Source organism: Macaca mulatta, chromosome 19 (genome assembly GCF_049350105.2).
Source record: "Macaca mulatta isolate MMU2019108-1 chromosome 19, T2T-MMU8v2.0, whole genome shotgun sequence".
Lineage (NCBI taxonomy): Eukaryota > Metazoa > Chordata > Mammalia > Primates > Cercopithecidae > Macaca > Macaca mulatta.
The window spans coordinates 58,344,687-58,479,038 of NC_133424.1; the positions used below are offsets into that span (position 1 = coordinate 58,344,687).

The 134,352-nt window shown below is 52.3% G+C and overlaps 6 protein-coding genes and 1 long non-coding RNA gene across 23 annotated transcripts; 2 read left to right on the plus strand and 5 right to left on the minus strand.

Moving 5' to 3' along the window:
- Positions 1-3,302: 3,302 nt before the first annotated feature.
- On the minus strand, positions 3,303-23,197 carry RSPH6A (radial spoke head 6 homolog A). Its single transcript, XM_028839770.2, has 6 exons — positions 22,280-23,197; positions 17,587-17,824; positions 11,828-12,592; positions 8,938-9,082; positions 7,453-7,570; positions 3,303-3,698 (listed from the first exon to the last, which is right to left on the minus strand). The coding sequence occupies exons 1-6, from the start codon at positions 22,924-22,926 to the stop codon at positions 3,461-3,463; spliced, it is 2,151 nt and encodes a 716-aa protein (XP_028695603.1). The 5' UTR covers positions 22,927-23,197; the 3' UTR covers positions 3,303-3,460.
- On the minus strand, positions 23,197-73,398 carry SYMPK (symplekin scaffold protein). Of its 12 annotated transcripts, none has more exons than XM_077980436.1 (28): positions 73,300-73,398; positions 64,325-64,352; positions 62,891-63,014; positions 62,689-62,754; positions 60,959-61,012; positions 60,789-60,862; positions 56,650-56,776; positions 55,657-55,906; positions 51,958-52,128; positions 50,201-50,440; positions 45,982-46,136; positions 42,247-42,397; positions 39,089-39,293; positions 37,579-37,729; positions 36,494-36,729; positions 35,360-35,441; positions 35,048-35,161; positions 33,935-34,082; positions 32,876-33,036; positions 31,459-31,567; positions 31,050-31,150; positions 30,459-30,549; positions 29,352-29,453; positions 25,665-25,852; positions 24,494-24,670; positions 24,200-24,295; positions 23,596-23,928; positions 23,197-23,448 (listed from the first exon to the last, which is right to left on the minus strand). In XM_077980436.1, coding segments are annotated over exons 2-28 (3,846 nt in total). In that variant the 5' UTR covers positions 64,327-64,352; positions 73,300-73,398; the 3' UTR covers positions 23,197-23,310. The 12 variants fall into 12 exon arrangements, 8 of the variants coding, with proteins under 8 accessions (XP_077836562.1, XP_077836563.1, XP_077836565.1 ...); XM_077980437.1 differs by lacking the exon at positions 73,300-73,398 and adding an exon at positions 65,866-65,953; XR_013409930.1 differs by lacking the exon at positions 64,325-64,352 and having other exon boundaries at positions 23,596-23,970; positions 24,102-24,295.
- LOC144337201 (uncharacterized) lies at positions 68,941-71,794 on the plus strand. Its single transcript, XR_013409939.1, has 3 exons — positions 68,941-69,031; positions 69,354-69,720; positions 71,223-71,794. It is a non-coding gene; the product is annotated as an uncharacterized LOC144337201 (long non-coding RNA).
- On the plus strand, positions 72,865-84,170 carry FOXA3 (forkhead box A3). Of its 6 annotated transcripts, none has more exons than XR_013408673.1 (3): positions 72,901-73,008; positions 82,450-83,606; positions 83,895-84,170. XR_013408673.1 is itself a non-coding variant. In XM_077976536.1 (2 exons), the coding sequence occupies exons 1-2, from the start codon at positions 73,006-73,008 to the stop codon at positions 83,431-83,433; spliced, it is 987 nt and encodes a 328-aa protein (XP_077832662.1). In that variant the 5' UTR covers positions 72,865-73,005; the 3' UTR covers positions 83,434-84,170.
- A 9,729-nt stretch (positions 84,171-93,899) lies between these two features.
- IRF2BP1 (interferon regulatory factor 2 binding protein 1) lies at positions 93,900-96,453 on the minus strand. The gene is given in 1 exon segment (NM_001194518.2): positions 93,900-96,453. A coding segment is annotated over 1 exon segment (1,755 nt). The 5' UTR covers positions 96,064-96,453; the 3' UTR covers positions 93,900-94,308.
- Positions 96,454-99,952: 3,499 nt separating this feature from the next.
- On the minus strand, positions 99,953-112,253 carry MYPOP (Myb related transcription factor, partner of profilin). Its single transcript, XM_015124294.3, has 3 exons — positions 112,210-112,253; positions 110,913-111,466; positions 99,953-101,252 (listed from the first exon to the last, which is right to left on the minus strand). The coding sequence occupies exons 2-3, from the start codon at positions 111,412-111,414 to the stop codon at positions 100,552-100,554; spliced, it is 1,203 nt and encodes a 400-aa protein (XP_014979780.1). The 5' UTR covers positions 111,415-111,466; positions 112,210-112,253; the 3' UTR covers positions 99,953-100,551.
- An 11,704-nt stretch (positions 112,254-123,957) lies between these two features.
- Positions 123,958-125,514, minus strand: NANOS2 (nanos C2HC-type zinc finger 2). The gene has a single exon (XM_015124149.3). The coding sequence runs from the start codon at positions 125,433-125,435 to the stop codon at positions 125,019-125,021; it is 417 nt and encodes a 138-aa protein (XP_014979635.1). The 5' UTR covers positions 125,436-125,514; the 3' UTR covers positions 123,958-125,018.
- Positions 125,515-134,352: the final 8,838 nt, after the last annotated feature.

Below are 134,352 nucleotides of genomic sequence, written 5' to 3' on the forward strand. Positions count from 1 at the left end.
CCCGGCCCGACTTTCTTATTTTCAACAACCTCACTTGTCCTCCAAAACCCACCTCTGATTCTCAAATTCTATTGATCCCCACGGTGCCCCAGTGTCCCAGTGATCCACTCGTAACCCAAAGTCTCCCACTGATCCCAACAGCTCCTACTCATAGCCAGTGCTCCCCATGTCTGCTGAAGTCACCCAGCCCCATCATAGATCTTCCTAGTCTCACGTAGTCAATGGCCTCTACGATTTCTCCTTAGAGTGTCCCAAGGGCATCTCACACTTAAAAAAAAAAAAAAAAAAAAAAAAAATCCTACAATGGCTCACGTCTGGAATCCCAGAATCCCAGCACTTTAGGTGGCTGAGGTGGGAGGATCACTTGAGCCCAGGAGATCAAGACTGCAGTGAGCTATGATCACATCACCACACTACAGCCTGGGGGACAGAGCCAGACTCAGTCTCTCTAAAAAAAAAAGAAAGAAAGAAAGAAAAAAGAGGCCGGGCGCGGTGGCTCAAGCCTGTAATCCCAGCACTTTGGGAGGCCGAGACGGGCGGATCACGAGGTCAGGAGATCGAGACCATCCTGGCTAACACGGTGAAACCCCGTCTCTACTAAAAAAAAAAATACAAAAAACTAGCAGGGCGAGGTGGCGGGCGCCTGTAGTCCCAGCTACTCGGGAGGCTGAGGCAGGAGAATGGCGTAAACCCGGGAGGCGGAGCTTGCAGTGAGCTGAGATCCGGCCACTACACTCCAGCCTGGGCGACAGAGCCAGACTCCGTCTCAAAAAAAAAAAAAAAAAAAAAGAATCATACCATGAACTTGACGTCTTACACCAAATCCTTCTCCTCTCTTGCATCACCATCTTAGGGTTAGATCTGCTATCCACTCAGTCAACCAGGCCACAGACCTGGGTGTCTTCCTAGATGTGTACCATTTATCTTCACTCTCCCCTGCTTACAGCCTCCAAGTCTTTTGCATTCAACCACCTGCAATTCCTCTTTCTCAGTTCCTTGTTCTCCGCAGCCCTGATCCTAGGTCCTCCTCTACCCGAGCCCTTCCCTCACCCCCACATCAACCGTGTCTCTTGGTCTCCCAGATTTCTGTCTCACCCCCACTTCCACCTTTCACTTGGCATGTAGAGAGGTTTTTGGGTTTTTTTGTTTGTTTGTTTTGTTTTTCCGTCTTTTTTGTGTGTGTGTGTGAGACACAGTCTTGCTCTGTCACCCAGGCTGGAGTGCAGTGGCTTGATCTCGGCTCACTGCAAGCTCCGCCTCCCGGGTTCCCGCCATTCTCCTGCCTCAGCCTCCCGAGTAGCTGGGATTACAGGCACCCACCACCACGCCCGGCTAATTTTTTGTATTTTTAGTAGAGACAGGGTTTCACTGTGGTCTTGATCTCCTTACCTCGTGATCCGCCTGCCTCAGCCTCCCAAAGTGCTGGGATTACAGTCGTGAGCCACCGCGCCTGGCCTTGTTTTTTTTTTTTTTTTGAGACAGAATCTTGCCCTGCCACCCAGGCTGGAGTGCAATGGCACCATCTCAGCTCAGAGATGGGGTTTCACCATGTTGGGCAGTCTGGTCTTGGTCTTGAACTCCTGACCTCAGGTGATCCACCCACCTCAGCCTCCCAAAGTGCTGGGAGTACAGGCATGAGACACAGCACCCGGCCTTTTGTTTTGTTTTGTTTTGTTTTTTGTTTTTGAGACAGAGTCTCACTCTTGTCATGTGGGCTGGAGTGCAATGGTACGATTTTGGCTCACTGCAACCTCCACCTCCTGGGTTCAAGTGATTCTCCTGCCTTAGTCTCCTGAGTGGCTGGGATTACAGGCACCTGTCACCACACCTGGTTACTTTTTTGTAGTTTTAGTAGAGACGAAGTTTCACCATGTTGGCCAGGCTGGTCTCAAACTCCTGACCTCAGGTGATCCGCCCACCTTGGCCTCCCTAAGTGCTGGGATTATGAGTGTGACCCACTGCACCTGGCCTAGAGAGGTCTTTCTATTTTTTTTTTTTTTTTTTTTTTTTTTTTTTTTTTTTTGAGACGGAGTCTCGCTCTGCCGCCCAGGCTGGAGTGCAGTGGCCGGATCTCAGCTCACTGCAAGCTCCGCCTCCCGGGTTCACACCATTCTCCTGCCTCAGCCTCCCGAGTAGCTGGGACTACAGGCGCCCGCCACCGCGCCCGGCTAGTTTTTTGTATTTTTTAGTAGAGACGGGGTTTCACCATGTTAGCCAGGATGGTCTCGATCTCCTGACCTCGTGATCCGCCCGTCTCGGCCTCCCAAAGTGCTGGGATTACAGGCGTGAGCCACCGCGCCCGGCGAGAGGTCTTTCTAAAGCATGAATATGATCAGGGCCCTTCCCTGCTCAAAACCCATCTGTAGCTCCCTAGTGCTCTCAGGGCAAAGTTAAGCCCCAAGTGATCTGGCCCCTGTCAACCTCTTTTCAATCTCATCTCTCACCACTAACTCCTCACACTATCTATCACCTAAAATGAGGCTTGAAAAACTACCCCAATGTATCACACTCTCTTGCCCTTGGGTCTTTGCACATTCTGTTCCCTATCCTTGGAATGCCTTTCCCCATTCTTTTCTTGACCCTTTATAAGAGTTGGCTCGGGAGCTCTGTCAGTCCTCTGGGCTTCCCCATTTGGGCTGTCACTGTCTGGAGATGAGTCTCTCTCCCTATAGTGTTGTGAGGCCCAGGAAGGCAGGGCTGCGGCTAGTTGGTCACCTCTGTGTCCCCAGCCCAGGGCTGGGCTGACAGGAGGCATTTCAATAATGGTTTGATGGTGAGGTAAACGAACAAATAAAACCGGTGGGGCTGGTCGCGGTGGCTCACAGCTGTGCCCCAACACTTTGGGAGGCCAAGACAGGCAGATCGCTTGATGCCAGGAGTTCAAGACTGGCTTGGGTAACATAAACCCCATCTCATAGTGAAACCCCGAAAAATTGAAAAAATTTAGCTGGGCATGGTGGCCTGTGCCTGCAGTCCTAGTTACTCAGGACCCTGTCCCTACAAAAATTACAAAAATTAGTGTATGTGGTGACGTGCACCTGCGGTCTCAGCTACTCAGGAGGCTGAGATGGGAGGACTGCTTGAGCCTGGGAGGTCAAGGCTGCAGGGAGCTGAGATCATGCCACTGTACTCCAACCTGGGTGACAGAATGAGATCCTGTCTCAAACAACGACAACGACAAAAACCAAACAGGTGGCAGAGACTGCCAGGCAATGTCTGTGCCCTCTGCAGGGCCCAACAGCCCTAGCTTGGAGTTCATGTCAACAGATGTGGTGAACAAATGAATGAATGGCTCATCCATAACGCCGTGGAGAAATTTTATTTGAAGTAGTTGCCTTCCTTTTCTATCCCTGCCCTCTGGGGACAGGAAGCAAACAGTGAAAATATTAATACATACTAACGACCTCTAAGGGGAAATTTGCTATCTACCTGCTTGGGGAAAGTGGCTAGAAGGCGGGCCTCAATCATCTGTCTCCTCGCCCTCCTCCTCCTCCTCACCCTCCTCCTCCTCCTCGGTGGCTCCCAGGGCTTGCTCCTGGGCTGCTTTCAGAGCCTGCTCCTCTTCCACTGTGGGGTCACTCATCTCCATGATCTCTGGGCCACTGGGGTACTCTTGCTGAATGGGGGCTGGCAGGGCAGGGTTGAAGTTCTCAGGGCTGTACTTGTGACCCCAGCCGATGTAGATGTTCTCAAACTTTCTGGAGAGGCAGAGACACTGTGAAATTCTCCCTCAAAGACCCCAGACTTTACTTTTTTTTTTTTTTTTTTTTTTTTTTTTTGAGACAGAGTCTCACTCTGTTGCCCAGGCTGGAGTGCAGTGGTGCGATCTCAGCTTACTTCAACCTCCGCCTCCCTTGTTCAAGCAATTCTCCTGCCTCAGCCTCCCGTGTAGCTGGGACTACAGGCACACACCATCATGTCCAGCTAATTTTTGTATTTTTAGTAGAGACGGGGTTTCACCCTGTTGGCCAGTCTGGTCTCAAACTCCTGACCTCGTGATCTGCCCGCCTCGGCCTCCCAAAGTGCTGGGATTACAGGCATGAGCCACTGCATCTGGCCAGCCTTAACTTTCTTTAAGGGTAGGACAAAGCGTGTGCATAGCATGACTGCAAAGTTGTGGATGGCAGGGTGAAATGTGCTCACTGGGTTTCTCTGTATTACCCAGGCTGGATGCAAACTCCACCTCCTGGGTTCACTGCAAAATCTGCCTCCTGGGTTCAAGTGATTCTCCCACCTCAGCTTCCCAAGCAGCTGGGACTATAGGTGCACACCACCTCACCCAGCTAATTTTTGTATTTTTAGTAGAGATGGGGTTTCACCATGTTATCCAGGCTGGTCTCAAACTCCTGACCTCAAGTGATCTGCCCGCCTCGGCCTCCCAAAGTGCTGGGATTGCAGGCATGACCACCATGCCTGGCCTAATTTTTGTATTTTTAGTACAGAGGGGGTTTCACCATGTTGGCCAGGCTGGTCTTAAACTCCTGACCTCAAGTGATCTGCCTGCCTCCACCTCCCAAAGTGTAAAAATTAGCCAGTTGCAGTGGCACGTGCCTGTGGTTCCAGTTACTGGGGAGGCTGAGGTGGGAGGACTGCTGGAGCCCAGGAGTTTGAGGCTGCAGTAAGTTGTGATCATGCCACTGCACTCCAGCCTGGGTGACAGAGTGAGAACCTGTCTCAAAATAAATCAAGAAGTAAGTAACTAAAAATAACAAAACAAATTTAAATTATATATGCGGCTCCTATTTTATTTACGTAAGACATAATTTTATGTTGGATATCAATTTATTTATATGTGACATTTTATTTATGTCCAACATATTATGTGGGACATAAATAAAATTGTCTATGTGCTGGGGACACAGCAGTAAACAAACTAGACAAAAATCCCTGCCGGGTGCGGTGGTTCAGGCCTGTAATCCCAGCACTTTAGGAGGCCGAGGTGGGAGGATCAACTGAGGTCAGGGGCTCAAGACCACCCTGGTGAAACCCCATCTCTACAAAAAATGTAAAAATTAGCTGGGCATGGTAGCAGGCGCCTATAGTCCCAACTACTCAGGAGGCTGGGGCATGAGAATCCGTTGAATCCAAGAGATGAAGGTTGCAGTGAGCGGAGATCACACCACTGTACTCCAGCCTGGGTAACAGAGCGAGACTCCATTTCAAAAAAAAAAAAAAAAAAAAAAAAAAAAAATCCCTGGGTTGTGCCTATATTCTGCTAAGAGGAGATTGACAATGAACAAGGAGATTAGTGCCCAGTCCTAACCCAGCCAATTCAGCCTTTCTGCAGAATTTTAATTAGAGAAGGAAGAGGAACAGATGGGAGGAAAGGGAGGGGACTAAGAGGTAGGGAGAGAGGGAGACAGAGACCGATAAAGAGGCAGAGAGAGCCGAGCGCGGTGGCCCACGCCTGTAATCCCAGCACTTTGAGAGGCCGAGGTGGGTGGATCACCTGAGGTCAGGAGTTGGAGACCAGCCTGGCCAACATGGCGAAATCCCGTCTCTACTAAAAATACAAAAATTAGCTGGGCGTGGTGGCCCATGCCTGTAATCCCAGCTACTGGGAGGGCTGAGGCAGGAGGATGGCTTGAACCCGGGAGGCGGAGGTTGCAGTGAGCTGAGATCGTACCACTAAACTCCAGCCTGGGCGACAAAATAAGACTTCATCTCAAAAAAAAAAAAAAAAAAAAGAAAGAAAAGAAAAGAAAAGATTTAAAAATGAGGCCAGGCACAGTGGCTCACGTCTGTAATCCTAGTATGTTGGAAGGCTGAGGTGGGAGGGTTGCTTGAGGCCAGGAGGTGGAGGCTGCAGTGAGCCATGATCACTCCACTGCACTCCAGCCTGGGTGACAGAGAGACCCCATCTCAAAAAAAAAAAAGAAAGAAAGAAAGAAAAAGAAAAGAAAAAAACAATGGAACAATGGGTAGGGGGACAGAAGAGCATTGGGCGGGTGGGAGCAGAGGATGGATGGACAAGTGGAGCCTCAAGTTTGGATAATTTGCTTTCAGAGGAATGTTGGCATCTTGGGGTATGGCCTGAAGAAGGGAGTTGGCAAAAGCAAACGTGCCTCTTCCCAGCTTCCAGAGAAGGAAAAAATAAATGCCAGGAATGTGTTAAAGTATCCAGATTACATGCAATCCCACCACGGCTGTGATTCATACAGGAGTGAATACAGTCCCAGTTCACATCGAGATTAAAAAGGAAATTCTAGGAAAAATCGTCCTGCCATCTGGTGGACAAAGCTGGTAGGTGCGCCCACCTCCAGCTGCAAACCCCGTCACGCGGCACAGCAGAGGGCTGCCAGGTGCCTGGAGGAGAAGGACTGTGGGGAGTGTGCAACTGGGTGGGAAGATATGGGAGTGACTTCGGCTTGCCATTCTTGTTTTTTGAAACAAGGTCTTGCTCTGTCGCCCAGACTGGAGTGCAGTGGTGGGATCACAGCTCACTGCAACCTCGACCTCCTGGGCTCAAGCAATCCTTCTGCCTCTGCCTCCTAAGTAGCTGGGAATCTGTAGTCCGTGCAACTATGCCCAGCTGAGTTTTAAACTTATTATTATTTTTTTTTGTACAGATAGGGTCTTACTATGTTACCCTGGCTGGTCTCGAGCTCCTGGGCTCAAGCAATCCTCCCACCTTGGCAACCCAGAGTGCTGGGATTACAGGCATGAGCCAGTGCATCTGGCCCAAGCTTGCCATTATTTTGGAACAACTGGTGGTGGGAGGGAAGGTTTCTGCCCCATAGAGAGAAGAGCCTTCCAACTGGAAGAACAGGCCGGGTGTGGTGGCTCACGCCTGTAGTCCCAGCACTTTGGGAGACCGAGGTGGGCAGATCACTCGAGGTCAGGAGTTTGAGACTAGCCTGGCCAACATGGTGAAATCTTGTCTCCACAGAAAATACAAAAATTAGCCAGGCGTGGTGGCATGTGCCTGTAGTCCCAGCTACTAGGGAGGCTGAGCAGGAGAATCACTTGAATTTTGGAGGCGGAAGTTGCAGTGAGCTGAGATGGCGCCACTGCACTGTCACCCAGCCTGGGTGACAGAGCGAGAGTCCATCTCAAACAAAACAAAACCACAAACAAAAAAACTGGAAGAACTGTCCAGGGGACCCCAGGGAAGGAGTCAGCTTCCCCAGAGAGGGACTCTGTCCCTGTCATCAGGGGGCTGGAGATCCAGGTTCGTATCCCACAAGTGCTGTGTGACCTTAGCCAGTCCCTCCCACCCTCTGATTCTCCATACTCTCGTCATGACTCATCACCAAGACCCATCCTAGTGGGCTGGTATTTCCCACTTTAGCCCTGGTGAAACTCATAGGAGCTATGAGGGGGTCAGTCCTAGGGGCTTCCTGAAGGGGGCCCTCCCCATCTCTGCCCACCCTGGTGAGTTGCCCAGCCCAGCCAGGCCTTGAAGAAGTCCTGAGGGATTCTCCTGCTGGGAGGGGCTGGGGGAAGACCTACTTGCCGCTGGCATAGGCATAGGCCCCCGGCCAGAGGTTGGAGCGCACAACGGCCACTGAGTACTGCGGGCAGAGGCTGCAGGACAGCCGGGTGGTCCAGGGTGCCAGATGCATGATTTCTGTGGTGGAGAGGCAGCAGAGGGTGGGCAGCAGGGTCAGGAAGGCCCTCAGTCCCTGCACTGCACCCTGGAGGAAGGCAGGCAGCAATAAGGGAGGCCTGGAGGGGCATAAGGGGAACTACAGCCACCAACAGCTCGGGCTGCGGTGTTTGAACCCTGGCTGCAGACCACACTCTCTCTCGCACGCTCTTTTTTTTGGAGACAGAGTCTCGTCACTTTGTCACTCAGGTTGCAGTGCAGTGGCGTGAGCTCGACTCACTGCAACCTCTGCCTCCTGGGTTCAAGCGATTCTCCTGCCTCAGCCTCCCAAGTAGCTGGGATTATAGGCGTGCACCACCACGCCCGGCTAATTTTGTATTTTTAGTAGAGACAGGGTTTCACCATGTTGGCCAAGCTGATCTCGAACTCCTGACCTCAGGTGATCCACCCACCTCGGCTGGCTGCATCCAGTAAATGGGGAGACTCATCTGGCCTTTGTTGCAGGGTGGCAGTGAGGCCCGGTGACAAGGTCTGCGCACACCTGCTGCAGTGCCTGGTGCCCAGCAGGGCCCCCCGACTGAGGAGCCGCTGTGATTCCGCTCCTGAGTTGGCCATCAGTTTAGACCAGGGTGCAGAGGGCAGGGCACAGCCTGGCAGGATCTGGCTTCAAATCCAGGACTTGTCCCCTGGCCCACTCCTAGCCTCTCTCTCCACTTCCCTGTGAGTGCCTGAGGCCCCAATGTTACGAAATTCCTGTCCATTCATCCAAAATCCAGCTCCAGGTTGGGCACAGTGGGTTATGCCTATAATCCCAGCACTTTGGGAGGCCGAGTAAGGTGGATCACTTGAGGTCAGGAGTTCGAGATCAGCCTGGCCAACATGGTGAAACCCCATCTCTACTAAAAATACGAAAGTTATCTGGGAGTGGTGGCACATGCCTGCAATCCAGCTACTCAGGAGGCTGAGACGAGAAAATTGCATGAAACCGAGAGGTTGAGGTTGCAGTGAGCGAAGATTGCACCACTACACCCCAGCTTGGGCGACGGAGCAAGACTCCGTCTCAAAACAACAACAGCAACACACACACACACACACACACACACATACACCCAGCTCCAGTCTTTAGGGAGGGCTCCCCAACTACATCCCCCTCCCTCCAGGCCCACATGGGACTCAAAAGGCCATATCCTAAGGTTTGGGCCATTGCCACAAATCTATGGCAGAACCTCCTGATGGGGCCACTGTGATCACGCCCATTTTTTAGCTGAGAGAGCCTCTGAGGCTGGGAGGGAAGGACCGGGGAGATGGACCCCAGCAGTGCAGCCACCCCTCCCTTTCTTCCCAGCCCTCCCCAGCTAGTGGTGTACAGGCTGAGAAGGTTTCCTTACCCGCATCTTCTGAAAGTGGCGTTAGCAGTGGGGGGCCAACCTCCTGCTCCACCTCCTCTGGCCCCTCATCAGCCTTCTCTTCCTCCTCCCCCAGGTCCTCTTCCTCCTCTGTCTTCTGCAAAGGGTTCACCCAAGTGCAGCGGCCCTGGGGGTGGGGGGAAGCTCAGGCGATGGCCCCAGTGCACAGAGCCCAGCCTACATCCTGTGGGGGAGGTGAAGGGCCAACAGGACTGAAGCACAGCCTTGTCCTCAGAGACCCAGGCACAGGCAAGAGGGCAAGATTTAGCCGCACAGTTAAGAGGAGGTGGGAAACGGGCCGACAGAACTGCTGTATTGAGATGAGGACTCCTGACTGTGTGACCCCCATTCATGCATTCATTCACTCATTGATTCTTTTTTTTTTTTTCTTTTTGAGACGGAGTTTTACTCTGTGGCCCAGGCTAGAGTACAGTGGCACGATATTGGCTCACTGCAACCTCTGCCTTCTGGTTTAAGTGATTCTCCTGCCTCAGCCTCCCGAGTAGCTGGGATTAAGGTGCCTGACACCATGCCCAGCTAAATTTTGTATGTTTTAGTAGAGACAGTGTTTCGCCATGTTGGCCAGGCTGGTCTCGAACTCCTGACCTCAAGTGATCCACCCGCCTCGGTCTCCCAAAGTGCTGGGATTACTAGAGCGAGCCATCACACCTGACCACGCATTGATTCTTTTTTTTTTTTTTTTTTTTGAGACGGAGTCTCACTCTGTCACCCAGGCTGGAGTGCAGTGGTGCAATCTTGGCTCACTGCAAGCTCTGCCTCCTGGGTTCACCGCCCGAGCAGTGGCTCATGCCTGTAATCCCAGCACTTTGGGAGAGTGAGGCAGGTGGATCACTCGAGGTCAGGAGTTTGAGACCAGCCTGGCCAACATGGTGAAACGCCGTCTCTACTAAAAAATATAAAATTTAGCTGGGCATGGTGTCAGGCACCTGTAATCCCAGCATGAGGTGGGCGGATCACGAGGTCAGGAGATGGAGACCATACTGGCTAACATGTTGAAACCCCATCTCTAGTAAAAATACAAAAAAATTAGCCGGGCGTGATGGCAGACGCCTGTAGTCTCAGTTATTCAGGAGGCTGAGGCAGGAGAATGGCGTGAACCCAGGAGGCAGAGCTTGCAGTGAGCCAAGATCATGCCACTGCACTCCAGCCTGGGCAATAGATCGAGAATCTGTCTCAGGAAAAAGAAAAAGAAAAAGAAAAAAAAAATTAGTCAGGCATAGTTGTGGTGGTACTTGCCTGTAGTCCTAGCTACTCGGGAGGCTGAGGCAGGAGGATTGCTTGAGCCCTGGAGGTCAAGGTAGCAGTGAATTATGATCGTGCCACTGCATGCCAGCTTGGGTGACACAGCAAGATGCTATGTGTTAAAAGAAAAAAAAAGTTGGGCGTGGTGGCTCAAAGTGCTGTAATCCCAGCACTTTGAGAGGCTGAGGCGGGCAGATCACCTGAGGTCAGGAGTTTGAGACCAGCCTGACCAACATGAAGGAACCCTGTCTCTCCTAAAAGTACAAAATTAGTTGGGCGTGGTGGTGCGTGCCTGTAATCCCAGCTACTTGGGAGGCTGAGGCAGGAGAATTGCTTAAACCAGGGAGGCAGAGGTTGCAGTGAGCCCAGATCATGCCATTGCACTCTAGCCTGGGCGACAAGAGCAAAACTCTGTCTCAAAAAAAAAAAAAAAAAAAAAAAAAAAAGAGGAAAAAAGAAGAAGAAGAAGAAGAAAAGGATCGGACGTAGTGGCTCATGCCTATAATCCTAGCACTTTGGGAGGCCAAGGCTGGCGGATTGTCTGAGCTCAGGAGTTTGAGACCAGCTTGGGCAACACAGTGAAACCTCATCTCTACTAAAATATAAAAAATTAGCCGGGCGTGGCAGCGTGTGCCTGTAGTACCAGCTACTCAGGAGGCTGTGGCAGGAGAATCGTCTGAACCTGGGAGGTGGAGGCTGCAGTGAGCTGAGATCGCGCCACTGCACTCCAGCCTGGATGACAGAGACTCCGTTCCCCCCCCAACCAAAAAAAAAAAAAAAAAAAAAAAAAGGCCGGGCGCGGTGGCTCAAGCCTGTAATCCCAGCACTTTGGGAGGCCGAGACGGGCGGATCACGAGGTCAGGAGATCGAGACCATCCTGGCTAACACGGTGAAACCCCGTCTCTACTTTAAAAATACAAAAAACTAGCCGGGCGAGGTGGCGGGCGCCTGTAGTCCCAGCTACTCGGGAGGCTGAGGCAGGAGAATGGCGTGAACCCGGGAGGCGGAGCTTGCAGTGAGCTGAGATCCGGCCACTGCACTCCAGCCTGGGCGGCAGAGCAAGACTCCGTCTCAAAAAAAAAAAAAAGGCCGGGCGCGGTGGCTCAAGCCTGTAATCCCAGCACTTTGGGAGGCCGAGATGGGCGGATCACGAGGTCAGGAGATCGAGACCATCCTGGCTAACACAATGAAACCCCGTCTCCACTAAAAAAAAATACAAAAAAATTAGCCGGGCGTGGTGGCGGCGCCTGTAGTCCCAGCTACTGGGGAGGCTGAGGCAGGAGAATGGCGGGAACCCGGGAGGCGGAGCTTGCAGTGAGCCGAGATCGCGCCACTGCACTCCAGCCTGGGCGACAGAGCGAGACTCCGCCTCAAAAAAAAAAAAAAAAAAAAAAAAAACAACGGAAAGAAAAGGAAAAAAAATGCCTCTGCCCCCAAAGGTTTCCGAAGGGATTATCCGCCAGTATCTGTTGAACCAATCAATGGATGGATGAATGAACGAATGAATGTTAGTTGCCTAGCAGAGAGTAAGAGCTTGAGGTCAGTATTGCAGGGTCATGCGCGAGCCCCCTGCCCCTGCCATGTGGGAGGCGGGAGTCCCGGCGCTCACCTGCGGCAGGATGTGCTGTGTGTGATGCACCCAGTTGGCCATGGAGTCGACCAGCTCCAGCACGGGGATGCCCTCGAAGTCGGGGTTCTCCTCGTAGGAGTCGCGCCCAGCACCACCTTCCTCCTCCTCGTCGCCCTCCTCCTCGCTAAACTGGTAGAAGCCCAGCGGGCTGACCTGCGTGGCGGCCGAGATGCGGGCTATTTGGGCCCGCAGGTAGTTGGCCTCGTTGCCCGGGAAGGGAGGGTAGCTGACCACCGGTGCGTCCAGGTAGCCTGTGAAGAACTTCTTGATCTTTCGGGCGTTCACGATCTGGGCCGGGGTGACGTGGGGCAGCCGCGTCCACGGCAGGCCCGGCTCGTTGCACACAAAGTACAGGTACTTGTTGGCGCCCGAGCGGCTCTCCTCCTTGGGGATCACGGGCGGCGGCTTCCATACGGGCTTAGGGATGATGTCCACGGTCTTCTCCTCGTCCTCCTCGCCCTCCTCCTCGCCGTGCGCCTCCATGACCTCGCCACCCTCCGTCATCTCCTCCACCTCCTCCTCCTCCGCCTCCTCCTCGCCCTCCCGGAATTCCACCTCGGCCACCAGGTAGCTGCGGTTCATTCCCAGGATCTTGCCCCAGAAGCGACAGGTGTGGATTGGCTGCTGCTCCGCCAGCTGCTTCATGGCCAGGAAAATGCGGAAGCTCTCGTCGGAGCTCAGGCCGACGCCCGCCTGCTCGAAGTAGAAAGCGGTCTCCATGATGTTGGGCACTGGCGTCTCCCCCTGCGCAGGGTAGGGTGGAGGGCAGAGGGGAGAATGCTGAAGCTCCGCTCCCTAGTCTACCTTTTCCAGACTTTTCTAGAGTCAAGAGAGCTAAAAGAGGCTGGGTGCAGTGGCTCACGCCTATAATCCCAGCACTTTGAAAGGCCGAGGTCGGCTGGTCACTTGAGGTCACGAATTCCAGTCCAGCTTGGCCAACATGGTGAAACTCTGTCTCTACTAAAAATACAAAAATTAGCCAGCCATACAAGCGGGCGCCTGTAATCCCAGCTACCTAGGAGGCTGAGGCAGGAGAATCACTTGAACCAGGGAGGCGGAGTTTGCAGTGAGCTGAGATTGCTCCACTGCACTCCAGCCTGAGCAACAGAGTGAGACACGGTCTCAAAAAATAAAAAGAGGCCTGATGTGGTGGCTCACGCCTGAAATTCCAGCACTTAGGGAGGCCAAGGCAGGCAGATAACTTGAGGTTAGGAGTTTGAGACCAGTCTGGCCAACATGGTGAAACACTGTATCTTTAAAAAATACAAAAATTAGCCAGTCGTGGTGACAGGCGCCTGTAATCCTAGCTACTTGGGAGGCTGAGGCAGGAGGATCGCTTGGACCTGAGAGGTGGAGGTTGCAGTGAGCCAAGATCACACCACTGCACTCCAGCCTGGGTGACAGAGTGAGACTCCGTCTCAGAAAAGAAAAGAGAAGGGAAGAGAAGAGAAGAGAAGAGAAGAGAAGAGAAGAGAAGAGAAGAGAAGAGAAGAGAAGAGAAGAGAAGAGAAGAGAAGAGAAGAGAAAAGAGAAAAGAGAAAAGAAAAAGAAAGAAACCTAAAAGATTCTGTAACTCAGCTGCCACTCATGCCAGCCAGTGAGATGTAGGGAAAGCCATTGGAGAGGATGTCCCTGATGGAGAAGAAAAGGGAAAACCACACTAGGAGAAAATCTTTTGCCTTTTGTCTTTTGTCTTTCCCTATTCTTCCTGCCTGGAATGGGGACATAAGATCTGGAGCCACAGCAGCTATCTTGGGACCATGAGGCAACACACGGGAGACAAAGTACTACACCCTTAATAGTGGTGGAGATGACGGTGGAAATTGCCTGGTCCCCAGTAGCATTGCTCAGCTGCCTTACCCACCCTGACCTTCTTCCTCCTGTAACAAGCCACTTTTATTCACGATTTCTGTGACTTGAAGCCTGATGCATTCCTAACACGAACTCCATGTTTCACAGAAAGTTAAGGGAGAAGACAGGTCTTGAACGGAGGAGTCAGTGATGTTAGAGGATGGTAATAAGTCTGCCCTCACTGCCTCCATCTATACCATTTGCTTGATTCACACAGCCAGAGGACGGGTGGGGCGGAGGAGAAGAAGAAAAGGAGAGGAGGAGGAGGAGGAAAAAGAGGAAGAAGGAAAGAAGGAGAAAGAGAGAGAGAGAGAGCGAGGCTCAGAAAGGGATTGAAGGCAAGCAAGCTGAAACTAGAAGCCAGCAAAGTTTACGGCCATGCACAGTGGCTCATGCCTGTAATCCCAGCCCTTTGGGAGGCCGAGGCAGGCAGATCACAAGGTCAGGAGATCGAGACCATCCTGGTTAAAATGGTGAAACCCCGTCTCTACTAAAAATACAAAAAATTAGCCAGGCGTGGAGGCACGCACCTGTAGTCCCAGCTACTTGGAAGGCTGAGGCAGGAGAATAGCATGAACCCAGGAGGTGGAGCCTGCAGTGAGCGGAGATCGTGCCACTGCACTCCAGCCTGGGTGACAGAGGGAGACTCCGTCTCAAAAAAAAAAAAGAAAAAAGAAGCCAGCAAAGTTTTGGCTCAGAAGCCAGGGAAAGAAGTGTAATGTACATCTGCACAGGCCACAGACCAATATCCTTCCCTCTCCCAGGGAAATGCCTGCCAGCCCCTATCCATGTGGCCACAAGGCTGTCACCAACACTTTATTATTCAATCAGTCCTGAAATCTTTATTATTTATTTATTTATTTATTTATTATTATTATTTTTGAGACGGAGTCTTGCTCTGTCACCCAGGCTGGAGTGCAGTGACATGATCTCGGCTCACTGCAACCTCCGCCTCCTGGGTTCAAGCCAGTCTCCTGCCTCAGCCTCCTCAGTAGCTGGGATTATAGGCATGCACCACCACGCCCAGCTAGTTTGTGTATTTTTAGTGCGTTTTTTGTAGTTTGTATTTTTTGTGTTTGGTACAATGTTTGTATTTTAGTCCTGACCTCGTGATCCACCCGCCTCGGCCTCCCATAGTGCTGGGATTACAGGCGTGAGCCACCACATCCGGCCCTGTCGCAATTAATTAAAATTTAAAAAAGAAAAGAAAAGCCCTCCAGCTGGTGATTCTCAATGTCTCAGTGACTGGCTCTGTGTGCAGAGAGTAACAGCATGTAGAATGAACGCCTGGCGCTTGAGTTACATGATGAAATGAGAGCACGCTCCTAAAGGTCTTGGCAGGGGACCAAGCAGGTGTCAGAATTATCATAGAGTCCAGAACAAAAGTCTGTTGAACGAGTGAAAGAACACTTCGCCCCAATTTTAAGCATCATCCAATTCTGGGTTTGTGAAATTAAATATAGCCAGTCCCAGACTTAAGATAATTTGACTTAGAGTTTTCAACTTTAGGGTGGGTTTATCAGGGTATTAAATGCATTTGTGACCTATGTTTTTTTTGTGTTTTTTTTGTTTTTTTTTTTTTTGAGATGGAGTCTTGCTCTCACACTCAGGATGGAGTGCAGAGGCGCGATCTGGGCTCAGTGCAACATCCACCTCCTAGGTTCAAGCCATTCTCCTGCCTCAGCCTCCTGAGTAGCTGGGATTACAGGCGCCCGCCACCTCGCCTGAGTAATTTTTGTACTTTCAGTAGAGATGGGGTTTCACTATGTTGATCAGGCTGGTCTCAAACTCCTGACCTCAGGTGATCTGCCCACCTCAGCCTCCCAAAGTTGCTGGGACTACAGACATGAGCCACGGTGCCCGGCCAGTATTTTTGACTTATAATGGATTTATTGGGACCTGATCCCATGCAGAAGTTGAAGAGCATCTTGTATTCTTTTTTTTTTTTTTGAGACGGAGTCTCGCTCTGCCGCCCAGGCTGGAGTGCAGTGGCCGGATCTCAGCTCACTGCAAGCTCCGCCTCCCGGGTTCCCGCCATTCTCCTGCCTCAGCCTCCCGAGTAGCTGGGACTACAGGCGTCCGCCTCCAGGCCCGGCTAGTTTTTTGTATTTTTTAGTAGAGACGGGGTTTCACCGTGTTAGCCAGGATGGTGTCGATCTCCTGACCTCGTGATCCGCCCGTCTCGGCCTCCCAAAGTGCTGGGATTACAGGCGTGAGCCACCGCGCCCGGCCGAAGAGCATCTTGTATTCTGAGGACGGTGGAATGTTAATGAGTCCTGGGTGCTGCAGTTCTTAGTGGATCTCAATTTATAAACTGAGAAACCGAGGCTGGGAGAAAAGGAGTAATTGATTCAGTGTCCAGAGACTCCAGGAGGCACTGAATTTCACAGAAAAGGTCTGCAGGGCAAAATCGTTTTCTGGAGAGAGGAGTAGGAGACGGTACGAGAGACCAGTCTCCGTCTCTGCCTGGCAGCTGGACTTAGCTTTCTAAAAAGCAGAGCTTCTCAGGGTATGCTTAAGTGAAAAATCCAATTAAAAGATTAAAACAAACAAACAAAAACAGCTGGGCGCAGTGGCTCATGCCTGTAATCCCAGCACTTTGGGAGGCTGAGGTGGGTGGATCCCTTGAGGTCAGGAGTTCAAGACTAGCTTGGCCAACACAGTGAAACCCCATCTCTACCAAAAAATACCCCCCGAAATTAGTTGGGCGTGGGGGCACTTGCCTGTAGTCCCAGCTACTCAGTAAGCTGAGGAAGGAGAGTCATGAATCACTTGAACTCAGGAAGTGAAAGTTGCAGTGAGCCAAAATCACGCCACTGCACTCTAGCCCAGGAGACAGTAAGACTCCGTCTCAAAAAAAAAGAAAAAAAGAAAAAACTGTGTGTGTGTATGTGTGTGTGTATATATTTTTTTTTAATTTTTTTTTTTTCTGTTTTTTGAGATGGAGTCTTGCTCTATCGCCTAGGCTGGGGTGCAGTGGTGCGATCTTGGCTCACTGCAAGCTCTGCCTCCCGGGTTCACGCCATTCTTCTGCCTCAGCCTCCTGAGTAGGTGGGACTACAGGCACCCGCCACCATGCCCGGCTAATTTTTTGTATTTTTAGTAGAGACGGGGTTTCACTGTGTTAGCTAGGATGGTCTCGATCTCCTGACCTCGTGATCTGCCTGCCTTGGCCTCCCAAAGTGCTGGGATTACAGGCGTGAGCCACCGTGCCCGGCCAAAAAAACTATATATATTTAAAAAAAAAAATATATATATATATATATATAATAAAATAAAAATTAAAAAAATAAAAAGCAGAGCTGACAGCCTTTCCTTTGCTTCAAACCATTCAGCGGTGCTCCAGTGGCCTCAGAAGAAAGCCCACATCCTTTGCCTGGTGTTCAAGGCCTCCTGTGACCTGGTCCTGCCTCCTCCACTGGGGGCACCCATGAGACTTAAGTTGTTTTTGTTTTTTTTTGGTTTTTTGTTTTTTTTGATACAGAGTTGCGTTCTGTTGCCCAGGCTGGAGTGCAGTGGTGGGATCGGCTCACTTCAACCTCTACCTTTGGGTTCAAGTGATTCTCCTGTCTCAGCCTCCTGAGTAGCTGGGATTACAGGCGCCCGCCATCACACCCAGCTAATTTTTGTATTTTTAGTAGAGACAGGGTTTTGCCGTATTGACCAGGCTGGTCTTGAACTCGTGACCTCGTGATCCACCCACCTCGGCCTCCCAAAGCACTGGGATTACAGGCATAAGCCACCCCATCCTGCCGAGACTGAAGTTATTTTGTGACTGGATTGTCCAATGCTGTCTTTTGCCTCCGGGCCTCGACACAGGCTGTGCCCTAAGTATGCTTGGGCTCCCACTGACCCTGAAGCCCACCTCTCCTGACTGGCTCACTCACCACCTCCTCCTCCATCTCCTGTTCGCCTTCGGCACCGCCTCCACTCCGGGTGAACAGCGCCTTCTGTTTCTCTGCCATCTCGTAGGTGGGCTGCATCTCGGGCTCGTCCCGCAGCGTGTCCAGCTTGGGGTGGAACCATTCCCACTGCGTGGTGCGGTTCAGCGACTCCAGGACAGACAAGGGGTCCTCGGGCCGCTGGTTCAGGATCTTGGTCAGCAGGTTCACCAGGTGCTCGTACCTGCCTCCCGCAGGAGGAGTGGGAAGAGAGGGGCCTCACTCACTCAGCTCACTGAGCCGGCTCCCATGTGCCTGGCCCTGTGCCTGGTGCTGGGGACACAGCAGGGAACAGAAAAGGTTCCTGCCCAGGTGTAGCTGACATTTATTTATTTGTTTACTTATATTTTTCTTTTTTCTTTTTTTTTTTTTTGAGATGGAGTCTCACGCTGTTGCCCAGGCTGGAGTGCAGTGGCGCGATCTCGGCTCACTGCAAGCTCCGCCTCCCGGGTTCCCGCCATTCTCCTGCCTCAGCCTCCTGAGTAGCTGGGACTACAGGCGCCCGCCACCGCGCCCGGCTAATTTTTTGTATTTTTAGTAGAGACGGGGTTTCACTGTGGTCTCGATCTCCTGACCTTGTGATCCGCCCGCCTCGGCCTCCCAAAGTGCTGGGATTACAGGCTTGAGCCACCGCGCCCGGCCTTATTTTTTTAAATTATACTTTAAGTTCTAGGGTACATGTGGATAATGTGCAGGTTTGTTACATATGTATACTTGTGCCATGTTGGCGTGCTGCACCCATCAACTTGTCAGCACCCATCAACTCGTCATTTACATCAGGTATAACTCCCAATGCAATCCCTCCCCCCTCCCCCCTTGTTTACTTATTTGTATTTATTTTTTGAGATGGAGTCTTGCTCTGTCGCCCAGGCTGGAGTGCAGTGGCGCATCTCTGCTCACTACAACCTCCGCCTCCCGGGTTCAAGCGATTCTCCTGCCTCAGCCTCCCGAGTAGCTGGGATTACAGGCACCCGCCACCACGCCCGGCTAATTTTTATATTTTTAGTAGAGACGGGGTTTCACCATGTTGGTCAGGCTGGTCCCGAACTCCTGACCTTGTGATCTGCCCGCCTTGGCCTCCCAAAGTGCTGGGATTACAGGCATAAGCCACCATGAACGGTCGACATTCTTTTTTTGAGACAGAGTCTCGCTCTGTCACCCAGGCTGGAGTGCAGTGGCGCGATCTTGGCTCACTGCAAGCTCCGCCTCCCGGGTTCACGCTGTTTTCCTGCATCAGTCTCCTAAGTAGCTGGGACCACAGGTGCCTGCCACCACGCCCAGCTAATTTTTTGTATTTTCAGTAGAGACGGGGTTTCAACATGTTAGCCAGGAAGGTCTTGATCTCCTGACCTGGTGATCTGCCCGCCTCGGCCTCCCAAAGTGCTGGGATTACAGGCGTGAGCCGCCACGTGTGGCCTCCCGGCCGACATTCTTATGATGGAGACTGAGACTAATCAAACAAGCAAAATATATACAGCGTGTCAGGCATGGGGTGGCAATTTATAGGGTGACACATAAAGTACTGAATGGGGCCTGGGGGTGCCAGGGATGGGAGAGGGTTTGCAATTTGATTTTTTAAATTTATTTTTCAGACAGGGTCTCGCTCTGTTGCCCAAGCTGGAGTGCAGTAGTGCGACCTTGGCTCACTGCAGCCTCTGTCTCCTGGGTTCAAGCGATTTTCCTGCCTCAGCCTCCTAAGTAGCTGGGATTACAGGCACACACCACCACATCCCGCTAATGTTTTTGTATTTTTTGTAGAGACAGAGTTTCATCATGGTGGCCAGGCTGGTCTCAAACTCCTGACCTCAGGTAGATCTGCCTTCCTCGACCTCCCAAAGTGTTGGGATTACAGGCATGAGCCACCACACCTAGCCAACATTTATATTCTTCTTCTTATTATTTTTGAGACAAAGTTTTGCTCTGTTGCCCAGGCTGGAGTGCAGTGGTATGATCTCAGCTCACCACCACCTCTGCCTCCTGGGTTCAAGCGATTCTCCTGCTTCGGTCTCCTGAGTAGCTGGGACTACGGGTGCGCACCACCATCCCCAGCTAATTTTTGTATTTTTAGTAGAGATGGGGTTTCACTTTGTTGGCCAGGCCGGGCTCAAACTCCTGACCTCGTGATCTGCCCACTTAGGCCTCCCAAAGTGCTGGGATTACAGGCGTGAACCACTGTGCCTGGCCAGCATTTGTATTTTTCTTTTTATTGACACAAGGTCTCACTTTGTCACCCAAGCTGGAGTGCAGTGGCTCGGTCTTGGCTCACTGCAACCTCTGGTTCCCGGGTTCAAGTGATTCTCCCGCCTCAGCCTCCCCGGTAGCTGGGATTACACATGTGTGCCACCATGCCTAATTTTTGTACTTTTTGTAGAGATGGGGTTTTGCCATGTTGCCCAGGCTGGTCTCAAACTCCCGGACTCAAGTGATCTGCCTGCCTCAGCCTCCCAAACTGCTGGGATTACAGGTGTGAGCCACCGGGCCTGGTCACAGTCAGCCTTTGAAACCAAGTTGGTCTGATTTCCAAGCATGTTATGTGTCACCCTTTGCTATGCGGAAACTGTTTTGTTGGCAGTCTTGGGTGTGGTGTTGGGCCATCATGGAAGCTGGGAAGGGTAAGAAGCGGTGAGACTTTGGCTAGGGATTCTCAGGAAGACAGCCTGAAGCTCTGAAAAGCTGGCACTTGGGGAATAGCCAGAGGTTAATTCTGACTAGATTCTAGGATCCGAGGAAGGAGCAGGTAGTGACTAGAAATGAAATTTGGACAGTGGGCAGGGGCTGAACCATATAAGGCCTTTTGTTTGTTGGTTTGTTTGAGACAGAGTCTCACTCTGTTGCTCAGGCTGGAGTGCATTGGCACGATCTTGGCTCACTGTAGCCTCTGCCTCCCGGTTCAAGTGATTCTCCTGCCTCAGTCTCCTGAGTGGTTGAGATCACAGGCCTGCGCCACCATGCCTGGCTTTTTGTATTTTTAGTAGAGATGGGTTTTGCCATGTTGGCCAGGCTGGTCTCGAACTCCTGACTTCGAGTGATCTGTCTGCCTCGGCCTCCCAAAGTGCTGGGATTACTGGCATGAGCAAGGCCTTGTATGTTTCAGGTCAGGAGCCTTGAAGGCTGTGGCGAGGAGTCTGAGCTTCCTCCACGGGCAATGGGGAGCCATAGCAGATTCTGAGCATTGGAGGGATAGGGCCAGCTTTGTGCTTTAGTAAGAACCATTACTTCATCAATCTCATTTCTCCCGCTCTCCCTCTTTCTCCTTTGGTTCCAGACATACCAGCTCCTCAAAAACAGCAAGCCTCAGAGACTTTGCATTTGTCGTGTGCTCTGCCTGGCTCACTCTTCCTCCAGTTATCTGCAAGATGCTCTCCCTCACCTCCTTTAGGGCCCTAATCAAATGTCACCACCTTGGACAGGCCTTCTCTGACCCACACAATTTATTTTTTTTGAGACGGAGTCTCGCTCTGTTGCCCAGGCTGGAGTGCAGTGGCATGATCTCGGCTCACCGCAACCTCTGCCTCCCGGGTTCAAGTGATTCTCCTGCCTCAACCTCTCAAGGAGCTGGGATTACAGGCCCATGCTACCATGCCCTGATAATTTTTGTATTTTTTAGTAGAGATGGGGTTTCACCATGTTGGCCAGGCTGGTCTTGAACTCCTGACCTCAGGTGATCTGCCCGTGTCGGCCTCCTAAAGTGCTGGGATAATAGGCCTGAGCCCCCACGCCTGGTCAGACCCCCACTATTTTATGTGTTCCCTAGCCCTCTTAGCCTCCCTTATTTTTGACCTGAGCCCTTAGCTTCAGTTGATCACTTTTTCTATTTCTTGCCCACTCCCCTATAAAGAGAGCGTCCCAGGCATCTAATGGAGGCTGAGAGCAGTGTATTGTGACTGCAGCTAAGTGGCTTTCGCAAGTATCTTCCTCAGGCAGGGAGGTTTAGTTGCAGGATAAGAGGGTCTCAGGAGGGCTGGGCACAGTGGTTCATGCCTGCAATCTCAGCACTTTGGGAGGCCAAGATGGGCAGATCACTTGAGGTCAAGAACTTGAAACTAGCCTGGGCAACAGGGTGAAACCTTCTCTCCACTAAAAATACAAATATTAGCTGGGTGAGGTGGAGCACGCCTGTAACCCCAGCTACTCGGGAGGCTGAAGCAGAAGAATCACTTTAACTCAAGAGGGAGAGGTTGCAGTGAGCCGAGATCGTGCCACTGTGCTCCAGGCTCCAGCCTGGGCGACAGGGTGAGACTATGTCTGGGGGAAAACAAAACAAAAAAAAAGCAAGAGGACTTGGGGAGCCAAATCATGTGTTCTGGAATCCTGACTCTGCCACATCCTAGCTGTGTAGTTTTGGGTAAGCGACCCAACCTCTCCGTGTCTTCTCAGTCTCCTCTGTAAAGCAGGATGAGCTGATGTGCTCATCTCCCTGAGAATTAGGCGTGTGTGCGTGCAGTGCCGGCACATGTCTGGGAAGTGAATGCTAGCTGTTGTTGGCACTGATTCCGACTCTGAGCTGAATTAGAGGCCGGGAGCAGTCACTGGTTTTCCATGAGGGACGATCCCTTGTCTGACTGATTGAGGCAGGGACTTGGGTGGGGCCCCTCCCTGCCTGGGTCCCCCACCTGCCCCACTCCTAGCCCCTGCTCACAGGCTGAGGTCGCAACTGATGCTGGTCTGCAGCAGGTAGGCCTTGGCGTTCTGCACGGCCAGCTCCAGAGGCTCGGGCTCAGGCACTTCGGCACTGTAGTGTGGGAAGCCCAGCTCAGAGGGCGAGAACTGAAGGGCAGGGTCATCCCTTATGTAGGGCCCGTGCTGGGCACCTTCAGAGAACTGGTCTGTCTGGTAGAGGTTGAACGGGTCCAAGGGGTTGACTGGGGGCTCCGGGAAGGTGGAATCCAGTTGCTGGAACAGGCTGCTTTGGCCCTGCTGGAGCCGCTGCATTAGGCTGGTGGTGACCTCGGCGGCCTGGATCCTGCTTTCATCCGAGTAAGGCTGGGGCTGGAACTCCAAGGGAAAGCCCGTGTTCATGGATGGGTACTCCATGCTACCTATCCGGGCTTCCTCAGCCTGGAAGGCCCGGGGCATCAGCAAGCTCTCCTGTTGGGACAGGCTGCCCCTCTGTGACCAACCCGGGGCGTTACGCTGGGCGTCTGGCGCTATCTGCTGCCCCTCCTCGGGGTCCGCTGCCAGGGGCTGAACTTGGTCCCGACTGTACTGCCTCTGGGAGGCCTGGGAAGTCCTCCGGTCCGGGGGCTGCTGGGGAGGGCGCTCTGGGTAGGGCGGCAGGTCCCCCATGGTTCGCCAGGAGGAACAGACCTCTAGGAGAAAGGCTTACAGACAAGGAAGCCAAGCGAGCCACCTGTGGACACCGCCGGTTTCTGAGCACCGGAAGCGGGGGCCGTTACCCGGGGAGGGCGGGGGGAGCCGGGCCAGGGTGGGTTCCGCGCAGGCTCCGGGCGGCGCGCACTCCCGATCCCGCGCAGCCCCACGGCGGACGTCGCGCCAGACTCGAGACGGCACCCGCGCCCCAGGCCCACCCTTTTTCTTTTCAGTAACTTGCCCAAGTTCACATCTTTTATTTATTTATTTTTTTTAAGGCAAAGCACCTGCAGGTCAAGCCCCGCCCTGTCCCCCAGCCCCGCATCCCCGTCCCATCCCCCTTCCCCACCCCCAGCCCCGTCAGCTGTTCCCCTTGGCCTCGGGTTCCCTGGCATCCTCGGCAGCCGGGCTGGGGGTCTTCACGACATCTTCTCCAATAGGTGCCAGGGTCTGGGGGCTCCGCTCCTCCTTAGAGGTCAGCCCGCCCGCTGCTGTCTCCTGGTGACCGGGGAAGGAAAGGGGAGCCGGTTGGATGGTGTGGTCCCCTCCATGCTCCCATTCAGGCCCTGTCCCGATGCCCGTCCCCCACCTTCACCCCGGCCCAGCTCCGGCTTCCTCCTTCGCAGCGAAGGCTGTTCTCCCTACCTTGGATAGGGGGCCCTCGAGACTAGAGTCCAACAGCGCGGCCTCGGTCAGCCCTGAGTCGTCATCCATGCTGATGAAGATGCCCGGGGTCTCGCACTCAGGCCCCTCCTCCCGGAAATCCATGGCTTCCTCAGACGGGGGCGGGCCCGGCCGGGCCGAGGGAGAGAGAGAGGAGGAGGAGGAAGAGGGGGCTCCCACTCCTCCCGGCTTCAGCTTCTGCTCCTCCTCCAGCTGCCGCTTTAAGGCCTTCTCCTGGGCCAGCCGCAGGCCAATGAGGTCCTGCGGGGGCCGGGGGGCCGGGGCCGGGGCCAAGGCCAGAGGCTCCAGGTCGTCCTGAGGGTGGGGAGGGCCACACAGAAACTCAGAGGTGGGTGGCTCAGAGGACGGCGGGAAAGAGAAGGAACCACCCTGAGGTGGTCTTTGAGTTCACCAAGGGCATGGGGAGGAAGGGGCAGTTGTCTCCCAGACCCCCAACTCCCTTCCAGCAGGAGCATCCCCTGGGAGACGGGTGGCTCAGAGCAGGGGTGGCCATGGTGAGCCTTGCTGGCTTGGGGTATGGGGTGGGAGTCTGAGGATCCAGATGGGTGGGCTGCAGGGCCCTCACCTCCTCCAAGGGCCCTGCAGGCGCTTCCTTGGCCTCTGGCTCCTGCTTGCCGCTGGCCTCCAAGATGGTCATGATGGAGTTAGGGATATGAGCTTGCTGGGTGGAGAGCAGGAAGGGGGCGCTGGGGACAGCTCTGGCACAGAGACCCCACTTGCACACCTCAGGTCCCGGGGCCCTAACCCTCCAGAGCTCCTAGCAGTGCAGGGCCTTTTGTATCCACCTCCATCCAGTCCCCACCAACCGGAGGGACCCAGGGGGCTGCCCACCGCACACCCGGGGTGGGGGGAAGGGTACCTGGTGGGGGGTGAAGGAGCGGACATGGGCCAGCAGAGGCTCCCGGAGCTCAGGGCACTTGTCAAAGACGGCTCCCAGCTGCTGGGGCGGCAGCTGCAGGATGACCTGGAAGCTCTGGGGCTTGGTGCGCTGGCAGCACTTGATGAAGCCCTCCCACACTTTGGGGTACTTCCACACCTGAACCAGGGAGGGAGGGAGCTGTCGGGAGGGGCACACAGGCAGTCCCCCCGCCTTGACACTGGGAGAAAGACCTTGCCAAGACCATGCCCAAATCCCACCATCCAAGATTCCTCTGGATGGGCCACAAGCAGCCCTGACCTCCCTCCAGAGGCCTTTGTCTTCCCGATCCAGCGGGCTGGACCATGAGGGCAACTTGGGAAGGGGGTGGAAGAAAACTCAGAGCCGCCTTTTACCAGAGCTACCCCTGGGCCAGGCCTAGGCTAAGTGCTGCGGGAGCACGTCTCATGACATTCCCACGGTAGTCTCCAGGGGGCGACATTAGCCCTGCTAAACAGCGGAGGTCAATGCCGGTGCCAGGACCTGTCCCGGGTCACATGTACATTCTCACGGCAGCCTCCAGGGGGCGACATTAGCCCTGCGGGATTTGGTTTTTTGTTCCATCACGTTATTTTTTTTTTTTTTTTTGAGACACGGTCTTCATCTGTCGCCCAGGCTAGAGTGCAGTGAGTGGCGCGTTTCTTCCTTACTGCAGCCCCAAACTCCTGGGCTCAAGCAGTCCTCCTGCCTCGGCCGCCCAAGGAGTTGCATTACAGGTGTGGGCCATCACACCTGGCCTCATTGTCGTATTTCTAAAGCCCAAATTTCTAGCACTTCTTAAAAAACTGGACCATTTTTCAGCTCGGGGATGCATCCTGGCCGGGCACACAGCAGTGGAGGGTAAGAAGCAGCCATGCCTCTCCTGGGTGCACACCCCTTGAGGGTTACCATAGCTCCTACCACCCAGCTGCCCTCCCTCATCACCTGGGAGCTGGCCCAGTCATAGACCCTGGAACTCCGCTATTTTCTTGGCAAGGAGGCAGAGCAGAGCCTGCCATCCTCCACCAGGCTCCCTCTGGGGTCAGGGGAAGGGGAGGGCAAGCAGGATAGAAGCCTGCTGGTTAGGTCTGCTGCCGTCTGCAGCCTGGGGGCGGGGTGGCCGGGGGTGGGTTACCTGCTTCATGATGAGGCGGGACAAGATGTTCATGACGAAGCCCCCCAGGCGGGGGTACATGGTCAGGGACTGGATGACGGTCCTCATGAGCAGCATGGGCAGGGGGCTCTGCTCCATCAGCTGCTGCATCACCACGGCCAGCACCTCTGACGTGTACACGTTCCGCTCCGCAAAGCACAGGTTGGTGGCTGCGAGGAGGCGGAGAGTGGGCCTGTCCTCTCTGCCCAGCTGCCCCCTGGGAGGTGGGAGCCCTGGCCCTGCTGTCTGCCCGTGTGAGGGGAAGACTTCTAAAACCTTGACTTCTAAAGCCCCTGAGGGAGACAGGAAACTCCCCCCACCCAGCAGAAGGCACACTGCAGCCCTGCCCTTGGAAAACCTGCGGGCTTCATTCAAGGGAGAAGACATCCAACTCCAGGAAGCCCCAAAATGGGTAGAACAGGGAACCCATGGCCCCTCACTTGGAGGACGACCTTGGGAAAGATGTGTTGCTAAGCCCTGGGGGAGTGGCAGGGCCCCCCAACACTGCCAGGGAGGGAAGGCAGCTATTGGCTTCCACCAGCCCCTCCAGAGAGAACAGCAGTCCACAGACCAGCTTGTCAGAGGGCCAAGGGACTGCCCACTCGGTCCTGACAAGGGTACAGGGCTTGCGCTGGTGCTGGGAAGATGGGGGGGGGTGCCAGGCAAAGGGCTGCGTGGGGGTTATGAGCACAATCAGTAGAGTAATAGCGAAGGGAGGGACAAGAGGCGGCTGGGGCCGGGGCATACGATGAGCTCAACACCCAGTGCCACTACCAGGAGGACCCAGAGGGTTGGCACAGCACGAGCATCCTCGAAGGCAGGCCCTGGGGGTCTGTTCCCCAGTAGGTGGCCATGCCCCAATCCACTGTGCTAATGGGAGGCCCCAGGAGCTGCCTTTGAAGCCCTTCCCCAAACACCACTTGCCATGTGAATGTCAACCAGGAAGTCTTTATTGAGCCAGAAGAACACCCCAACCCCCCAAATCCTTGAGGCTAACAGAGAACAGGGATGGGGTCTCTAAGGGAGGGGGAGGTGTAGACAGGTGGGAGGCGGCTGAATGGGAAGAGAGTGGAGGCAAGGGCCTGTCAGAAACCGAGGAAGCCCCTGCTCCTCCTCAGGGCCAGGTGGTCACTGGTCCTGCCCTCTCAACCACCTAAAGGCTCCAGAATCAGCCCTCCCCTCCTCCTTCCCTGTCAGCTTTGCCCTGGCCCCCAACCTGGGCCTCCCCTGAGCCTCTGATCCATTCTCCATACAGCAGCCTGAAGGGTGCTTTGGAAAGCTCAGACCTGACTCCCCTCCCAGAGACCCTCAAGAAACAAGGCCAAATTCCCACCACAGCCTGCGAGACTCCTGTGGGCAGACCCCAGGGGCGCCTTTCCTGATGGCGACAGCCTGACCTCCTCTCTTGACCAGGGCCCCTCTTTCGTCTCCTAGGTCCAGAACCAGCCAGCGAGCACCTCCCTCAGTCCCTGCAGTCTCCTGCTGCTGCCGCCTACTCAGCCTTCCTTGGTCTCAGCCTGAGTGTCCCCTTTTTTGGGAAGTCTTCCCTGATGTCCCACACCCAGGCTGGGTTATGTGGCCCCTCTGGGCTGCCCAGTCCCACGCCACCCCTCAGTTGTTACTGGCCAGGGACTTCTTGTCTCTTTCCCTGGACTGTAAGCCCTGGAGGGACAGGGCTAGGGCTGTCCTTCCTGTGTCCCCAGCACTACCCAGGATGGATACGGGTGAGCAGAGGTGCTGAGTTTTCTTAATGCTGGACTACCAGCAGTGGGTCTAGTTATAGACAAGTTCCCCAGAGGAACAGGGTGGTCTATGGGGGAGTGAACAGTGCACAACAAAAGGACTGTACTTTGTGATCTGGAGCTTAGAGTGCAACCAGAAAGAATTCTGGTGCCCGTGGAGAAAAACGTGGGCTGGGTCTGGGGACACCAGCTGGAAGGTTGTCTAGCCTGCAGTGTGCAGGCCTGGCTGTGTTGGAAGAAAAGGGTAGGGTGGTATAGGGTAGGCCCCCGCTGACCCTTCCAGGGGCCTGGCTCTTGGTGGCCTGTGTGGCCTCCGGCAAGGCCCTTTCTTCTGGGCCTAGGATCCTCAGGGCTTCTAATCTGGGTCCACAAATGGTCTTGGGGGGTGTGTGTGTGTGTATGTGTGAACCCCCTCGAACTGTATGCAATTCATATGAGCATACTGTCCTGGGATTGGGCTAGAACTTTCCTCAGATCACCAAAGGGGTCGGGGAACGTGAAGACCACAGCCCTGACCTATGAGCCTGGAGATCTTTCCCCCCTGCGGGTCTCCCACGAGAGGCCTTGGGGCCTCCTGGGTTTTAATGCGGGTTTGATATTTCTGTAAGCTCCTCTCTTGACCTTAAAAGTTTCTGAGAAAACTTGCAGAGGGGCCGGGCGCGGTGGCTCAAGCCTGTAATCCCAGCACTTTGGGAGGCCGAGACGGGTGGATCACGAGGTCAGGAGATCGAGACCATCCTGGTGAACACAGTGAAACCCCGTCTCTACTAAAACTACAAAAAACTAGCCGGGCGAGGTGGCGGGCGCCTGTAGTCCCAGCTACTCGGGAGGCTGAGGCAGGAGAATGGCGTGAACCCGGGAGGCGGAGCTTGTAGTGAGCTGAGATCCGGCCACTGCACTCCAGCCTGGGCGACAGAGCGAGACTCCGTCTCAAAAAAAAAAAAAAAAAAAAAAAGAAAACTTGCAGAGGAAGGTTAGGAAGTAAGTCACTGAAACACCGTTTCAAGCTAGAACACGAAAGTAAGCGGCACAGAGAGGAAGCCCTTTCCTGTCTGAGGGTGAGAAGAGAAATCAAAGGACAGCAGTCTTCTGAGTAGAGAGGGCGACAGTGAGGGTGTCCAGCTCTGGATGGCTCCTGGCCCAGAAACCTCGCTCAGGAGGAGTGGAGGGGCAGGCGCTCTCAGGGGAGGTGGTCCTCCGTCGCGGAACCGGCAGAGCTGGGATTCCCACCCAGGTCCGTTTAACTTCAGATTCTGTTTTTTCCACTACACCACTTAGCTTCTGCGCGGCCCTGAGTAAGTCACCTAACCTCTCTGGAGCCTCCATTTCCTGTCTACACAATGGAAATGAACATACTCACCAAGTGGCGGACCAGCAGGCTCAGGTCTGTAGGCCTTCAGGGAGAGCCCAGAGCAGAGTGCTCAGTGAGTGGGGGGCCATCGTGAGCCAGTCAGTTCGTCGCCAACCCTGCCGCCCTGGAGGCAAGCTCTCCTGCCTCATCTACCCTAGGCCACAAGTGCCATGGAGCCCTGGGTCTGCCCTGCTGCTGCGCCTCTAAGCCTCTGATTACCACTCATGGTGCGCCCTGCTTCCTTCTATTCCTCAGGGCTAGGGGTTGGGCTACCCCTGACTGCTTTAGGCCCACTGTGTACCAGTGCACAGCAGGTACATCAGAGTGCCTTAGACAGAGGCAGAAAAAGTTGGGTTGTAAAGGGTAAAACCTGGGAGGAAGGAAGGAAAAGAAGGAGGGAGGGAGGGAGGAGGAGGCAGGTAAAGGAGGGAGGGAGGTGGCTCTCCAGAGCTCTGAGGTGGGGCTGTGAGTGGCAGTCTTTGACTTGGCAGATTCCAGTGGGGGCATGTAGGTGACTGAGGTCCTGCCCCTGGCATTGCAGGGGCCAGGCCACTGGAGTTGGGGGAAGCACCTCACCTTTGATGATGGATTTCATGTCGCACTTCACAGAGTCGATGTTGTGTAATGCGATCAGGAGCTCTCCAGGGTTCAGTGGGGACAAGGCTGAGTTTCCCTCACCTGCAGCGGGTGGGAGAAAGGGTGGGGGAGACAGTACGGACGCATAAGAGATGGGTCTGAGTTCCCCAGATCGGGGCAGCTGGGAGCAAAGATGAGGTGCCCTCTGCTTTCAGGGCTGAAACAGGGGAAGTCACTGACAACATAAAAAGAGGACACCGAAGGTAGCAGCAGCCCTCGGGCAGCCTACGGTTGCCACCGTGTGCTCCTCCCCATCCTGGGCTCCCACCCTGGGTAGTGTGTGGCACAGCTGGGTCTCTCTGCCTCTGGGCTGTGCACCCGCGAGGGTAGGGTAGGACCACCTCATGGTGTGGTCCCCAACAGACTCTAACGCGGCACAGGGGCTCATGGGCATTTGCGGCACAGGACAAGATGAAGCCAGGCTGCAGCCTTCCACAGTGGCTGGAGCCTTCAGCTGTGTGGGGCCTGGGGGAGTGGAGGGAGGAGGCTGGTGGGGTGGCTCTTTGCTGCTGCTCTTTTGATGGTCCCAGAGCCATCTATGTGTGTGTTTTAAAGCACCAGGTCTGTCTGCGTGGAACAGACATCCTCCATTCTGTCTTTAGCTCCAACCACTGGGGTGAGGGGCAAAGAATCCCTTCTACTTTACTTGCTAGTTTTTCTAAGTTGAAAGTTTTGTTTCTTTTTGACTGTGTCAAAACAAAATGCCCCTAGCCCACAGCTTGAGGGATTCAGGCAAGATCTGAGGAGGGGCCAGACTACAGCCGGGCCTGAGAGGGGCTGCGGTGTGGCCAGATCCCAGAAGGGGAGACGCTGCTGGAGCCTCCGGCCCCAGCTCCACAGTCTTGTCCCTGCTGTGAATGAAACCATCATCCAAGCATCCCGGAGGGTGGCCTGGGAGCTCCGGGACACATGGAAATGTCCAGTACAGCTGGTGTCCCAGGGAGCGGGATGTGGCCCCTCTCCCCGAGGGGGGTGCCTGCAGCTTGCCTCCTGCCCCAGCACCTGGGTGGGTGGGCCTCCTGGTGGGGAGGAGGCTGCATCACCTACCATGCTGGGTGCCCAGCAGGCGGTTGAAGACTTCCTTCACCACGATGGGGTTGAGTTTGATGAGTTTAGGCAGGGCCTGGATCACCTCTTTCTACAGGGAGAAGGCGGTGGGGTGGGGGTTAAGTCAGATACACCCTCACTTCCCTTCTAGACAAGCCACCCCTTCTGCTCGCCCTGGGGAGCTGAGGGCAAGCTCTGGCTCACTGAGCCCCTCCTACCCTCACCACACCCTCAGGACAGAGCTTTCTCCCCAGCTCTCACCCCATCTGAGTCCCTTGCATGTCACATCCTAATCCTTGTCTCACAGAGAAGAAAAGCGAGTCTCAAAGAGGGGAAGGGACCCGCTTGAGGTAGAGGAGGAAGCAGCAGAGCCACGGGCACCCGGGTGCCCATGCAAATGAGTCCAGGAGCTGCTCTGCATTTCCAGGGTACACAGGTGCCAGCGGCTTCCACGACTTCTGACCACAGACAAGGTGTCTTCTGCCCTCTGCTATATGCCTCTCGCTCAACCGCTTCTGCAACATGCTGCCCTGCCCCTCCCGGTCCCACATGTCCCAGGTAGCAGGTACAGACGGGCCTCCGGCTCCATACCTTCTCCAGCCCATTGAGCACCGGGATGAGGAAGCGAACGTCTGGCAGTCGCTTGTGGTAGAGATCCCGGACCCGCTTCACCAGCTCCGGGGAGGGTGGGACTGCATGGAAGCAGCAGGAGGCACCGAGTTGGAGGCAGAGGGGAGCGTGGGGGAGGGTGGGCACCCAGGAAAGAGAAGCAGGCGGGTGTGAGGGAATGTATGGCAACTTCACAGCAAAACTTTTCACCCTTGGCTGCTCACGTGCAATTAGCACCACACTGTTCCAGATGGAGAAACTGAGGCCCTAGGACAGGCAAAGACCCACAAGAGGTACGACCATCTGGGGACCCAGTGGCTCGGATTCCCAGGACCCGGGGAAGGCTAAGGAAAGGGAGGAAAGCATGAAAGGTGGGGGTCTCCAGGGTCACCTTTGTCTGTGAGGCTGTGTAGACATCGTGTGACCAGTGTCTCTGCCCCCTTGGGACAGTTTTCCACCAGCAGGAGCAGCTCCGGGGAGTTCATGCCCATTCCTCGGATCTAGAGGCAGAGACAGGGATGACCACACCCAGGGTGAGAGCTTAGGGAAGGCTCAGGTGCTGCCGGCAGGGTGGCTGCGGGAAATGCTGGGGCTCAGGGTGAGACTGGTGACAGGGTTTGGAGGGTGGGGGAAAGGTAGGGAAGGGTGGGAGAGGTCAGAGAAACCTCGGCCTCTCCCTGCAGCCTCTCCGGATGTGGCCTGCTCCAGCTCCCAGCCCTGGCTGGGCTGTCCTCCAGCAGGCCACTCCTGTGTGGCTCAGACCTGACCTGACCTCGAATGCCTACCCTGTGCTTCACTCACTGGTAAAGATGTTTCTGGCTCCACCCACACCCACCCGCTTCGTGACTTGGTTTCTCATGCGCGGCTGGCTTGGCTGTGAGCCCAGACCAGGCTCCACCTGCTGCTGCTTCCTGAGCCTGCCCCATGGTGAACGCCAAACACAGGAGCTGGGGCCAGGCTCCACCTTCGCCCAGGAACGTTTACGCTCCTGACTAAAACCGAATGTCTCTGCCCTCGGGAAGCTCACAGCCCCACAGGATCACTTTTCTGCAAAGTGAGATCACTTTTCCACAGTTGGCTCACCTTGGGAATGGGGCTAAAAATGTTTCCTCCTGACTACAAGCCTGTTATCCCCATTTTCCAGGTAAGGGCCCCACTGAACCCAAATGGCAGATAGGTGGGGATTAACATACAGTTCTCTCTCCCATTTATCATGAAAATGTTCGGTAATCCAAAAATGTCAGGGGCAGAAAGAAAAAAAGTGGTTTCAAACCCTGCTGCAAACTGAAGTGCAGACCTTCTCATCTCAGGTGACAGTCTGTCACTGAGCTGCTTCTCCTGTGGGCAGCCCTGTGGCTCCAGAGAGAGAGGTGGGAAGGACTTATGTCTATGTAATGACAGCTAAAGAGTCCCATTAGCAACACCGGGAAGGTCAGCTCATAAACAGTGACAGTGACACAGAGGTTTATGTGCCTGAGTTCATGGACTCCTTGCATCAGCGTGGAGGGACTGGAATGTCTTCCCTAGTTTTACTGACAGGCCCGAGGTCGCAGTGAGAAAGTGACAAGTGAACACGAACCCAGCTCTATCCAGCTCTAGGCTCCTAACTGCTGAGCCACTCTGACGTTTCCTCAGGAACTGATGAGTGACATGCGGACCGCCCGCAAGCTACACAGCCTGGGTCGACCCGGGGTGACCACCCTTTGGGCTTGGCACACTCTGAGGTGGAGCAGGTTGGGGAAGAGCTGGAGCTGGGGACACAGCCCTGCCTGTGGGTGGGCAGGGCCTGGTGGGCTCAGGGCCCTCACCGGCTGCTCGATGACCCTCAGCACCGTCCGCTTGATGTCGGCGATGGCTTCAGTGTACACGGCCGCCAGCTCGTGGATCAGCTTGTGGTTCTGAGGCAGGAGAGCCAGGTAGAGGTAGAGACACTGCTTCACTGTCTCCTCCGTCCAGGGCGCTGCCACCTCTGACAGGGCAGGAGCGGCGTCGGATTGGCCCACACTCTTCTCCAACCCCCTCGGACCCTCAGTAACTGTCCCTTCTTGGGCAGTGGAGCCAGGGAGGGCAGAGAAGGGAGCCGGGGCTGGGGAGCTAATTGTTCTAGGGCAGGGAAATGGGGTGGGACCAGGACTTCCTACCTCCAGCCTTCCCCGACTGCCAACACACAAGGCAATTAGAAGGATCTTTGAGTGCGATCCTGACCCTGTCCCTCTCCACCTCCAAGCCCAGCCACGCCCTGTAGCCTCAGAATAAACCCCCGGCTCGCTGCCTCCCAGTGGCTGCCAGGTGTTGCATGGGGTGGCCCCGGCCTGCTGCTGCCCTGCTGCCCTCCATGGTGGTCACACACCCCTTCTAACAGTCCCGAAGGCCCTGGTCTCTTTGCCTTTGCATCCGCCCTCCTTTCTGCCTGGTCCACAGCACCTGCTCAGACTCTGGGCCTCCCGAAGGCTGTGCGTCTCCTGGGAATGCTTCCTGGCACCTGGGCCAGGCCTCCCGTGCTGCCCTATCATGGCCCCAAGACTTCCCATTTAAGGGTCCATTTACTCGGGGTCTGAGTCTACCTGTCTGTAATCCTGGGGGACCCAAGGCTCTGTTGAGGGAACCTGCCTGAGATGACCCTGCCTGGTCCTTCCTGGGGCCCCACCGATGGCTGGCTCTCCTCGTCCGCCAGATCTCTCTCCCTGACCCCCTAGGCTAGGTCAGATGCCCCTACCCTGACTCCCACAGCCCCCAGGTGGCTGTCCCAGCCCTGCCCGTTCCCGTCACTGGTGTCTGGGTGGCTTCCCCACTCAGCCCCTCTGCTCGCAGCGACCAGAGCGCGGACACAGCAGCACTCAATATGCATCTGATGACCTGCGCCCAACCTGTGTCTTTGTCAGCTCCAAACAGCACAGACGGTGGGTTGGGGTGCACCAGGAGCTGCAGGTAGTTGAGGGCAAATTTCTCCACATACTCCCGCAGCTGCTCCTTCTCATACATGCGTTTGATGAACAGCAGGGCCTGGGAGCGCACCTGAGGAGGAAGATGGAGAAGGGCAGGGTCAGGGAAGAGGGAAGAGGAAGAACAGCTATTCCTGCGAGTGTGGCAACACTCATGTGAAAACAGACCCGAGCCTGAGAAGGGGCAGCCCAGCTGCTACCAGGGCCCAGAGCTGGTCCCCAGTGCAGGAGGCAGATATCCCGGCCAGGGCCGGACCCACAGCACCACCTCGCTGCCTGCCTCTCCAGCCCATCTGCCCGTCTTTCCAGCCCATCTGCCCGTCACTGCTCCTTGCCTTGCTCACCAAGCTCCAAGCAGAGGGAGATCTCAGTTCCTTAAAAGTGCCACTCCCTGCCAAGTCTCCCTAGAACGCCTACTGCCAGCTAAACACTGTTTCACTCAGATATTATCTGCCGGGACCTGTGAGGGTAGGGGCTGGTCCTGGGCACTCTGATCCCAGCAGCAGCACAGGGCCAGGGCCAGGGCCAGGGCCAGGGCCAGGGCCAGGGGTGTGCAATGAAGGTCTGCTGAATGAATAAACACGCTGCCAGGCAGGGGCTGGGGCAAAAGGCTGCAGGCAAGGATGGGTCAAGGGCGCTCTCAACCACAGCATGTGCACATTTGTCCCCTCGTCTAGAGCACACCCAGCTATTCATTTTCCAGGTCTCGGCCCACATCTCCCCTTCTTGAAGGAAGCTTTCCTTGAAACACCTCCCCTGCCCACCCCACCACCAGATGGTCGGCCCCTCCCTCCCCAGGGCTCCGCAGCTGCACACTGCTCTGCTCAGCTGCTGAGCATGCTGGGTCCTCACTGCTGGCTGAGGCCACACTGGCTCCCCTGCTGGGCAATGCCCTCAGGCCCCAGCACAGGACTGGGCTGCACGAGGAGCCTGTGCTGGCCACCACAGGCGGACTAAGAACGAGTTGGTTCCTCAGGATACAGGTGGCCTCTGCAAACTGCAGGCTGAGGGCAGCCAGGAAGTGGAGCAGGGGATCACCTTGTCCTTCTCATGGGAGCTGAGGTCGAGAAGGACATGCAGGTACTGGAACTGGCGGGACGGGCGCTTGAAGATCAGGTCTCGAAGCGTGGACATGCCCAGGTAGGTGCGACTCTGCAGCAAGAGGAAAGGGACCTGAGCTCAGCCCACCTGACTGTGCCTTTGGGCTCTCTCTCCTGACTGCCTCTGACAAAACGGCCCGGTCCCTCATGAAACCCCTTGCCACAAGGTTTAGGCTGTGTGCCCTTCAGAATCCTCAGGGGAGAGCCCTGTCCCTTGGCCCAGGCTGCAGTGACCAGGGCCTGTCCTCACCTCATCCTCGCAGTACTTGCGGATCACCTCCAGGGCACTCTCTGTGATGAGGGGCGCCTCCAGCACAACCTTGGTGAAGATCCTGCCAGAGATGGAGGGAGGGCCATGGCTGCAGAGGAAAAGGCCGCCTGGCTCCCAGGCCTTACTGAATTGTAGGAGCTCAGGGCCAGCAGGCCCTCCCTCAGGGGTTGCTTGTTCAAGCCCCTGGTTATAAAGCTTTGGAAGTGAAAAGACCAGGGTTCAAAAGCTGCCGGCTGGATGATCTAGGCAGAGGCTGCACCTCTCTGAAACTCATTTCTTCCTTTTGTCAAACAGGGATTCCTAACTTTATTCATTGAACATAAAAATGGGAGGGAATGACGGCGGGTGGAGAAGGGTGTGGGTATTTTAGATATGGTGGCCTCAAAAGGCTGCTTCGAAGTTACATTTGAGTATACTGGTAGATGAGAAGGAGCCAACCACACACACAGTTGAGGGAAGGGCATTCCAGGCAGACAGAACAGGAAGCACTAGTGCCCTGAACTTGGCACACTCGAGGAACAGACAGAAGGGCAATGTGGCTAATGTTCGGGGAGTAAAGCCAAAGAGAGTGAATAACATAACGCCTCACTGGTCACAGTAAGGAGGCTGTGCTTTATCCTAAGAGCAATGGAGAACCATGGAAGGTTCCTCGTGGGGAAGTAATAAAAGGATTTATATAACAAAGTGTTCCCGGAGCTGCTGTGTGGAGGACAGATGAGTAAGCTGGAGGCCACGGACAGGGAGGAAGCTACAGAACCAACTCAGGTAGGAAATGGGGTGTAGAGAAGTCTATCTCCAGGCCCATGGGTGAGTACTGTTATTTACAGATGGGAAAATGACACACAGGGGGAGTGACAAAGCCACTCAAACCATGCTCAGAGCAAGTGGCAGAGCTGGGGAACAGCTCAGGGAGTGCGACCTGCAGCTCACATGCAAAACTACAACCTTGAACGTGCCTCCAGAGGGGGAAGGAGGAGAGAAGACTTGGGATGGACTCGAGAAGGACTGACTCGGGGGGTGATGAAGAGGGAGGTGGTCAGAATCAGAAAGGGAGAGCAGCACCAGAAGAGGGGGCCTCGTGGGGACAGGAGGGTGCAGGGTCAGCCCCCTCACCCATCCTTCTGGTCTGGTTTCTCCTGCAGGCCGGACAGCAGGCGGATAAGGCAGTCCTCATACTTGTCCAGGGAGCCTGAGGCACCCGCGGCCAGATAGGCGTTGTACTCCTGGTAGAGCCAGGCGAAGGCCAGGTCCAGGCGGGCCCGCACATCCTCCAGGATGAAGGACAGGACCTCCGCCTTCAGGCCCGAGTTGAACTGTGTCACCAGGCTGGCCAGGATCTTTATGCGGACCTGGTGGGAGGGCGAGCCAGCATGTCAGTGTAGGGTGGGCAATCCAGGGACTCTGCATTGGTGCCCTGCGACTCCTCCCACCCAGGCACAGGAACTCCCAGAGCAGACACGGAGTGAAGTGAGGAAGGCCAGTCAAGGACCCTTATGCCCAGGAAGGTCCCATTTGTGTGGCAGGGGGTGGGGGTGCCAGGGTGGGGATCAATCATCACAGGATAAAAACGAGTTTCTAGGAGCAGCACCCATGTACTTAAGTGCACAGAAAAAGATCCTCAAAGATTCCCCTCATTTGTGCCTTTGTCACCTTCGGAGAGGGGGATGGGGTGCAGGTGATGGCCACGGAAGAGAGTACTGGATCTGGATTCCCCAGAAATATTTTTCAGCTCAGGGAGTACGTTCCTATACTACTAGCTAATCAAAAATTAACTTCACAGAATGGGAAAAAAGTCACTTTTCCCCATTCTTTGAAGGTAACAGTGCCAGCAAGTGGCAGAATCAGGACTGAGAACTAGGTATATTTTTAAAGCTAAATAGTAACAGTAAGAATGTTAACAACCGTGAAGAACCAAGACCACAAGAGCAGCCCTCACTTGCAGAGGCCTCCCGGCACCCGCCGTGTGCACCTGAGCGCCTGTGTGCATGGCACGTTTCCTCCTTGTCACCCGGGGGGAGCTGCCGCTGCCGTCTCTGTTTTATGGAGGATGGGAGTGATCTGGAGAAGCGGCTGTGGCAGCAGAGCTGGGGTCCACAGCCAGGGAGGTTTGATGCCGGGGCCAGACTCTGTGCTGGATGTGAGGTAGACGCTTGGGTAGAGGGACTGGAAGGATGGGGTGGGGGGTGGCAGGGGCACACCTGGGCTGCCCCGCTGCAGGCCACAGCCTTCTCAGCCCGCAGGATCCGCTTCACAGCGCCCAGCTTCATGGCTTCCACCTGGGCATCAGTCAGGGGCTTCAGCACGTCGCTGAGACGGAATATTTTCTTGCGCCCACCGGCGCCTGCCAGCCTACGTGGAAGAGCAGTGACAGAGATGCAGGGGCCCAGACTGCAGCACAGGCCTGTCTGGTGACTCTCCCAACTTCAAGGACTAGGTAGGCCACAGAGATGGCCCCCATCCCCCTGCTGCCTCTCCAATTCCTGTGTCTCTGAGGCATGGTGAGGCGGTGGGTAAGAGGAAGGAAGAGGATGTTATTGTGGTTTTGCAGAGAGTGTCTTAGGAAAGGCTTCTGTAAGTGGGGATCTGAATGGAGGCAGGGACAAGATACACAAATGTCTGGGGGACCAGCTCTCCAGGCAAAGGCCCTTAGGTGGGAACCTGCTTGTAGGCACGACTGGAGGAGGGGTAAGGGTAGCAGAGAGCTCGGAGGGTAGCAGATCCTGCTCAGCTGTGTTAGTAAAACTTGGGGCCGGGCGTGGTGGCTCACGCCTGTAATCCCAGCACTTTGGGAGGCTGAGGCGGGCAGATCACGAGGTCAGATCGAGACTATCCTGGCCAACATGGTGAAACCCCGTCTCTATTAAAGATACAAAAAATTAGCTGGGCGAGGTGGCGGGCACCAGTAGTCCCAGCTACTCGGGAGGCTGAGGCAGGAGAATGGTGTGAATCCAGGAGGCGGAGCTTGCAGTGAGCGGAAATCACACCACTGCACTCCAGCCTGGGTGACAGAGCGAGACTCCGTCTCAAAAAAAAAAAAAAAAAAAAAAGACTTGGGTGGCCGGGACTGGCTGGATTTTGTGGTGTGTAAGGGAGGTAATAATGGGGACAATGATGGTGACAGCCAGTAGCATTTACTACACATCAAAACCATGCAAAATGCTTGACAATCACAATCACTTTCACTCAAGTTATCTAATCTAGTTGTCTAACCGTCACCATCACCACGAACTAATTTAATTCTTCTTTGATCCTTACACGAAAGATACTATCGTTATCCCAATTTTAGACATAAAAAAGGGTTTGTTTTTGTTTTTGTTTTTTTACAGGAAGGAAAACAGCAAAGGCTTAGTGGTTATGGCAGTGACTCGGGAGTCAGGAAGAACCCAGTCCAGACTTCCTTCTGTCTGCCTCTCACACACAACACACACCACACACACACCCCACACACACACACACACACACACACACACACACGGCCAGTCCAGACTTCCTTCTGTCTGCCTCTCACACACAACACACACACCACACACACACCCCACACACACACACACACACATACACACACACACAGACGGCCAGTCCAGACTTCCTTCTGTCTGCCTCTCACACACAACACACACACAACACACACAACACACACACACACACACACACACACACGGCTGGGCAGGGCTCCTGTCCTGCCTTAGCACCCAGAAGAGGACTCACCGGGGCTGAGTGACAGGGATAATGGGCTCTGGCCTCCTCTTGGCCTGTGGTGCCTCTTCCTCCAGAGGGGACATGGAGCTCAGGGAGCCCACCACCGAGATGGCTTGGCCCTGGGCTGACAGGCGCCGCTTGATCAGGACACTCTCTGTCTTCACCACCTTCTCCTCCTTGGGCTCCTCCTTGCACTGTTTGGTCTGCTCTACACCTGAGGGGGAGGCAGCAAACGGACACCCAGTGTGTGAGACCCACCAGCTCCAACCCGAGGACCTCCTATGTGCCCGGCTCTGTTCTGAGCCTTGTACACACAAAACCTTGTTTAAATCCACACAACACTGTCCTGGAGTGGGTACTCTTTTTATCCCCACTTTTCAGTACAAATGAGGCTCAAACTAGAAATGCCACTAATTGCTGGAGGGAGCAGCAAATGCTACAGACTCTTTGGAAACATGATGAGCAGTTTTTGTTTTGAGACTGGGTGTCACTCTGTCACCCAGGCTGGAGTACAGTGGTGCAATCAGGGCTCACTGCAGCCTCGACCTCCTGGGTTCAAGCAATCCTCCTGCCTCAGCCTCTCAGCCTCCCAACTAGCTGGGACTACCGGCACATGCCAACATACCTAGCTAATGTTTGTATTTTTTTGTAGAGATGAGGTCTCCATATGTTGCCCAAGTTAGTCTTGCACTCCTGGGCTCAAGGGATCCTCCTGCCTTGGCCTTCCAAAGTGCTGGGATTACAGGTATGAGCCACTGTGCCCAGCCCTCATCTGTTTTTTTATTTGGAGACAGTTTTGCTCCATCACCAAGGCTGGAGTGCAGTGGCTTGATTCTGATTCGCTGCAGCCTCCGCCTCCTGGGTCCAAGCCGTTTTCCTGCCTCAGCTTCCCGAGTAGCTAGGATTATAGACGCCCACCGCCATGCCCAGCTAATTTTTGTATTTTCAGTAGAGACGGGGTTTCGCCACGTTGGCCAGGCTGGTCTCAAACTCCTGACCTCAGGTGATCCACCCACCTCAGCCTCCCAAAGTGCTGGGACTACAGGTGTGAGCCACCACACCCAGCCTGCAGCAGTTTTTATAGCACTGATCACACCCTATGACCCAGTGGTTCCACTCCTTGGTATATGCTCAAGACAGATGACAGCATGCGTACATGAAGAGAACTGGACACAAACATTCACAGCAGCTTTATTTCCAATGGCCAAAAACGCGAAAGAAGCCACAGGTCCATCAATACCGGTGTGGATAAAACAATGATTGTATATTCATGTCACAGAATACTACTAAGCAATAAAAAAAACCAACTAGCACCTCACACGACAACATGGAAGAATCTCAAAAATGTACAGTAGGCTGGGCGTGGTGGCTCACGCCTGTAATACCAGCACTTTAATAGGCCGAGGAGAGTGGATCACCTGAGGTCAGGAGTTCAAGACCATCCTGGCCAACATGGTGAAACCCATCTCAACAAAAAATGCAAAAAAAAAAAAAAAAAAAAAATCTGCTAGGTGTGATGGCGCATGCCTGTAATCCCAGCTACTTGGAAGGCAGGATAATCATCACTTGAACCCGGGAGGCAGAGGTTGCAGTGAGTCGAGATCATGCCATTGCACTCCAGCCTGGGCAACAGAGTAACACTCCGTCTCAAAACAAAAAAAAAAAGCAAAAAAAAAATTAGCCGGGCATGGTGGCAGCGGGTGCCTATAATCCCAACTACTCGGGGAGGCTGATGCAGCAGAATCACCTGAATCCAGGAGGCAGAGGTTGCAGTGAGCCAAGAAAGTGCCACTGCACTCCAGCCTGGGCCACAAGAGCAAAACTCCTTCTCAAATAAATAATAAATAACTAAAAATAAACAAACAAAAACCACAAAAAACCGTACGGTAAGCCAGAGAAGCCAGACTTTGTGATCTTAGTTTAGTTCAAGAATAGGTAAAACTAGGGCCGGGCACAGTGGCTCACACCTGTAATCCCAGCACTTTGGGAGGCTGAGGTGGGTAAATCACGAGGTCAGGAGATGGAGACCATCCTTGTGAACACGGTGAAACCGTCTCTACTAAAAATACAAAAAACTAGGGCCGGGTGCAGTGGCTCATGCCTGTAATCTCAGCACTTTGGGAGGCTGAGGTGGGTGAATCACGAGGTCAGGAGATCGAGACCATCCTGGCTAACACGGTGAAACCCCACCTCTACTAAAAATACAAACAATTAGCCAGGCATGGTGGCCGGTGCCTGTAGTCCCAGCTACTCGGGAGGCTGAGGCAGGAGAATAGTGTGAACCCGGGAAGTGGAACTTGCAGTGAGCTAAGATGGCGCCACTGCACTCCAGCCTGGGCGACAGAGCGAGACTTCGTCTCAAAAAACAAACAAACAAACAAACAAACAAAAAAAACAAAAAAACTAGCCAGGTGTGGTGGCGGGCACCTGCAGTCCCAGCTACTCGGGAGGCTGAGGCAGGAGAATCGTTTGAACCTGGGAGGTAGAGGTTGCAGTAATAAGCTGAGACTGCGCCACTGCACTCCAGCCTGGGTGACAGAGGGAGACTCTGTCTCAAAGGAAAAAAAAAAAAGAAAAGAAATATTATATCTAATTACCTTTGAACTATGCGTATAAGAAACATAAATGAATTTCATGTTTAGACTTGGGTCTCATCCCTAAGATACTTCATCATGTACATGCAAATATTCCAAATGCAAAGGTGTGAAATCTGAAACACTTCCGGCCCCAAGCATTTTCAATAAGGGATATTTAACCTGTGTCTTGATCTGGGTGATGGTTACACTGGTGTGTTCACTTTGTGAAAATTCACTAAGGTCTATAGTTAAAAGAGTTCTGCATTATACTTATGTGTATTATACATTAATAGTACTGTTAAAACGGGGTAAAACTATGAAGCTCGGAGAGGTTAGCTAACTTGACCAAAGTTATACAGCTATTAAGTGGATGAGATCTGATTCAACTCAAACCTCAAACCCAGGTCTGTTGGATTTCAAAGCCCAGGACTTAAAAACACTGAGCCATCTATCTGTGGTACCTGTCATTATCTACACCTTAGCTCCCACATGATTTTCATCTGCACCACAAGGAGGTGCTCTTCCAGTAAGGAGAACCCAGAAGCCACAAGTGCCAACCCCTGGCCCAGGTTAGGGCCAGGACACACTCACCTGGTCCCAGTCCGGCAGCTGTCATCTGTGTGGCCATGAGCCGAGCCAGGTGCTTGATCTGGGCTTCTGTGCCTGCTGACTCCACAGGGGTGTAGATGGCCTGGAAGGAGGCTGGCATGGCCTCCGGCAGGTACACCATGCTGATGAGGACCTGTGGGAGGCCCAGGAAGAGAGCCTCTCCTTAATCATTAACTCAACAAGCATTCTTTTCACGCCCATGCCAATACTGGGGAAATGGCAGTGGCTAAAACCGACTTGGGCCTGCACTCCTGGAGCTCAGCCTCTTGGGGAAGTCACAGAGAAAATAAATAACGATACAGTGTAGTGCTTGAGAGAGGAACGCGAAGGGTACTGTGAGCCACAGCAGGAGCCAGGCAAGGCAAGGGCTCCCTGGGCAAGAGAACTGATGGAGGGTAGGAGTCAGCCTAATACAGGACAAGGTTTTGCAGTGGGAGGGGTGTGTATTCCCCGTAGAGAAACACCATGGGAGAAGACTAAGAAGCAGCAGAGCTGGCACCCTGTCCAAAGAACAAAAGAGGTCAGGTGTAGTGGGTCATACCTGCAATCCCAGCACTTTGAGAGGCTAAGGCAGGTAGATCACTCGAGGTCAGGAGTCCAAGACAAGCCTGGCCAACATGGTGAAACCCTGACTCTACTAAAAATACAAAAATTTGCCAGGTGCAGTGGCACGTGCCTATAATCCCAGCTACTCGGGAGGCTGAGGCAGGATAATTGCTTGAACCCAGGTGACAGCGGTTGCAGTGAGCCGAGATCGCACCACTGCACTCCAGCCTGAGTGACAGAGCAAGACTCCGTCTTATTCATAAAGAAAGAGAGAGAGAGAGAGACAGACAGACAGACAGACAGACAGACAGAAAGAGAGGCCAGGCGCGGTGGCTCAAGCCTGTAATCCCAGCACTTTGGGAGGCCGACACAGGCGGATCACGAGGTCAGGAGATCGAGACTAGCCTGGCTAACACGGTGAAATCCCGTCTCTACTAAAAAAATACAAAAAACTAGCCGGGCGAGGTGGCGGGCGCCTGTAGTCCCAGCTACTTGGGAGGCTGAGGCAGGAGAATGGCGTAGACCCGGGAGGCGGAGCTTGCAGTGAGCTGAGATCCGGCCACTGTACTCCAGCCTGGGCGACAGAGCGAGACTCCATCTCAAAAAAAAAAAAAAAAAAGAAAGAAAGAAAGAAAGGAGAGAGAGGAGCAAAAAGAGGTTCAGGGAAAAGTGTAAGGACTGGGAATTGACTTCAAATAACAAGCAAACAAAAAACCCCCCAGAATCCTAACAGAGAACATCCATGGATGCCAGCAATTAGTAACAAAAGATAATTTCATTTATATTTATTTATTTATTAAGACGGAATCTCACTCTGTCCCCCAGGCTGGAGTGTGGTGGCACAATCTTGGCTCACTGCAACCTCTGCCACCCGGGTTCAAGCAATTCTCCTGCCTCAGCCTCCCAAGTAGCTGGGATGACAGGTGCCTGCCACCGCACCTGGCTAATTTTTGTATTTTTAGTAGAGATGGGGTTTCACCATCTTGGCCAGGCTGGAAAAGGATAATTTTAAACTCCCTATACATTTGGAGCTTTAAAAAAAATTTATGCTGGGTGCAGTGGCTCACGCCTGTAATTCCAGCACTTTGTGAGGCCAAAGTGGGCAGGCAGATCACGAAGTCAGGAGATCAAGACCATCCTGGCTAACATGGTGAAACCTCATCTCTATTAAAAATACAAAAAACTTAGCCAGGCATGGTGGCAGGTGCCTGTAGTCCCAGTTACTCGGGAGGCTGAGGCAGGAGAATGGCGTGAACCCAGGAGGCGGAGCTTGCAGTGAGCCGAGATCGCGCCACCGCACTCCAGCCTGAGCAACAGAGCGAGACTCGGTCTCAAAAAAAAAAAAAATTTTTTTTTTCTTAGAGACAGGGTCTTATTCTATTGTCCAGGCTGGAGTGCAGTGGCGCCATCATAGCTCACTACAGCCTCAAATTCCTGGGCTCAAGCAATTCTCCTGCTTCAGCCTCTCCTGTGGCTGGGATCATAGGTACATGCCACTACGCCCAGCTAATTTTTTTATTTTTATTTTTGTAGAGACAGGGTCTTGCTATGTTGCCAAGGCTACACAGTGAACTTTAAATGCACACTCTAAGTAATAACTAATTAGAACAGAAAGATAATGAAACTACTATAAATTAAAATGTATGGAATGCAGCTAAAATAGTACTTAGATGGAAAATCAAATCCTTAAATGCTTGCTTACATTGGAAAAGAAGACTAAAAATTCATGAGCCAATCACTTAAAACCATGGGGAAAAATATTCAAATAAAGTAGCAGGGAAGAAATAAAGGCAACAGAAATAAAACAGAAAAAGTGCCAAAAGAATATGAACAAAACAAAGAGCTAGTTCTTTTGAGATGACTGAAAACAAGCAAATATTTTGCAAGATTGCACATAGTAGTAGCAACAAAAAAGGGGCACATTACGGACATATGGTATTTTATACTACGAATAGCAGGCATTTTTATAAATGGTGAGGAGCAACTTCATGGCAAAACTAAAAAGGTCAATTCCTAGCATGTGATAAGACAAAAGGTAGAACGGCCGGGCGTGGTGGCTCATGCCTGTGATCCCAGCACTTTGGGAGGCCGTGGTGGGCAGATCACCTGAGGTCAGGAGTTTGAGACCAGCATGACCAACACGGTGAAACCCTGTCTCTACTAAAAACACAAAAATTAGCTGGGTGCAGCGGTGGGCGCCGGTAATTCCAGCTATTCAGGAGGCTGAGGCAAGAGAATAGCTTGAACCCAGGAGGCGGAGGTTACAGTGAGCCAAGATCGTGCCATTGCACTCCAGCCTGGGCGACAAAGCAAGACTCCGCCTCAAAAAAAAAAAAAAAAAGGACAAAAGGTAGAACAAGTTAATAGAAGCCAGATCAAAGATGGCTGACTAAGGCAAGGGGAACTTAAATTTTACTTGAAGGAAGTTGGAGCCAGGTAGCAAGTGAGGGTTGGGCTTCAGGTGAAAAAGGTGGGCCTGGCCCAGGGCAAGTGCTGCAGGGGTGGAAAAGAGGGCAAGGATTAGGGAGAGAAGGAAAAGAGGTTCAATCCCAGTTTCTGGTTTGGGAACTAGGTGGGGCCTGCAGAGAAGCGTGGGGAGAAAGTGGAAAAGTGCAGATCTGCCGTGTGAGTCTGAGGTGCTTCTGGGACATCTCAGTGGAGGACGATCAGAAGCGGGCTGCATACCCAGACCTGAGGCTCACTGATGTAGTTTGGGTATTTTTTCCTTCCCAAATCTCATGTTGAATTGCAATCCCCAATGCTGGAGGTGGGGCCTGGTCGGGGGTGTTTGGATCGTGGGGGGGATCCCTCATGGCTTGGTGCTGTCTTCGGGACAGCAAGTCCTCACAAGATCTGGTCATTTAAAAGTGTGTGGCACCTCCCTGCCCCAAAACACTCCCTCTCACTTGCTCCTGCTCTGCCACATGAGATGCCTGCTCCCCCTTCACCTTTCACTACGATTGGAAGCTTCCTGAAATTTCCCCAGAAGTGAAGCAGATGCCAGCACCACGCTTCCTATACAGCCTGCAGAACTGTAAACCAATTAAACCCCTTTTCTTTATAAATTAGGAGGGTACTCTGGAGGTAGACAGTGTGAAGTGGAGGCAGGAGAAAGACGGAGGAGATCCTTCCTTCCTGCTCCAGGGGAAAACACTCCTCACTCATCCTCACCAGATTGGCCACATTATCAGGCGTCAGCAGAGGCTGCAGGAACTCAGCTGTGATGTCCGTGTCTGACTGGCTGGAGATCTGGGCTGAGGCCTTCGAGGTCCCTGATGGGCCTGGCTCCAAGTCCTTGTCCTCATCGTCCTCCCCCAGGTTGGGCTCTGGGATAAGGGAAAAGAACAAGATGCTGGCTATAGAGAGAGCAGCAGGCCCTCCATCCTCCCGGGGCGCCCAGGTGGTCCCTGCCTCTAGTCAGCCTCTGCAAACAGCGGATGAAGATCCAGGCTGCAGCTCTGCCTCTGGCACCAAAGCACTGTATGACCCTGGACAACTACCTGACTCATTCTGGGCCTCAGTTCTCCTGATCTGGGAAATGGGAGTAAGCCACACCCCTGCAGCTTATCATGCTGAGCTCTAGGAAAAGATTATTATTACTGTTTTTTGAGACAGTCTTGCTCTGTTGCTGAGGCCGCAGTGCAGTGGCATGATTTCGGCTCACTGCAACCTCCGCCTCCCAGGTTCAAGTGATTCTCCTGCCTCAGCCTCCCAAGTAACTGGGATTACAGGCATGCGCTACCAGGCCCAGCTAATTTTTTTGTATTTTTAGTAGAGATGGGGTTTCACCATGTTGGCCAGGCTGGTCTCAAACTTCTGACATCAGGTGATCCACCTGCCTCAGCCTCCCAAAGTGCTGGGATTATAGGCGTGAGCCACCGCGCCTGGCCTTGTGCAGTTGTTTAGAAGGCACTTTGGCAATGGCTATCAAGAATGTATACTCAGTAGCTAAGGGCACACCTGGTACTTAGACCTTGATTTCTGAAACTATTCCTCACTTAAAGGAAACCAGGGCTCCTTAGAAAGAAAGAATGATTCCAGGGCTGGTGCAAGGACAGTACAAGAGGAATCTAGAACATCTTGTCATGCTAGTAAGTAAGTGTAATGCTCAAAACAACTTATTCCTGATAATAAGTGGGAAGAAGAGAAAGTCCTTCCTTATAGCAGAATGTCAACTAATAAATGTAGAAGGAAAATCTCTTTGGAGCCAGGACAGAATAATAGACTCAGGCAATAATCATCATTGGATGTTAAAACCACTGGGTGAGGCCGGGCACGGTGGCTCACGCCTGTAATCCCAGCACTTTGGGAGGCCGAGGCAGGCAGATAACAAGGTCAGGAGATCGAGACCATCCTGGTCAACACAGTGAAACCCCATCCCTACTAAAAAAAAATACAAAAAATTAGCCACCTGTAGTCCCAGCTACTCGGAAGGCTGAGGCAGGAGAATGGTGTGAACCTGGGAGGCGGAGCTTGCAGTGAGCTGAGATCATGCCACTGCACTCCAGCCTGGGTAACAGAGTGAGACCCCCTCTCAAAAAAAAAAAAACCAAAAAAACCAAAAAAACCACTGGGTGAACGTTTAAAGAGAAACATGTATTTTACATAGTTTCAAGTTTCAGGTATCTCCCCCAGCTTATTACTGACAAAGAGAAAAATGGCACTTGACACTAGAGAAAGCAGGTTGATACTATCTTAACCAAGTGTTCACAGTTAACATCTCCAACAATGGGACACCATGTGCCTCCTGATCCCATGTACTGAGGCAACCAGGGGATCGTTTCTGTAGCGTTCCTGCCAAAAATGCCTAATCTGACTCCAATCATGAGGCAAGAGCAAACCCAAATGAAGGGCATTCCACCAAACAACTGTCTTGGACTCTTAACAATGTCAATGTCAGGAGACACAAAGGAAGGCTGAGGAACTAATTCAGGAGATGCCAACTGAACGCAATGTGTGGTCCATGCCTCATAAGAGTACACAGTTTTTAGTACTATTTTTATAACTTGTCTGTAAATTCAAAATTATTTCAAAATAAAAAGCTTAAAGAAACAGAAAGAGGCTGGGTGTGGTGGCTCACGTCTATAATCCCAGCACTCTGGAGGCCGAGGGGAGTGGATTGCTTGAGGTCAGGAGTTTGAGACTAGCCTGGCCAACATGGTGAAACTCCGTCTCTACTAAAAATGCAAAAAAATTAGTGGAACATGATGGTGCACGCCTGTAGTCCCAACTGCTCGGGAGGCAGAGCAGGGAGAATCTCTTAAACTTGGGAGGCAAAGGTTGCAGTGAACCAAGATCAGGGCACTGTACTCCAGCCTTTTTGACAGAACGAGACTGTCTCAAAAAAAAAAAAAAAGGAAACAAAGATAAAGTTACTGGGTAAAATATAACTTTAAATACACAAACCCTGGTCGGGGGTACTGGCTCAGGCCTGTAATCTCAGCACTTTGGGAAGCCAAGGCAGGCAGATCACTTGAGGTCAGGAGTTCAAGACCAGCCTGGCCAACACGGTGAAACCCTGGCTCTACTAAAAATACAAAATTAGCTGGGTATGGTGGTGCATGCCTGTAATCCCATCTACTTGGGAGGCTGAGGCAGGAGAATTGCCTGAACCTGGGAGGCAGAAGTTGCAGTGAGCCGAGATCGCACCATTGTACTCCAGCCTGGCTAACAAGAGTAAAACTCCATCTTCAAAAAAAAAAAAAAAAAAGAAACAAACACAAAAATTAGCCGGGCGTGGTGGCACACGCCTGTAGTACCAATTACTCAGGAAGCTGAGGCATAAGAAACGCTTGTACCTGGGAGGCAGAGGCTGCGGTGAGCCCAGATTGCGCCACTACACTCCAGCCTGGGCAACAGAACAAGACTGTCTCCAAAAAAAAAGGATGAGGTAGATTTCTATGTGTAGATGTAGAAAGAACTCCGAGATTAAAGTAAATGAAACTAAATGAAAACAACTCAAGGTACCAAATACGCTGCTGCTTAGTATACTTACTTAATTATGAAAAAAGATAGTAAGATCTCTACTTCACTCTTTAATTTTTTTTTTTTTTTTTTTTTTTTTTGGAGACAGAGTCTTGCTCTGTCACTCAGAATGGAGTGCAATGGTGCAGTCCTGGCTCACCACAACCTCTGCCTCCCGGTTCAAGCAATTCTCCTGCCTCAGCCTCCCGAGTAGCAGCGACTACAGGCACGCACCACCATGCCTGGCTAATTTTTGTATTTTTAGTAGAGACAGGGTTTCACCATGTTAGCCAGGCCTATTTCGAACTCCTGACCTCAGGGGATCCACCGGACTCAGCCTCCCGAAGTGCTGGGATTACAGGCGTGAGCCACTGTGCCTGGCAATTCCCCCCTCCCTTTTTTTTTTTTTTAGACAGAGTCTCGCTCTGTCGCCCAGGCTGGAGTGCAGTGGCGGGATCTCAGCTCACTGCAAGCTCCGCCTCCGGGGTTTACGCCATTCTCCCGCCTCAGCCTCCCGAGTAGCTGGGACTACAGGCACCCGCCACCACGCCCAGCTAGTTTTTTGTATTTTTTTTAGTAGAGACGGGGTTTCACCATGTTAGCCAGGATGGTCTCGATCTCCTGACCTCGTGATCCGCCCGTGTCGGCCTCCCAAAGTGCTGGGATTACAGGCTTGAGCCACCGTGCCCGGCCTTTTTTTTTTTTTTTTTGAGACGGAGTTACACTCTTGTCACCCAGGCTGGAGTGCAATGGCATGATCTCAGCTTACTGCAACTTCTGCCTCCCAGGTTCAAGTGATTCTCCTGTCTCAGCCTCTGGAGTAGCTGGGATTACAGGCATGCACCACCATACCCAGCTAATTTTTGTATTATTAGTAGAGACAGGGTTTTCCAGGTTGGCCAGGCTGGTGTCGAACTCTTAACTTCAGGTGACTCATATGCCTTGGCCTCCAAAGTGCTCGGATTACAGGCATGAGCCACTGTGCCCAGCCTAATTCCTTATGTATGTATGTATGTATTTATTTATTTATTTTTGAGAGGGAGTCTCGCTCTGTTGCCCAGCCTGGAGTGCAGTGGTGCAATCTCGGCTCACTGCAAGCTCCACCTCCTGGGTTCATGCCATTCTCCTGCCTCAGCCTCCCGAGCAGCTGGGACTACAGGCACCCACCACCATGCCCGGCTAATTTTTTGCATTTTTAGTAGAGACGGGGTTTCACCGTGTTAGCCAGGATGGTCTCGATCTCCTGACTCATGATCCACCCGCCTCGGCCTCCCAAAGTGCTGGGATTACAGGTTTGAGCCACTGTGCCTGGCCCACATAATATAATCTATAACATAATCTTAGTAAATATAAATTCAGCATAGTTTAAGGTAAATAATGAAACATTTCAGCATGGTCTGCCTGCCCCGCCCCACCAGCCCCTCACCCAGCTTCATCTTCTTGAGTGTGGAGTCCGAGTCATCGCGGGGCCGCTTGCGGGTGTCCTTGCTGCTCGGCATGTTGCGGGCGATCTCAGCTTGAGGTGTGCCCAGGTCCACCAGCAGGGTGGTGATCTGGGCCTGGAACTCCAAGGAGGCCGGGTGCTTCAGCACACTCAACAGGTGCAGCTTCAGATTCTTCCGCACGCTGCTCACCTGCGATTTGGCCAGCGTCGGGGGCAGGTTGGCTGTGAAGAAAGCGGCAGGAGCTGTGTCTTGCGGACAGATCTCATGGCATACTGCCAGTCCTAATTCTCAACCTCAAACTTGGGCAGTGGTCTTGCAGGCATCTACTAGAAAAGCTCCTTCACCCTCAGATCTAACATGTGGCTTTCCACCTTACAAGCTGATGCTTAAAATCCTGGGGGTCTCCATCAGTATCAATCTTAAAGAGAAAAACTCACCCTCTCTTTTAGTAAACACATACAGTTTCGTCTTCCTCCATCTCTGGTCTGGAAATTCACATATGCTTCGCTTGGGGAGGGTTATAATCACCACTTTCACCTCCAGAAACTCCCAACCGAACTGCTGCAACAGCTCACCGCTGGTCTCCCTGCTACTAGGATGACTTTCTAATGGTCACCCTGATAAGTGAGACTCCCCTGTTCCACAGGGAAAAAGGATGCCTGTAATTCTGCCTGCCTAGCATCCACTGCCCCTTCCTCAGCCAACAACACTCTCATTCTCCGTTGAGGGAAACCCCCCTTCTCTAGTCTCCTTCCGAGTGGGCATGAGACCTGGGGCCAGTGAGAACACCACATTCCCTCGGCCACTATTATTGGCTCAGAGATTGGCTCATAATCTCTGCTCAGCCAATCAGAAACAATGACCGTCAGCCCTTGGACTTCTGCTGGAATGGTTGGGAAGGAGACACTCTCTTTCCCATGGTGTTGCTAAGTGAACCGAATGGGAGCCATGAACTATGGGGGGCCATCTTTGCTATCCTAAGGAAAGGACCAGAGAGTGAAACTAAAATGGAGAAACAAAGAGCCGAGAGATGGAGAGACGCAGATCCACGACCTGTACACCCCAGACTTCTCGGTTTTCATTTGTGCACAAAACAGAGAAAATAATATGAGTCTCTGTGTACCCATCACCATTTCGCTAATCTTAGAACATCTATCCTCCCTTTTGGTGGCAGGGGAGGACTGGAATATTTGAAAATATTTCACAGACATCATGTCATTTCACCCCCACATGCCTCAATATTAAAACCAGTCCTGAATCAAGTTTTTGTCGCATGCCAAAAGATTCCTGTCTAATCTGGAGAATCTCAGGCCTGCCAGATGGATGACTAGCGCTCAAGGTCCACCACCAAGATACGTTTCTTCAAGAATAGGCAGGTTGAGGTCAGGTGCAGTGGCTCACGCCTGTAATCCCAGCACTTTAGGAGGTCGAGGCAGGAGAATCACGAGGTCAAGAGATCGAGACCACTCTGGCCAACATGGTGAAACCCCGTCTGTACTAAAAGTAAAAAAAAATCAGCTGGGTGTGGTGGTGCGTCCTATAATCCCAGCTACTCGGGAGGCTGAGGCAGGAGAATCGCTGGAACCCAGGAGGCGGAGGTTGCAATGAGCCAAGATTGCGCCACTGCACACCCCAGCCTGGTGACAGAGTGAGACTCCGTCTCAAAAAAAAAAAAAAAAAAACACAGAAAGAGTGGCCTGGCCAGTGAAGAGAAGGCAGGGGGAGAGCGCTGACCTACCATGCAGAGTTTCATAGGCCTGGATCACCTCAGACATGAACATGGGTCTCTGGCGGGCGATATTGGCGAGGGAGCCCAGCGCTGTTGTCAGGTTGATGGAAGAGATGGCAGGGTGCACCATGAACTTAAGCAGCTGCTCCAAGGCTGCCTTGCCCTCTTCCCATAGTACATCTAAGAGACAGAGAGGAGAACTAGTCAGTGGGATTCTTTTTCCCAGGCCTCTGGAGACAGCAGCTTTTGGGACTAAAAGGAAAGACAGATCCTGGTACCTGGATGTCTATGAATGGCGGGAAAAACAGAAAATGCGGTAGTTGATTAGTTCTATGAGACTATTAATGAGTATAAAAATTTAGTTACAAGGGGCTGGGCGTGGAGGCTTATGCATGTAATTCCAGCACTTTGGGAGGTCAAGGCAGGCGGATCACTTGACGTCAGGAGTTCAAGACCAGCCTGGCCAACATGGTAAAACCCCATCTCTACTAAAAGTACAAAAAATTAGCCCAGGCATGGAGGCCTGTGCCTGTAATCCCAGCTACTTTGGAGGCTGAGGCAGGAGAATCGCTTGAACCCAGGAGATGGAGGTTTCATTGAGCCGAGATCACACCACTACACTCCAGCCTGAGCGACAGAGTGAGACACCATATTAAAAAAAAAAAAAAAAAAATTTAGTTATAAAGATGTCCAAAGCATGGGTTTGCAATAGTGAAAGACTAGAATATATGTGTATATACACACAACTCAAAGTCCCTTGTGGCACCACTCCCCTCAATACAGTCCCCAAAATTAATGCTTAAAACTTTGGTGGGTATCTTTCCAGACTTTTCCTATACAGAAACATAATGAATGCCATATACACCTTTTTTTTGAGACAGAGTCTCGCTCTGTCGCCCAGGCTGGAGTGCGGTGGCGTGATCTTAGCTCACTGCAAGCTCCGCCTCCCGGGTTCATGCCATTCTCCTGCCTCAGCCTCCCGAGTAGCTGGGACCACAGGTGCCCGCCACCACACCCGGCTGATTTTTTGTATTTTTAGTAGAGACGGGGTTTCACCGTGTTAGCCAGGATGGTCTCGATCTCCTGACCTCATGATTTGCCTGCCACGGCCTCCCAAAGTGCTGGGATTACAGGCGTGAGCCCGTAATCCGGGCCCAGCCATCTTTTTAACTGAAAAAATATTAATGGTTATATAGTAGGTGTAAATAATTATGGGGTACATGAGATTTTGATACAGGCATGCAATGCATAATTATCACATCAGGGTAACTGGGGTATCCATCACAAGCATTTATCCGTTTTGTTAGACACAATCCAATTATACTATTTCAATTATTTTAAAATGTACGATTATTTGTCAGCATAGTTACCCCGTTGTGCTAACAAATACTAGATCTTTTTTTTTTTCCCCCGAGATGGGGTCTCACTGTGTCGCCCAGGGTGGAAAGCAGTGGCACGATCCCGGCTCACTGCAACCTCCGCCACCCAGACTGAGACCACAGGCACATGCCACCATGCCTGGCTATCAAATACGAGATCTTATTTGTTCTAATTATTTTTTTGTACCCATTAACCATTCCCACTTCCTCCCCAGCCACCCATAACGCTTTTCAGCCTCTGGTAACCATCATTCTACTGTCTGTCTCCATGAGTTCAACTGTTTTCATTTCTAGCTCTCACAAGTAAGTGAGAACATGCAAAGCTGTCTTTCAGCGCCTGGCTTATTTCACTTCATGACTTCTACTTCCATCCATGTTGTTACAAATGACAGGATCTCCTCTTTTTTATGGCTGAATAGTACTCAATTGTGTATGAGTACCACATTTTCTTTATTCATCTGTTGATGAACATTTAGTTTGCTCCAAAGTCTTGGCTATTGTGACTAGTGCTACAATAAATATGGGAGTGCAGGTATCTTTTTGATACACTGATTTCCTTTATTTCGGGTACATATCCGGCAGTGGGATTGCTAGATCATATGGTAGCTCAACTTCAAATTTTCTGAGGAACCTCCAACTTCCAAACTCCAAACAATTTTTAGGCTGTAGTAAGTGACATTTCCACCAACAGTGTACAAGTGTTTCCTTTCTCGACATCCTCGCCAGCATTTGTTATGTTCCGTCTTTTTGATAAAAGTTATTTAACTGGGGTGAGACGATATTTCATTGTAGTTTTGATTTGAATGCCACGTTATTTAAAATAGTGAATTAAAAATCTAAATGACCATCAAGAGAGCATTGCTTAGAAGAATGTAATGTAACTATACTATGGAATATGGTATAGCAACTGAACATGATTCTCATGGGGAAAGATGTCACTGACACTATTAAGTCAAAAAGGCTGTCAGACAATACATAAGAATAGCTAATATTTACGGAATGTTTACTATTCCAGCCATATTAATTCACCAAATGCTCATACCTACATCCTAAATTAGATGCCATAATAATGATCCCCAATTTACCAATGAGGAATCAGGCTCAGAGACAAGGGAAAATAGGCTACGTGTCAGACACAAGCTACTATACTTTAATGTCTCTCAGATGAAAACACAAAGCATGGCCTCGTTTTTGCAAACAGAAAAGCAAACAAACGCAGACACTATGCATATACACATACAAATACCTACACCTGCACAGGAAAGATCTGGAAGGAAACATAACACTCTTACCAGCGTTTATCTCTGGAAAGCAGAACTGAAGGAGGGAACATTATTCCTTTATACTCACCCATATTGCTTGACACCAAGTGTATATATACTACGCTTTTTTTGAGACAGTCTCGTTCTGTCACCCAGGCTGGAGTGCAGTGGCACAATCTTGGCTCACTGCAACCTCTGCCTCCCGGGTTCAAGCGATTCTCATGCCTTAGCCTACCAAGTAGCTGGGATTACAGGTGCCCGCCACCATGCCTGGCTAATTTTTGTATTTTTAGTAGATAAGGGGTTTCACTATGTTGGCAGGGGTGGTCTCAAACTCCTGACCTCAAGTGATCTGCCCGCCTCAGCCTCTCAAAATGCTGGGGCATGAGCCACCACGCCTGGCCTATGTTCTACTTTTATAATTTGCAGGTAAGAAAACCATAAAACTGCTAGGCGGGGTGGCTCATGCCTGTAATCCCAGCACTTTGGGAGGCCAAGGCAGGTGGATCACAAAGTCAGGAGTTTGAGACCAGCCTGGCCAATACGGTGAAACCCCGCCTCTACTAAAAATAATTTTTTAAAAAACTGGCTGGGTGTGGTGGCAGGCTCCTGTAGTCCCAGCTACTTGGGAGGCTGAGGCAGAAGAATCGCTGGAACCCAGGAGGCGGAGGTTGCAGTGAGTTAAGATTGCGCCACTGCACTTCAGCCTGGGCAACAAAGGAAGACTTCGACTCAAAAAAAAAAAAAAAGAAAAAAGAAAACCATAAAACTAGTGCATTGATTGGCTCACACTCATGGAACTTCACTACAAACCTGTGAGAGTGGGACTACGCTATCGTCTCCAATTTACAGAAAGGAAAATGAAGCACAGAGACAAGCAACTCGCCCAAGTTCATGATGAGAAAGCAGTGCAGTTGGGATCTGAACCTCCATCAGGGCTCTTAGCGACTGCGCACACTGTTCCAGAAATTTAAAACCAAGAAAGACAAGGGGGAGAGAGGGAGGGGCGTGAAGGAGAGGAAACTGGTGCAGGGTTGTAAGGGGCAGCAGCTGAAGGAAGCACTCACTGTACTGGATGTAGGGGTGGTCACGAGGGATGCGGTCCAGGCTGATATCATGCTCCTGGCGTCGGGGTATCTCCGAGTCAGCCATGCGGGGTGACAGGGTGACAATGAGGCCCTCCACAAACTTGATGGCATGGGTGCGGATGCCGTCATTGTCAGAGTCCAACAGTAAGATGATGTCCCCTGCCATGGCAGATACCATGTCCCAGCAGGCCTCTTGCAGCTCGCTAATGACCCGTGACTTCACCATCCACTGCCAGCAGGCCAGGAAGGAATGGAAGGGACAAAAAGGTGAAGACAACGCATCAATCACCAACACCCTCCACCGATACGCAGAGAACCATGAATGATGAATACATTCATTTGGTTAACAGTTACTGAGTTCCAACTCTGCCCTAGCCCAGTGCTGGGTGATGCTGGAGACAGGACTGAGTAGTTGCCAGGCCTTGCCCTGCCCTCATGGGGATGCAGACAGTGATCACTCAGTGTGATGAAGGCGCACATTTTAAGGTAAAGGAGTAACAATGCTGACTTCACAAGGTGGTGGTGATTAAATGGATTCATTCATTTTATTAATGCTAATGTACATCACACCATAGAGTGTTCTTTTCCTATCACACTCCATAATCAATAGTTATGTGATTCATTCATTAAGGTCTACCTCCCTCCTTCGGTTATGAGCACTGGGAAGGCAGTAAGCTGTCTTGGTCACTGCTGTGTCCCCAGCATCACTAGCCTAGCATCACAGAGGACATGCTCTACTGTCCAGGGAATGTCTACTGAGTGAATAAATGGATGGTCAATGGAAGGACCAGAAGTTAAGTGCAACTTCCTGACCCAGGAGACAACATTAGCTCTCTGTTATCTGTTCCCACAGAACAACAGCACATCTTGCCCATAAAGAGTATGCTCGGATGCTGGTTTTGAACCCCAACATATTAGTCTGTCAACAAGACCTATCAGGCAGGATGGTCCTGCGTGGGAAGGCACTCTCACCTGCAGGGCCACCTTGTAAAGTTGGGTCATGGTGAGGATGGCCTTCTTCACCACGTTCACATTCTCGTCCCTCAAGAGCATGTTGAGGTTTGCAATGAGTTTCAGCAGCAACTCAATGTCTCGCTTGCTGAGGGATGGAGGAAAAAGGGGTGAGGTCAAGGTGTGGTCTTAGAGCAGGTGGGAGGAGCCTGAGGTTCAGGAGGGAAGGGAAATCAGGGGCCTGTCTCAGGGGACCGGAATGGCACATCCAGAAACTGGGAACGGTGCCTGGCGCCTCCAGACTGAGCTGTCCCTGAACCTCTATCTAGACTGGTCCTGCAACCCCAACTCCTTTGCTCTCTCAGGGGCCTGCTGTTCACAGAAGGGACAGTAGGGGTAGACAACTGTGTGAAATGGGACAAGTGACTTCACCTAATTTAGAATAATAGTATGTATCTCAATTGTTTATGCAATTTTTTGGGAAAATTGCAACAATACATGTAAAGTGCTTAGAAGAGTGCCTGACATGCAGAAAGCCTTCAGTAAACACCAGCCATGGCTACTTTAAAGCACTTTGTTTTCTGTAATCACTAGTTTTGCTTGCCTCAGTCCGAGGGCTCAAAAAGTGGGGACCCTTTCCTAGCTTAGCAATAACCCCAGCAGAGTCATTTTTGTTGAAGAAAAAAATGAAGGGCCTCCAATAAATGTTTGTTCAATGAATAAACAGAAGCTTAGCACAGAATTTTCACAGCATACATTACAATCTGAAATATTAATTAAATCAGTCAAAAAGTATCAAACTTAGCTGTCAGCTACACGAAGGCAGGAATAATACGTTTTTGCTCACCGCTATACTACAGTCTAACACGGATGCCTGGTACAACAGCAGTCACGTGGTATATATTTGCTGAATGGACTTTTTACAAATTCAGAAAATTTATCATGAATTCTCCCAGTAAATGGGAAGATAGGGTATTTGGGCTCTGGCATTGCAGACATGAGTTAAAATCCCAGCCTTGGCCAGGCGCGATGGCTCATACCTGTAATCCTAGCACTTTGAGAGGCTGAGGCAGGTGGGTCACCTAACGTCAGGAGTTTGAGACCAGCCTGACCAACATAGTGAAATCCCATCTCTACTAAAAATACAAAATTAGCCGGGCCTGGTGGCGGGCGCCTGTAACTCCAGGTGCTTGGGAGGCTGAGGCAGGAGAATCGCTTGAACCTGGGTGGCGGAGGTTGCAATGAGCCGAGATTGCGCCATTGCACTCCAGCCTGGGCAACAAGAGCAAAATTCCATCTCAAAACAAAAACAAAAACAAAACAACAACAACAAACAAAATTAGCTGGGTGTGGTGGCAGGCACCTGTAATCTCAGCTACTCGGGGGGCTGAGGCAGGACAATCACTTGACTCAGGAGGCAGAGGTTGCAGTGAGCCGAGATTGCGCCACTGCACTCCAGTCTGGGTGACAGAGTGAGATTCCATCTCAAAAAAATAATAAATAAATAAAATCCCAGCCTTGCCGCATTCTGGCTGTATGACCTTAAGAAAATTCACTTCACCTCTCTAAGCCTGTCTTCTCTTCAGTTAAAGGGTCAAACAACTGATCCATAGTACTATGAATAACGAAGCTGCTCAAGCATTTAGTACAGTGCGTTACAAACAAAAATATTTAATACACAGCAGCTATTCTACTTCCTCTCAGTCACAAAGCATCCAGTAAATGTTTAATGAACAAATCAGTAAGTGACCAGCTTGAACAAGTCACTTTACCATTCTGAGCCTGTTTCCCTTTCTGTAAATAGAGGATAACCACAGTATCCATCGAGGCTGCCATAAAGATTACAAGGATAACACGGGAAAGGATCTAATACAGCGTAGGGCACAGTACGCGTTCACGTGGTGACCGTTATGTTCCACTCATTCACGTGTGCAACAAATACGTAGTCAGCCCCTACTAGGTGACAACATTGCTCCAGGCAGGTAGTGGGGACAAAGTGGTGAGCAAGACAGAAAAAGTCAAGCCCTGTCCTCAAAGAGCTGGTATTTTGCGGGAAGAATCAAGGTCATTTCAATGAGTGAGGAACACTGTAACGAACACTGAAGGCGAGGTGCCCGAGACGTGGGGCTGCATGGGAGTGGGCAGGAAGGGCTTTCTGAGGAAGAGACCTGAGGGAAGGGAGGGGGTGAGCCAGGCGGCAACCTGGGGACGAGGGTCCCTAGCAGGCACAGCAAGCAGACAGGCTGCGAAATCCAACAGTGACTTCTGAGGAGCAGGGGAGACAGGGCCAGGAGTGAGATGAAGCCGAGGTGAGGGTTTGGGTTTCCACCTAAGTAAGCTGATGAGCCAGTTGGAGTCTGAGAGCAGGGGTGTGCCAAGATTGATTTACATTTAACAGCATCACTCTGGCTGCCGAGTACAAGAGGAGAAGTGGGAAATGAGTATGGTGATTCCTCTTTGGAGAATGAAATGCTTTGGAACTAGATTGTGAATATGCTAAATGCCACTAACTTGTTCAGTTTAAAACAGCTGATTTTTGCTGGGCGCAGTGGCTCATGTCTGTAATCCCAGCACTCTGGGAGGCCGACGTGGGCCAATTACTTGAGGTCACGAGTTCGAGACCGGCCTGGCCAACATGGCAAAACCCCATCTTTAATAAAAATACAAAAATTAGCCAGGCATGGTGGCGGGCACCTGTAATCCCAGCTACTCAGGAGGCTGAGGCACAAGAATCTCTTGAGCCTGGGAGGTGGAGGTTATAATGAGCCAAGATCACACCACTGCACTCCAGCCTGGACAACAGAGCAAAACTCAGTCTCAAAAAAAAAAAAAAAAGTCAGGGCGCAGTGGCTCACGCCTGTAGTCCCAACACTTTGGGAGGTTGAGGCAGGTGGATCACCTGAGGTCAGGAGTTTGAGACCAGCCTGGCCAACACGGGGAAACCCCGTCTCTACTAAAAATTCAAAAAATAAACTGGGCGTGGTGGTGCATGCCTGTAATCCCAGCTACTTGGGAGGCTGAGGCAGGAGAATCGCTTGAACCCAGACGTAGGAGGTTGCAGTGAGCCGAGATTGCGCCACGGCACTCCAGCCTGGACAACAGTTGAGCAAGACTCCATCTCAAAAAAAAAAAAAAAAAAAAAAAAGATTTAAAAAAAAAGCTAGTTTTGCTATATGAATTTAACTAAAAAGAAAAAGAAGCAAGGGAGCCAGAGAGAGACCACTGAAGTCGTCAGGTAGGCGGGAAGGGTGGCTTGGGCCTGTGTAGTGGTAGAGGAAGCGACTGACAAATGGTCAGATGCTGCAGATATTCTCAAAGTGGAGCCCACAGTCCTTAGTGACGATGTAGATGTGAAGTGTGGAAGAACCAGAGGAATCGCCGGGCGTGGTGGCTCAAGCCTGTAATCCCAGTACTTTGGGAGGCGGAGACGGGCGGATCACGAGGTCAGGAGTTCGAGACCATCCTGGCTAACACGGTGAAACCCCGTCTCTACTAAAAAAATACAAAAAGCTAGCCGGGCGAGGTGGCGGGCGCCTGTAGTCCCAGCTACTCAGGAGGCTGAGGCAGGAGAATGGCATAAACCCGGGAGGTGGAGCTTGCAGTGAGCTGAGATCCGGCCACTGCACTCCAGCCCGGGCGACAGGCGAGACTCTGTCTCAAAAAAAAAAAAAAAGGCCGGGCGCGGTGGCTCAAGCCTGTAATCCCAGCACTTTGGGAGGCCGAGACGGGCGGATCACGAGGTCAGGAGATCGAGACCATCCTGGCTAACACGGCGAAACCCCGTCTCTACTAAAAAATACAAAAATCTAGCCGGGCGAGGTGGCGGGCGCCTGTAGTCCCAGCTGCTCGGGAGGCTGAGGCAGGAGAATGGCGTAAACCCGGGAGGCGGAGCTTGCAGTGAGCTGAGATCCGGCCACTGCAGTCCAGCCTGGGCAACAGAGCAAGACTCCGTCTCAAAAAAAAAAAGAACCAGAGGAATCACAGATGACCCCAGGGTTTCGATCTTACTAAGTATTTACTGGGGAATCAGTGTGCAAGAGAGAGAGAAAGGGTCTGGGAAGCAGAGGGCCGGCCTCTCAGTGGTGGCCTCCAGGCCAGGCCAGGAGCTGAAGGCTGCCTCCAGTGAGAATGCTCCCGGGGCTCCCTGCCTCACCCCATACCATGCCTCCTCGATGAAGCCGATGACAAATTTTCGCACTTCGATTGACTTGTCTGCTTGGAATGCGATGATCTCCTGCCAATGTCAGAGAGAAAGTGGATCAGGGCTACACTAGGATCCACATCCCGTTTCCCGTACACCACACCCCTTGATCTTCTGTCAGTCACTCACGTCCAGGAAGTTGTCCAGTAGTGTGGGGTCTTTGTTGATGATGAGCTCCTGAACCTGGAAGGAGAGTGGGGGTGGGGAGGAAGAATAACCATATAAAACCAGGGGCCAACTAATACAGACAGGAGAGTAGAGGGGAAGACAGCAGAGGGCTAGGCAGCAGATACACTCATCTCAATGCCTGGCTCTGCTGCTCCCTACCAAGGGTGCTATGCCCTGGGCATGGTCTCTGACACTCAGTTTGCTCATCTATAAAGTGAGACACTTAAACATCAACTCAAAAGGGATATCAGGAGGCCAGAATGAGATCCTACAAGGCACAGGTCCTGGTAGATAGTGAGGACATGACACAGGAGGGGGCTGAATAAAAGAGGGAAATGCCCCAGGGCTCAGGCCTTCCTAAGGTTTGGCCTCCTTCCACCTGTCCATCAGTTCTCCCCACTCTCCTGCTTCTGCTCCCCAGTTCGCATTGCCATGATTCAGCAAACATCTTCACAGTGAGAACCCAACTCCTGAAGCCCTTGTGCTGGCCAGACTCTTTGGAATAAGCCCTTCTCATGGACATCCTCCAATAAGCAAAGAGCTGGCACAGGACCTGGCTGCTACAACTCAAGCTACTATTGCTAAACGGCCTCATGACCACCCATGGGGGAGGCACCAGGTACATCCACTCCACCTCGGAGGTGGGGCTACTCCACAAGGCTACACGCTGATCAAGGAGCCAAACGGGTTATCACACAGGCATGCTAACCTCGCCAGTCTCTAAACTTCAACTCCTGCTCTGAACCATGCCCAGCCTAAAGTGCCCCATGTTGTCTTCTGCCTTTGCACACACTTCTGTGTCCTCAGCTTGACATGCTCTCCCTCTCTCAGCTGGGCACGGTGGCTCATGCCTGTAATCCCAAGCACTTTGGGGGGCCAAGGTGGGTGGACCACTTGAGCTCAGGAGTTTGAGACCAGCCTGGTCAACATGGTGAAACATGTCTCTACTAAAACCACAAAAATTAGCCAGGCATGGTGGCAGGTGCCTATAATCCCAGCTACTCAGGAGGTTGAGTCAGGAGAATCGCTTGAACTGGGGAGGCAGGAGTTGCAGTGAGCAGGGATCATGCGATGGCACTCCAGCCTGGGCAACACAGCAAGACTCTGTCTCAAAATAAATAAATAAAAGAGATGCTCTGTCTCTCTAATTTGGTATACTTCTCTTCTTTTATCCTCCAGGATTTGGTTCAAAAGTCCTCCCTGACTCCTCATCCCTAGGCTGGGTCAGGATCTCCCTCTGGGCTCCCAGAGCCCACCTGGGATTGCTTCTCCATCCCAGCCCTGCCCATACTGGGTCATCATTGTCTGGTGACAGGCATGTCTGCCCCACCTCCAGTCACCTTCTCTGACTGGACACTGGCAGAGAAGAAATGCAATGATGAAGAGTGTAGGATTTGGAGCTGGAATCCAGGATTCAAGTACTAGTTCAGCCAGTTCCCAGCAGAGTGACCTTGGGCTAATGATTTAAGCCCTGGGGTCTGCTTCTTTCTGTATAAAACAGGGATGAAATTACCCTGCCTTACAGAGCTTTCATGAGAACTAGAAGAGCAGAGGCCTGCACTGAGCACTGTGGCCAGCACACACTGCGTGTGTAAATTTAGACACTGGTGTTACTGCTAGTGTCTTCTTTCTCAGGTTCCCAGCCTCCTCCCTTTCACCTGCTCAGCCCAGGATGCCCCCGGGGCTCTCACCTGTTTGAGCACTGTGATCTTTGAGTCATTGGTGATCAGCGCCGCCTGGTTCAGAAGATCCACCACCTGGAAGGAAGGGAAGGGGCAGGGGATAGTGCCAGCCCAGTCCAGCCCCCTTGGCACTCCCAGGGCTTTGCCACCTAAGATTGTCCAAAGCCAGGGGCTATGCTTCCTCATTCCAAGCCCTGCCCGTCACACTCACCCTCTCTGAGGTGGTCATGCCATCGATTCCCGGCCCCTCCTCTTGAGTGAAAAACTGTGATGCCACACTCCGGCGGGTGACGCTGTCCCCACTGCCACTCGCCATGGCTGCCGTCAGCTTGTCCCTGGGAAAGAAGAGGATGGATCAAGCTCAGGGGACCAGCAGTTGGGCCAGGCTAGATTGTCACCCGAACATCTACAAAGGGCTCAACCCTCCTTCCCAGCCTGTTCCTCCCCAGTAAAGCCTTCTGAAGTCCCTCTCCCCTCCAGGCTCTGTCTCTGGCTTATGCATGTGTGCATGGGGGCCGCAACTTGGGGAAGACTGACATCTCCCAAGGCAGAGCCAGAAGTCTAAGCCTCACCTCTAGTGCTTAACACAGAGTGGGCCAACCACAAACACCTGCTGAACGATGGCCCACATGAATGTGCAACAGCCACCTTACAGGTCTCCGTGCTTCCCTTCTCTCCACCTGGGATATGCTCTGGACTGGGCACCAGAGCGAACTTTTTTTTTTGAGACGAAGTCGTGCTCTGTCACCTAGGTTGGAGTGTGGTGGTGCGATCTCAGCTCACTGCAACCTCCACCTCCCAGGTTCAAGTGATTCTCCTGCCTCAGCCTCCCAAGTAACTGGGATTACAGGCACGCGCCACCACGCCCAGCTAATTTTTGTATTTTCAGTAGAGACAGGGTTTCACCATGTTGGCCAGGCTGGTCTCAAACTCCTGACCTCTGGTGTTCCACCTGCCTCAGCCTCCCAAAGTGCTGGGATTACAGGCATGAACCACAGTGCCTGGCCCAGAGCAAACCTTCAAAAACATAGCTCTGAGGAATACCAGGCACACAGTCTGGCACATAGTAGGCACTCAATACATCATAAAAGGCCTGCTTCAATAAATTATGTTTCAGCCACTCTCTGGAACACTATGAAGTTGTTTTTAAAAGGGAGGAAGGGGGCTTTTAGGCATCTAACACAGTCACACTGGCAAAATTATGGAATGATTAACATGGCAGGATATATCAATTACACAGCTATTCATAATAGCAAAAGATGAGGCCGGGCGCGGTGGCTCAAGCCTGTAATCCCAGCACTTTGGGAGGCCGAGACAGGTGGATCACGGGTCAGGAGATCGAGACCATCCTGGCTAACACGGTGAAACCCCGTCTCTACTAAAAAATACAAAAATACTAGCCGGGCGTGGTGGTGGGCGCCCGTAGTCCCAGCTACTCGGGAGGCTGAGGCAGGAGAATGGCGGGAACCCAGGAGATGGAGCTTGCAGTGAGCTGAGATCACGCCACCGCACTCCAGCCTGGGGGACAGAGCGAGACTCCGTCTCAAAAAAATATAAAAAATAAAAAAATAATAGCAAAAGACGAGAAGCAATCCCAATGTCCTCAAACAGGGAGACTGGCTGAAAAACACGGTTATACACATACATAATGAAAGACCACGGGACTCCAACACCTGTGAAAAAAAGTGAAAAAGAAAATATATAAATATAAATTTGTATTACAAGGAAAAAAACAGACTATGAAACTGTAACAAGAAAGGAAGGAAAAAAACAAAAAAAATGAGAACAGTCTCTAGACACTGATAGAGACTGCATATATTAAATGAAAACAAGCAAAGCTGAAGACAGTGTTGACTATATGTTTCTGTTTTACAAAAAAAAAGAAAAATGTGGCCAGGTGCAGTGGCTCATGCCCGTAATCCCAGCACTTTGGGAGGCTGAGGCAGGCAGATCGCTTGAGCCTAGGAGTTGGAGAGCAGCCTGGGCAACATGGTGTAACCCTGTCTCTCCAGAAAATACAAAAATTAGCTGGGCATGGTGGCGCGCCTGGTAGTCCCAGCTACTCAGGGAGGTGAAGGCAGAGGCTGTAGTAAGCCAAAATCGGGTCACTGCACAGTGAGACCTTGTCTCAAAAAAAAAAAAAAAAAAAAAAAAAAAGCCAAAAAAATATATATGTTAAAAAAGAAAAAAAATCTGAAAGGATAAACCAAAAACCAGCAGAGGAAACAGGGTAAAAAAAAATTGGTGAGGCTGAGCGCCCTGGCTCATGCCTGTAGTCCCAGCACTTTGGGAGGCCGAAACTGGCAGATCGTCTGAGGTCAGGAGTTTGAGATCAACCTGGCCAACATGGTGAAACCCCATCTCTAGTAAAAACACAACAATTAGCTGTGCCTGTAATCCCAGCTATTTGGGAGGCTGAGGCAGAAGAATAGCTTGAACCCAGGAGGCGGAGGGGTGCAGTGAGCTGAGATCGTGCCACTGCACTCCTCCAGTCTGGGCCAGAGAGACAGACTACATCACAAAAAAAAAAAAAAAAGGTGAATCTCAATATATTAATATATTATCATGAAAAGATGTCCCTGACAGCCTGTTGCATCAGAGGACAATACATGTAGTTCAAGTCATTTTTGTCAAGTATGTGTTTATGCATACACAGAATGACCTGAGGCAAGACATTGAACTTCTCTGGCTCTCAGTTTCCTCTTCTAGAAAACAGGGATAGTAACAGGGCTTACCTCCCAAGACTATTTTGAGGATTAAATGAGTTAGTATACATAGTAAACATTGGCTAAGTATACTATCATTTTTATGTACATTGCAAAAGATCTGAAGGTTATTGCATAAACTGTTAATAACAATTACGATAATTAATAATAATTTGGCCAGCTCACACCTTTAATCCTAGGACTTTGGGAGGCTAAGATGGGAGGATCAATTGAGCTCAGGAGGTGGAGGCTGCAGTGAGCTGTGATCCCTACCACTGCATTCCAGCCTGTGGACAGAGCTACACTCTGTCTCAAAAACAAACAGGCCAGGTGCCGTGGCTCACACCTGTAATTCCAGCACTTTGGGAGGCCGAGGCAGGCAGAACACCTGAGGCCAGGAGTTCGAGACCAGACTGGCCAACATGAAGAAACACCGTCCCTACTAAAAATACAAAAATTAGTCAGGCGTGGTGGCACATACCTATAATCCCACCTATTTTGGAGGCTGAGGCAGGAGAATCACTTGAACCTGGGAGGCAGAGATAGTGAGCTGAAATCACGCCGCCGCACTCCAGCTTGGGCAAGAGAGCGAGACTGTCTCAAAAACAAAACAAGGCCGGGCGCGGTGGCTCACAACTGTAATCCCGCATTTGGGAGGGCAAGGCGGTTGGATCGCTGAGGTCAGGAGATTGAGACCATCCTGGCTAACATGGTGAAACCCCGTCTCTATTAAAAATACAAAAAAATTAGCCAGGTGTGGTGGCGGGCGTCTGAGGCAGGACAATGGCATGAACCCAGGAAGCGGAGCTTGCAGTGAGCTGAGATTATACCACTGCACACAAGCCTGGGGAACAGAGCGAGACTCTGTCTCAAAAAAAAAAAAAAAAAAAAACACACAACAAACAAACAAACATGCCAAAAAACAATAATCTGAGAAGGGTGAAAAATGATCCTATTTTTTTTTTTTTGAGATGGAATTTCGCTCTTGTTGCCCAGGCTGGAGTACAATGGCACGATCTCAGCTCACCACAACCTCCATCTCCCAGGTTCAAGCAGTTCTCCTGCCTCAGCCTCCCAAGTAGCTGGGATTACAGGTATGCGCCACCACATCTGGCTAATTTTTGTATTTTTAGTAGAGACGAGGTTTTCTCATGTTGGTCAGACTGGTCTAGAGCTCCCAATCTCAGGTGATCCGCCCACCTCGGCCTCCCAAAGTGCGGGGATTAAAGGTGTGAGCCACTGCCTCTGGCTGAAAATGATACATTTTTTTTTTTTTTTGAGACAAGAGTCTCGCTCTGTCGCCCAGACTGGAGTGCAGTGGCGGGATCTCAGCTCACTGCAAGCTCCGCCCCCCGGGGTTTAGGCCATTCTCCTGCCTCAGCCTCCCGAGTAGCTGGGACTACAGGCACCCACCACCTCGCCCGGCCAGTTTTTTGTATTTTTTTTTTAGTAGAGATGCGGTTTCACCGTGTTAGCCAGGATGGTCTCGATCTCCTGACTTCATGATCCGCCAGTCTTGGCCTCCCAAAGTGCTGGGGTTACAAGCTTGAGCCACCGCGCCAGGCCAATGATACATTTTTTTTTTTTTTTTTTGAGACGGAGTCTCACTCTGTCTCCCCGGCTGGAGTGCGGTGGCGTGATCTCCACTCACTGCAAGCTCTGCCTCCCGGGTTCACGCCATTCTCCTGCCTCAGCCTCTCGTGTGGCTGGGACTACAGGCACCCACCACCTCGCCCGGCTAGTTTTTTGTATTTTTTTTTTTTTTGGAGAGATGCGGTTTCACTGTGTTAGCCAGGATGGTCTCGATCTCCTGACTTCGTGATCCACCCGTCTCGGCCTCCCAAAGTGCTGGGGTTACAGGCTTGAGCCACTGCGCCAGGCCAATGATACTTTTTTTTTTTTTGAGACGGAGTCTCGCTCTGTCGCCAAGGCTGGAGTGCAGTGGCCAGATCTCAGCTCACTGCAAGCTCCGCCTCCCGGGTTCACGCCATTCTCCTGCCTCAGCCTCCCGAGTAGCTGGGACCACAGGCGCCGCCACCTCGCCCGGCTAATTTTTTGTGTTTTTAGTAGAGACGGGGTTTCGCCGTGTTAGCCAGGATGGTCTCGATCTCCTGACCTTGTGATCCGCCCGTCTCGGCCTCCCAAAGTGCTGGGATTACAGGCTTGAGCCACCGCGCCCGGCCTTTTTTTTTTTTTTTTGAGACGGAGTCTCGCGCTGTTGCCCGGGCTGGAGTGCAGTGGCCGGATCTCAGCTCACTGCAAGCTCCGCCTCCCGGGTTTGCGCCATTCTCCTGCCTCAGCCTCCTGAGTAGCTGGGACTACAGGCGCCCGCCACCTTGCCCGGCTAGTTTTTTGTATTTTTTAGTAGAGACGGGGTTTCACTGTGTTAGCCAAGATGGGTCTCGCTCTGTCTCCCAGGCTGGAGTGCGGTGTCGCGAACTCCACTCACTGCAAGCTCCGCCTCCCGGGTTCACGCCATTCTCCTGCCTCAGCCTCCCCTGTCGCTGGGACTACAGGCGCCTGCCACCGGGCCCGGCTAATTTTTGTATTTTTAGTAGAGACGCGGCGCGTTAGTCAGGATGGTCTCAATCTCCTGACCTCGTGATCCGCCCATCTCGGCCTCCCAAAGTGCTGGGATTACAGGCTTGAGCCACCGCGCCGGCCAATGATACATTTTTTAAAAGGAACTACACAATAGCTAGTCACAGTAGTATCACATGATAGGTGTCCGCTGAATGAATGACGAGCCAACAGCCTCCTCCTTAGTTTCCCTGCTGCCTGTCACCCACTATCTTGCAAAGAGTCAGGGCCAATGTCCCCACGAAGGTCTACAAGACCTTATGGCATCTGGCCTGTTCTTCCTCTGACTGCCTCTCCCCGAGCTCTCTGCTCCACCCACTCTGGCCTCCTTGCTGTCCCGTGAACATGCCCAACATGCCCCTTCCTTGAAGACTCTGTGCCTCTCTTCCTTCTGCCTGGAATATTCCTCCTCCTAGATCTCAGCACAACTCCTTCCCTCTTCATTTCCTTCAGGACTCCACTCACATGTCTCTGCAGTAAGGCCTTCCCCGATGACCGTATTTCAAATTTCAACTCCCTCTCGATCTCCATCTGTGTTGCTTTTTCTCCACAGCATTTATCATCGCACACTACATATTTATAAGTTCCACGAGGACAGTGATTTATTTATTTGAAATCATTTTTTGGTAGAGACGGAGTTTCGCCATGTTGCCCAGGCTGGTCTTGAACTCCTGTGCTCAAGCAATCCACCCTCCTTGGCCTCCCAAAGTGCTTGGGATTAACAGGTCTGAGCCATCGCCCCCCAGCCTAGAACAGTGACTTTGTTTCTTCACTTTTTATATTCCCAGCATGGAAGAGTGCTTGGCACCTAGCAGGTGCTCAATAAACATCTGCTGAATGAATGAACACTCCTGCCAAACAGCCTCCCCAATCACTGGGTTCAGTATTCCTGCCCTTTCACTCTTGAATCCTCGAAAAATAATAGCTATACTTGTTCTACTCTTTCCCCCTTTCTCACTACTGCACTTAACAAGTCTTTTTTTTTTTTAAAGGCATGATGTGGTGGCTCACTCCTGTAATCCCAGCACTTTAGGGGGCCAAAGTGAGCAGCTCAGTTGAGGTCAGGAGTTCAAGACCAGCCTGGCCAACATGGCAAAACCCAGTGTATACTAAAAATACAAAAAAATTAGTTGGGCATGGTGATGCATGCCTGTAATCCCAGCTACTTGGGAGGCTGAGGCACGAGAATTACCTGAACCAGGGAGGCAGAGGTTGCAGCGAGCCGAGCCGAGATTGCACCACTGCACTCCAGCCTGCATGACAGAGCAAGACTCTGTCTCAAAAAAAAAAAAAAAAAGTAAAGAAAAGAAAAATAGGATGGGTATAGGGGCTCACAGTTGTAAACCCAGCATTTTGGTAGGTCTAGGTGGGAGGATGGCTTGAGGCCAGGAATTCAGGACTAGACTAGGCCTAAAAACTAAAAAAGAAGGCCAGGTGCAGTGGTTCATACCTATAATCGCAACATTTTGGGAGGCTGAAGCAGGAGGATTACTTGAGGCCAGGAGTTTGAAACCAGCCTGGGCAATGCAGTGAGACCCCATCTCTAGACACATGCACAATTAGCTGGGCATCAAGATCATGCCAGTGCACTTCAGCCTAGGAGACACAGAAAGACTCCATCTCAAAAAACAAAAAAAAAATTGGCCAGGCATATTGCCATGAACCTTTAGTCCCAGCTACTCTGGAGGCTAAGGTGGAAAGACTGTTTGAACCTGGTTGTACTGAAGTATGACTGGGCCACCGTACTCCAGCCTGGGCAACAGAGCATAGATCTGATGAACCTCTTTCCAAAAAAAGAAAAGGCCAGGTGCGGTGGCTCACGCCTGTAATCCCACCACTTTGGGAGGCCGAGACGGGCGGATCACAAGGTCAGGAGATCAAGACCATCCTAGCTAACACGGTGAAACCCCGTCTCTACTAAAAAATACAAAAAACTAGCCGGGCGAGGTGGCGGGCGCCTGTAGTCCCAGCTACTCGGGAGGCTGAGGCAGGAGAATGGCGGGAACCCGGGAGGCAGAGCTTGCAGTGAGCCGAGATCCGGCCACTGCACTCCAGCCTTGGCGACAGAGCGAGACTCCGTCTCAAAAAACAAACAAACAAACAAACAAACAAAAAAAAATTAGCCGGGCGTGGTGGCGGGCCCCTATAGTCCCAGCTACTCGGGAGGCTGAGGCAGGAGAATGGTGTGAACCCAGGAGGCGGAGCTTGCAGTGAGCCGAGATGGGGCACTGCACTCCAGCCTGGGTGACAGAGCAAAGACTCCGTCTCAAAAAAAAAAAAGAAAAGAAAAGAAAAATAATCAGTTAATATATATTGAACACAGCCGGCCACGGAGGCTCAAGCCTGTAATCCCAGCACTTTGGGAGGCCAAGGCGGGTGGATCACCCAAGATCAGCAGTTCGAGATCAGCCTGGCCAACATGGTGAAACCCCATCTCTACTAAAAATACAAAAAAATTAACCAGGCATGGTGGCGGGCACATGTAATCCTAGCTACGCAAGAGGCTGAGGCAGAAGAATCGCTTGAACCTGGGAGGTGGAGGTTACAGTGAGCCGAGGTCACATCATTGCACTCCAGCCTGGGCAACAAGAGTGAAACTCCATCTCAAATTAAAAAAAAAAAAATATATATATATATATATATAGAGAGAGAGAGAGAGAGAGAGAGAACACTTAACATGTGCTGAGCACAATTCTAATATATACATATTAACTCATTTAAACCTCAGACACCAAGGTTTAAATAAATTAATATGTATATATTAGAATTAATATACATGAGTTAGGTTTATGTTTTTGGTTTTTTTTTTTTTTTTTTTTTTTGAGACTGAGTCTGGCTCTGTCGCCCAGGCTGGAGTGCAGTGGCCGGATCTCAGCTCACTGCAGGCTCCGCCTCCCGGGTTTACGCCATTCTCCTGCCTCAGCCTCCGGAGTAGCTGGGACCACAGGCGCCCGCCACCTCGCCCGGCTAGTTTTTTTGTATTTTTTAGTAGAGACGGGGTTTCACCGTGTTAGCTAGGATGGTCTCGATCTCCTGACCTTGTGATCCGCCCATCTCAGCCTCCCAAAGTGCTGGGATTACAGGCTTGAGCCACCGCGCCCGGCTTATGTTTTTGGTTTTTGAGACAGGGTATCGCTCTGTTGCCCAGGCTGGAGTGCAGTGCCGCAATCTCAGCTCACCGCAATCTCTGCCTCCCAGGCTCAGACGATCCTCCTACCTCACTTTCCCAAGTAGCTGAGACTACAGGCGAATGCCCAGGTAATTTTTGTACTTTCTGTAGAGAAGGGTTTTGCCATGTCGCCCAGGCTGGGAGTTACGATTTTTAATCTTCATGTTACAGATGAGGAAACTGAAGACCAAGGAAGTAAAGTGACCTGATCAAAGGCACACAGCTTGTAAGAGGCAGAGCCAGCAGCAAGGCTGCATATCTTCCTTACCACTATGCTACAGTACTGTTTATCTGAAAGGAATTGTTTTTCACCCCCAGGTCTGTTTACGTAAGCCAAGGATCCTGGCCACCAAACAACAGGCAGTATGCCATCCCCAGTCAAAACATAAAAAACAGGCTGGGCATGGTGGCTCACGCCTGTAATCGCAACCCCACTGTACTCCAGCCTGGGCCACAGAGTGGGACTCTGCCTCAAAAAACAAAAACAAAACCCCATAATAAACATTTCCACTTTTTTCATGATGATAATACATCCAGATCAACCAAAATATTTTACTGTTTCGTTCTTACTGATTTTTGGTTTATGATTTTTTTTTTTAAACACATATATAAAATTCTCCTGCAGGAGCTAGATTTTATGCAAAAAAAGGAAAATAAAAAACCCATATATACATATTTCCCTTTCTTTTACAAAAAGAGCAGACATAGGGCCGGGAGCAGTGACTTACGCTTGTAATCCCAGCACTTTGGGAGGCCGAGGCAGGTGGATCACGAGGTCAGGAGCTCAAGACCAGCCTGACCAACATGGTGAAACCCCATCTTTACTAAAAATACAAAAATTAGCCGGGGGTAGCGGTATGCGTCTGTAATCCCAGCTACTCAGGAGGCTGAGGCAGGAGAATTGCTTGAACCTGGAAGGCAGAGGTTGCAGTGAGCTGAGATCACTTGAGGTCAGGAGTTCAAGACCAGACTGGCCAACACAGTGAAACCCCGTCTCTACTAAAAATATAAAAATTACCTGGGTGTGGTGGGGCACGTTTGTAATACCAGCTACTCGGGAGGCTGAGGCAGGAGAATCACTTGAACTAGGGAGGTGGAGGCTGCAGTGAACTGAGATCGTGCCAGCTTGAGCGACAGAGTGAGACCCCGTCTCAAAACAAAACAAAAAAAGCACACACAATAAACACTAACCTCCACTTGTTTTCCCTTAATATATGTTGGCGACCACTATATCAGTGTATAGAGATTTTCATCATTTCCTTTTATCTACCTCATTCCTTTTTAGAGTTGCATAGTATTTTCTTATGTGGATGTATTACAGTTTCTTTCAGCCAATCTTCTTATTTAAGAACATTTGGGATGCGTGTAGCCTTTTGCTGTGATGAACAGTATCACTGGTTCCTCTTTCCTCTCGATGTACTCATTAAGAAGTGGTACCCTGCCCCACTGCTACCCGGGAATCTGACGACTACCCTGTTTCCCCAGACTGGCTCTAGGAGTATCTTTTATTCCTTCAACCAACATTAGCTGGGCGTCTCCGGCGTGACTGGCGCTGTGCTGGGAACACAGTGGCCACAGAGACAAACCTAGTCCCTACCTTCATGAAACACACGGTCACAGACATCATAAAACAGCACACAGGTAAGAGTCTGATAACAAATTAGAACACACGTGACATGAAGGAACAGAGATGGACAAGAGCATTTAACAGGCGGATTTCGGGATGGAGGGTAGGCAAGGAGGGCTTCGCAGAGGAAGTGACGTTGGTGCCGAGACTCGAAAGATGAATGGGAGTTGGCCAGGCCGAATGGGTAAAAGGATGTTGCGGGCAGAGCGGACAACCTGTGCAAAATCCCCGACGCGGGAAAGCGCATGGCAAGTTTAAGGAACCGAAAGGCCAGGGCGGCTGCGAGAGGTGGGGAAGAAGCAAAGAGGCCGAGTCGAAGCAGGCGAGGTCTGCGGGGCGGACGCACCGGGAGGGCCACGTTGGAACTTTGCCTCGAGGGCACTAGGGAGCCAAGGAAGGGTCCCGAGCAGGGAAAGAAACATGGGTCGCGAAAGCCACTCTTCCCCTCTCCCCACGGCGACCCCCTCCCCGCCCGCGCCCCTGCTTCTTTAGGCGCCTCCTCCCTTCGTCTCCGCGCCCAAACGCCGCCTCCCGCTCACCGCGGCTCTGGCCTCCGTTCCCCTCGCGCCCCCTCAGCAGCGCCTCTTCCTAGACTCCGCCACCGCCGCCGCCATCTTCCGTTCGTCGCCGGGAACTGTGCGCACGCGCCCCACACCCAGGGCCGCCGGGAAATGGAGTCCAGAGCACAGTCCGACCCCGCCCATGCCTCGTCCCGTGAGAGCGGCCTTCTGCCCGCCTCCTTACTACGGCGAGCGGCCCCTTCATTTCCGGCTTGGGGCGCTAGGCCTTCTGGGAAATGTAGTCCCCTCGGCGGCACAGTGAGGCTAGGGAACTAGAGCATTCTGGGAAATGGAGTTCTCAGTAGTGCTGAGTCCCTGGACGGCTGGCTGGTCTTGGAGAGTGGGGAGTTCGGGCAGCGAAGCTCCTGGGTCTTTGAGGGGAGGTGGTCTGTTGCCCTAATGGGGTCTGCGGTGAGGCCCCGATCCTCTCCACCTTTGTTCTTAACTCTTTCAACAGTCTGAAGCATTTCTTTTTATTTTCTTTTGGAGACGGAGTCTCGCTCTCTCGCCCAGGCTGGACCGCAGCGGCCCGATCTCGGCTCACTGCAACAACCGCTTCACAGGTTCAAACGATTCTCCTGCCTCAGCCTCCCGAATAGCTGGGATTACAGGCACGCACCATCACGCCTAGCTAGTTTTTGTAAGAGATGGGGTTTCACCCTGTTGGCCAGGCTGGTCTCAAACTCCTGACCTCAAGTGATTCGCCCGCCCGCCTCGGCGTCCCACAGTGCTGGAATTACAGGCGTGAGCCACCGCGCCCGGTCAAGTCTGAAGCATTTCTAGCCGTCGGAAGTCTCAGTCTTCCTGTCTGTCGAATGGGGATGTGATTTCGGAGACCTCTTAAGGGTCCTTATAGTCACATAGTGGCCCTGGCGCTCTGATTCCCCTTTCTTCCGCGACGGTCATGCAGGGCTCTGGCTCTTCGTCCTCTCATGTCGAGATGATGAAACCCCCTGAGGTAGAAAGGCTCCAGAGTTCTGCCCTCGGGGCCCTTGGTATCTGCAGCGTCTCTGCCGCCTGCTCCCTCACTCCTGAATCACCCCCAGCTGTCGCGTCCCGGGGCTTAGGTCCCCGGCGCCTGAGGTCTGTCTCCTGGCGATCCCGCAGGGGGCGCCCCAGTCCGAGCGCGCCGCCTTCGGGGAGGCGGGAGGGGAGCCCGGGGCGGGCGAGGGCGGGGGTGTCCCGGCTATAAAGCGTGGCCGCCTCCCGCGGCGCTCGGGACAGCCGTACCCCGGGCGGTCGGACGGGCGGGCGCCGGTGGGAGCTCGGGCCGTGCCCGCGGAGAGATCCAGAGCGCTCCGTTCCCCCGGGGCCGGAGCGGGGGCGGGTGGGGGCACAAGCCCGGGGGATGCTGGGCTCGGTGAAGATGGAGGCCCATGACCTGGCCGAGTGGAGCTACTACCCGGAGGCGGGCGAGGTGTGTCCTCGGGGATGGCGGAGCGGGAAGTGGGGGGCAGGTATCGGGGTGTAGGCTCACATGGAGCACGGACTGGTTGTGGGTTCAAATGGGGGCAAAGGCGTCTAGTTGGGCAGCCGAGGAACTGGGAACACGGAGACCAGGTGTGGAAGTCAGGGACCCGGGACGAGGCATGGATGGGAGCGCTGTTTGGGCAGCCTCGCCGCGGCCGGGGCTTGAAAATGGAAGTCAGGAGAATTTAGCCAAGGGTCGGGTCACACCTTAAACGTGGGAGCCAGGTGTTGGGGCCCCAAAAAGCAAGGGATTTATATGAACAAACCAAAGATAGGAATTAGAGTTCCATGGTAGGGGACAGACTGGGGGGTTTCAGGATGTGAGGTTCAAAGTTGGAGGGAAAGAAAGACTAAAAGATGGAGGAGGAGTCACCATTAAGGGAAGACTGAGGTGGGAGCTCAGGGCCAGCACACAGTGTTAAAGAACTGGGGTTCGGGGTAAGGATCAGCTGGTGATCTAAGGTAGGGTCAGAAATAGGGATTGGTGCTCAGGGGTAAGAGATGGGGGTGCTCAGAGATGAGGCTTCGTTTTGGGGGGTGAAACAACAGGTGGCTTAGGGTTGGGCATCTGAGAGCAGAAGATGTGGCCATTCACATTGGCAGGAGAGGGGCCGATCTTCTCCATCCCCCCACAATCCCTACCCATGACCCTCAGCAGGGACTCCCCAAATCGGAAGATGGAGAGTTTTAGATTGTGCACCTTCCCCTGCTCCCCCGCAAACCAGCAACCTCCAGCTATTGCTAAAATTCCCATCCAGTCTCACCTCAAACAAGGCTTCCCTGGAGTAGGGGATGGGGGCATAGTCTTCATTCCCTCACCCGGACAGACAGAAAGTCCTTCCTCAAGTCTGACCCCCATTCCTCGTGCTGCAACGACCCCTGCACCTTAGCTACCTCACTCTATAATCAACGTTGTGAGGGTGTGGGGGCTGGGGGTTGGGGTCTTGGTCTGAGAATTATGGGGGTCTGGACACTTGGACTTCTAACCTGGAAGGGGACTGTGGACTTGAGATGGAGTGTGGGGCAGGAATGGCTGGGTTCTCCAAGGAGTCAAGATCTGGTGGCTGTGGGGCCCCCAGCGTGCCTGAGTCTTGAGTCTGGGGCTTGAAACTGTAGGGTGGGACTCCTGGATCCCCAGGCCTTCAGGGCTTGGCAGGGTGCCTGGGAGGGGCCAGTCCTGGGTTTGGGGAGGTGTGAGGTGCACGTGGGGTGAGGCAGGGCCAACTGGGGAAGGGATTGGGAGTGTTGAGAGGTGGAGGCAGGGTGACTGGAGGTATCAGTTGTGAGATGGGGAAGGCAGAGACCCAGGTGGGAAATGGAGGGTTCCAGGCAGCGGGGGTGATCCCAGCTGGGCCTCTGGAGAACTCAGTCTGCGGACCTGATTTAAGGGAACCGACTATAGACCAATTGTACAAACCAACTACAGTTGTTTTGGGGGCACATCTTAAGTAAATGATGGGGGTCTAGGCAGGAGGAATTGATATTTGGGGCACAGTCTGAATAGATCCAAGTTTAGAGGACAATTTGTATGGAAATTGTGTCAGAAATTGAAGGATAGCTGGCACAGTGGCTCACACTTGTAATCCCAGCACTTTGGGAGGTCAAAGTGGGAGGCTGTCTTGAGCCCAGGAGTTCCAGGCCAGCCTGGGAAACATAGGGAGACCCTGTCTTTACAAAAAAAAAATTTTTTTTAATTACTCAGGCATGCCTGTAGTCTAAGCTACTTGGTTGGGAGGCTGAGGTGGGAGGATCACTTGAGGCTGGGAGTTCGAGCTGCCGGGAGCTGTGATCGTATCACAGCACTCCAGCCTGGGTGACAGAATGAGACCCTATCTCAAAAAATAATAATAATAGTAGTAGAGGTACAGTCTGGAGGTAATCAGCATTTTGGGGAATATTTTGGAAGAGGCAATATTTAGAGGAATGGAAATGGTTAGGTGATACTGTCTGAGGCTCTCCTGAGCCTTCCCATCAAATGAGCCCACCTCTTCCCCTTGGGTCAGAACAATGGGGAGAGAAATATCTACACTCAGCCAGCAACTGAGAGCTGAGAGGGTCCCCAAACCACTTGTTGCACCCTCCCGCTGGGGTGACTCAGCTTGCTGTCTGGAAGGAACTTGGAAAGTTACCATCCCGGGATATCCCTGTTGGTCTCAGGTTCTTGCAGATTAGCTGGTCTAGCTGCACCCCTGTTTTAGAGGTAGTAACTCTGAAGCCCCGCACGCAGAACACTGGGGTCCTGGGTTGTCTGGGACTAGAAACTTGGCTTCTGGCTTCACACTGCCTTCCTCTGCTCCCTGTCACACCCTTCTCCAGAGACAATAAGGAAATGAAAGAGGAGAAATTCCAGTCTCCTGGTGTGGGGGTGCAGGTCCCCCAAGGGCTTCCCCCAATCTCAGCCCCACCCTGGCAGGGGAGATCCGGTTCAGACCCGGACACCAGGGGTTCATCCCAGCCCCGGGGCGTGGGAAAGCCTAGGGTGGATTAGAGCAGCTGGAGTGCTTGAGGTCGGACCTTAAGGAGGACTTCCGGGTGGGTGGGGAGCCAGGAAGGAGGGCCCTGGGGTCCCTATCTGTCTTACTGTGCAATACCAGAGAGCCTGACTGGGTTGGAGAAATGGGGGATGGGGGTACAGGAGGATTTGGAAACTCTGTGGACCCCTCTAATCCATAACCTTCTCACCTCATCTCTTTTCTTTTTCTGGGGAGGGGACCTGAAGCCACCAACCAGGGGGAGAGATTGCATGGGGGAAGGGAGTAACTGTGGCTGCAATTTTACTGTGAGACTTGGGGTGAGGAGGAGTGGATTCATTGAAGGGAGGGAGGAAGGGAGGGAGATAGATAGATAGATAGATAGATAGATAGATAGATAGATAAATGCTTGGATAGACGGATGGATAGATAGATTGATAGGAAGATGGTGGCTGGGCACAGTGGCTCATGACTGTAATCCCAGCACTTTGGGAGGCCGAAGAGGGTGGATCACTTGAGGTCAGGAGTTCAAGACCAGCCTGGCCAACATGGTGAAACACCGTCTCTACTAAAAATACAAAAATTAGCTGGGCGTGGTGGCGCATGCCTATAATCCCAGTTACTTGGGAGATTGAGACAGGAGAATCGCTTGAACCCTGGAGGCAGAGGTTGCAGTGAGCCAAGATAGAGTCACTGCGCTCCAGCCTGGGTGACAGAGTGAGACTCTATCTCAAAAAAAAAAAAAAGACAAGAAGATGGGCTGAAGGAGGAAGACAGGTGGGAGTTGGGGGTGGGATGGGAGTGGGGTAGAGTCGGGTAGTGAGAGAGAGTGCCAGGGAAGGGAGAAAGAGATGGAAGGCTGGAGAGAGAGACAGGCGCCAAGATGGAGGGGAAAGAAAGATGGGAGAGGACTCGGGAGGGGTGGGGGGTAGGGAGGAAGAGCAAAAGAGGTTAGGGAGGAGACAGAAGGGAAAACAATGCCGGGTGGGGAGGGAGATGGGAGAGGGGAATGTGGGTACTGGTACTGAGACAGGTAACACAAAGGCAAAAATAGCCAACAGAGATTCAAAGAGACGTGATGAAAGAGCTCCTTGGAGAGACATGAAAAGGAAAGAGTGGAGGATTTCTCCACTGGAACTTAGACTTAGGGTTGAGTTGGTTGCCCTCTCTCCCTGATTCCCTAAGCCACCCTGGCAAGACTCGTTTCTCCCCCGACCTTGTGACCTGCGGAAGCTGACAGTGGTAGGGCCAGACATGGTGGCTCATGGCTGTAATCTCAACACTTTGGGAGGCCGAGGCGGGAGGATCACCTGAGGTCAGGAATTCGAGACTAGCCTGACCAACATGGTGAAACCCTGTCTTTATTAAAAATACAAAAATTAGCCGAGTGTTGTGGTGCCTGCCTGTAATCCCAGCTACTCAGGAGGCTGAGGCAGGAGAATCGCTTGAACCTGGGAGGCAGAGGTTGCAGTGAGCTGAGATGGCACCACAGCACTCCAGCCTAGGCAATGGAGTGAGACTCTGTCTCACAAAAAAAGAAAAAAAAGCTTACAGTGGCAGGAGACTAGGCAGTATCCAGTTAACTCACATTTGGTGGCTCTAGCCAGTGCTACATATAGCAGCATTCCCCCAACCCGCGCAGTGCCATGAGACCCCAGGCCTCAGAGGAGGCAGTGGGGAAAGGTCCAGATAGAGGATGGGGCAGAGAGGATGGGAGATAGTGGTTGAGAAGGGATAGGTAGATACAAAGCAAGAAACAACCTTCTAGCATGCCTATGTTTTCCTGGCGTATTCTGTTCACTGTTGTGTTCCTGCTAGACTGTTAGCACCACGAGGGCAGGCATTTCTGTCTTAGTCCCTGCTTTTATTTTATTTTATGATTATTATTTTTTGAGATGGAGTCTTGCTCTGTTGCCCAGGCTGGAGTGCAGTGGCGCGATCTCGGCTCACCACAACCTCTGCCTCCTGTGTTCAAGCAATTATCTTGCCTCAGCCTCCCTAGTAGCTTGGATTGCAGGCATGTGCCACCACGTCCGGCTAATTTTGTATTTTTAGTAGAGATGGGGTTTCTCCCTGTTGGTCAGGCTGGTCTTGAACTCCCGACCTCAAGCAATCCTCCCACCTCAGCCTCCCAAAGTGCTGGAATTACAGGCGTGAGCCACCGCACCTCGCCTAGTCACTGCGTTTATAGCGTGACCTGGAACAGGTCTGGAGCCAGACTGCCTGGTTGCAGAATCCCAGTTCTGCCCCCATTCTTGCTGTGTGACCCCAACAACCTCTCTGGGCCTCAGCTAGCTCAGCTGTAAAATGGGCATCATCATAACACCTCCTCCCATAGTACGGTTGTCAAGATTCAAGGAGACCATTCTTGTGAAGTGCCTGGAACAGCGCCTGGCATGGAGCAGCTAACTGATAAATATTGGTTGAATGAATGAAAGAATATACAGAGGGTTACTTAGAAAGGCATTGCAATATCTAACATGTTCCATTGACCTAGGATCCTCCTTTTTCCCCCATTTGAACATTTCCAAAAATGGGATGCATTTTACAGTCAGTGGTGTCCAATGATTTTAACTGTTTTTCCCGTTTGTATTAATACAAGTTATGCTGCAGCTTCCAGAGAAGTCTTAGATTTGAAGATATATAGTAAATAGATACATAATATTAGGTTGAAAAGTGATTTGTGATATTCAAACACTTTTATGTATAAATACAGTAATTTTTTATTTTTATTTATTTATTATTATTTTTTTTTTTTGAGACAGAGTCTTGCTCTGTCGCCCAGGCTGGAGTGCAGTGGTGCAATCTTGGCTCACTGCAACCTCCACCTCCTAGGTTCAAGCAGTTCTGCCGTAGCCTCCTGAATAGCTGGGACTATAGGCGCGTGCCACCATACCCTGCTGTTTTTTGTATTTTTAGTAGAGACAGGGTTTCGCCATGTTGGCCTGGCTGGTCTCGAACTCCTGACCTCAAGTGATCCGCCTGCCTCGGCCTCCCCAAGTGCTGGGATTACAGGTGTGAGCCACCATGCCTGGCCTAAATACAGTAATTTTATAAGCTAAAAGATTGAAAAGAGCTACACATATATGTTAGATTATCACAGTTATAATAACTGTTTTTTGTTTGTTTGTTTTTGAGATGGAGTCTCACTCTGTCGCCTAGGCTGGAGTGCAGTGGCGTGATCTCAGCTCACTGCAAGCTCTGCCTCCTGGGTTCATGCCATTCTCCTGCCTCAGCCTCCCGAGTAGCTGGGACTACAGGCGCCCGCCACCTCGCCCAGCTAATTTTGTTTTGGTATTTTTAGTAGAGACGGGGTTTCACCGTGTTAGCCAAGATGGTCTCGATCTCCTGACCTTCTGATCCGCCCGCCTTGGCCTCCCAAAGTGGTGGGATGACAGGCGTGAGCCACTGCACCTGGCCTATAATAACTCTTTATGATTACTAAAATTGAGAACTGCTGATTTAACTAATAAACCAGCAGTTATTAAATTTTTTGGTCTCAGGACTCTGCACCCCTGTTTTTTGTTTTGTTTTGTTTTGTTTTTGAGATGCAGTCTTGCTCTGTTGCCCTGGCTGGAGTGCAATTGTGCGATCTCATCTCAGCTCACTGCAGCCTCAGACTGCTGGGCTCAAGCAATCCTCCTGCCTCAACCTCCCGAGTAGCTGGGATTACAGGCGTGTGCCACGATGCCTGGCTGATTTTTGTATTTTTGATAGAGACAGGGTTTTCCCATGTTGCCAGGCTGGTCTTGAACTCCTGACCTCAAGTGATCCACCCTCCTCAGCTCCCAAAGTCCTGGGATTACTTTGGGAGACTGAGGCAGGAGGATTACTTGAGACCAGAAGTTTGAGAACAGCCTGGGCAATGTGGTGAATCCCCGTCTCTACTAAAAATACAAAAAAATTAGCTGGGTGTGCAGTGCATGCCCGTAATTCCAGCCACTTGGGAGGCTGAGACATAATAGCTTGAACTTGGGAGGTGGAGGTTGCAGTGAGCCAAGATTGAACCACTGCACTCCAGCCTGGGCAACAGAGTGAGACTCTGTCTCTAAATAAATAAATAATCCGGGTGTAGTGATGCCTGCCTGTAATCCCAGCTACTTAGGTGGCTGAGGCAGGAGGATCACTTGAGCCCCGGAGTTTGAGGCTACAGTGAGCTGTGACTGAACCACTGCACTTCAGCCTGAGTGACAGAGTGAGACCCTGTGGGAAAAAATTATTGAGGAGCCCAAACAGTTTCTGTTGATGTGGGTTATGTCTATCTACATTTACTGTATTTAAAATTAGAACTGAGAAATGTTAAAATCATGTATTAATTCACTTAAAAATAGCAATCATTTGTTAGTGTAAAAGCATTTCTATTAAAAGAACCAAATTTCAAAAAATTTAGTCAAAAGAGTGGCACTGTTTTCCATTTTTGCTAATCAAGTTTGGCCCAGTGGAAGACAGCTAGATTCTCCTGTCTGCTTCTGTATTCTCTCTGTTGAAATATCAACACCCTCTGGAAAACTCCACTGTACACTTCATGAGAAAGAGAGTGAAAAGGGCTAATAATAACTTAGGATTGTGGGTACGGTGGCTTACGCCTGTAATCTTAGCACTTGGGGGATGCCGAGGTGGGTGGATCACGAGGTCAGGAGTTCAAGACCAGCCTGGCCAACATGGAGAAACCCCGTCTCTACTAAAAATACAAAAATAAAAAAAGCTGGCGTGGTGGCGCACACCTGTAATCCCAGCTGCTCTGGAGGCGGAGGCAGGAGAATCAGTTGAGCCCAGGAGGCGGAGGTTGCATTGAGGCGAGATCGTGCCACTGCACTCCAGCCTGGGCGACACAGCAAGACTCTGCCTCGAAAAAAAAAAATACTATTATTTTGAAAATAGTTTTGACTTCGTGGACATCCTCAAAGGGTTTCAGAGACTCCCCTGGGTGTCCCAAACCCTGGAGAATCACTTAAAGGATGACCTTGAGTGTATGGGAGCATGGTGGGTGGGAAAGTGGGGAGCAGAAAGGGCATGTCTAGGGAGTGAGGAGAGACCTTTAGAGACCGCATTCTACAGATAGAGGTGATGATGGAAGGGATTTGTAGAGGATGCAAGATGGACGACAGACAGATGTGCAGTGGGTCCTGGGATCCTTCGCTGACCAGCAGAGTGGAACCCCACTGACCCCTTTCATCTTTCCCTCTAGGTCTACTCTCCGGTGACCCCAGTTCCCACCATGGCCCCCCTCAACTCCTACATGACCCTGAACCCTCTAAGCTCTCCCTATCCCCCTGGGGGGCTCCCTGCCTCCCCATTGCCCTCAGGACCCCTGGCACCCCCAGCACCTGCAGCACCCCTGGGGCCCACCTTCCCAGGCCTGGGTGCCAGTGGTGGCAGCAGCAGCTCAGGGTATGGGGCCCCGGGTCCTGGGCTGGTGCATGGGAAGGAGATGCCGAAGGGGTATCGGCGGCCCCTGGCACACGCCAAGCCACCGTATTCCTACATCTCGCTCATCACCATGGCCATCCAGCAGGCACCGGGCAAGATGCTGACCTTGAGTGAAATCTACCAGTGGATCATGGACCTCTTCCCTTACTACCGGGAGAATCAGCAGCGCTGGCAGAACTCCATTCGCCACTCGCTGTCTTTCAACGATTGCTTCGTCAAGGTGGCGCGCTCCCCAGACAAGCCTGGCAAGGGCTCCTACTGGGCCCTGCACCCCAGCTCAGGGAACATGTTTGAGAACGGTTGCTACCTGCGCCGCCAGAAGCGCTTCAAGCTGGAGGAGAAGGTGAAGAAAGGGGGCAGTGGAGCTGCTACCACCACTAGGAACGGGACAGGGTCTGCTGCCTCGACCACCACCCCTGTGGCCACAGTCACCTCCCCGCCCCAGCCCCCACCTCCGGCCCCTGAGCCTGAGGCCCAGGGTGGGGAAGATGTGGGGGCTCTGGACTGTGGCTCACCCCCTTCCTCCACACCCTATTTCACTGGCCTGGAGCTCCCAGGGGAGCTGAAGCTAGATGCGCCCTACAACTTCAACCACCCTTTCTCCATCAACAACCTGATGTCAGAACAGACACCAGCACCTCCCAAACTGGACGTGGGGTTTGGGGGCTACGGGGCTGAGGGTGGGGAGGCTGGAGTCTACTACCAGGGCCTTTATTCCCGCTCTCTGCTTAATGCATCCTAGCAGGGGCTGGGAACATGGTGGTGGGTATGGCTGGAGCTCATACCACAAAGCTCTTGGGGCCTGATCACTTCTGGTGACACTTTGCTTGTCCCGTTGGTTGACATCTGGGTGGGTCTATTACTTACTGTGACGACTGCTGTCTCAGTGGGCATGGTGTTGATCCATTGGGTACTGTGATAACCACCATGGATACATTTTGGTGGCCCACTGGATACTGTGAGGACTGCTACATTGATGTTATTGGCTGATCCACTGCATGGTTTGATAGCCACCATCTTGGTTGGCCCTTTGGGTGTGATGGTGATAGCATTTCCGTGACATCTTTTTTGGCCCCCCATTAGGTGCTGTGCTCACTTCTTTTTTGGTGTACTTCTTGGCACAGTAGGTGCCAAGTTGGCCACCATTCTGTGTAACACCTTTTGTGGCCCATTGGGTGCTTTGATGGACATCATACTGAGTAGGTGACAATGTCAGTGGGCCACCATGTGCCATGATGGCTGCTGCAGGCCCGTGTTGGCCATGTCGTCACCATTCTCTTTGGCATGGGTTGGGTAGGGGATGGCGGTGAGAATACTCCTTGGTTTTCTCTGAAGCCCACCCTTTCCCCCAACTCTGGTCCAGGAGAAACCGGAAAAGGCTGGTTAGGGTATGGGGAATTTCTACTGAAGTCTGATTCTTGCCCGGGAAGCGGGGTACTGGCTGTGTTTAATCATTAAAGGCACCATGTCCGCCTCTTACTGAGTCTCTTTTCCTTGGCCAGTGGGCCCTGTGGGGCTTGAACACCTGAATTTGCGCTCCTCTGTCCCTTCTGCTTCCTGCCCCCAAGAGCTGGCTGCCTCTGGGGGAGGAGTTGGGGGAGGCATCGACCTGACCTTTGGCTCTTTGTTGTCCCTGACCCCAAGGACAGTTTGCTCACAGATAGCAGCCCCCGCAGCAGTGGGGCCAAAGCAGCAGGGGGAGGTGGCTCTGCAGTGACCAAGGCCATCTCCCCACCCCCACCTCCCAGACATACACACAGACCTCTACCTCTGAGGCTCTGGAAGCCTAACGGCCGAATAATCTTTGACTAAGCTGGGGAGGAGGAAAAAGGACAGATGAGGTGTCAATTCAATGACTGGAGATTGTGCACGTGTTGGAGTTTATCTGCGTGTGTGTGTGCGTGTGTGTGCTCTGTGTGTCATAGGATAGCACTATGCCTACTGGGGTCCTCATGGTCTACCACAGAGTGTTGTCTGTTGTCGGTATCCCTTGATTGTGTGGGTTTGTGTGTCTGTTCATACCCTGGTTATGTGCTTACTTGTGGTTGGGGATATCAGACTCTTGTGTATGTTTTGTTTTTTTTTTTTTTTTTTTGAGACAGGGTCTTGCTCTGTTGCCCAGGCTGGAGTGTGTAGCACAATCTCAGCTCACGGGAACCTCCGCCTCCTGGGTTCAAGTGATTCTCTTGCCTCAGCCTCCCAAGCAGCTGGGATTACAGGTGCCCGCCATGACACCTGGCTAATTTTTGTATTTTTAGTAGAGACATGGTTTCACCATGTTGACCAGGCTGGTCTCAAACTCCTGACCTCAAGTGATCCACCCACCTCAGGCTCCCAAAGTGCTGGGATTCCAGGTGTAAGCCACTGTGCCCTGCCTTTTGTGTATGTCTTTATTGTGTTGTGTGTGTAGTTCCCTGTGTACACCTATCCCTGGGTCCCTCTGGGTCTCACACCGTGTTACGTGTGTGTCTGAATGTCACTCTCTGCCTAACTCACTGCCTCAGAGAATGCGTGTGTGGGACAACATGCATATGGCAGGGCTGGCTGTTCTTGTGTGTTCTGTATTTCTGTGAGTCCATGTATACATGCTTAAAAGAAAACATGTAGTCTGGGTGCGGTGGCTTGTGCCTGTAACCCCAGCACTTTGGGAAGTTGAGGTGGGCGGGTCACTTGAGGTCAGGAGTTGTGAGACCAGCCTGGCCAACATGGCGAAGTTGACCTAAAAATACTCTACTAAAATACAATAATTAGGCCGGGCATGGTGGCTTACGCCTGTAGTCCCAGCTACTCAGGAGGCTGAGGCAGGAGAATTGCTTGAACCCGGGAGGCGGAGGTTGGAGGTTGCAGTGAGCTAAAGGTTGCAGTGAGCCGAGACTGCACCGCTGCACTCCAACCTGGGCGACAGAGCAAGACTCTGTCTCAAAGGAAAAAAAAAAAAAAAAAAAAGAAAGCGTGTGTGTTTGTGTGTGTCTGATGGCCACCTTTGCTGTGTACTTGTCACTGTTGCATTTGCATGTGAACATGTGTGGAGAGTAGGCTGGCCTGGTGTCTGTCACTTGCAGGAGGGTGTGTGTGGAAAGAGCTGCATCCTCCTTCAGCCACTGTGAGCCTCTGGGTTTGGGATCTGGGTGTCTGTCCCCCAGGTCTCTCCTGTGACTCTGAGTCAGCCTGTCTGTTGCTCAGATTGGCTGTCCGGGAAACAAAACTGTGCCCCTCCCACCTCTCCTTTCAGAATGGAAACTGAGGCCCAGATGGGATGAGACCGGGCTAAGGTCATTCAGCGGGGCTGGAGTGGGTGGGCAAGGTTGATCTGATTATGTCTTTTCCTTATCCGTCATCTGCCTTTCCTGGTTGCTGGCTCTCTGGTTGCTCATTCATTTATTCAGTCAGCCAGACAGCCATTTAGTCATTTGAAGACCAAAGACTCTAATCCACCTGTGTGTGTGTGTGCGCGCGTGCATGCACACTGGTGTGATGTGTCTTTCAGTTTCTGTGGGTCCATCTTTCTCCTTGTCTCTTAGTGTCCTTTTTTTCCTCTTTTTCTTTCCCTCCCTTCCTCCTTCCTTTCTTCCTTCTTTCTTTTTTTTCTTTCTTTCTTTTTTTGTTTTTTTGAGACAGGGTCTTGCTCTGTCACCCATGCTGGAGTGCAGTGGCATAATCACAGCTCACTGCAGTGTCGACTTACCGGACTCAAGCAATCCTCCCTCCTCAGCCTCTCGAGTAGCTAGGACTACAGGTGCACACCACCACGCCTGGTTAATTTTTAAATTTTTTATGGAGAAGGGGTCTCCCTGTGTTGCTCAGGCTATTCTTGAACTCCTGGCCTCAAGTAATCCTTCTGCCTCAGCCTCCCAAAGTGCTGAGATTACAGACATGAGCCACCGTGCCTGGCCAGTGTCATTTCTTTCTGTATCAGTCTGTCCCTGACCCTCTTTCTGTGCTTTTATCTGTTATCTGTGTCTCTTGGTGTCATTGAGCTGCTGGTGCTATCTCTCCTATGGCTCACTTCATGCTCTCTCTCTCTTTCTCTCCCCGCACTGCCCCTTTTCTCTCTACTGCTTTGACTCGCTCCCACCCTTCCCCTGGGTCTCTGGGTTTCTCCCTCCTCTCAGAGTGACTCTTTCCTGGGGTCCGTCTCCCCCTACTCCTTTCCTGGATCTCTGGTCTCTCTTTCTCTGGCCTCCATCCCTCTCCCAGCTCCCTGGGTTTCCGCCTCTACCTGCCACCTCGCAGGCCAGGCCCTCTATTCCTGTCGCTCCGCCCCGCCTTGCCGGCTGCGTGTCACCCCCGCCCCCTGCCGCGCTGGCTCCCCGTCCATCCCACCAGCCTCGCTGTCCTGGGCAGGCCGGGGAATTCCTCCTGGTTCCTGGAAAAAACAACTGGGGCCGAGAGAAAGGCCCTCAGTCTCCCCAGGCACCCGCCCCCCTCCCTCAGGCCTGGGGGTCTCTCCCGGAGTCGGCCAGCCCGAGGCAGGAAGCCCTGCGGTTTCTGGCTTCTCCCAGGCGGCCTCCGGATCTGGCCCCCGCCCCCCGGCCAACAGCCCAAATATTATTCCGCGGGAGGAGTCGGTGGTGGCGGGAGGAGGCCCTGGCTGAAAGAGGCTTTCAGGGCGGCCAGGCCTGGGGCTTCCTGTCCCCAGGCTCGGGCCTCAGGCCGCCCCAGTGGGGACCTCAGGTGGCCGGAGGGGCGGGGTGTTGTTGTAGGGTCCTCGGGGGAGGGTGGGGCCATCCATCGGCGTGTCTGGTGGCCACCAGCTCTGCTGGCGTGGGCAGGTGTGACCCCCACCCCAGGGACAGCCGGCTGATGTCCAACGTGGAAAAGTACCACGGTCAGACATGGGACGCATGGACAGACACGGGACACCACGAATCAGGGATATGGGGTGGCCATGGGGACACAGGCAGCCCTGGGCTGTGGGCCTAAGGTGACATGGTCCAGGGGAAGGGCCTGTGGGTTGGGGCAGAGGCTGGGGCAGGGTCCCAGCTGTGGGCAGAGGGCTGTCAGCATTAGGAGGCATGAGACAATGATGATGATGATGATGGTAATGATGGTGATTATGATCATTAAAAGCTCCTAGGGCTTCCCATGAGTCAGGAATTGTGTTAGCACCTTACAGAACTGATGGGCTGCATCCCTCCCGCTCCCCACAACTTTACTGTTGAATGAAACCGAGGCACAGAGAGGTGAAGTAACTTGCACAGATAATGAGTGGGGTGCTAGGGCATGAACCCAGGCAGTCTGGGCCCAGAGTCATTGCCCCTAAGCACCCCGCTGGTCTGCAGGATGGGAGGGACAACGGCAGCCCAGTGTAGTCCTGGGGTCCCAAGCCCTCCCTGGCAGGCACCCCCATTCTCCGCCATAGCCTGCCATATGGGAGGAGGTGGATTCCCAGAAGCCACACGCTCACTGGTGACCAGGCGGTCACAGCTAGGTAGGACATGTGTGTCTAAGTGGCTTGTCACTGGGCTTTATTCGCGTGTCTTGCTGTCAGCGTCTCGATGTCACTGTGTCTGTGGGTTCGTGTGTTACTCCATGATGGGTCTCTGTTCAGCGCATGAGTGTGTGTGCTTGGATGCCTCTGTGTTGGTGTCCATTGCTGGGTTTGTGTTGGTGTCACTGACTGTCTCACCGTGTACACATGTAGGTGACTGTTCTGTCATTGTCTTCTTTGTGGCCGTCACCACGTTCTCTGTGTCTGTTCATTGCTGTGTGCTTTGTTACTGTGCCTCTGTGCCTGACAGCCTGTTTGCCTGTCATTGTGTTTTCTGTGAGCACGCAGCACGCATCAGTGTGTCTGTCACTGTGTCTGTGACAGGGTGTCTCAGGGACTGTTTATGTCTCCGTCACTCTGGACCTGTCACTGTGGCTCTGTCTATATCTGTCACTGTGTGTCACCGTGTCTATCCCTCTGTGTGTCACCATCTACCCAGGTGTCACTGTGCATGTGTTACTCATCGCCCAGGCCACAGGTGGGTGTGTCGGGCCCACTGGTGCCAAGGCTGTGGCCCAGCCCATCCCACCCTTGCTGACCGTGGGCCAGGCTGGGCGCCTATTTGCAATCCTGCCCCAGGTAAACACCAAGATCCGGAACCCAAGGGCCACCTCCCTCACCTCCGCTCCTGCCCCTCAGCCTGTTCTGGGCTGGACCAGAGCCCTGCAGACAGTGTGCCACAGACTGGAAATGTGCCCTGACTCTCCCCCTCCCCCCGGGCACCAGCCTCCCCGAGCCTTCAGCCTCGACTCTGTCTGTCTGTCTGCTTCTCTCTCTCTCACTGCATGTCGATTTCTCTGTTTCTTTCTGTCCCTGCTTCCTCTCACCTGGGCTTCTCTATGGCTCTGCCTCTCTCTGGAATGACCGTTGTCTTCATTCTGTCACTGTCCCTCTCCCTGTGACTTTTTCTGTCTCTCTGCAGATAAGTTCCATTTCTCTGGATGTTCGGCTGTTGTGTCTCCATTTAAGTCCGCCTGCTTCCTGACACTTGCTTTCTATCTAGTGCTGGCACAGTCTCTGCAAGTCTCTTTCTGTCCTACTTTGTAAGTTTCTCCCTCTCCTTCTCTCTGTCCGCCGTCTCTCTGCCTGAGCCTCTTAGTCTTGGGCACTATCTCTGTGAGTCTCTGAGCCCCCAGCCCCTACAGGGGCCGACTGCCATGCCTGGACCCTTAGGGGAGTGTGTGCCCCCCAGCCTCCCCCCACCAGCATGCTGGTATATATATAAACGTATATGTGCGTATTATTTATATCTGTACCCAGGCAGGAGGGGAAGACACTGGGGCCTTTGTGTAGCCGCAGCCTGCCCGCCCGCCACTCTTCTCCCTTCGTCCCTGCCGCCCGCCTGCCTCCACTCCCCCTGCACAGAAAGGTTCCTGTGGGGCCTGCCAGCTTCCTCTGCCTGAGGTGTGAGTGGGCACGCCACGGGTGAGGCGGGCAGGAGGGCCTGGGGGTTTTTTCCAGCTCTAGGAAGCTTTCCGGGTGGGGAGGGTTCTGGAAGGAACGGGAGTTCTCAGCGGGGCTGCTGTGGGTCTGTGTGGACCTGCTGTCCCTGAGTGTCCTCGGGCCCTGAGCTGGCCTCTCCCTGGGGGTCTCTGAGCCCGTCTGTCCATCTAGATGCCATTCTGACGTTTTCTCTGTTGGTTTGGGGTCTCACTCACGCATGCAGGCACAGTCATCGGGCATTTGTGCTGGGCTCCGTGTTGAGAACACAGAGATAAATGTCGGTCCCAGTGGGTTCTATGCCATTTCTGTCTCATTTGCTCCATCCCTTTACCCCTGCTTGAAAGCTCCCACCTGTTCCTATTAAAACAAAATTCAGGCCAGGTGCAGTGGCTCATGCCTGCAATCCTAGCACTTTGGGAGGCTAAGGCAGGCAGATCACTTGAGGTCAGGAGTTCGAGACCAGCCTGCCTTACATGGTGAAATCCCATCTCTACTAAAAATACAAACATTAGCCAGGTGTGGTGGTGGGCACCTGTAATCCCAGCTACTCAGAAGGCTGAATCAGGAGAATGGCTTGAACCCTGGAGGCGGAGGTTGCAGTGAGCTGAGATCGTGTCACTGCGCTCCAGCCTGGGCGACAGAGAGCAAGACTCTGTCCCAAAAAATACAAAAAACAAAATTCAAAGTACTTATCACAGTGTACAGGTCCTCTTACTGCTCCCCCACCACCCCTCTGATTCAATTTCCTACTACTCTCCCCCAGCACTGGTCACCTGCTTGCTTCTGGGACAAACCAAGCAGGCTCCCACCTCAGGACCTTTGCAGGTGCTATTTACACAGATTTCTGCTGGCTTACTCCCTCCCCTCCTTCAGTTCTTAGTGTCACGTGCTCAGTGAGCTCTTCCCTACATCCCTTTCTAAAATAGCAACCCCGGCTGGGCATGTTATCTCATGCTTGTAATCCCAGCACTTTGGGAGGCTGAAGCAGGCAGATCACATGAGGTCAGGAGTTTGAGATCAACCTGGCCAACATGGTCAAACCCCATCTCTAATAAAAATGCAAAAATTAGCCAGGCATGGTGTTGCGTGCCTCTAGTCCCAGCTACCTGGGAGGCTGAGGCAGGAGAATCGCTTGAACCCGGGAGGTGGAGGTGGCAGTGAGCTGGAATGACACCACTGCACTCCAGCCTGGGCGACAGAGTGAGACTCTGTCTCAAAATAAATAAATAAATAATAAAATAAAATAGCAACCCCGGCTGGGCACGGTGGCTCACACCTGTAATCCCAGCACTTTGGGAGGCTGAGGCAGGCAGATCGTTTGAGCTCAGGAGTTTGAGACCAGCCTGGCCAACATGGTGAAATCCCATCTCCATTAAGATAAAAAAAGAAAGTAAAATAGCAACTCCCATCACTATCTCCTTTCCCTGGTTTATTTTTTCTTCTTAGGACTGACCACTCTATGGTTGTCATTTTTTTTTTTTTTTGAGACGGAGTCTTGCTCTGTCACCAGGCTGGAGTGCAGTGGCATGATCTCGGCTCACTGCAACCTCTGCCTCCTGGGTTCAAGCGATTCCCCTGCCTCAGCGTCCCGAGTAGCTGGGACTACAGGCGTGCGCCACCACGCTCGGCTAATTTTTTGTATTTTAGTAGAGACGGGATTTCACCATGTTGGCCAGGATGGTCTCGATCTCCCGACCTCGTGATTTGCCCGCCTCGGCCTCCCAAAGTGCTGGGATTACAGGCGTGAGCCACCGTGCCCGGCCGGCTGTCGTATTTTATTGTCCTGTTTGCATCTCTCACCTGAATGCCAGCTCCATGAGAGCAGGGGCTGGATTCTGTTTCCTGTTCCATCCACATTATCTCCCCCAGTGCTTGTCACATGGTGGATGCTGAATAAACACTTGTTGAGGAAGAGAAGCAGCCCATTAATCTATCCATCCCTTAAGCTGACCCTGTGCTGGGTGATGCTGGGGATGCAGTGGTGATCAAGACAGCCCTGGCCTTACCCTTCTGGGGCTCACAGTCTGCTTGCCAGACAGCAACACTCCAGAATGGACAGGGCTGGGCCTGGGGGAGCACAGAGGGATATGTGGGGTGCAGAAATGGCACCTGATGCAGCCTGGGGGTCAGGGAGGGCTTCCTGGAGGAGGTGCCTTGACTGGGGATCAAATGACCCAAACAGATAGAATCTTGCACTTCCTCCCGTTCCCTGCCTGTCTCACAGAACTTTTGAGTTTGAGGATGTCATCACTCTAGTTCACACCTGTGCCTTTTCCTGATTTCAGTCTTTCTCATCTCTCCTTTTTTTTTCTCATCTCTTCTTTATTGCCTTCTCTCTGCATCTCAGTCTCCCCTCTTTTGCGTCTCTGTTGTTGGCATCTCATCTGTCATCTCAGTCTGGCTCAACCTATCAGAATATCGTCCATTTCCTTTTCTTTTCTGTCTCTCCTTCTCTGTGTCTGCCTCATCTCTGAGGTTCTCTCGAGTCTCTCCCTGTCTCGCTGGGTCTCCGGCTCCTGTGTCTCCTTGTCTCTTTCAGTGAGCTGGTCTCCGCATCTCTCCCTCCCCACCTCTGTTGTCTCCCATCATTCCCTGAGTGTCTCTCTGTGTTTCCCGTTTGTTGCGAAGTCTCTGCACCTGCTCCCTGATTCCCAAATAAATCCAGAACCCCTCCACCCTGGCCCCACCCTGGCACTGGGGGAAGGGGGGCTGATCCAGCCCCCACACCCACACAGGTCAGGCCTTCTGCTCTGTTAATGGTTAACTCAACCTCTATCTAGAATACACACCAGCCAGGCTGGGGGTGACTCCCCTGCCCCCCACCCACTTACCAGCTGTTCTTAAAGGACCAGGTGTCCTCCACAGCAATTTAGCTCCAACTGCAGCATAGGAGCCAGGTGTCTAGAGGCCTCCAGCACTAAAGATTTGGGGATGGGTGAGATACCCAGCACTTGGGTCTGCAGAGCTGGTCAGGGGAAGCCAGAGGCTTGCCTGGGAGGGGAGCCCCGGCACAGAGCTCCATCCAGGTCTCTCTTGCCCTGGGCTTATCACCTGGTGTATTTAATCAGGGGTGGTTTTCCCAGCCCTGCCCTGAGCCCAGGCTGGCAGTGCCAGGGGTGGCAGAACACCTGAGAGCTGACGGCTGGGGGGTGAGGAAGGATGGGACCCCTTAGCCCAAGAACAGAGGGTCCTCCAGATGCGAAAGTTGACGCCCTAGGGATCCCTAATATCTGGGAGTTAGGACATGTAGGTATGCAAGTATGGGTGGGATCCCTGCCTAACCGGGCTGATGGGGCAGGACTTTAGAGGCCTCCAGATTTAGGTGATGGGAACCCTGGGTTCCCGAGGGGATCTGGGGACAACCTCGGGTCCCAGAGCTGTCTGACAGTGCTGGGTGGTGGTAGGACAATCATTCCCTATTTCGGTCCATCCGCGGGCCTTTGAGCCCCGCATTCCCCCTTCCCGGAATCTCTCCACCTCGGCTTGGCTGGGGAGGCCGCAGGGGTGGGGGCTGGGCTCTTGGGGCCGCCCCCTCCCCTTAACCCCTGCTTTGCCGCAGCCCGCTCAGGCCCCGCCCCGTGACGCCAGCGAGCAGGAAGTCCTGGTTAATGATCAGCCACCCGGACAGGTGCGGGACAAGGCCGCGCACATCAGAGGCAGCCGCGGGGCGAGTGCCTTTCGCTCTGCTCTCTAGGGTGGCCGCCGAAGGGGCTTGTCTCCCGACACGAGGGCGAGGAGTCCAGTTGTGGCTTCCCAAACGTCCGCCTCTGGGGCACCACCAGAGGCGAGAAGTAGCCAAGTTGTTTCTAGGCATCCTGTTAGTTTACCCCGTGGAGGTAAATTTCCTCTTTCCTCAGGTAGTCCCTCTAGCAGTCTACCCTAAATTCTCCCTTCTACTCAGCAAGAACCCCCTGCCCGTTTCTTCTAGGAAACCTCCCTCTGCCTCTTTCCCCTCCCCACGTAGGCGCTGAGTCCTCCACCTTCCAGGTAGAGATAGAGAATGGGCCAGCTACAGAAGGGTAATCTACTCCCGAGACTGTCTGTGGTTCCCCTACAGGAGCCATCCCCTCTCTGAGCCTCAGTTCTTTCATCTGGAGAACGGGCCGATGGCTAAAACGTGAGCAGTGGGTCGCACTTGCAGAAGGTCGGCCGGCGGGACGGCCTGGGTGCAGGGCGCCACCTGGAGGCTACCGCGCAACGTCTTCGCCCTCGCAGGACTAGTTCAGTCCCAAAGGGGGCGCAGCATCTCACACAACCAAGGGACCAAGAAGAGAGAAAAAAAAAAACCAACCCATCTTTCGGTTTATTGAAGGAGCAGAAGGGGGCGGGAGAGGGGAGCAATAAAATGCTTTTGCCTCGTTTATAAAGAGCGAATTTTCAGGAGGTCCCTTCTCAAGGAGGAGGGGGGCACCTCTTCCCCAACTACAAGCAGCAGCAAAGCCAAGCCAAGGACAGAGGGAAACTGGAGGGGCCAAGGGACCCCAAATATCCCCTCGGACAGGAGCCACAAGCTTTCTCCCCCCACCCACAATGCATCTACCCCAGGGGACCCATCTGGGTGGAGGAAGGGAGTATGTACACAGATAGGGGTGGCACTGGGCTGGGTCGGGGAGGGAATAATTTATCCGCGTCAGCGGTGGATGGCAAAAGGGCAGAGGGCAGTAGCCTGGAGGCAGTGGTAGCCTAGGGGTCCCGTTCTTTCTTAACCTTGATGTCTCCAGCAAGGATGGTGGCGATTTCGCCCTGCATGAAGGCCCAGGGCACGGAGGAGCCGACCAGCGGGCACTTGTCTCCGCTCGGGCAGTATACCTCCCCGGCCGGGCCCTGCGCCTTGATGAACTCCCGGGAGCAGGGAAAGCAGAACTTGTGTCCGGGCACCGAGGGGCACTGGACGAAGTGGGTGTCTTCTAGCCGCTCCCTGCACAGGGTACAGCACAGGGGAGCCCCAGGGGTCGCCCCAGTGCCGCCGCCACCCCCGCTGACAGCTTCGGCCCCCGCTGTGGGACTGACTTCTGCTTCACCGTTGCGGGCCACAAGGCGATGCTGGGTTGGCGGCTGGGCAGTGGAGGAGGCTGCAGGGCTGGCGCCCCCTGGACGCACAGGCCCTCCACCTCCGCCAGGGTCCTTGGGTGAGTGGCCCAGGGCTTCGGCCACATTCTTCAGGGCGGCAATGGGCGAGGGCACACCAGGGGTCTCAGCGGAGTACGGACCTCCAGGTGCCACCCAGTGCCGTTGTTGCTGCTCCTCGGTGGTCATCTTCCCAGTCGCCTCGCCCTCCGGCTCGGGGGATGCCTTGCGACGGCGCGGCGTGGGCGCCAGGTTCCGGGATGGGGCTCGCGGTGGTGGGCCACAGAGAGCCGCAGGGGCAGGCTCTGGGTACTGCTGGGGCAGGGCCTCCGCGGGAGCTGGCTCGCGAAAGCTGCGGACGCCGTCGGTAAGCAGCTCGCCCAGCTGCCGCCATTCTCCTGAGCCATGCCGGCGTTCATATTCGAGGTACTTGAAGCCCGAAGAAGCCAGTGCCTTGCCCGGCTCCCGCAGAGCATCGTGGAACATCTGGCGAGCCACCGCCAGGACGCCGGCATACACATTGCCGGAACCACAGGGGTATTCGGTGAAGAGCTTCAGCTCGAATTCGTATCCTGGAGGACGGGCAGCAGCATCGAAGGCGAACACTCGCCCCACCAGCCCGTGATCCTTCTTGAAGCGCACATTGAACGGGGCGCAGGCGGACAGCGCCAGTAGCTGTTCCCGCACTGCTTTGGGGCGCCCGTGCCATTCCTCTGCCCGGCCCCGCATGGCCTCGTTCAGTTCTGCCAGACAGTCCGCATTCCTCTGCTGCTTCTCTTTCTCGAAATCGGAGCCGAAGAGGGGACGGGCAGGACTCAAGCCGGGTGCCAGCGTCAGGCCTCGGCTTCCCAGGCCAGACACTGCAGCTGCCAGCAGCCCAGGGGGCATCAAGCCAGGCATGGAGCCAAGCAAGGCCCTTCGCGCCCCCTCAGCCACGGCCTCCTCACGGCCCAGCCCATTGGCCAGGCGGGACCCCAGAGTGTACTCCAGGGCGGGCGAGGGCAGGGGGAGGCGGCCCGATGATGTGGCCCTGTCATAGCGGTCCTGGCCTGAGACGCCGCCGCCGGTCCCTGACGGCTGGGGCTGGGCCTGCGGGGGCGGCAGCTGGGGCCCCTGTGCGGCGGCCGCAGCCAGGTCCTTGGTGGCCGGGTGCTTAAGGGCCGGGGGCCCGGGGGAGCGGCCCTCGGGGAGCACGTGGCTGCGCTTGAGCTGGCGGGCGGCATCGATGAGCAGTTCGATGCGGTCCGCGCCCTCGAAGTTCACGCAGCCGCGGCACACGGCCTCGCTGAAGTCCCACACCATGGCCCACGGCATCTTGGGCAGGTCGCACAGGTAGCACCACTGGCGGCGGGACGCCTGCACAGACGCCATGGCCCCAGTCCGCGCGCCGCCCGGCTCCCGCGTTCCACCGGCCGCCGACGTGCGATCCGCGCCGCCGACGTTCGATCCGCGTCCCCGGGACAGCGCGAGCCACGGTCCGGCCTCCGGCTCGGCCTCCCCGCCGGATCCAGGCCCGGCCCCCCTTCCCCGCCCCCTGGGCCCTAAGCCTTTCTGCTCACTCCCGCCTCCCTCGCAAAGGCAGGCTGAGGCACGTCGGCGCCCCCGCCCGGTCCGGGCTCCGAGCCGAGGCGCACAGCTCGGGCCCCACGATGGGCCGCGAGCGCAGCCGCCTCGGGCTCCCGCCGCTCTCGCCGCCGCCGCTGCAACGGCCGCCGCCGCCTCCACCTCCTTCTTCTGCCCCAGAGGCCGCTTCGCAGGGAAAGTTACATAACGCGCCAGCAAAGCCTTCTGGGAAACGTAGTCCCGCCGGGGCCGGCTCTTAAAGGGAACGGCGGGCAGAGGCGGGCTGGGGGGGTCGTCGCCTCTCCGCGCGCAGCACTTATAACCGTCTCCGCGGGGCCGGAGTTCGGCGCGCCGCAAGATGCTGGGACACAAAGGTGGGAGGCGAGTTTGCAATACGAATGATCAGAGCTACTCCGGATTCAGAAATTTTGGGGGTGGGTGGACAGGCTTCCAGGATTCCAACTTCTGCTCCGATTTGTTGTGCAGCTTTAGGCAAAATGTCTTGCCCTCTCTGAACCTCAGTTTCCCCGCCCAGCAAAGGTGGGCCAATGACGGATTAGGAAGGTAGCAGCTTCTGGGGCGGGGCGGAGAAGCCCTGATTGGCTTCAGAGCAGGGAAGGGAAACTGGCAACTAGGTGGGGGTGGGGGTGGCCACTTGGCACTTCGTCCTCCCCCGGAATCCTAGATGTATGCCTCTGGGGCCCGCCACAGCCAGCGAAGGGAGAGGACTAAGGGCTCCGGAGCCAGAGCCTTGCCTCAGTTTTCTCTGCTAAAGAAGGGGGGCGACTGACCGCCCTCTAACCCTGTCCCAGCTCTGCCCGCGCGCTCTGGTCTCTAAAGGGTTACACCGTCGGCTGCTCGGCGTCCTCCACCCGCTTCACTACAATTCCCAAAATGCACTGCGGACGCGGACAAAGTGACGTGCTTCCGCCGCCTGGGAGGTTGGGGTAGGCCTTTCAGATTCACGCTGCTTTACCCGCGCCCCCCCCAACCTTTCTGGGGGTTCTTTACGTGCATTCGGAGCATGGCGTTTGGGGGACCCTTATCCTCTGTTGCTCCCCAATTTGAGGGAAGAGTAAGGGGTTAAGAAGTGACGGGCAAGAGGAAGGAGTTGCTGGGGAAGGGCGAACACCAGACTACCTTTCCCCAACCCTGAGCGCTCACTACCTGCAAGGCCCAATCAGGCTTTGAGGACCCTCCTGTCTTCTTTCCCAGGCATTGGGAACACGACGGGGCTGTCTTTGGGGAACGGTGGAGGCGGGTCTCCAGGTTCTAACCCACAACAGCCCCTTTCTCTAGGCCTGGGTCCATGTTAGGTGCTCAAAGATACTTGAATGATGTGCCAGTTGGCCCTGGTTTTCAGTCTAGTGAGGGGCTGCTTGTCCCTTCTCCCGTCCCACTGGAACCGCATCAACTCTGATTCTGTTACCCAGACTTCACAATTTCAAAATGGTTTCACAATTTTGTCTACTACCTGTATTTGAACACTTTTCTCCCTTAAAAAAAGATTTATTAGGCTGAGGTGAGAGGATTGCTTGAGTCTGGAGGTAACAGGCTGCAGTGAACCATGATTGCGTCACTGCACTCCAGCCTGGGCAACACAGCAAGACCCTGTCTCAAAAAAATAAATAGAAATAAAAAGATCTATCTATTTTTACCTCATCCTAGGTAATACGTTCACAATCATGGGTTTCATCTACTGGTTAGCTTAAAAAAAATCAGTGAAAACTATCGACTAATTCAAGAAGACATTCATATGTCACTTAAAATTGCCTTTGGGCTATTATTTACGAAACTCTAAAGGGAGTTAAGACTTCTGGCCAGATTCAGCCTTCAGGTGGACTGGACTGGCCTCTGACCAGCTGTGGCCTTGGGCAAGTCTCTAAACTTCTTGGAAAAAATGGAGACCCCCTCCAGTCTGTTTTTATTTGGGTACCTTCAGATTGAATGCAAACACGCATATAAATGCTTAGCTTGGTGCTTGGCACAGAAAAGTGCCACAAGTGGAAGTTGTTTTTAAGCTGGACAGTTATTCAAATATTCAGCCCCTCTTCCGTGGTGGGCAATGCTGGGGACATAGCAGCTGAGACAGGCTTAAGCCTTGCCCCTGAGAAGCCCCAGCCTGGTGATGGAGGCAGATACTAAATTTACTCAAATGATGAACTAAAATTTGTGATGACTGCTGTGGGGAGTGTGTGTCTGGAAAAGCTTTCCTGGCCAGGCATGGTGGCTCATGCCTATAATCCCAGCACTTTGGGAGGCCGAGGAGGGCGGATCACTTGAGGTCAAAAGTTCGAGACCAGACTGGCCAATGTGGTGAAACCTTGTCTCTACTAAAAATTAAAAAATTAGGCCGGGCGGTGGCAATGGCTCACTCCTATAATCCCGGCACTTTGGGAGGCCTATCACTTGAGGTCAGGGGTTTGAGACCAGCCTGGCCAACATGGTAAAACCCCATCTCTACTAAAAAATACAAAAATTAGCCAGGTGTGGTGGCGCACACCTGTAATCCCAGCTACTCAGGAGGCTGAGGCAGGAGAATTCCATGAACCCAGGAGATGGGTTCACACCACTGTACTCCAGCCTGGGGGACAGATGCAAGACTCCATCTCAAAAAAAAAAAAAAAAAACTAAGTTAAAATAAAAAAATTAGCCAGGAGTGGTGGCATGCGCCTGTAGTCCCAGCTACTTGGGAAGCTGAGGCAGGAGAATCACTTGAACCCAGGAGGCAGAAGTTGCAGTGAGCCAAGACTGTGCCATTGCACTCCAGCCTGGGCAACAGAGGGAGACTCCATCTCAAAAAAAAAAAAAAGTATAATCTAATTATAGGAAGAAAGACTCTGAGATCTTTATGCCCATTCTACAGGTAAGGACACTGGAAGTCAATGGTTACACGGTTGGCCAGGGCAGCACCAGCACTTGAGCCACGTCTGAGTCCAGAGTGGTGGTGATTACCTATTTTGTTACCTGGCCCTGCAGCAGAGTAAAAGAACCAGTTCCTGCCTTCATGACATTATGGGGCAAATGTGCCTTAAATAGATAAAGGCCTGTGTTCATTTAAAGACACTATGAAAAAGAACCCAGCTGTGTGTGGTGGCTCATGCTTGTAATCCCAGCACTTTGGGAGGCTGAGGTGGGAGGACTGCCAGAGCCCATGAGTTTGAGATCTGCCTGGACAACATAGGAAAACCCCATCTCTAGAAAAATAAAACAAGTAGCTGAGTATGGTGGCACATGCCTGTGGTCCCAGCTACTTGGGAGGCTGAGGTAGGAGGATTGCTTGAGCCTGGGAGGTCGAGGCTGCAGTGAGCTGTGATCGTGTCACTGCACTCCAGCCGGGGCAACAGAGCGAGATCCTGTCTCAAAACAAAACAAAACGAAAAACCAGAAATAAGAAAAGCAAAGAGAAAAAAAGAACCACAGGACACTGAGAGAGACTCTAAGAGGCAAACCCATGTTAGCCTTGGGAAGGAATCTAGGACTTTCTCCTGGAGGTGACATTTAGACTGGTATCTAAAGGATGAGTAGGAAGATTTCATGTAAACACAAGACTTGATGGCTTTAAGAATTTAAAAAAAAAAAAAAAAAAAAAAAAAAGCTGGAAAACCACTAGCCTCCCAATTGCCTACCTGTGGAGGGGGCGGGGCAGGTGTAGGTGCTGGTCCCCCAGGCCTGTCTCAGACAGAGCCTCAAGTAATTGTATTAAAAATAAGTTTATTGATATCTTGTCACCACTGGGAGAAAGGAGGGGGTTGAGCTCCGGAAGTCAGAGACAGCAATGGTAGGCAGAGAACCCAACCTATACCTCTCCCATCAGAACTCAATGCCTCCTCTCCCTGGGGTATACACGGCTACATCCTCTTTGTCATCCATATTTTGATTTGTCTCACAACTCCCACCCGCTCCAAAGTCTGGGTTGGGCAGGTGGGGAGTCCCCCACGGGTCAATTCTCTTCAAGTCAAGAACAGGAACTGTTAGGGAAGGGGAGATGTGCAGACCCGAGAGGTTCCCTCCCCACCTCACATAGGGCAATAATAAATAACATGAAATTGATGGCTTAGAAGTCAGGGTTAAGGGAGGCAGCCAGGCAGACAGCACTGTACCAGAGAAAGGGGTTGGGGGGGCCCATTACTGAGGCCCCCCCAGAGAATCAGGCACTAACTAGCACAGGGAGTGGGTGCTCACATCCCTGGAGCAGGGAGCTAGGGTGCAGCTGGGATGGGCAGAGAGCATCGCCCCCCTCGACTGCGCCAAGCTGGGGAGAGGGGGTGCAGGCAGGAGCATAGATAGTAGATTTCACGGAGATTTCCATCGGCCGCGCCTTTTGCGTGTAGGGAAACCTTTTCTCCGCTTGTGTGGCGGGGAGTCGTGTGGAGGGAGTGGGGCTGGGGGTGGCCGGGGCGCCCCCTCCTCGCTCCTTGGGGCAATGATCACTCCCCGGGCTGCCACCACTGCCCCGTCCACCACAGCAGCCACCACAGACACGGGCTCTGGGGTGATCTCCACCTTGGGGGCTGGTGGGGGCAGGACGGGCCTGGGGGGTGGGGGTGGGGGTGGGGGTGGGGGCAGAGGTGGGGGCAGGGAGTCGACTGAGGTTCCTGGCAGAAGGGGCAGCAGAGCGCTCAGGGCCTCGCTCAGTTTGGCCAGTCCCTGTCGAAGGGTGCCGGCCAGCTCCCGGATGGCGTTGGCAGTCTCCTGCTGGGCCCGCAGGAAGTCCAGGGAGGGGTCTGAGGCCGAGAGCGTGGGCGGAGGCCGAGGAGGGGGTGGGGGGCTAGGGGGCGAGGGTGCCACTTGGGCCAGTGGCGGTGGGGGTGGCAGTGGAGGGGCTGGGGGTGGTGGAGACAAGGCCAGGCGAGGCAGCTGGACCGGCTGCAGGGCGGAAGGGGGTGGGGACTCACGCTCCTTGGGCCGTGGGCAGCCCCCTTCCTGGGGAGTGCAGGAGGGCCGGGCCCATGGCTCCGGGCTGCTGGAGCCCCCCTTGCTGTGGGCTGATGTATCTGTAGAGAGAGAAATACAGGCAAGGGGTGAGTGACCCTCAATGCTGCCTTGATTTCCCCTTTCCCCCCTCCTTCCCTAACCTCCCCGCTACCCGAACCCAGAACTATCCTTCCTACCTCCCGCCCCCCAGCCCCAAGACAGTCTTGCTCTGTCACCCTGGCTGGAGTGCAGTGGTATGATCTTGGCTCACCGCAACTTCCAACTCCTGGGTTCAAGCGATTATCCTGCCTCAGCCTCCTGAGTAGCTGAGATTTCAGGTGCCCGCCACCACACCCGGCTACTTTTTGTATTTTTAGTAGAGACGAGTTTTCACCACGTTGGCCAGTCTGGTCTCAAACTCCTGACCTCAGGTGATCTGCCCGCCTCGGCCTCCCAAAGTGCTGGGATTACAGGTGTGAGCTACCGCGCCTGGCCCCAGAATGATCCTTTTAAAACCTACGTCAGATCACGCCTTGGCAGAGAAGCTCCATGGCAGGCCAGTCTTTGTACCCAGAGGAGAGACATTCGTGCCCGCTTTAGTGGAAGCAGGTCCTGAAAGTCCCTTGCTGGGCCAGGCAGCTCCCATCTCACTGACAGTAAGAGCCAACAGTTTTTCTAGTTTTTTAATTTTTTTTTGAGACAGAGTCTCACTTTGTAGCCTACACTGGAGTGCAGTGGCGCGATCTCGGCTTACTGCAACCTTCGTCTTACTGCTTCAAATGATTATCCTGCCTCAGCCTCCCAAGAAGCTGGGACTACAGGCAGGCGCCACCCCGCCCAGCTAAATTGTTGTATTTTTAGTAGAGATAGGGTTTTGCCATGTTGGCCAGGTTGGTCTCAAACTTCTGACCTCAAGCAATCCACCTGCCTCGGCCTCCCAAAGTTCTGGGATTACAGGCGTGAGCCACTTCGCCCAGTTAAGGGCCAACATTTGATGAGGCTCTGAACTATCTGGATACTGCATCACACTGCTGGATCCTAAGGAGGTGAGAGAGGGGCCTGAGAGAGAGCTGGGGTGGCTGGGCACTGATGGACATTTCCCTGAGACTCTCTCCAACCAGGACAGCAGGATTTTCCAGTTCAGCCTCCAGCCTGGTAGGCTTCCTCAGTCTGTACTCACCTGGGGTCTCATTCAAGCTCATGGGCTTGAACAGTTTGCATACAGGGGCTCCCAGCTTCCTGGGCTCAGCCTGAACCTCTGCCTGGGCTCCAGACTCCTGTCTCCAGCTGTGCACTCTTCATTGTCTAAAAACGCCCCAAACTCACTTGCTCAGAGCTGGGCTTCTGATCCTCCCCCAACCTGCTCCTCCCTCAGCCACCCCCATCTCAGCTGATGCAGCTCCATCCTCCCAGCTGCTCAGGTTAAACACCTTCACTGTTTTGTTTACTAAGACACCATCCGCATACAGAAGCTTCTGCCTTCAAATTAAATACATCCAACTTCTTTCTCAGTGGTCCCCACCCTGGTCCAACCACCAGCATCTCCCACCAGGACCACTGCGGTCATCTCCTCCCTGAGGGCTCTCTGCTTCCACCCCTGTCCCTGACAGTATCTTTTTCCACCAGCACCGAGGGGTCCAACTAAAATACAAGTCAGTTAGGCTACAGGAAACAAGCTACTCACAAAGAATCACAGATCATAGGGGCCATTTATATGAAATGTCCAAAATAGGCAAATTTGGCCGGACGCGGTGGCTCATGCCTGTAATCCCAGCCCTTTGGGAGGCCAAAGTGGGTGGATCACCTGAGGTCAGGACTTCAAGACAAGCCTGGCCAACATGGTGAAACCCCATCTCTACTAAAAATACAAAAAATTAGCTGGGCATGGTGGCATATACCTATAATCCCAGTTACTGGGGAGGCTGAGGCAGAATTGCTTGAACCTGGAAGGTGGAGGTTGTAGTGAGCCAAGATCACGCTACTGCACTCCAGCCTGGGCAACAGAGCGAGACTGTCTCAAAAATAAAAAATAGGCCAGGTGCGGTGGCTCATGCCTGTAATCCCAGCACTTTGGGAAGCCGAGGTGGGCAGATCACCTGAGGTTGGGAGTTTGAGACCAGCCTGACCAACATGGAGAAATCCTGTCTCTACTAAAAATACAAAGTTAGCTGGGCATGGTGGCGCATGCCTGTAATTCCAGCTACTCAGGAGGCTGAGGCAGGAGTAGTGCTTGAACCCGAGAGGCAGAAGTTGCGGTGAGCTGAGATTGCTTCATTGCACTCCAGCCTGGGCAACAAGAGCGAAACTCCGTCTCAAAAAACAACAACAACAACAACAACAACAACAACAAAACCAAAATGCAAATCTATAGAAACAGAAAGTAGATGAGTGGCTGCCAGGAGCTGGGGGAAGATGGGGAAGATGGGAGATTGGGGATGGCTAAGAAGTGCAGGGTTTCTTTATGGAGTGATGAAAATGTTCTAAAATTGATCGTGGCGATGGTTGCACAACTCTGAATATACTACAAGCCATTGAATTGTACACTTTATTTTTTTTTTTTGAAATGGAGTCTTGCTCTGTCGCCTAGGCTGGAGTGCAGTGGCACGATCTCAGCTCACTGCAAGCTCCGTCTCCTGGGTTCATGCCATTCTCCTGCCTCAGCCTCCCGAATAGCTGGGACTGCAGGTGCCCGCCACCACGCCCGGCTAATTTTTTGTATTTTTAGTAGAGACGGTGTTTCACCATGTTAGCCAGGATGGTCTCGGTCTCCTGACCTCATGATCCGCCCGCCTCGGCCTCCCAAAGTGCTGGGATTACACGTGTGAGCCACTGCGCCTGGCCCTGTACACTTTAATTTTAATTTTATTTTTTTATTCTTTGAGACGGAGTCTCCCTCTGTCGCCCAGGCTGGAGTGCAGTGGTGCGATCTTGGCTCACTGCAAGCTCCGTCTCCCGGGTTCACACCATTCTCCTGCCTCAGCCTCCCGAGTAGCTGGGACTACAGGCGCCTGCCACCACACCTGGCTAATTTTTTTGTATTTTTAGTAGAGACAGGGTTTCACCGTGTTAGCCAGGATGGTCTCAGTCTCCCGACCTCGTGATCCACCCACCTCGGCCTCCCAAATGCTGGGATTATAGGCGTGAGCTCCCATGCTCGGCCTTGATTTTTATTTTTTTGAGACGGAGTCTCACTCTGTCATTCAGGCTGGAATGTAGGGGTGAGATCTCAGCTCACTGCAGCCTTAGTCTCCTCAGCTTAATCTCCCATCTCAGCCTCCTGAGCTGCTGGGACCACAGATGTGCGACTCCACACCAGGTTAATTTTATTTTTTTGTAGAGATGAGGTCTCACTGTGTTCCTCAGGCTGGTCTCAAACTCTTGGGCTCAAGCAAATTGTACACTGCGTTGATTGTATAGTATGGAAATTATATCGCCATATATATGTATATCTTTTTTTGTTTCTTTTCTTTTCTTTTTTTTTTTTTTTGAGATGGAGTCTCACTCAGCTGCCCAGGCTGGAGTACAGTGGCAAGATCTCGGCTCACTGCAACCTCTGCCTCCCAGGTCGGAGTCATTCTCCACCCTCAGCCTCCTGAGTAGCTGGAACTACAGGCGTGCACCACCATGCCCAGCTAATTTTTGTATTTTTAGTGGAGACGGGGTTTCACCATGTTGGCCAGGTGGTCTCGATCTCTTGACCTCGTGATCTGCCCGCCTCGGCCTCCCAAAGTGCTGGGATTACAGGCATGAGCCACCGCGCACGGCTGTATATCGCAATATAATTGTTTAAAAAAATACAAGTCGGATATTGTTACTATGCTCAAACCGTCCTGTGGCTCCCACCTCACTCAGGGTAAAGGCAAAGTCCTTGAGGCCTCTAGGGCCCCGCACGATCTGCCCCCATTGCCTCCCTGACCTCGGCTCCCATCCTGCCCTCTTGGGTTACCTGGCTTTAGCCACGTTGGCCTCCTTGCTGATCCTCACATACATCACGCCTACTTTTTTTTTTTTTTTTTTTTGAGATGGAGTCTCATTCTGTCGCCCAGGCTGGAGTACAGTGGTGCAATCTTGGTTCACTGCAACCTCTGCCTCCTAGGCTCAAGCGATTCTCTCACCTCAGCCTCCAGAGTAGCTATAGCTGGGACTACAGGTGTGTACCACCATGCTTGGCTAATTTTTGTTTTGTTTTGTTTTTGTAGAGACAGGTTTTTGCCATGTTGTTCAGGCTGGCCCCGTCCCCTTCCTTTTTTCTCCCCTAACCCTACCTGATTTCTCTCCCAGCACTTATCTCCACCTGGCACGGTATGGCTCTGTGTCTGCTGTCTGTCTCCTCCTCCTGATGTCAGCTCCATCAGGCAGGGCTTTGTATTGCTCCCTTCTGTTTACCCGGCGCCTAGAACAATGTCCAGCACAATATTTTTTCTTTAATGAGAAAAGAACTGGGGCTTCCAGAGACCCAGTGCTGATTGTGTCCCAGGCCCCAGAGCTCCCAGCACCCACAGGAGAAAGTCCAGCCTCTTCCCACGGCTATGGGGCCTCAGTACTTGCCCCCACCTCCTCCTTTCTGTCTGTCTTCCCACGTGCCGCTTCCTGGGCCAGGCTCACACTGCCTCTTGCATCAGCTCGGATGTTTTTTCGGATGTTCCTTCCTCGGGGAAGCTGGCCTCCCGCTCCTTGGCCAAATCAGATCACCCTGCTCTTCTCTCAAAAACAGCCAGCCAAAGAAAGAGAGAGAGAAAAAAAAAGAATAACAAAACCAAAAAACCAGCCATCCAGGCCAGGCGCGGTGGCTCAGCCTGTAATCCCAGGACGTTGGGAGGCCCAGGCAGGCGGATCACCTGAGGTCAGGAGTTCGAGACCAGTTTGGCCAACATGGTGAAATCCCGTCTCTACTCAAATACAAAAATTAGCTGGGCCTGGTGGTACACGCCTGCAGCCACTCGGGAGGCTGAGGCACGAGAATCGCTTGAACCCTGGAGGCTGAGGTTGCAGTGAACCAAGATCGCACCATTGCACTCCAGCCCTGGGCAACAGAGCAAGACCCTGTCTCAAAAACAAACAAACCAGCCACTTCCTGCCCTGACTGCTGGGGGTCCAGGCCCCCTGGGCCAGCCACAAGCAGGAGGTAGGGAGGCTGGGAGAGAGATGAGCAGAGCTGACAGTGACAGGACACCTGCTCCAGCCAGGACCTAGGCTAAGCTCTGGGCTAAGCTCCCCACTTATATTATTTCACTGAGTCCTCCCAGCCATTCTCTGGGGTAGGTACTACCATGATCATCGCCCCATTTTATAGATGAGGTGACTTGAGGCTGAGAGAGAGGTGTCATAGAGTGATATGCAGAAAAGGAATTTGAACCCAGGTTGATTCCATAGTCTGTTCTTTTGTTTGTTTTATAGAGATGGGAACCTCGCTGTATTGCCCAGGCTGGTCTCAAACTCCTGGCCTCAAATGATCCTCCCTCCTTGGCCTCCTAAAGTCCGAGGTTACAGGTGTGAGCCACTGCTCTTGGCCAGAATCCATGCTCTTTTTTTTTTTTTTTTGAGATGGAGTCTGACTCCATCACCCAGGCTCAAGTGCAGTGGCATAATCTCAGCTTACTGCAACTTCTACCTCCCAGGTGCCAGCAATTGTCCTGCCTCAGCCTCCCGAGGAGCTGGAATTATAGGCATGTGCCATCATGCCTAGCTAGTTTTTTTTATTTTTAGTAGAGATGAGGTTTCACTGCATTGGCCAGGCTGGTCTCAAACTCCTGGCCTCAAGGGATCTGCCTACCTCGGCCTCCCAGAGTGCTGGGATTACAGGTGTAAGCCACCACACCAGGCCAGAGTTCATGCTCTTAACCACTCCTTGGGCAAGGGCTGTGGGCCTGGAGTATGGGTGTGGATGGTAAGTCTTCCTTATGAGGAACGTGGGAATTGCAGCCACACAGAAATGTGGCTTTTCCAGTCTACGAAGTATAAAGGAACAGAAAGTAGCCTTCATGCCCACAAGGCTCACAGGAGTCACAGAAGTGCCCCTGCAAGAGTTTGTTTTTGGTTGTTTTGAGGAAGGGTCTTGCTGTGTTGCCCAGGTTGGAGTGCAGTGGTGTGATCATGGCTCACTGCAACCTCCGCCTCCCAGGTTCAAGGGATCCTCATGCCTCAACCTCATGTGTAGCTGGGACCAAGGCGTCGTGCCACCATGCCAGGCTAATTTTTGGATTATTTTGTAGAGATGGGGTCTCACTTTGTTGCCCAGGCTGGTCTTGCCCTCCTGGGATCAAGCAATCCTCCCGCCTCAGCCTCCCAAAGTGCTGAGATTACAGGCGTGCCTCTGTGCCTAGCTTCACTGTTTAAGAGTTAAAATCATATTTATTTGAAAACTTTGGCTCTCAGTTTCCCTACTTTTTTTTTTTTTTTTTTTTTGAGATGGAGTCTTGTTCTGTCTCCCAGGCTGGAGTGCAGTGGCACAATCTCAACTCACTGCAACCTCCACCTCCCAGGTTCAAGTGGTTCTCCAGCCTCAGCCTCCTGAGTAGCTGGGATTACAGGCACACGCCACCACGTCTGGCTAATTTTTGTATTTTTTAGTAGAGACGGGGTTTCACCATGTTGGCCAGGCTGATCTCGAACTCCTAACCTCAGGTGATCTACCCGCCTTGGCCTCCCAAAGTGCTGGGATTACAGGTGTGAGCCACTGCACCTGGCCCTCATTTTCCTTACTTTTAAATGAGTGTGTGAGCTGGGACTACACAGAGCGCTGGGATTATAGGCGTGAACCACCATGCCAGGCCTGTGTAAGGTTCTTTTTTCTTTTTTGAGATGGAGTTTCGCTCTTGTTGCCCAGGCTGGAGTGCAATGGTGCGATCGCGGCTCACTGCAACCTCCGCCTCCCAGTTCAAGCGATTCTCCTGTCTCAGCTTTTCCTGAGTAGCTGGGATTACAGGCATGCGCCACCACGCCTGGCTAATTTTCTATTTTTAGTAGAGACGGGGTTTCTCCATGTCAGTCAAACTGGTCTCGAACTGATATGGGGCTTCAGGTGATCTGCCTGCCTCGGCCTCCCAAAGAGCTGGGATTACAGGCGTGAGCCACCACACCTGGCCAGGCCTGTGTAAGGTTCTAATTGAGGATGCTGTACGCGTGTTCCTGCCTCAGAGCCTTTCCATGTGCCGTTTCCTCTAGCAGGAGTGCCCTTCTCCCAGCTGTCTGTCAGGCTTACTGTATTCCCATCTCTACTTGAATTTCACCTCCTCAGAGAAGCCCTCCTTGACTACCCTGTCTGTATAGCCCCCTTCCATGACTCACTATCCTCTGAATATGCCTTATTTATCCTCTTAGTTCTCACCACCTCCTGGTATACAGTCTGTTTTGGGGGTTACGTCTTTGTGGTCTGTTTCCTCCAACTACATAGAATGTCAGCTCCAGGCCGGGTGTGGTGGCTCACGCCTGTAATCCCAGCACTTTGGGTGGCTGAGGCAGGCAGATCACCTGAGGTCGGGAGTTCAAGACCAGCCTGAGCAACATGCAGAAACCCCGTTTCTAATAAAAATACAAAATTAGGCAGGCATGGTGGCACATGCCTATAATCCCAGCTACTCGGGAGGCTGAGGCAGGGAGAATTGCTTGAACCTGGGAGGTAGAGGTTGTGGTGACCCGAGATTGCACCATTTCACTCCAGCCTGGGCAACAAGAGCAAAACTCAGTCTCAAATAAGTAAATAAATAAATAATAATAATGTCAGCTCCATCAGGGAAGGGAATTTTGTCTTGTTCTCTACAGTATTCCCTGCACCTACCACAGTGTCTGCCTTGGATGAGGTTCTCAATATATATTTGTTAAATGAGTGAATGAAGCGGTAACAAGCTTCTGAAAAAATAAGTTGACCATCTCTGCTTTGGTCCTATGGGGCCATCTCACAGATGGAAACACTGAGGTTTGATTCAAGGTTTGAGAACAAGGGTCCCATGTGATTGTGTCACCTTCTTACTTAAGAGACTTTCATGCCTCCTGAATGCCCTCAAGAGCAAGTCCAGGCCGGGCATGGTGACTCAGGCCTGTAATCTCAGCACTTTGGGAGGCTGAGGTGGGTGGATCACCTGAGGTGAGGAGTTCAAGACCAGTCTGGTCAACATAGTGAAATCCCATCTCTACTAAAAATACAAAAATTTACTTGGGCATGGTGGCGGGTGCCTGCAATCCCAGTTACTCAGGAGGCTGAGGCAGGAGAATCACTTAAACCTGGGGAGGCGGAGGTTGCAGCAAGCCAAGATTTTGCCACTGCACTCCAGCCTGGGCAACAGAGCAAGACTCCGTCTCAAAACAAAAAACAAAACAAAACAAAAAAAAAATAGTAAGTCCAAATTCCTAACCTTAACTTCCAAGCCATGTATAATCTAATTCTGGCACACTCACTAACTTGTGGGCAATATTAACTCTTGTTATTGCTGGGCAATCTTGCTCAGTGGTTAAGTGCCATGGACTGGAAGTTGGATACACACTTATGATTGAGTCCTGACTCTGTCGCTTACTTGCTGTGTGACTTTGGGTTGGTGAATGAACCTCTCTGAATCACATAATCTTGAACTGTCCTGTTTGATCATGCCCATGTTCCTCCCCTTCTCCAAACTCTTCAGTGGCTCCCCATAGCAGTCAGGATAAAATCCAAACTCCTCACCTTGGCCTACAGGCCCAGTATGGTCTGGCCTTTGCTGACCTCTCTGAACTCATCTCAAAATGTTACTTTTCTTCAACCTTTCCACTGTAAACCCTCTGCCCAAGTTCTTTTAGTTTCCCAAACTGGCCAAGCTTTCTTGCTTCCAAGCCATTGCACATGCTGTTCCCTCTACCAAAAATACTTTCCCAGTTCTTCATTCTTACTCTGCATCTCAGCTCTGATGTCCCCTCCTCCAGGAAGCCCTCCTGGACAACCCCCCACCTCACCCACCAAAATCAGAAACCCTCTCTGGGCTCCCACAGTCCCTAGGATCCCCTACCCCAGCCCTGACCCTTCAAGTCATCACTGTCTTGCCCACCCCTCTACTAGACTGGCTCAGTCATCCATGTGTCCCCAACCTCATCAAGCACGGGGCAGGTGCTCAGGGAACGGCTGTAGAAGAAATAATCCAGAATCAAGGCCAAGCAGGAAGTCTCTGTAGTCAGCTCTCCACACCTCTATCCCAGGCATGACCTTGGGAAAATTACCAAACATGTCTGAGTCTTATATTTACGAAATAGTGAAATAGTATGCATCTCACCGCATTGACGATTCTATCAAGAACTAACAGAGTTCAGGAGGTGCTGAACTAAGCAACTTACCCATATTAGCTCATTTAATCTTCACAGAAACGCTTTGAGGTGCAGACTATTTTTATCTCCATTTTACAGATGCAGCAACTGAAGTACAGTAACTTACTCAGATGACACAGTTGAGTGGCGAAGTTGTGATAGGAGCCCAGGCAGCCTGCCTCCAGAGTCACTACTCTACACTGCATTTAATGAAATCCTGCCTGCGCTGATGAGCCCAGATGTGGACCTGAGTCAGGCCTCCTGGGTCTGGTTCCATTCCTGACTCTTGACAGTTACTAGCTAAGGGACCTGGGGCAAGTCATTTCATTTTTCTGAGCTTCAGTTTCCCTAGCTATAAAATGGGGAAAAGGACAGCATCCACCTCACAGGGCTGCAGCAAGCCTGGAACAGCGCAGACACACAGCCGACTCTGTGTGTGCTCGCTCTCGCTAAGCGATGCCGAAGACACTCACCTGCACGTCGGTCCTCCCGGCGGTCTTCCGACAACACGTAGCGCTGGGGGCAGGCGCTTGGCGGGGGCGGCGGCTGTGAAGAGGGGGCTGCAGGGGGCTCCTCCGCCCCAGCACCTGCCCCTGGCCCCGCCACACCTGGCCCCAGGATGGCAAAAATTGTCTCCTCTTCCGCGGAGAAGGCGTCCTCCGCGGCGGGCCCGGCGCCCTGCGTGGAGTGCGGCACGCGAGCGAGCTTCTCCTTGGTGCGGCGCTTGAAGTCGTTCCAGCGCTTCTGCACCTCCTGGCCCGTGCGCTTCCAGCTGGTGATACCGTTGATCTTGGCGGCGATGCCGTCCCACACGCGCCGCCGCTCGGCCACGCTCACCCGACGGCTCTGCGCGCCGTAGAGCTGCGGGTAGTGGGCGCGCACCTCACGGATCAGAATCTGGTTCTCTTCAAACGAGAAGCGCGGCTTGCGCAACCGGGTGGTTTCCTCCGCTTCGCCCGCCGCCGCCGAGGCCATGGCGCCCCCCGACGCCGCCGTCCTGCCGTCTGGCGCATGGGGGGCGCCGGCGCTGCGGGCAAAGGACGCACGGGGCTGGCGGGGGCTCGGCGTCCCCCCGCCGCCGCCCCGCCCGGACCGCCAGGCCGCGAGCTTCTTAGTCCCCGCGGCAGGAGTGAGGGCGAGGGGCGGGCGGGGGCGACGGGCACCCGGGGCAGTCGGAAGCGCCTAAGAATAGCTGACACCGGCCGAGTGCTCGGCTCGGACTTCGCGCGGGGCGAAGTGCCACGCAGAAGAGTTGATAGAAATTGGGGGAGGGTCTGGAGGGATGGAGGGAAAGGAGGAAAAGTGCGAGGAGAGGAGGTGTCTGCAGGAGTTAGATAATGGGGGCATGGGAGGATAGGAAATGGAGGGAGGATGGGGGTGCCTTGGGGGGGTCTTAGATGCATGAAGATAAAGAGATGCGGAAGGGGCGATGCAGCAAGAAGGGGGGAATCTGGAGCAGAGGAGGCGCTCTAGGAGCTCCAGGGGGCAACCGGGCCGTCTGTAAGACTGATATGAGAAGGGCCCTTAGAGAATGTCCAGGAATAATGGTGAGGTGGGAGCTCCTGTATCACTGGAAGAGCTGGAACGATCAAATATTAGGGATCAGGGTCTGCGGGGGTTGTGGAGGCTCTGGGGATTGCTAGAAATTAAGGGGAGCTCTAGAGATAACGGAGGTCCCGTATCACAAGGAGACAGCGGAGGCTACGGGGGACGGCAGGGAGAGCGAGGGTCGCGGAGGGTGGGGACCGAGTCGGGTCACGGGTCACTCACCGGCGCCGCCGCAGCCGCCGGTGGGTCAGGGCTCGGGCTTCTGCGGCCTGTTCCCACCCCCAGCCTCCCTCCCTCCCCTCTTTGGGCCCCGCCTCCGGCCGCCCCGCATGCCAAGGCGCAAGCGCGCCCAGGGCTAGTCGGCCACAACGCCCTTACAGCCTGGGTTTCATTCCCACCTCCCCAAGCACAGCGCAGGCGCAGAACCGCGCTCCGCCGAGCCCCACCAGCAGGCCGCAACTGCGCAGCCGTAAGATTAGCGCCGCGCGGGTACCCTAGCCCCCTGGGGCCACAACGGCGCACGCGCAAAAACTCCGTCGCGCGCATGCGCGTGTCCCGGGTCGTACCCGGGACTGGGTCTCGGCGCAGGCGTAGCGAGCCTTGGTGGCAGAGATACTGGGAGCGCGCCAGTACTCAGCCTTTCGGACAGTCTTCCAGCCCACCCTGCTCTCTAACTACGCAACTGTCCCTTTCTCTAGGAGAAAGGGGAGGGAGGCAGCGCTGAAGGGAAGCATTTTGTCTCCTTGACAACTGCGTGGGTGGAGTGGAGGCGTGAGGAAACCGCTTTGCCTCCGGGCTTGCCCGCCCCCGTGCTGGGCAGCTCCAGAGCTTCCCACCTCGCAGCCCCTAGAGGCGGGGCGTCCTGAGGATGTCCCGCCCCGGGCGGATGCGGTAACCATAGCAACCCGCAAGCCTTCCAATCACGCCTTGGGGGCCCCTCTGTCCGCACTTTTACCTCGTGGAGCGGGGAAGATAAGAGGGAATAGCTTCTTGGCTGGTAGGGAGGGAAATCCTGACGCCGGCATGACTTTAAGCAAGTGCACGCAGACAGGAAAGAAGCCAGAACGCAGGTGAGGTGAGCCGAATGGCAGGATGATGGAGCTCCGTCCGGCTGAGAAATGTGTTCGTAAGCATCCTGCAGGAGTCCTCAAGGTCATGCGACAAGCGGTGCTTCATTCATCGACTCAATAAATATAAATGAGCACTTATACAGTTGCTGGTACAATGAACATAAAAGCTAAAATCCGTAGCCTGGGCCGGGCGCGGTGGATCTCACGCCTGTAATCCCAGCACTTTGGGAGGCCGAGGCGGGCGGATCACCTGAGGTCAGAGATTCGAGACAAGCCTGGCCAACATAGTGAAACTCTGTCTCTACTGAAAATACAAAAATTAGCCGGGTATGGTGGTGCATGCCTGTAATCCCAGCTACTCGGGAGGCTGAGGCACGGGAATCGCTTAAACCCCGGAGGTGGAGGTTGCAGTGAGCTGAGATTGCACCACTGCACTCCACCTGGGTGACAGAGTGAGACTCCGTCTCAAAAAAACAAAAAAATACATGCCTGTGGTCCCAGTTACTTGGGAGGCTGAGGCGGGAGGATTGCTTGAGCCCAGGAGCTGGAGGCCACAGTGAGCTATGCTCAGGCCACTGCTCTCCAGCTTGGGTAACAGGGTGAGACCCTGTCTCAAAAGAAGGGAGAGAGAAAAATAAAAGGCCCCTCTGCCTATTGTGTGGAGGGTGGGTGGAAGGGAGCAAGACTACTGGGCAGAGTCAAAAAAAGTCATGAGCAGGGGTAAGAAAAGGATTAGGAATGGGGCGGGGGGGACTAGATTAAGACAGGGACAGTGTCAAGGGGGGACATGGAGAGACGTTTGAGAGAATATATGGAAAGCATGATGAGTGTCGGGCTAGGGAGGGAAAGGAAGATATCTAGGTGAAACTCAAGTCTCTGGCCCAGGTCCCACTTGGGGGTGTGGGATCAGGTAAGACATGGTGAATGTAAGGCTGGGCGCAGTGGCTCACACCTGTAATCCCAGCACTTTGGGAGGCCGAGATGGGTGGATCATCTGAAGTCAGGAGTTCGAGACCAGCCTGGTCAACATGGTGAAACCCTGTCTCTACTAAAAAAAAAAAAAAAAAAAAAAAAAAAAAAAAAAATGAGCTGGGTTTGGTGGCGTGTGCCTGTAATCCTAGTTACTCGGGAGGCTGAGGCAGGAGAATCTCTTGAGCCCAGGAGGCACAAATTGCAGTGAACCAAGATCGCACCACTGCAGTCCAGCCTGGGCGACAGAGTGAGAGAGACTCCATCTCAAAAAAATAAAAACAAGGCAGGGAGCGGTGTCTCACTCCTGTAATCCCAGCACTTTGGGAGGCCGAGGTGGGTGGATCACGAGGTCAGGAGATTGAGACCATCCTGGCTAACACGGTGAAACCCCGTCTCTACTAAAAATACAAAAAATTAGCCGGGCGTGGTGGTGGGCGCCTGTAATCCCAGCTACTCGGGAGGTGGAGGCAGGAGAATCGCTTGAACCAGAACAGAGGTTGCAGTGAGCTGAGATCGTGCCACTGCACTCTAGCCGGGCAACAAGAGCGAAACTCCATCTCAAAAAAAGAAAAAGAAAAAGAAAAAAAGTGCTGCCCTAGGCACCTGGGGTACAGCAGTGAACAAAATACTGATTTCCACTCTCAGAACTTCCTTTCTAGCGGGGAATGGGGGATGGACAGGAAGTAGATCACTTCATCAATCAGGTATAACACAGAGGAACGCAGCCAGTAGGGGGTATGTATGAAGCAATTTGTTGCAAGGAATTGGTTTACAGGATTGTAGGGCTGGCTAAGCACCTTCAAAATCCATACAAAGGGCACCCATCGGGAAGTGCAGGCTGGAGCTTTGGGTGTGAACTAAAGCCGCTCTCTGCAGGTGGAATTTCCTCAGGGAAGCTTCGGCTCTGCTCTGAAAACCTTTTGACTTATTGTAGCAGGTCCACTCAGATGATGATGATGATGACTATTATTATTATTTATAGAGACGGAGTCTTGCTCTGTCACCCAGGCTAGAGTGCAGTGGCATGATTTTGGCTCACTGCCAACCTCCGCTGCCCTGGTTCAAGCAATTATCCTGCCTCAGCCTCCCGAGTAGCTGTGATTACAGGTGCCCACCACCACACCCAGCTAATTTTTTTGTATTTTTAGTAGAGATGTGGTTTCACTATGTTGGCCAGGCTGGTCTTGAACTCCTGACCTCAGGTGATTAGCCTGCCTCGGCCTCCCAAAGTGTTGGGATTACAGGTGTGAGCCACCGTGCTGGCCTATTATTATTACGTGAGACAGAGTCTCATTCTGTCTCCCAGGCTGGAGTGCGGTGGTGCGATCTCGGCTCACTGCAACCTCCGCCTCCCAGGTTCAAGCAACTCTCCTGCCTCAGCCTTCCAAGTAGCTGGGACTACAGGTGCGTGCTACCATGCCTGGCTAATTTTTGTATTTTTAGTGGAGACAGAGTTTCACTATGTTGGCCAGTCTGTCTTGAACTCCTGACTTCAGGGGATCCACCTGCCTTGGCCTCCCAAAGTGCTGGGATTACAGGCGTGAGCCACCGCACCCGACCCCCTCAGATTATCGAGGATAGATTTCCTTCCTTAAGGTAAACTAATTATAGGCTTTAATCACATCTACGAGATATCTTCACAGCAGCAGCCAGATTCATATTTGACTGAATGACGGGACAGCGGTCTAGACAAGCTGACACGTGAAACTGACCATTGCAACCAGAGACATAAACTACTCAGCTGCGCGGCACGTTAGATGATGATAAGTGCTAAGGAGGAAAGAAAAGTAGAGATGGGTTGGAGGGATCAGGAATATGTGGGTGGGAAGGCCTCGGGGAGAAGGTGACCTTTGAGCAAAGGCTTGCAGGAAGTGGCAGAGTAGGCTATGTAGGTAGGTATCTGGGCCAAGAGCTGTCCAAGGAGCCAGAAGGGTGAATGCAAAGGCCCCGAGGCCAGAATGTTCCAGAAGTGTTCGGGGAACAGCTTAGAGGACAAAGTGGCTTGAGAAGATTGAGCAAACGGGAGAGGGTGGGAAAAGAGCCAGACTTGGGTGAGAGGCAGATTGTGTGGGGCCTTGTGGGCTGAGATGAGGATTTTGGCTTTTAGTCAGAGTAAGACAGTGACCACAGGAGGGCTCGGAGCAGAGGAGGGAGGTGAGCTGGCTTGTGTTTTAATGGGATCACTTTTGTTGGGTTTTAAAAATATACTCTTGGCCGGGCACAGTGGCTCACGCCTGTAATCCCAACACTTTGGGAGGCCGAGGCAGATGGATCACTTGAGGTCAGAAGTTTGAGACCAGCCTGGTCAACACGGCAAACCCCGTTTCTACTAAAAATATGAAAATTAGCCAGGTGTGATAGCAGGCACCTGGGGAGCCTGAGGCAGGAGACTCGCTTAAACTTGGGAGGTGGAGGTTGCAGTGAGCCAAGATCATGCTACTGCACTCCAGCCTGGGCGACTGAGTGAGACTCCATCTCAAAAACAAAAAGAAAAGAAAAGAAAAGAAAATATACCCTTTTTTTTTTTTTTTGAGACAGTCTCCCTCTGTTGCTCAGGATGGAGTGCAGTGGTGCCTTCTTGGCTCACTGCAAACTCTGCCTCCCAGGCTCAAGTGATTTTTGTGCCTCAGCTTCCCGGGTAGCTGGGATCACAGATGTGCACCACCATGCCCTGCTAATTTTTGTATTTTTAGTAGAGATGGGGTTTTGCCATGTTGGCCAGGCTGGTCTCGAACTCCTGGCCTCAAGTGATCCACCTGCCTCGGCCTCCCAAAGCGCTGGGATTACAGAAATGAGCCACTGTGCCCAGCCTGAAAATAGAACCTAAGGGGTTGAGAGTAGGAGGAGGAAGATCATTGAGGAGGTGACTGCAGTACTCTGGGTGAGAGGTGGTGGGGCACTGGAGGGTAGTGCACTGGAGAAGACATGGCCAGATTTGGGATGGATGTTGAGGCTAGAGCCAAGAGGATTTACTAATGAGTGTGAGATTTCTGTTTTGGACTGGATAAGAGGGAGGGAAGGAAGGAAGGAACGTGGGGAGGGAGAAAGGAGAAAGGAAGGAGGGCAGAGGAAGAAGGCAAAAACGACAGATGGAGAGACACATTAAGAGAGAATCTGGATCAGGCACAGTGGCTCATGCCTATAATCCCAGCACTTTGTGAGGCCTAGCAGGGAGGATTGCTTGAGGCCAGGAGTTCAAGGCTGCTGTAAACTATGACCACTCCACTGCATTCCAGCCTGGGTGACAGAACAAGACTTTTTGTGGGAGGGTAGAGAAATGGAGAAACTGAATGATAAACCTAAAAGTGATCTCTCAACATTCTCAGTACAAATTACAAATAAAGACTTTTGTTAATAATGTGATATTGGCCGGGTGCAGTGGCTCACTCCTGTAATCCCAGCATTTTGGGGGGCCTATGCAGGTGGATCATTTGAGGCCAGGAGTTCGAGACCAGCCTGGGCAACATGGTGAAACCCCATCTGTACTAAAAATACAAAAATTTGCCGGGCGTGGTGGCGCATGCCTGTAGTCCCAGTTACTTGGTAAGCTGGACAGGAGAATTGCTTAAACTCAGGAGGTGGATGTTGCAGTGAGCCAAGATCATGCCACTGCACTCCAGCCTGGGCGACAGAGAGAGCCTCTGTCTCAAACAAACAAACAAACAAACAAACAAACAAAAAACCGTGCAATCTTTTCCCTTCGTTTGTATAAAATTCTCCAGAATGGGCCAGATACTGGTTAGCATTGGAAATCGGGTCTAATCTATGGTCACCACTCACCAGAAGCCCTAGAACCCCACACGTGCACAAATCCAGTTTCAGAGACCAACACGGTGGTAGGCACTCTTGGCCACTGTGGGAGTGTGAGGTGCAGAGACAAAGCCTTGGCCTTATATACTTCAGGGCACAATGGGGACTCTGTGAAGCTCTAGTCTATCCTTAGTGGATCTAATTTTCCTTCCCTGGTTCTGTGTGGGTGTAGAACTATTTCCCTACTCTCTCTCCTAAGCCCAAAGTGGTGCTGAAGGGAAGAGGCCGTTCTGAAGCATTTGCTTCTCTGCACGGAGAAGCTGCTGTCTTCTCTGATTTCCTCAGGGGTGGGCGAGGTGGTGTCTGATGCACACGGGCGCCATGTAGAAGTCTCCAGTGGCCCCTGCATGCCCACTCTGCCCCTGTGTATCTCCTCTGAGCCCAGGAGGCTGCCCTGTGTGCTCTCCATCTGCCTGCCTCCCTGGTCTCTGGTTCATGGGAGGTAACTGCAGGAGATAGGGCAGGTGCAGGAGAATCACCAACTGTCCTGCATCTGGCCTCGACCTGTCCACACCTGCAGAGCTCTCTGTACCTCTTCCCATAATTCTCTGCATGCAGGCTTCTCACAGGCTCCAGGCCGGACTTTGACACAACACCTACTTCAGTCCAGACTCCCTGGATGCCTCCCCGGAGCCCCAGTTTTCCTGTGGCTGTCATGACAAGGTACTGCAAACTGAGTGGTTTAAAACAGGGGAAACAGGCCAGGCGTGGTGGCTCACGCCTGTAATCCCAACACTTTGGGGCTGAGGTGGGAGGATCACTTGAAGCCAAGTGTTCGAGACCAGCTTGGGCAACAAAGCAAGACTCTTGTGTCTACAAAAAAAAAAAAAAAAAAAGGAAAAAGAAAAAAAATTAGCTAGGTAGGGTGAGGTGTGCCTGTAGTTGTAGCTACATAGGAGGCTGAGGTGGGAGGATGGCTTGAGCCCAGGAGTTTGAGGCTGCAGTGAACCATGATCACACCACTGCACTCTAGCTTTGAGGACAGAGCAGAACCCTATCTGAAAAAAAAAAAAGAGAAACACAAAACTTGACAACCACTATTTCTCTCTCTCTAGCTCTCTCCTGTCTCACTTTTCCAGGTGTAAAGCAGCCTCCACCACCAGCCCCATCATAATCCCTCTGAGTACCGGGGACACTGTCCCTGTTGCTCTCTGAACTGCTGTGCACTTTGGCAGACATCAATCTCTTTATTTATTTATTTCTTTACTATTTAATTAATTTATTTTTAGAGATGAAGTCTCGCTGTGTCGCCCAGGTTGGAGGAAAGTCACGTGATCTCGGCTCACTGCAACCTCTGCCACCCGGGTTAAAGCAATTCTCTTGTCTCAGCCTCCTGAGTAGCTGGGATTACAGGCATGCACCACCACACCCAGCTAATGTTTGTATTTTAGTAGAAATGGGGTTTCACCATATTGGCCAGGCTGGTCTCGAACTCCTGACTTCACGTGATCCACCCGCTTCAACCTCCCAAAGTGCTGGGATTACAGGTGTGAAGTCAGTGCACCCTGCCAGTCTCTTTATTAAACTCTCCTCCTGGTTCAGCCTGTTGGTGTGAATTTGAAAGGGGTGCCCCTTCCTTCAGGTGGATGGAGTAGCAGGTAGAAAGATACCAGTCCTCACCTACCCTTGTGCTGGGCTGGGTACCCTTGTGCTGGGCTCTTGCCCTGCAGCAACACCACAGCTCTGGGCTTGGGACTTCTTTTTCATTTTCCCCACTGTCTGATTTAACTTGGGAGTCTTTGCTGGGCAAAGCTGTCTTTTTTTTTTTTTTTTTTTTTTTTTTAATAATTTCACTTTGTAGTCCAGGCTGGAGTGCAGTGGTGACATCTCAGCCCACTGTAACCTCATCCTCCCTGGTTCAAGCGATTTTTGTAGCTGGGATTACAGGCATGTGCCATCATGCCTGACTAATTTTTGTATTTTTAGTAGAGACGAGGTTTCACCACGTTGGCCAGGCTGGTCTCGAACTCCTGACCCCAAGCAGTCCTCTTGCCTCAGCCTCCCAAAGTGCTGAGATTACAGGTGGGAGCTCCATTTTTGGAAAAGAACCTTGTGGGAAGAGGTCTTTAACTGGGGTCTTTGGTTCCCTGTGTAACCACAGGGAACGAAAGAGCCCATGGCTGGGTTTCAGAGTCTAAAAACACACAATGAAGGTCAAGTTCTCAGTGGGGTATGCAGCATTCTGGACTCTCTGCCTGCACCATCTGCCTCTCTGATCTTAACTCAGCCAGATTTCTGCTTATTCTCAATCCCACATCAAGGCCTTTGAACCTGCTCTCCCATCTGCCTGGACAGCCCTTCCCCCAGATATTCTCCAGGTTTCCTCATTTCATTTGCACTCTGCTTAAATGTCACCTCCACCTGACCAGCCTGTATACAGCAGCCTCTCAGCTGGCCGTGGTGGCTCACCTCTGTTCTCCCAGCACTTTGGGAGGCCGAAGTGGGCAGATCACCTGAGGTCAGGTGTTCGAGACCAGCCTCGCTAATATGGTGAAACCCTGTCTCTACTAAAAATACAAAAATTAGCCAGGCATGGTGGTGTGCACCTTTAGTCCCAGCTACTCAAGAGGCTGAGGCACAAGAATTGCTTGAACCCGAGGTGGGAGGTTGCAGTGAGCTGAATGGCACCACTACACTCCAGCCTGGGTCTGTCTCAAAAACAAAACACACAAAAAACCCAGCCTCTCCTCTCAGTCTCCATTCCTGTACTCTGCCTTGCTTCTCTATAAAGGGAAGCACTTGACATTATAGATTTATGGGTTGGCAGTGCTCCCCCCTCCCACTAGCATGACAGCTCCATGGGAGCAGGGACCTTGTCTGTTTTGCTCACCCCTGTACCCTTAATGCCTAGAATAGTGCCTTGCCCCGCGGTGGCTCATGCCTGTAATCCCAGCACTTTGGGAGGCTGAAACGGGTGGGTCACCTGAGGTCAGGAGTTCGAGATCAGCCCGGCCAACATGGCAAAATCCCATCTCTGCTAAAAATAACACAAATTAGCTGGATGTGGTGATGTGCACGTGTAATGCTAGAGACTTGGGAGGCTGAGGCAGGAATCGCTTGAACCCAGGGGGTGGAGGTTGTAATCGCTTGAACCCAGCGGGTGGAGGTTGTAATCGTTTGAACCCAGGGGGTGGAGGTTGCAGTGAGCTGAGATCATGCCATTGCACTCCACCCTGGGCAACAAGAGTGAAACTCCGTCTCAAAAAACAAAAGAAAAAGTGTCTTGCCTGAAGTAGGTGCTCAATAAACATTTGTGGAAGAATGAGGTAGAAGAACCCTGATGTTACATGCAACGTTTCCTGCATGTGTGCATTTCCCGGGGTGGGGACTGTACTTTTCTTTTTTCTATTATATTAATTAATTAATTAATTAATTTTTTGAGACAGAATCTTGCTCTGTCTCCCAGGCTGGAGGGCAGTGGTGCGATCTCAGCTCACTGCAACTGGTTCAAGCAATTCTCCTGCCTCAGCCTCCGAGTAGCTGGAATTACAGGCACCTGCTGCCACGCCCAGCTAATATTTTTTCTTTTTTTTTTTTTTTGAGACAGAGTCTTGCTCTGTCACCCAGGCTGGAGTGCAGTGCTGCAATCTTGGTTCACTGTAACTTCTGCTCCCGAGTTCAAGCAATTCTCCTGCCTTAGCTTCCTGAGTAGCTGGGATTACAGGCACGCACTACTATGCCCGGCTAATTTTTGCATTTTTAGTAGAGATGGGGTTTCACCATGTTGGCCAGGCTGGACTCGAACTCCTTACCTCAGGTGATCCGCCCACCTTGTCCTCCCAAAGTGCTGGGACTACAGGCTTGAGCCACCGTGTCAGGCCTAATTTTTGTATTTTTGTTTTTTGTTTTTTTTTTTGAGACGGAGTCTCGCTCTGTCACCCAGGCTGGAGTGCAGTGGCCGGATCTCAGCTCACTGCAAGCTCCGCCTCCCGGGTTCACGCCATTCTCCTGCCTCAGCCTCCCGAGTAGCTGGGACTACAGGCGCCCGCCACCTCGCCCGGCTAAGTTTTTGTATTTTTAGTAGAGACGGGGTTTCACTGTGTTAGCCAGGATGGTCTCGATCTCCTGACCTCGTGATCCGCCCGTCTCGGCCTCCCAAAGTGCTGGGATTACAGGCTTGAGCCACCGTGCCCGGCAATTTTTGTATTTTTAATAGAGATGAGGTGACCAAGTAGCTGGGACTACAAGTGCACGCCACCACACCCGGCTAATTTTTGCATTTTTAATGGAGACAGGGTGACTAAGTAGCTGGTACTACAGGCATGCACCGCCACATCTGGCTGATTTTTGTTTTAGTAGAGATAGGGTTTCACCATGTTGGCCAGGCTGGCCTCAAATTCCTGACCTCAGGTGATCTGCCCACCTTGGCCTCCCAAACTGCTGAGATTACAAGCATAAGCCACCACACCCAGCATATTTATTTATTTTTAATTTAATTTTATTTTTTGAAACAGGGTCTCACTTTGTCACCATGACTGGAGTGCAGCATCAAGGTCATATCTCATTGCAGTTTCTAACTCCTGGGCTCAAGTGATCCTCCCGCCTCAGCCTCCCTAGTAGCTGGGACTACAGGCCCATGCCAGCATGCCTGACTATTGCTTTGCATTTTTTGTAGAAACGGGGTCTCACTATATTGGCCAGGCTAGTCTCAAATTCTTGGTCTCAAGTGATTCTCCCACCTCCGCCTCTCCAAGTGTTGAGATTACAAGCGTGAGCCACCATGCAGGGCAGGGACCACAGTTTTCAACACCTCTCCAATGGGTTCTGGGAACTCAAAAAGTTTAAGGACTATCAAAAAGCCGGTCCTGGAAGATCCCGGGAGTTCACAGGGCCAGAGAAACCCATAGACATGACATGAAAAGGGAATGAGGATCAAGGCGGAGGCACGGGAGGAATTTGAGAGCCAGTTCACAGGTTGGCGGATGTATCGGGTGCAGGCTGGGAGGGGAACCCAAAGCCCCTTCCTGTCCCGCCTCCAGCTTCCCTGCGTGTTGGGTCTGGCCAATGCAGCTACCTGCTCCTTCCCGCAGCCGCTGAGGACAAAGCCAGATGAGCGGATGGAGACAGAGGCTGGACGCAGTGGCTCACGTTGTAATCCTAGCACTTTGGGAGGCCGAGAAGGGCGGATCACCTGAGGTCAGGAGTTCGAGACCAGCCTGGCCAACATGGTGAAGCCCAATCTCTACTAAAACACACACACACACACACACACATATATATATATCTATATAATTAGCCAGTGTGGTGAGGCACTCTGGAGCTTGAGGCAGGAGAATCGCTTGAACCCAGGAGGCAGAGGTTACAATGAGCCGATACTGGGCCACGGCACTCCAGCTTGGGCGACAGAGAGAGACTCCATCACAAACAAACAAAAAAGGCCCGGTGCAGTGGCTCACGCTTGCAATCCCAGCACTTTTAAGAGATCGAGGTGGGCGGATCACCTGAGGTCAGGAGTTCGAGTCCAGCCTGGCCAAAATGGTGAAACTCCATCTCTACTAACAATACAAAAAAAAAAAAAAAAAAAAACCTGGGCGCGGTGGTGGGCACCTGTGATCCCAGCTACTTGGGAAGCTGAGGCAGGAGAATCGCTTGAACCCGGGAACTGGAGGATGCAGTGAGCCAAGACTGCACCGTTGGCGCTCCAGCCTGGGCAACAAGAACGAAACTCCACCTCAATAAAGAAAAAACAAAAACCAAAAATAAAAATTACCTGGGTGTGGTGGTGCGCACCTGTAGTCCCGGCTACTCGGTCGCCCCGTCTCTACTAAAAATACAAAAATGGCCGGGTGTGGTGATGCATGTCTTTATTCCCGGCTACTCGGGAGGCTGAAGCAGGAGAATCGCTTGAACCCGAGAGGTGGAAGTTGCAGTGAGCCGAGATTGCGTCATTGCACTCCAGCCTGGGTGACAAGAGCAAAACTCCGTATCAAAAAAAAAAAAAAAAAAAAAGTTAGTCAGGCCTCGTGGGGCGCACCTGTAGTCCCAGCTACTGGAGGGGCTGAGGGAGGATAATCACTTGAACCCGGGCAGGGAGCCGAGATCGCACCACTGCACTCCAGCCTGGGCGACAGAGCAAGAGCTTGTCTCACAGACAAACCAAAGACGGAAACAGATACAACCATTTCAAAGACGACTGAAAAACCTTTTTATTCACCAGAGCTCAATACTCAGGGTCCCAGCCCTGTGCCAAAAACTGAACAACTTAAAATCTGACTGGGGTCCTTCTTTTCTTTGCCCCTAAAATAAAAGCTAGGCCGTTGCCTTTCCCATCCGGGTACTCAAACCCCTGTCTTATCGGCGGTTCCTCGACTTAAAAGTTGGAGGATGAAAAATACAGGAGGAAAAAAAAAATTCTTTAGTCAACTATCACGATTTGGGGGGTCGGATGGGAGGTAGTGGAAAGATGTGCTTCTTGCTGGGAAAAAGGACCCATCGGTGATTTGGGGATGGGGGCACGCGCCGAGTGCACTGGGCTGAACAAGGGGAAGAACAACCAGGGGGCATTGAAAGGTGTCAGCTCACCCCATGACTCTCCATCCGCGGGTGAGCCTATGAAGACACCGTGCCCTCCAGTGACACGGTGCTCTCCAGCGTCCCACTCAGCTCCTGACGGGTGGGTGCTGAGGTCAGGGAAGGAATGAACCGGTGTGGTCCACGATGACACCGTGGTTCTACAGAAAGGTGAAGGTGGAGAAGGCTGGTGTTAAGTGGACATCCCATCTTGAAGTTCTCGGGTTGGCACTTCTCAGCCAGCCTTCTTCAGTGTCTCCTAAGGGCTGGCTTGGGACAGCACCGTGGAATCCTGGAGGTTCAAAAATCCAAGAACTCCACAAGGAACGGAGAAGTTGAAGGGGCAGGGCTCCTGTCACCAGCAGGCCCCACGAGAACAAAAGATCCATGAACCGGGGCCCAGAGGGCGCTACAAGGCCATGCAGGAAGGGTTCCCGGCGCACCAAGGACCCTGGGACGCCCACAGGCCAGAGCTCCCAGAGCTGACAGGTCCAAGGGGGCGGGGCTGGCCTGGCTCCCAGGAGTCTCCACTGTTTCAGGATCCAGCCAAGGTGGAGTTCTGGGGGCCAGAAATTCCAAAGGGCTGGGTGACTGGAGGAGAGAGTTTAGGGACTTGGGTGGGACAGACCAGGAGGGTCAGGGGTGCGGGTGGTGGACATCTCACGGTCCTCAGCGCTTGACCCTGCGTCCGGCCGAGTTGCGCCCGCTGCGGCGGTAGAGGGACTGCTGGCCACCGTTGAGCGGGCAGTACTTGAGCGTGTGGGCCTGGTCACCGGTGGCACCGCACACGGGACACACGTAGTGCCTCAGGATGGGACACACCACCACGCCGTCTGGTGTCTTCAGCTGGTGTGAGGAGTAGACGTGGCGGGACTCCCCGTTGTGCTTGCAGAAGTTGCACAGGGTGCCCAGGCCCCCGTTGGCCCCTGACCCTCCCAGCCCCTGATCCTGCCCCAACGGGGGCCCAGGACTTGGCTCCTCAGTCTCTTGGGTCTCCAGCCTTTGCCCCCGATTCGCGATCAGCGCCCACACCACTTGGCTCAGGTTGAAATAGTCCTTCCACATGTCAAAGGGTGGCAGCTGCATGGCACCAAAACAGGGGTGGTGGGCCACTGGAGAGGGGCTGGGGCTGGGGGCCCGTAGGCAAGGGCAGCAGGCGTTTCCCAGAGCAGAAGGGAGCTGCACCCCCTTTTATAATGCCCAGAGACTCTTCTAAGCAAAGGTGGAGCTTAGGATTTAAAGGGCCCACTCCCTGCCCATAACCCCCATCTGACTTTAATTCTTCACAGAGATCTGGAAGGAGATCATTCCCCTGGTCTCTGGCCCCTGCTCTGCTGCCAAGGTGCTCTGTGTCCTCTGGGAAGACAGTTCCATGCTCTGTGCCTCAGTTTCCCTATCTGTTCAAAGAAAGCCCATGTCTGCAAATATCCCCCACCCCTAGGCTGGAGGGGCTACACCCTTCCTAGACTTCAGAGTTACTGCTGATCATCATAGCAACCAGGCTGGGTGCGGTGCCTCACACCTGCACTCCGGGCACTTTGGGAGGCCGAGGCAGGAGGATCGCTTGAGCCCAAGACCTCTAGACCAGCGTGGGCAAAATAGCGAGACCTTGTCTCTACAAAAATAAACAGACAAAAATAATAATAACAACATGACCTGATTTATTTTATTTATTTACTTGAGACAGTGTCTCGCTATGTCGCCCAGGCTGGAGTGCAATGGCGTGATCTCTGCTCACTGCAACTTCAAGCGATTCTTCTGCCTCAGCCTCCTGAGTAACTGGGATTACAGGCGCCCACCACCAAGCCCGGCTAATTTTTTTGTATTTTTAGTAGAGACTGGGTTTCACCATATTGGCCAGGCTGGTCTGGAACTCCTGACCTCAGGTGATCCACTTGTCTCTGCCTCCCAAAGCGATGGGATTACAGGCGTGAGCCACTGCGCCAGGACTATTATTTTCATTTTACAGAGAAAGATATGAAGCTTGGAGAGGTTAAGGAATGTATCCAAGGTCACACAGCAGGGAAATGGCAGAGTCGGGTTTCATACTCACTCTGGGAACTGGGAATTGAGGTTAGAAGTGGCAGAGGACCTTGGCACAAGACGATTTCACTTAGAATGCCCCCTCTTGGGCTGGGCATGCTGGCTCACGCCTGTAATCCTAATACTTTGGGAGGCTGAGGCTAGAGAATCACTTGAAGCCAGGAGTTTGAGACCAGCCTGGGTAACATAGTGAGACCCTGTCTCTACACATAATAAAAAATCAGCTGGGCATGGTGGCATGTGCCTGTAATCCCAGCTAGTGAGGAGGCTGAGGCAGGAGGATCACTTGAGCCCAGGAGGTTGAGGCTTCAGTGAGCCATGATTGTGCCATTGCACTCCAGCCTGGGCTACAGAGTGGACCCTGTCTCTTGTTTTGGAGATGGAGTCTTGCTCTGTCACCCAGGCTGGAGTGCAGTGGCACAATCTCGGCTCACTGCAATCTCCGCCTCCTGGGTTCAAGTGATTCTCCTGCCCCAGCCTCACAAGTAGCTGGGATTACAGGTGCACACCACCACACCTGTTTAATTTTTTGTATTAGTAGAGACGGGATTTTGACATGTTGGCCAGGCTGGTCTGGAACTCCTGACCTCAGGTGATCCACCTGCCTCGGCCTCCCAAAGTGTTGGGATTACAGGCGTGAGCCACTGCACCTGGCCAACCCTGTCTCTTAAACAAACAAACAAACAAACAAACAAACAAACAAAACCCTCTCTTGGCCCTATTCATTGTCTTAAATCCTTCCCGGCCTTTGGAAGCAGCAAAAGCCTTGTCTCCCACCCACCGCACCTACAGGGGTTCTTCTTCCACCCACGGTCTTCATGGACCACCTTGATATTCAACACATAGTTATTGAGGCTCCATGTTGGGTGCTGGAAATTCAGCAGTGACCAAGGCTACCTTATGCCTGCTGCATGAACAAGGTCAGGAGAGCAACCAGTAAATGAGAAACCACTAGACTGTAAAGACCTGCTGACCTGTGAACCGGGTGTTCTGAGAGTGGCTGGCTCAGGGATGGGACTTGGAAGCTGACTACTAAGAAGAATCTTCCAGGAAGGGGAACACAAGATACGGAAACTGTGGCTGGGCACGGTGGCTCATGCCTGTAATCCCAGCACTTTGAGAGGCCGAGGTGGGTGGGTCACCTGAGGTCAGGAGTTCGAGACCAACCTGGCCAAGATGGTGAAATCCCCATCTCTACTAAAAATACAAAAATTAGCAGGCTGGGCACAGTGGCTCAAGTCTGTAATCCCAGCACTTTGGGAGGCTGAGGCGGGTGGATCACAAGGTCAGGAGGTTGAGACCAGCCTGGGCAACATGGCGAAACCCCATCTTTACTAAAAATACAGAAATTAGCTGGCGTGGTGGCGGCTTAGTAGCTGTAATCCCAGCTACTCAGGAGGCTGAGGCAAGAGAATCGCTTGAACCTGGGAGGCGGAGGTTGCAGTGAGCTGAGATCGTGCCATTGCACTCCAGCCTGCGTGACAAGAGCAAGACTCCATCTCAAAAAAAAAAAAAATAAATAAAAATAAAATAAAATAAAATAAAATTGGCTGGGCATAGTGGTGGGTGCCTGTAGTCCCAGCTACTTGGGAGGCTGAGGCAGGAGAATTGCCTGAACCCAGAAGGCGGAGGTTGCAGTGAGTCGAGTTAGGGCCACTGCACTCCAGCCAGCGTGGCAGAGTAAGACTCCATCTCAAAAAAAAAAAAAAAAAAAAAGACATCCTGAAATCTGGGAACAGCAAGGGGGCTGGAGTGGCTAGAAAGGAGTGAAGGTTCCAAGATGAAGCCAGCATGGTTTGCAGGGGCTGGACACCCTCAGACTCTGCAATCTCCCTTAGGGTATGTTTTGGAATTGGTGAGGGCGTTTTTGAGTTTGTCACAGTGATTGGGGGTGTGGCTGGATTTAGTGGGTGGGGACCAGGGATGGCAGATATCTCAGCAGTTCGCACCACCAAGACCTGTTCTGGGCCCCACTTACCTTTCCAGTGTCCCACTGAACACCCATCTAGGTAGGAAAACCCATTTATAATTATCCGAATTCAGAGCCTAGCTATGTTTTATATATAAGCACTAGGTGCTTTTTGCGATATTTCAAGATAACACTCATTTTTCCTGGAATGCAACCACTGTGTTCATTCTGGTCTTCAAGCTCTTGGTTTTTCTGAGAACTTTATTCAGTTATTCACCAATTCTAGAAGCCACAACACTCAAGGCAATGCTGCTTGTGGTATCTGTCCCCAAACAACATACCATTTGTTTGTATCTCATTCATGGTGAATTTACACAGAGAGGCTAGTGTCTGCCCCGCTCAGATGATTTTTGGAGTGTCCATACCTGAGCATTCATATACTTAAATAAACATTATTTTATTATAAATTACTGTCTTTTTATTTTCCTTTTATATTTTAGCTAGGACATGATATGCATTTTTGAAAATAAAATTTGTGGCTAGGCGCAGTGGCTCACGCTTGTAATCCCAGCACTCTGGGAGGCCGAGGCAGGTGGATCACTTGAGGTCAGGAGTTCCAGACCAGCCTGGCCAACATGGCAAAACCCTGTTTCTACTAAAAATACAAAAATGAGCCGGGCGTGGTGGCATGCATCTGTAATCCCAGCTACTTGGGAGACTAAGGCAGGAGAATTGTTTGAACTCAGGAGATGGAGGTTGCAGTGAGCTGAGATAGCACCACTGCACTCCAGCCTGGGCGACAGAGCAAGGCTCCGTGTCAGGAAAAGAAAATAATAAAATAAAATACAATTTGTATGTTGGTGGGCTATATTACCTATGAGTTTAATGTTCAAAGTCCTAAAGGGGCATTTCAAAATGTTATCTATATTGTTGGGGGTCATTTCTTGGCCCCATCCATTGTCCCAAATTCCCATGCCTGTGACCCCAGCACTTTGGGAGGCTGAGGCAGGAGGGTCACTTGAGCCCAGAAGGTTGAAACCAGTGTGGGCAGCATAGTAAGACCTAGTCTCTACAAAAAGTACAAAAAAGTTAACTGGTGATGCATGCCTGCAGTCCCAGCTACTAAGGAGGCTGAGGCAGGAGGATTGCTTGAAACCAGGAGGCTGAGAGACTTCAGTGAACTGTGTTGGTGACACTGAACTCCAGCCTGGGTGAGGGAGTGAGACCTCATCTCAAAAAAAAAAAAAAAAAAAAAAGATCATCTATGATAATGAAGACACAATTGAGGCAATAATCATAGGCAGACTCATTACTGAGCATCTTTAGGCTGGCACCATGCTCAGGGCCCGACCTGTGTCATCTCTAAATCCTCCCAGATCCTGTCAGAGTCCGTTAATAGTCCTGTTTTACAGACGAGCAAAAGGAGACTCAGAGGGGCTCAGGAACTTGTCCAAAGTCATATGGACAGTAAGTGTTAATCTGGGCTGGCTTGGTGGCTCACACCTGTGATCCCAGCATTTTGGGAGGCCCAGACAGGCAGATCACTTGTGGCCAAGAGTTAAGAGACCAGCCTGGCCAACATGGTGAAATCCGGTCTCTACTAAAAACACAAAAATTATCCAGGCACAGTGGCATGTGCCTGTAATCCAAGGTACTTGGGAGAGTGAGGCAAGAGAATCGCTTGAACCCAGGAGGTGGAGGTTGCAGTGAGCCCAGATCGCACCACTGGACTCCAACCTCGGTAACAGAGCAAGACTCTGTCTCAAAAAAATAAATTAAAAATAAAAATAATGTTTAAAAAATTGTTACTCTGGATCTGAAACCCAAGACTGCTTGACCTCGAGCTCAGACATCCTCCCACCCTCTGTGAAGGAGCAGGCAAGCCCGCTGTGAGCCAAGAGCCTGCCTAAGACCCCAAGGGAAAGCAGCAGACCCTGGGGGTCTTGCAGGTATAGAGACAGATGGAGGTGGGAAGCCAGGAAGGATGGGCGTATTTGAGCCAGGTAGCTAGCTATTCAGACACAGAGCAGATGAGACCTGTCAGCCATGGACAGACGTACTCGAGAGCAGAAGAGACCGTGGTCTGCAGAATGGAAGAACAAGGCTCCCCGGGAGGCACCATGATGGGCACGGGGGTCCCTGTGCTGAGTGCTTTCTGCAAATCACAGCCTTGACCTTCCTCGCAGGAGGTGTGAGTTCCCTGTTTGTGCAGGGCCTGGACCCAGTAACCCAGTGACAGTGGTTACAGCTGTGACATCTGCGGGGTGTCTGAGAATGATGTCAGGAGAGGCCGATCCGAGGCTCCATGACTCCCCTTAACAATTGCACCTATTGTTTGGAGAATCCCAGATACTGCTGGCTTGGGAGTGTTTTTTTATTTTTTATTTTTTTCCCCCTTATTATTTTCTCCCTGATTGTTTTCTTCTAGGATTCTGTTATTTGGGCCACGGATGCTTTCCACCCCCCACTCCAATTTTATTGGATGAGTTGATTGAAAATATCGCTTATCCTTCTTCAGACGAAGCCCTCTTACCCTGGTGTGGTTGCTGCTATGAGTTAAGGGAACGGGAGATGATACTGACTAGAAATTAATCAGCCCCGGTGTTTACTACGCCCTAACCTCCGCCCCCACCCCAAGGCCACGACCACTGTCTGCTAACCTGACGCCAAGGTGCCCTGTTTATTTGTGAGTTTCCGTCTCCGCCTGATGCCTGGCAGAAAATAGCTCTTGCTGGAGGTCCAGAGATGTGTGGGGAGGGGCAAGAGTTAAAAACCCCGATAAAGTGTGGGGAGAAACACATAAATGGGCCGCAGTGACTCCCAGAGAGACCAAGGGACCCGCTCATGCGGGGACCAAGACGGGAGATGAAGACCAGGGGGAGAGAGACCCCGAGGGCCAGCGAGGTCACCATCATCATCATTGTCCTCATGGTCTCTACTGCGTGCTTGCCTATGCCATCTCATTAAGTCCCCAGACAGCCTTGTCAAGTATCTTGTAATATTCTCATTTCACAGAACAGGAAACAGGCTTGGAGGTGACATCTCTCATGGATGTGATTCAGTTAGGCTGGACTCAAATCAAGATCTGGGGCTGGGTGTGGTGGCTCACCCCTGTAATCTCAGCACTTTGGGAGAACGAAACAGGAGGGTCGCCTGAGCCCAGGAGTTTAAGGCCAGCCTGGGCAATATAGTGAGACCCCCATATCTAAAAAAAAAATAAAAAATTAGCTGGATGTGGAGGCATGCCTATAGTTTGAGCTACCCAGAAGGCTAAAGTGGGAGGATTGCTTGAGCCCAGTATGTCAGGTAGTGACTGTGCCACTACACTCCATCTGGGCAGGCAGAGCAAGATCCTGTCTCTTAAAAAAAAAAAGTATATATATTTGTTAAAATTATATATTGTATATATTTATATAGTTATATATAAGTTAATATATATGCTATACTTATAGAATTAGAATCATGATTTATATATATTCTATTTTTATATATTATACATAATATATAACACTATTAATATAGTAATTATATATATATATATTTTTGAGACGGAGTCTTGCTGTGTTGCCCCAGCTGGAAGGCAGTGACGCAATCTCGGCTCACTGCAAGCTCCACCTCCCGCGTTCAAGTGATTTTCCTGCCTCAGCCTCCCAAGTAGCTAGGACTACAGACGCCCGCCACCACGCCTGGCTAATTTTTTGTATTTTTAGTAGAGACGGTGTTTCACCGTGTTAGCCAGGATGGTCTTAATCTTCTGACCTCGTGATCCGCCTGCCTCGGCCTCGCAAAGTGCTGAGATTACAGATGTGAGCCACCGCGCCTGGCCAATAGTACATAAATATGTTTGCATTTACAACATACTGTATATCAACAGTGATGATTAATAATATATTAATAATATATTTATAATATATAAATATGTTATATATAATATAAAAGGTATATATGTACTTAGGTAAAATGTGATATATTTTTATAGCATATATATCATATGTATATTTATATGTCATATATTTATATATCTTATATATCATATATATTTATATATATCTATAAATTTAAAAATATATTTATGCTTTATACATTTATATATTTGTATATAAATATATTTATCAATATTAAGACATGTACCTTTAGTATTAAAATATAAATGCACTTATTAATATTTATATTATATATAAATGTTTATATTTATTCATATATTTCTATATAAATGTGTACCTTATATATTTATGTTATACTTATATATTTTATATATTTATATTTCATATATAATGTACAAATGTATATTTATATATTATATATATTTTATATATAAATATACATTATATATAATATATAAATAATATATAATATACATTTATATATAAAATATAATAGTTATATACATAATATAACAATATAATACATTTATATGTTTATATTTTATCAAATATGAATATGATAATGTATATAAAAATTATATATATAATTGGGCACCGTGGCTCATGTGTGTAATCCCAGCTCTTTGGGAGGCTGAGGCGGGCAGATCACCTGAAGTCAGGAGTTTGAGATCAACCTGGCTAATATGTTGAAAGCCTGTCTCTACTAAAAATACAAAAATTAGCCGGGTGTGGTGGTGTGCACCCGTAGTCCCAGCTACTCAAGAGGCTGAGGCATGAGAATCTCTTGAACCTGGGAGGTGGAGGTTACAGTGAGCCAAGATCTCACCACTGTACTCCAGCCTGGGCAACAGAGTGAGACTCCCTCTCAAAAAAAAAAGAGAATTAAAAACATTTTATATGTAATTATATAAAAATTAATAGTTATATACATATATAATATGTGTTATGTATATTTTTCAGGTCGGGCTATGTGCTATAGAGAAAAAAAAAGGGAGTAGTGGTCAGGAGTGGCCTTTTGAAAGAGGTACTATTTGAGAAGGGTCTTCAAGGATGTGGAGGAGGGAGCCTTTTCAATATGTGGAGAAGTGCGACCCAGACAGAGGGAGTAGCCAGCGCAAAGGCCCTGAGGTTGGACCATGACTGGGTGTTCGGGGAGGCCAGTGTGGCTCGGGTGGATTGAGAGGGAGAATGGGAGGGGGTGGTCGAGAATGCAGGACCCGGTGGGCCACAGTAAGGACGCTGGGTTGTGCTTTGAGTGAGGTGGGAGTGATGAGCGGGTCTGAGCAGCAGCAGGGAATGCTTTGACTGAAGATCCTGCAAGTTTTCTCTAACTGCCCTGTTGGGGGACAGACAGTGGGAGTTGAGGGCAGAAGCTGAGGGCCCTGTGAGGTCAAGGCGAGAGGTGATGGTGGCTGGACTAGAGGGAAGGCAGAGAGAAAGTGTCGAGGAGTGGCTGGGTGTTGATTACTGCACAGCAGCAGAATGAGACTTCTAAAATATAAATCAGATCGTGTCACTCCTCTTGCTTAAAACTTACTCTGATTCTCTATTATTCTCAGACTAAAGTCCCAAAACATTACTGTGACCTACAGGCCCCTAGGTGATATGCGTCCCCTCTTCCCACCTTCCCTGGGATCTCTATGATCTCATTTTCCATTGCATTTGGCTCCAGTTGCTCACTCCTCTGTAGCCACCCAGGTGTCATTTCTCTCTCTCTCTCTTTTTTTTTTTTTTGAGACAGAGTCTCTTTCTGTCTCCCAGGCTGGAGTGCAGTGACATGATCTCTGCTCACTGCAACCTCCGCCTCCCGGGTTCAAGTGATTCTCCTGCCTCAGCCTCCGGAGTAGCTGGGATTACAGATGCCTGCCACCACGCCCAGCTAATTTTTGTATTTTTAGTAGAGATGGGGTTTCACCATGTTGGCCAGGCTGGTCTTGAACTCGTGACCTCACATGATCCACCCGCCTCACCTCCCAGAGTGCTGGGACCAAAGACGTGAGCCGCCATGTTTTTTAAAATATTTGCCTAAAAATATTTTAAAAAATATTTGCTATATCATGGACTGAATTGTGTCTCCCCAAATTCATATGTTGAAGCCCTGACACCTAGGACCTTATAATGTGACTATATTTGGATATAGGACCATTATTTTGTATTTATTTATTAT

Coding starts and splice junctions, on each gene's coding strand:
- MYPOP (XM_015124294.3), bottom strand. CDS start 111,414: ATGGCCTCGGCGGCGGCGGGCGAAGCGGAGGAAACCACCCGGTTGCGC. Junction 101,253..110,912: donor CCGGGAGGACCGACGTGCAG/GTGAGTGTCTTC, acceptor CTCTCTCTACAG/ATACATCAGCCCACAGCAAG.
- NANOS2 (XM_015124149.3), bottom strand. CDS start 125,435: ATGCAGCTGCCACCCTTTGACATGTGGAAGGACTATTTCAACCTGAGC.
- RSPH6A (XM_028839770.2), bottom strand. CDS start 22,926: ATGGGGGACCTGCCGCCCTACCCAGAGCGCCCTCCCCAGCAGCCCCCG. Junction 9,083..11,827: donor CACAGCACATCCTGCCGCAG/GTGAGCGCCGGG, acceptor CCCCACCCCCAG/GGCCGCTGCACTTGGGTGAA. Junction 3,699..7,452: donor TATGCCTATGCCAGCGGCAA/GTAGGTCTTCCC, acceptor CTGCCTCTCCAG/AAAGTTTGAGAACATCTACA.
- SYMPK (XM_077980433.1), bottom strand. CDS start 62,995: ATGGCGAGTGGCAGTGGGGACAGCGTCACCCGCCGGAGTGTGGCATCA. Junction 61,013..62,688: donor AGATCACAGTGCTCAAACAG/GTGAGAGCCCCG, acceptor CTCTCCTTCCAG/GTTCAGGAGCTCATCATCAA. Junction 23,929..24,199: donor CTGCAGGGCCCTTGGAGGAG/GTGAGGGCCCTG, acceptor CCCCACCCTCAG/GACGACCTGGAGCCTCTGGC.